At 37.9% G+C, this 144,179-nt stretch overlaps 3 protein-coding genes across 10 annotated transcripts; 2 read left to right on the top strand and 1 right to left on the bottom strand.

Annotated features, from left to right (window-relative positions):
• Positions 1-9,399: 9,399 nt before the first annotated feature.
• On the top strand, positions 9,400-11,217 carry LOC122724544 (uncharacterized mitochondrial protein AtMg00820-like). Its single transcript, XM_043959793.1, has 4 exons — positions 9,400-9,471; positions 9,612-9,959; positions 10,761-10,829; positions 11,122-11,217. Exons 1-4 carry the CDS (start codon positions 9,400-9,402, stop codon positions 11,215-11,217), a joined length of 585 nt encoding a protein of 194 aa, XP_043815728.1.
• A 37,964-nt stretch (positions 11,218-49,181) lies between these two features.
• On the top strand, positions 49,182-56,947 carry LOC110622601 (protein FAR-RED ELONGATED HYPOCOTYL 3). Of its 6 annotated transcripts, none has more exons than XM_021767165.2 (9): positions 49,183-49,392; positions 53,355-55,556; positions 55,651-55,707; positions 55,850-55,918; positions 56,007-56,072; positions 56,172-56,240; positions 56,316-56,366; positions 56,458-56,540; positions 56,618-56,947. In XM_021767165.2, exons 2-8 carry the CDS (start codon positions 53,397-53,399, stop codon positions 56,515-56,517), a joined length of 2,532 nt encoding a protein of 843 aa, XP_021622857.1. In that variant the 5' UTR covers positions 49,183-49,392; positions 53,355-53,396; the 3' UTR covers positions 56,518-56,540; positions 56,618-56,947. The 6 variants fall into 6 exon arrangements, with proteins under 6 accessions (XP_021622854.1, XP_021622855.1, XP_021622857.1 ...); XM_043959926.1 differs by having other exon boundaries at positions 56,461-56,540; XM_021767164.2 differs by having other exon boundaries at positions 56,458-56,947.
• Positions 56,948-60,838: 3,891 nt separating this feature from the next.
• Positions 60,839-115,644, bottom strand: LOC110622498 (5'-nucleotidase domain-containing protein DDB_G0275467). Of its 3 annotated transcripts, XM_021767009.2 has the most exons (13): positions 115,546-115,644; positions 115,214-115,457; positions 114,987-115,123; positions 114,745-114,894; positions 113,870-113,971; positions 106,326-106,490; positions 106,097-106,207; positions 103,719-103,816; positions 92,634-92,757; positions 80,515-80,604; positions 73,740-73,784; positions 71,129-71,449; positions 60,839-61,313 (listed from the first exon to the last, which is right to left on the bottom strand). In XM_021767009.2, exons 1-13 carry the CDS (start codon positions 115,570-115,572, stop codon positions 61,284-61,286), a joined length of 1,644 nt encoding a protein of 547 aa, XP_021622701.1. In that variant the 5' UTR covers positions 115,573-115,644; the 3' UTR covers positions 60,839-61,283. The 3 variants fall into 3 exon arrangements, with proteins under 3 accessions (XP_021622701.1, XP_021622702.1, XP_043815779.1); XM_021767010.2 differs by lacking the exon at positions 73,740-73,784; XM_043959844.1 differs by lacking the exons at positions 73,740-73,784; positions 80,515-80,604.
• Positions 115,645-144,179: the final 28,535 nt, after the last annotated feature.

A 144,179-nucleotide genomic window follows, 5' to 3' on the forward strand; every position in this document is an offset into this window, starting at 1 on the left:
GGTGGAGGTGGAGGTGCAGCATTCCCCGAGGTGGGGTTTGCCGGGTTTGGGTAGAAGGGTGAGGGTGGATAAGCTGGGTACTGTGTATAAGGTGGATAGAAAGGTGGATAAGGCATGTAGGTAGGGTAGGGGTTAAAGCTGGAGTAATCCGATGTACCTCCCATCGGATACCCTGAACCCTGTGGGAAGGGTGGATAATGGGGTGGAAAACCATACCCCGAGGCCTGAACGCCTCCCTGAGACTCCCCTGTCCCTTCTTCCTCCATGCTCACATCCAGGTTCCCATCCCTCCTCTGATCCTCTTCCATAACCTCCCTCACATCTGAAGAACTTCCTCCTCTATCAGTCCCCCTTCTGCTAGCATCAAGAGACCTTCTAGGGTCCCTTGACACTCTTTCTCTGTTGGCTCTACAAGACATTGCCCTAGGCAATGTGGGAGGACGGGCGCTCGTGCCCTCATCCTCAGGTGGCACTCCAGTCAATCGTGTAGATCGACGAGTTCCCCTCATCCTGTTTTCTGAAAAACAGTACACATCAAGCAAGCATTAGCATCATATGGTTCATGTGGGCACACATGAACCCTCATCACATACATCACATAGCATAGCATATCATAACATCAATGCACATGTATAGAATCATGGCATTACACATCATCATACAAGACAGGACTCCGCATCCTATCCTAGTGGACATGATCTTCCTATTGTGCTTGACCTTCTAGAACATCTATGAGCCCGACACTCTAGGTCCGATCCTATGAACCTAGGGCTCTGATACCATTCTGTAACGACCCGAAAATCGGACCGCTACCGGCGCTAGGATCCGGGTCGACTTAAGGCCGCCGGGACCCGTAGCAAGCCAAACATACATTCTGGAAACCTGTATAATCCCATACATGATCAACAAACATACATAAAATTTAACTTTTCCTCAAAAACATCCAACTCAACCTGAACATACATGAACATAGTCCTGATCATAATCGTGATCCCTCTGTGGGATCTCATCAATGCCTCAACGGGCGATACAACATGAGATGAGTTGGCTTAAACATAAACATCAATTAACTAAGATCATGCATCAACAAGGGATTACAATACTCATAGGGTCAAGCACATCTATAACCTCAAAATACCTCATTACATAACATACTGTAATCTCTTACATTACATCATAGTACAATGGTCATGTCCACAATCTAACTATTACATACACATACTTCAAAACTCTGGCTAACCTCCTGGTCTACCCTGTACCTGCACATCTGGGGTTAGGGGAGAGGGGTGAGCTACAAAGCCTAGTGAGTAGAATAGTGAAAACATATATTTAAAATTTCATGCCATTATGTAATGCAACACATCACAACTAATCACATCTCGGATGGTATTGTCACCAATAGTCCTCTACATAGTCCAACTGTGCCGGGACGTAGAATGGGTACAACCGGTCTTTCTCTTAACATAACATATCATACAGTCCAACTGTGCCAGGGACGTAGAATGGGTACAACCTGGACTTCCTCTTACATCGTGCCAGGGACGTAGAATGGGTACAACCTGGACTTCCATACCATATCATGCCGTAACATCATCATGCCATATGAGGACTAAAGGATCATCCAATAACCAATCCACATCAACATTATAAATGCAATGCAACATATTCGTGAATACTAATGCAAACAACCTAATATATCCCATGGCATTCATGATGCATGGATCATGCTCAAAATTCATATTTCATTTATTTTAAAACTTAAGGTTTATTCCACTCACCTCTGGCTAGCTCTAACAAACTCTGTAGCAGCTGGCTCACTGCTGAGGTCCTCGGTTCCTCGGGTCCGAACCTACACAGGTGGACTCCAATGAGGGACCAAATATACATAAACATAACTCTAACATACTCCCCAAAAACCCCCTAAAACATCCTGAAAACATCACATAAAAACATGCAAGAAATGGCTGGACAGGGCACTTTCGGCGGCAGGTTCGGCGGCCGAAAGTCCCTCCAGAGCCGAAAGTCAGGCAGGTTCGGCGGCACCTTCGGCGGCCGAAACTCCCAGACAGATGCGAAACTCATGCATGTTCGGCGGCACCTTCGGCGGCCGAAAGTCCCAGACAGAGACGAAAGTCTCTTTTCGGGGGCAACTTCGGCAGCCGAAAGGCCTGCCTCCCCAGCCATGTTCGGCGGCCGAAAGCTCCTTCGGCTGCCGAACCTAGTTTCTGCCAAAGGGCAGAAACTTGGCTCCCTTTTGCATTTTTGCCTCCAAACGCACCAATCATGCATAAACTTGTTCTAAAACATGCATACAAGTTCCTAGGGGCCTCAAACAACATATACCCCAACTACAACACTTCAAACATACTCAAACATGCCACATTGTTCACAAATCACATAAAACCTAACATTTGCTTAAAAACTCATACAACCCTATACATGCCATTCTACCCCATAAAACAACTTAAAACTTACTTAAAACATATATTGAGCTTAAAATCGGCTCTTACCTCTTGGAGATCGAGAGAGAGACGACCTAAACTCGGAGATCCAAGCAAAAGAGCTCCTGAGTTCCCAAAGCTCCAAAACTTGTCTCAAAAGTTCAAAACCTTCAATGCAAGCTTAAAACTCAAGAAAAATGGTGGGGATTTGAAGGAAGAACACTAGATTTGGAAGAGGGCGGTCGGAAGCTAGCTGTGGCCGAAAATGGGAGAAAGCTCGCCCATTTCGGCTAAGTGCCCCTTTTTATAGTGGCTGGCCAGGCCACGTTCGGGGGCCGAAAGTGCCTCCGCATGCATGCCATGTTCGGCGGCCGAACATGAGGTTCGACGGCCGAACCTGGACTTCCCTCACTCATGCTTTCGGGGGCCTAACGTGCCTCCAAAACGCATGCATGTTCGGCGGCCGAACTTGACTTTCGGCGGCCGAACCTGGGTTTTCCTCCAAAGACTTTTCATGCAAAAACTCATTAAATCTTCATACTTAAAACCATGAAATACCTTAAAACATTTTATGAAAACATGTTTCTACCCCACTAGAGGCTTCCGACATCCGAGATTCCACCGGACGGTAGGAATTCCGATACCGGAGTCTAGCCGGGTATTACGGTGAGTTTACATGACACCATCGTGTTCGATGTGTTAGGCTCCTGCTGTGTCATAGTGAAGATCCGCGCAGAAGCTGAAGGACCTTCCCCTTGGGAACCTGCTGAAGAAGAGGCTGTCCCTCTCCATCGATCTCGCCCTCTACCCTGAGATGTGGTTGAAGCTGCTAGCTGAGCCACATTGCCAGAAGCTGTCTGCTGGGACTGTGCCATTATAGCTGCATTGGGACACTCACGTGCCATGTGCCCCTCCTGTCCACATCTAAAACAAGTTGTAGTCCCAAACTAACAAAGCCCTTTGTGCAGCTTACCGTACCTCATACATCTAGAGCTGTCCGAACCAGAGCTTGAGCCAACACCCATTCCCAGACCAGACTTCAATCTATTCCAGAACTTGTTCTTCTTCGGCTTTTTAGTGGGTCTACTCCACTTTTTACTTCCTGAGGTGGCTGCATTCAGAGAGAAGAGATCAAAATTCCCTATACTTAGGGTTTTGGAACCCGAGGGCTGTGCCACCTGCTGCTTGACTATTCCCTGTATGATGGCACTAGCCTCCATCTTCCGTGCCGCATCCACAATAGTGTGGAAACTCTCCCTCTCTGCTGCTAAAATCAGGGAGAAATACCTAGAGTGGAGTCTCATGGTATACCTCCTAGCCTTCTTCTGGTCAGTGTCATATGCCTGACCCACAAACTGAAGCAACTCTAGGAACTTGTCTGTATACTCATCCACGCTCATATTTTCAGTTTGCCTCAACTGTTCAAATTCTATCACCTTCAACTCCCTCGAACTATCTAGAAAAGCCCATCCTGTAAATTCATTAGCAAACTGCTCCCAAGATAGGCTATCTAGTCTCGGGTCCATATAATTTTTGAACCACTCCTTTGCCTTCTTGCATTTAAGAGTGAACCCCGCCATCTCAATGGCTCTATTGTCACTGGCTCCCAACTCATTAGTTATCATTTTCACCGTCTTGAGGTACTCAAACAGATCATCACTTACTCGCAGTTGTCGAAACCGGTCAAAAATAACCTTTTCGATTATCAACAATATTACTACTGCAGATAGTGGTAAAGGATCGAATCCATAGAGAATTGAAAACTTACATATTCTTCTTATCAAGACCAAGGAAATTAACTGAAATAAAAATAAACTGAAAGAGAAATAAACTGAAACGAGATAAATCTGAAACCAACTAAACTGAAAGTAAAATGGGGGGGGGGGTTTGAGATTGATTCAATTTAACAACTACTGAAAGCAATTAAATAAGCGAATAATAAAATAAAAGGGAAATCAAATATGAGAAAGATCTAGTTGAAGAGTTGGATCCACTTCAGTTGTTGGGATTGATCATTGAAACTTATGTTCTTTTGATTGATTCAATAGATTAGTTATGAAGATGGAAAACGCTTCTCACCACCATGTCTCTCCTTAAGATTAAACCAATTAGGGAACGTCCTCTAATTAATTACTAATCAACAAGTTGCCAAGGAACGTCCTTGGACCTTAGGCATCAAAACAACTGTTAATTGCATGAAGAGATAGAGAGATCCAATCCTAGCTACCCAAACGCATGGTGATATTGCTAGATTATGCAACTTCCTTAGTTTTTACACCAAGTGTTCTTGTGTTTGAACAATCCAAGCAATTACGGACTCAAAATTATTCAAACTAACAATATATTACCTTGTAATCAAGAATCAACTGGCCACATTGATCAAAACAACAAAGCAATAATGGAATCAAGCATGAAATTGCATAAATATTGAATAAACAAAAGGTAAACAATATATGTTCAGATCTCACAATCCATAAAACAACCAAAGTTTCAACCAATCTTCAACTAGAATAAAAGGTTTCAGCCACTCATGGCTGAACCAAAATCAAAAATAAAAGAAAAGAAGAAAGGAAGAAGAAGAGATTGGCCAATTCCAATCCCGCAGGTGTGTCCAAGGGAGAGTGGAAAAAGGTGTGGGGAGGCTCCTTATGTGTCTTTTTATAGTTAAAAGTATTGCCCTAGGTCCTTACATGCTGCCCTTGCTGCCCAAGAGGTGCTTGCTGCCCAAGTTGTGTCTGAAAAGGAAAGAATCGCGTTGCAAGCTCTTCAGAAGGCAAGAGGTGCGCGCGGATGCTCTGTAGAGGGAAGTTGGCGCGCGCGGATGGATGTGCAGAAGGGAAAGTGAATCTGTCCAGTCTTTCCTTTTTAGGTGGAGCCTTCATTTGAATTTTGAATGCTGAATGCAGAAGAGGCAAGTGCGTCTTCATGAAATCTTGCTGCCTAAATAGGAATATATGACTGCTGCAGTGTGTGCACATCTTTGAACAAGGAAAGAAAGATCTGCGATTTGAATTTCAAATAATCTTCTGACTGAGCTTTCATTATTTGCTTTTGCTTCTGCACTTTCCTTATTTGAAAACTTTCCTTTTCTGAAAACTTTCCTTTTCTGAAAACTTTCCTTATTTGAAAACTTTCCTTTTTTGGCACTTTCCATATTTGGCACTTTTTGGCAGTTTTAAGAGCATTTTCACCAGATTGTCTCTTTACATCTATTATCTGTAAAATATGATTAAAACCACAAAATTAGGTAGAAAAGATGCAAATAAACATCAAGAACATAATGATAAAGTGGACTAAAATATGCTCTATCAATCACCTATTTTATACTTGGGAGCATCCAACTTCAAATAGTCTGTCATTTTCACCTTGCTCCTTGCTGATGGGTTAGGTTTGGATGATTGGGCTTCAAGAACCACTGGTTCTACTGGGGGAGGAGGAGGTGCAGCATTCCCTAGGTTAGGATTTGCTGGATTCTGATAAAAAGGTGGGGGTGAAAACATCGGGTAGGGTGGATATGGAGGGTAGTAGGGAGGATAGGGCATGAATGAGGGATATGGGTTGTAGCTAGAGAAATCCAATGTGCCTCCCATCGGATACCTTGGTCCCTGTGAGTAGGGTTGGTACTGAGGTGGGTAAGTAAAACCCGAGGTCTAAGCACCTCCTTCAGATTCTCCCATACCCTCTCCTGAAAAACTCACACCCAAACTTCCGTCTATTCTTTGATCATCCTCTACTATTTCACTCACATCCGCAGACATCCTACTCGGATCTGTTCTCCTCCTGTTTACATCAAAAGACCTTCTAGGGTCCCTTGATGTTTCTCCTCTGCTAGTTCTACTTGACCGTGCTCTTGGCAAAGTAAGGGGTAGGGCATTCATGCCCTCATTTTCAGGTGGAACTCCGGTAAATCGTGTAGATCGATGTGAGCCTCGCATCCTGTCTTCTAAAAAACAATATATATCACATAACATTAGCATCATATGGTTCATATGGATACACATGAACCCTCATCACATACATAACATATCATTAATGCACATGCATACTATCATGGCATTATACCTCATTATTCTTTCATCAAGACAGGACTCTATATCCTATCCTAGTGGACATGATTTTTCCTATTGTGCTTGCCCTTCTATAACATCTATGAGCCCGACACTTTCTAGGTCCGACCATGTGAACCTAAGGCTTTGATACCACTCTGTAACGATCCAAAAATCGGACCGCTACCAGCACTAGGATTCAGATTGACTTAAGGTCGCCGGAACCCGTAGCAAGCCTACTATACATCCTGTGTACCTGATAAAATCCCATACATGATCATACATGACAGCATAAACATAAACATTCCATGGAACCAAGCTCAACCTGTACATGCATCATACAGAAAACATAAAACCCATACTAGAGCCCTCATCAAATGCTCTAGTATGGTAAACATTACATGCCTCAAGCTTGGTTCAACCATAACTCATAATTAAAAACTTTTACATAGGGATCATGTTAACAGGGATTACAAGGTAAAGAAAACTAGGGCCAAGCACAATTCTAATCCATTATACATTACATGTCCACAACTATTCTATTACATCAGCTATACCAGCCACTAAGCTGACTCCCCGTGCTATCTCTGATCCTGCAAACCTGGGGTTAGGGGAAAGGGATAAGCTACAAGAGCCTAATGAACAGAACATAAAAACAGTTTAATAAACACATGCTCATATGGAATGTGGCACAGTACAAACAATTCACAATAAGATGGACTTGTCACCAGTAACCCTCTACATAATCCAATGTGCCCGGCCCTCGACGGAGCTCCTTAGGACTTTCGCTTAAACATAACATATCCATAAATGCCAGGGGCGTAGAATGGGCAGCCCTGGTCTTTCTCTTACATAGTGCTAGGGCGCGTAGAATGGGCAGCCCTGGTCTTCCATATCCGTCATAACATAACCTGCTCGAGGGCTAGTGGGTCATCCAATATCCATTCACAACAACAACAAATTATGCAATGCATCATATTCGTGAATTCTAATGCAAAATAACCTAATACATGTACATGGCATTCGTGATGTATGAACATGCTTAAAAGTTTAGTTACTTTGAAAAGATAGTTCGGTTCTACTCACCTCTGGCTGACGCTTGCCTAAACTGTAGCAGCTGACTCACTTTTGGCCTCTACGGTCTCCCAGGTCCGATCCTACACAGATGGACTCAAATGAGGGACCAGACATAACTATTACATGACTCTAAACAACTCCTCAAAAACCCCCTAAAACATAACAAAACATGCACATAAAACAAGCAAAGGAAGGCTGGGCAGGGGACTTTCGGCGGCAGGTTCGGCGGCCGAAGGTCCTCCACAGATTCGAAAGTCAGGCACTTTCGGGGGCAGGTTCAGCGGCCAAAACTCCATCACAGATCCGAAAGTCACGCTTTCGGGGGCAGGTTAGGCGGCTAAAAGGCTGTCTCCACAAGCAGGTTCGGCGGCCGAATCTTCCTTCGGCGGCCGAACCTGGGTTCTCCAGCAAGGCAGAACTCGATTCTGCCTTATGCAATCAGCCACCAAAACTCTCCAAATCCTCACATCCAACCCCTCAAAACATGCATACACACTCAAATATGCATAAGGGACATAAAAACTAACCTAAACCTCAATAAACAACTATAAAACATCACAAGAGCAAGCATTCATCATCAAAACTAACCCAAACCCTAAAACCTTAGATCTAACCATTTCATGCATTTTTAACCCTTTACCCCTTCTTAAAACTTGATAAGGCAAGGATCTACACTTACCTCTTGAAGATCTAAGGTAGGTGCGACCCAAGCTTGGAGTTGAGGAGAAACGGTCTCCGAAGGTCTCCAAACTTTAAAAACAAGAGAAAACTCATAAGTTTTCTAGGAGATTTGAAGGAAAAATCACAGAAACATCAAAGGAAGGGCAAGAACTCACCTTTGCCCAAAAATGGGGAGAGAAACTCTCCCATTTTCGGACTGGAGGCCTCTTATATATGGCGGGCCAAACCACCTTCGGAGGCTGAAAGGAGAGCTCCCGCGGCAGCACCATGTTCAGCGGCCGAACTTCAAGGTTCGGCGGCCGAACCTAGATTTTCCCTCAAACTCCTTTTCTTCCATTTTTTAAACCAAAACTTCAAATTCATTTTAAGAAAACCTTATTTTTCACCCTTCTATGGAATCTCGACCTCGAGATTCCGAATTCCAACGGAGATTCCGTCGGAAGGTTGGAATTCCGACGCTGGAGCTTAGCAGGGTATTACAAGTTTCATTGCTATGGTAGAAAATCAATTTCAAACTAAGGTACAAAAGGTCAGGACTGAAAATGGAGATGAATTTCTTAATTCAAGCTTGGATAAATACTTTCATGACAAAGGCATCTTGCATCAGAAAACATGTGCATACACTCCTCAGTAAAATGGAGTGGTTGAGAGGAAGCATAAGCATCTTTTGGAGGTTACCAGGGCTCTATTATTCCAAGCACATCTGCCCAAAGTCTTTTGGGCATATTGTGTGTTAACAACCACATATCTGATCAATAAAATGCCCACCCTAGTGCTTAATTGGAAGTCTCTTTATGAAGTCTTACATAATAAGCTACCTGATTACAGTCATTTGAGGACCTTTGAGTACCTATGCTTTGCAGCCAATGTAGGCCCTTATAAAGACAAATTTGATGCCAGAGGTGCAAAATGTATGTTTCTGGTTATGCAGTGGGTCACAAAGGTTACAAGGTTATGGATTTGGCAACCTACAAAGTGTTTGTATCTAGGGATGTGTGATTTCAGGAGAGTATTTTTCCTTACTCTAACTATATTCCTTCAACTACCACCATACCCTTACCAATTGTCACTGAACCTGATAATCACAATATTAACTCTTCTCTTATTGAGCTTAATATTTCTCCTCTTCCAATGTCATATCACCTTCCTTAAATATGTCTCCTTCACATTCCTCATCACCATCATTTAATACTTCTCCTTCTGTACCACCTCCTCCTTTAGTTCTTGTAAGGAGGAGTATTAGAATCCATACTCAACCTTCTTGGCTTCAAGATTTTATTTCTTTAGTTCAAAGATCTCCTTCTCGGCCACTTAAATTTAGCACCTCCCACCTAGCTTTTATTGCTAATGTTTCCACTGCTCAAAGCCAAAATCTTTTAAAGCTGCTCAATCATACCCTAGATGGGTAACAATAACGAAAGCTGAGCTTGAAGCTCTAGAATTGAACAATACATGGATCATCACTGACTTGCCACTTGGAAAGAAGGCTATTGCTACCAAGTGGGTATACAAAATCAAGTATAAGGCTGATGGGACTGTAGATAGATTCAAAGCAAGACTTTTGGCAATAGGATACAATCAAGTGGCTGGAATTGATTACATTGAGAGCTTTTCTCCAGTTGCAAAACTTGTGACTATTAGAGTGTTCTTATCTGTGGCAACTGCCTTCACTTGGCCAATCCACCAATTGATATCAATAATGTATTTCTTCATGGTTTCATGGAGGAGGACCTGTATATGATACCTCTAGAAGGTTATTATAAAGCTTCAAAAGGTAAAGTTTGCAAACTGATCAAGTCTATCTATAGCTTGAAGCAAGCTAGTAGGTAATGGAATAAGGAATTTACAATAAAATTGATAGCTTATGTATATATGCAATTTTCTGTTGATCATTACTTGTTTACTAAAGGATTAGGAGCTTCCTTCATTGCCCTTATAGTATATGTTGATGATGTATTGTTCATTGGTCCTCTTGAATAAGAAATCATGGCTGTTAAGCAATTTCTTAATAACAATTTCACCATTTAGGACTTGGGACATGCCAAGCATTTTCTTGGTTTGGAATTGGCAAGATCTTCCCAAGTCATGTTCATCAATCAAAGAAATTACATCCTAGATTTGATTACTGATGTTGGTTTACAGAATGCAAAATATATTTCTACTCCAATGATAAAAAACTCCAAACTCACTTCTGAAGGTGGTGATCTTTTTTCTGACCCTAGGCCTTATAGGAGGTTAATTGGTCGCCTACTTTACCTTGGCCTCATTAGGCCAGATATCACCGATTCAATGATAATTAAGCCAATACATGCAACATCCTCGTGAGCCTTATTGGATAGCAACTATACATATCCTTAAGTACTTAAAGGGTTGTCCTTCCACAAGTTTGCTGATTCCAGCCACGAATAACTTTCATTTAGTAGCCTACTCTAACTCGAATTGGGCATCTTGTCCAGTAATAAGAAATTTTGCATCTGAATACTGTTTTTTCCTTGGTTCCTCCTTGATTTCTTAGAAATCAAAGAAGCAAACCACAGTTAGTCGTTCATTTGTTGAAGTAGAACACCGAAACATGGCCACTATGGTATGCAAACTTCAATAGATTACCTATCTTCTCAAAGATTTCCAGCTTCCTGTCCACCTCCCCATTTCCTTACACTGTGATAGTAAGACTGCCATTCATATTGCTACCAATCTAGTCTTCCTTCACAACATAAATTGGCATATTTGTTTACAAAGCCTCTTTTGCATCTCAATTCTTTTCTTTAGTATCCAAGATGGGCTTGCTTTTAGTTTAGCCAGCTCTAGGGGGGAGGATGATAACTTATCAATATGGTGCATTAAAGGTTTAATGAAGTTGCAATGCATTTTGATAGCGAAGAAAGAAGAGAACCAGCTATGCGCACCGTTTCATTAAGATAGTTTTGATAGCGAAGAAAGAAGAGAACCAGTTATGCACACCGTTTCATTAAGATAGTTTGTTTCTTTGTCTTCTGTATGTGTGGGAAAAGTTGTTTTTCTGTTTTTTTCTTCTTGTGAGTAATATGGTTCACTTCTGTGTATAAATACCAGCTCATTAGATGAATAAAATCAATCCATTTTTGTAATATCCGACTAGACTCCGGCATCGGAATTCCTGCTTTCCGGCGAAATCTCGGATGTCAGAACTCTCTAAAAGGGTAAAATATGTTTTTCTAAAATGTTTTTATGTGTTTTAAGGTTTTAAGTAAGAAAGAAATTGAGTTTTTGAAAGAAAAGCACCAAGGAAGAAAAGCCAGGTTCGGCCGCCGAACATGGTGCAGTTTAGGGAGCACCTTTGGCCCCCGAAGGTGGTCTGGCCAGCCACCTATATAAGGCCCCATGTCCGAAAATGGGCGAGTTTTCTTCTTCATTTTTGGGCAAAGGTGAGTCCATACCCTTCCATGGTTAGTTTTGATGTTTTCCTTCAAATCTCTTCAAGTTTTGACAAGTTTTCATCTTGTTTCGAAGTTTTTAAGCTCAAAATCAAAGTTTTGAAGCTTGGAGACCCCGGAGCTCGATTTCTCCCATCTCCGAGTTTGGATCGCCTCTCCTCTCGATTTTCAAGAGGTAAGTGGAGATCCTACCCTTCTTTTATGCTTTATGTAAGTTTTGAGGGGTTTTAGAGAGCTTTGATACATGTTTAGAGTAGTTGTAAATGTTAGGGTTTATGTGAGTTAAATGAGGAAATGTATGCTAAATGTTAATGCTGTTGGGGTATAGGTTAGTTTTAAGCCCCTAAATGCTTGAGGATGTGTTTATGCATGTTTTTGCATGAGTTGGTTTGAGTTGAGAGGTTTGGGGTGGCTGGATGCATGTTTGTGGCTTGGGTTCTGCCTTCTGGAGTACCCAGGTTCGACTGCCGAAGCCATGTTCGGTCGCCGAACCTACCTACGGAGGCAGTTTGGCCGCCTAAACTTGCCCCCGAAAGCTTGGACTTTCGACTCTGGAGGGAAGTTTCGGCCGCCGAACCTGCCCCCGAAGGTTGGTGAGTTTCGGCTCTAAAAGCACTTTCGGCCGCCGAACCTGCCGCCGAAAGTGGCTGAGTTTCGGCTCTGGAAGGACTTTCGGCTGCCGAACCTGCCGTCGAAAGTGCCCTGTTCAGCCTTCCTTTGCATGTTTTCTATGAATATTTTATGGTGTTTTAGGGGATTTTTGGGGAGATGTTTATAGTCATGTTATTATATGTTTGGTCCCTCATTTGAGTCCACCTGTGTAGGTTCGGACCCGAGGAACCGAGGACCCCAGTAGTGAGATAGCTGCTTCAGAGTCCGTCCAGTATCTGCCAGAGGTGAGTAGAACATAACTTCTTTATTTTCAAAGCAATGAAATCCTTTTTAGCATGATCCATGCACCATGAATGTTATGATATGTATTAGGTTGTTTTGCATTAGAATTCATGAATATGATGCATTGCATTAATTGTTGTTGATGTGGATGGATTTTGGATGACCCATTAGCCCTCAGCATGATAAGAAAGTCCAGGGCTGCCCATGCCACGCGTCCTGGCAATTTGTTATGATAAAGAGTAAAGAGGGGGTCATTGGTGACAAATCCATCCGTGATGTGAATTGTTTGTGATGCGACGCATTTCATGATGGCATATCTATATAAACTATTTTATATGTTCTGCTCACTGGGCTCTAGGAGCTTGATAGAGCATATTTTAGTCCATTTTATCATGATGTTCTTGATGTTTATTTGCAACTTTTTTGTCTAATTTTGTGATTTTAATCATGTTTTGCAGATATTAGGTGTAAAGAGACATTCAGGAGAAAATGCTCTTAAAACTACCAAAAAGTGCCAAATATGGAAAGTGCCAAAAAAGGAAAGTTTTCAAATATAGAAAGTGCTAAATAAGGAAAGTTTTCTGATAAGGAAAGTGCCAGAAAAGGAAAGCGCAATCAACAGATTCTTTGAAATTCAAATTGCAGATTCTTCTTTCCTTATTCAGAAGGTGAAGCCAATTATGGAAAGTGTCAAATAAGGAAAGTTTTCAGAAAAGAAAAGTCCTCAAATAAGGGAAGTGCAGAAGCAAAAGCAAATAAGGAAAGCTCAGTCAGAAGATTATTTGAAATTCAAATCGCAGATCTTTCTTTCCTCATTCAAAGATATGCACATACTGCAGCAGTCAAATCTTCCTATTTAGGCAGCAAGATTTCAAGGAGATGCACTTGCCTCTTCTTCATTCAGCATTCAAAATTCAAACGAAGGCTCCACCTAAAAAGGAAAGACTGGACAGATTTCTTTCCACTTCTACACATTAATGACTGCACGCTCTCCTTCCTCTTCTGCAGTCCATGCGCACGCCACTTGCCTTTTGAAGGCCAAGGCGCGCATCCTTTCTCTTCTGAAACACCAAACGCGATTCTTTCCTTTTCAGATGCAACTTGGGCAGCAAGCACCTCTTGGGCAGCAAGGAGACCTAGGGCAACACTTTCAACTATAAAAAGACACATAAGGAGCCTCCACACAACTTTTACACACCACCTTGGAGACAACTGTGAAATTCACATCTCTTCTTCTACCTTTCTTCTTTATTTTTATTTTTTATTTTTGTTTCAGCCATGAGAGGCTAAAATCTTTTATTCTAGTTGAAGATTAGGTGATACTTTAGTTGTTTTATGGATTGGGAGACTTGATTAAACATTGTTAAACTTTTGGTTGTTCAATATTCATGCAATTTCATGCTTGATTTCAATATTGCTTTTTTCTTTAGATCTACGTTGATTCTTGATTGCAAAGTAATAATATGTTAGTTTGGATGATTTAAGTCCGTAATTGCTTGAGTTATTCAAACATAAGAACACTTGGTGTAAAAACCAAGGAAATTGTATGATCTAGCAACATCTCATGCGTTTGAGTAGTTAGGATTGGATCTCTCTCTTTCTTCATGCAATTAACAATTGTTTGATGCCTAAGGCCCAAGGACGTTCCTTGGCAATTTGTTAATTAGTAATTAATTAGAGGACGTTCCCTAATTGGTTTAATCATAAGGAGAGACATGGTGGTGCGAAGCGTCTTCCATCTCCATAACTAATCTATTGGATCAATCAAAAGAAACTAAGTGTCAATGATCAATCCCAACAACTGAAGTGGATTCAATTCTTCAACTAGAGCTTTCTTATTATTTATTTTTCTTTTATTTCATTATTCGCTTATTTTAATTGTTTTCAGTAGTTTGTTAATCAAATCAATCTCAAACCCCCCATTTTACTTTTACTGCAATTTATTTTTATTTCGCTTTCAGTTTATCTCGTTTTTAGTTTTATCTCGTTTCAGTTTATTTTGCTTTCCGTTTATTTCTCTTTCAGTTTTATCTCGTTTCAGTTTTATCTCATTTTAGTTTATCTCATTTTCAGTTTTCTTCTTTTTTCAGTTTATTTTTATTTCAGTTTATTTTATTGGTCTTGATAAGGAAAATAGGTAAGTTCTCAATTCCCTGTGGATTCGATCATTTCACCACTATCTACAGTTATAAATTGTTGATAACCAGAAAGGTTATTTTTGACCGGCTTCGACAACCGCAAGTCAGAGCTCACCCCTTTTCCTTAACCCCCAGGTTTGCAGGTTCGGGATAGACCAGGAAGTCAACAAGAGTAAAAGTTTTAAGTATGTAATAGTTTAGTTTTGGACATGAAAGATAATGTAATCTAAGATATTGTACAGATTTGTATTGAGAATTAGTATTGTGCTTGACCCTAGAGTTATGGTTAATCCCTTTTGATACATGATCTTTATGAAATGTTCTTATTAATGTTAAACCAAGCTTGATTAATGTAATTTTGATCCAACTAGAGCATTTGATGAGGGCTCTAGTATGGGAGTTTTATGTATTCAGTATGATGCATGCACAGGTCAAGCTTGGTATATACAAAGTTTAAAGTTTTTATGAAAATGTATGATTATGTATGGGATTTATCAGGTATGACAGGTTGTATGTTAGGCTTTGTAATACCCGGCTAGACTCCGGTATCGGAATTCCTACCGTCCGGTGGAATCTCGGATGTCGGAAACCTCTAGAAGGGTAAAACCATGTTTTATGAAATGTTTTTAATGTATTTTATGTTTTAAACAAAAAGGAAATTGAGTTTTTGAATGAAAAAGACCAAAGGAGGCTTTGCCAGGTTCGGCCGCCGAAAGTGAGGTTCGGCCGCCGAACATGGTGGGGTTTTGGGAGCGCTTTAGGCCTCCGAAAGCCTTGTTTGAAAGACTCAAGGTTCGGCCGCCGAACCTCATGTTCGGCCGCCGAACATGCATGAGATGTGGGGGCACGTTAGGCCGCCTAAAGGTGACAGAACCTGCCCTATAAGAGACCCCGTGACCGAAACAGGCGAGGTTTTCTCTCCCATTTCGGCCGATGGTAAGCTTTAGCCCTCCTATGATCATTTTAAGTGTTTTCCCTCAAATCCTTTAGATCTTAACAAGTTACATCTTGTTTTTGAAGAGTTTTAAAGTTTAAGCAAGTTTTGGAGCTTTGAGGTTCAAGAACTCGAATCTCCCCATCTTCGAGCTAGGATCGTTTCTCTCTCGATCTTCAAGAGGTAAGAGCCGATCTCTAGTTCTATATGTGTTTTAAGTAAGTTTTATGCAAGTTTTTGGGGTAGAAATGCATGAGTAGGCTTGATGAGTTTTTATGAAAAATCCATGGTTTAATGTGTGTTTATGTGCAATGTGGCTTGCTTGTGTGTTGTAGTTGGGGTTTAAGCTTGTTGGAGGCCCCTAGGAGTTTGTATGCTTGAGTATGATTGTTGTAGAATAGGTTTATGCATGATTGGTTGTGTAGGGGGTTGTTTTGGGCAAGAGGAACCAAGTTTCTGCCCTTTGGCAGAAACCAGGTTCGGCAGCCGAAGGTACTTTCGGCCGCCGAACCAGCTTGGGAGGCAGCTTTAGGCTGCCGAAGTCTGCCCCCGAAAGTTTGAGTTTCGGCTCTGTCCGAGACTTTCGGCCGCCGAAGGTGCCGCCGAACATGCATGAGTTTCGTCTCTGTCTGGGAGTTTCGGCCGCCGAAGGTGCCGCCGAACCTGCCTGACTTTCGGCTCTGGAAGGACTTTCGGCCGCCGAAGGTGCCGCCGAAAGTGCCCTTCCCAGCCTTTTCTTGCATGTTTTCTAGGGATGTTTTGAGGTGTTTCTAGGAGGCTTTTGGGGGTATGATTAGAGTTATGTTCTTGTTGTTTGGTGCCTCATTTGAGTCCACCTGTGTAGGTTCGGACCCGAGGACCCGAGACCCCCGGTTGTGAGATAGTCTTTCAGAGTCCGTCGTTAAAGCTTCGGTCACCAGGTGAGTGGGATTATTCCCTAAGTTTTTAAGTAATGAATGAATGAACAAATGAATGAATCTGATAGCATACTCATGCATCATTAATGCCATGTGATGTTCAGGATGTTTGCATTAGAAATTCACGAATATGTTGCATTGCATAATTTGATGTTGATGTGGATGGTTATTGGGTGATCCATAGTCCTCTAATGTTATGTTATGATGATATGTTATGGAAGACCAGTGAGGCCCATTCTACGCCCCTGGCACTATGTAAGAGAAAGACCAGCGAGGCCCATTCTACGCCCCTGGCACTTTGGAATGTTATGATATGTATGTTATGTAAGAGAAAGACCAGCGAGGCCCATTCTACGCCCCTGGCACTTGGAGATGTGAGGACTAATGGTGACAATACCATCCTTTATGTGATTAAATGTGATGTGTTGCATTTCATGAAAGCATGTGAAGTAAAAGTTAAGTTATTCAATGTTAATAATAAAATGAATAATAATATACCTAAAAAGTGTGGAACTAAATCAAATGATAATAATAATAAAATTAAGAATAAAATACCTAAAAAGGGAGGAATTAATATCATGTTTTTTACTTTTTACTCACTGGGCTTTTTAGCTCACCCCTCTCCCCTAACCCCAGTCTTGCAGGTACTGTGTAGATAGAGAAGTCAGCAAGAGTAAGAGAAGTCTCTGTAATAGCATAGAAGTGGACATGGTTTATTCATAATGTAAAAGTATGTTATGTAATGTAATGTAAGTTATATAGTGTGCTTGACTAGAGTCTGTTGTAATCCCTTGAATACATGAGATAAATGTTTTATGATGTTTATGTAACCCAAGCCTGATATATGTTATGTACCCCATTGGAGTATTTGTTGAGAACTCCAATGAGGGGTTTATGTTATGGTTATGCTTGCACAGGCTAGGCTGGGTAAAGAAATGTTTAAATGAAAGAAAAGTTTTAATTTTTATGTATGTTTTGGTTCATGTATGGGATTGAACAGGTTCACAGGATGTATGTTTGGCTTGCTACGGGTTCCGGCGGCCTTAAGCCGACCTGAATCCTAGCGCCGGTAGCGGTCCGGTTTCCGGGTCGTTACAAAATGGTATCAGAGCCCTAGGTTCATATGGTCGGACCTAGAGTGTCGGGCTCATAGATGTTATAGAAAGGTCAAGCACAATAGGAAATCATGTCCACTAGGATAGGATGTAGAGTCCTGTCTAGAATGCAAGTATGTATGCCATGAGATATGCTATGATTATGATGTGTATATGATGTGGGTTCATGTGTTTCCACATGAACCATCTGATGCTAATGTTTTGTTATCTGTGCTGTTTTTCAGTAAACAGAATGCGAGGAACTCGTCGATCAGCTAGATTGACTAGAGTACCACCGGAGGATGAGGGCACGAGCGCCCGTCCTCCAGCATTGCCAAGGGCAATGTCAAGCAGGTCCAACAGAGACAGAACAGTGAGGGACCCTAGAAGGTCCTTGGATCTGGGTAGAAGCAGATCAGTAAGGGGTACAGTTCAGGAAAGAATGTCAGTTGATGGAGAAGAAGAGATGGATGTGGAGCAGAGGAGGGACGGTAACCTTGGTGTAAACATGCCAGAAGAGGGCATGGGTGAGTCTCAGGGAGGCACTCAGGCCTCGGGGTTTGTTCTACCACCCCAGTACCCACCTTTTTCACCATACCCCGGGTATTCGATGGGAAGTACATCGAATTACCCCAGTTTTAATCATTACCCTTCTCACATGCCATACCCACCTTTCTACCCACAGTATCCACAGTACCCTATGTACCCACCTCCATCCTTCCATCCAGGCACGGCAAACCCTATCCCAGGGGATGTCGCACCACCACCACCAGCAGAACCCACAGTTCCAGAAACCCAAAGACCTCAACCTACCTCATCTAGAGGGAGCAAGGCCAAGATGACCGACTACATGAAGTTGGGTGCTCCCCAGTTTGATACAGGTGATGATCCGTTTGTGTACCTGGAGAAGGTCAAAACAATTACAGATGAGATAGGTGCTGATGACAGCAGAGCCATTCAGATGGCTGGTTTCACCCTGAAATGCAAAAAGGCCCGTGAGTGGTTCAAGGGCTATGTGAAACCGAGGGTGGACAGTCTTTCGTGGGAGGAGTTTGCGAATGAGTTCGCAGGATGGGCTTTCCCTGACAGTTCCAGGGAACTGAAGATGATTGAGTTTGAACAGCTGAAGCAGACAGATGAAATGGGTGTCGATGAGTACACCGATAGATTCTTAGAGTTGTTGCCGTTTGCTGGGCAACATCTGGACACAGATCCGAAGAAGTCAAGGAGGTATATCATGAGGCTCCATTCTAGGTATTCCTCCTTGGTTCAGTCAGCTGATAGAGAAAGTTTCCATACCATTGTAGACATGGCCAGGAGAATGGAGGCTAGTGCCGTAATAGAGGGAAAAGTTAAACAGTCAGTGGCACAACCTTCTGGTTCTAAGACCCCAGGTGGGGGAAGGATAGATCCTTCATCCTTGAGTTCAGCTAGTAAGAAGTGGAGCAGTACCACTAAGAAACCAAAGAAGAATAAGTTCTGGAGCAAGATCAAATCAGGTCTGGGACTAGGAAGTGGCTCAAGCTCTGGTGCTGATAATGCAGTGTGTGCACGGTGTGGTAAGCTACACAGAGGGGTATGCCGTTTTGGGACAACAGCCTGCTACAGGTGTGGGCAGGAGGGACACATGTCCATGGAGTGTCCTAGAGCAGTTCCTATGGCACGGCCCCAGCAGACTACTTCGGGTAGTGTGGCACAGCCAGCAGCTTCAGCCGCGACACAGGCCAGTGGCAGAGGCCGAGGGAGAGGGTCAGCCTCTTCTTCATCAGCTTACAGAGGGGAAGGTCCGTCAGCTCCAGCACGGATCTTCACTATGACACAGCAGGAGGCAAACGCATCCAACACCGTGGTGTCAGGTAATATCATCATTGGTTGTTCAGATGCTTATGCCTTAATGGACCCGGGTGCATCCCATTCTTTTGTTTCTCCGAGAGCGGTCGAGAGGTTGGGTTTGATGGTCTCTGGGTTAGAGTGTCCCCTATGGGTTAGTGGACCCAAGTGTGACCCGTCAGTGGCGGAGTCAGTCTGCCAGTACAGTCCAGTTTTCATAGAGGGAAGATGCCTATCCGCCGACCTTGTGGTTCTAGACTTGACAGATTTTGACGTCATTCTAGGGATGGATTGGCTATCTACCCATGGTGCTACCTTGGATTGCAGAGACAAGGTAGTTAAGTTCAGATGTCAGGATGGGTCAGAGGTTGTCTTTAGAGGAGACAGGGGGAGTACACCTAGAGGTTTGATATCAGCCCTACAGGCTCGTAGGCTGCTCAGGAGGGGTTGTCAGGGTTATCTAGCTCATGTGAGAGAGCTAGACAGAGATGTCAGAGAGCCCGCCTCAGTGCCTGTGGTTAGAGAGTTCTTAGATGTCTTCCCAGACGAACTGCCAGGTTTACCGCCTCCTAGGGAGATAGAGTTCGAGATAGAATTGATGCCAGGAACCAGACCGATCTCTATCCCTCCCTACAGGATGGCGCCAGCAGAGCTGAAAGAGCTTAAAGAACAGTTGCAGGAGCTGGTAGATAAGGGTTTCATCCGACCGAGTACCTCACCCTGGGGTGCTCCAGTGTTGTTCGTGAAAAAGAAGGATGGATCCCTTAGACTTTGTATCGACTACAGACAGTTGAACAAGGTCACTACCAAGAACAAGTACCCGTTGCCTAGGATCGATGATCTATTCGACCAGCTAGCAGGAGCAGGTTGTTTCTCCAAAATAGATCTGAGATCTGGGTATCATCAGCTGAGGATCAGAGATGAGGACGCGCCGAAGACAGCTTTCAGAACCAGATATGGGCACTATGAGTTCCTAGTGATGCCGTTCGGGTTAACAAACGCCCCTGCAGCATTCATGGATCTCATGAACAGAGTATTTAGCCAATACCTGGATCACTTCGTTATTGTCTTCATAGATGATATCTTAGTGTATTCCAGGAATGCAGAAGAGCATGCCCATCATCTGCGGTTGGTCTTGCAGACTTTGAGGGAACATGGCTTGTATGCCAAGTTCTCTAAATGTGAGTTCTGGCTGAGGAGCATTTCGTTCTTGGGGCATGTAGTGTCAGAGAATGGTTTTGAGGTGGACCCCAAGAAGACAGAAACTGTGGCTAACTGGCCTAGACCCACTTCAGTGACAGAGATTAGAAGTTTCTTGGGTTTGGCTGGTTACTACAGGAGGTTCGTTCAGGACTTCTCAAAGATAGCAGCTCCTCTGACCAGGTTAACCAGGAAGAATCAGAAATTTCTGTGGACCGACCAGTGCGAAGAGAGTTTTGAAGAACTTAAGAAGAGGTTGACTTCAGCACCAGTTTTAGCTCTGCCATCTGGTGATGAGGACTTTACAGTCTTTTGTGATGCGTCCCGTGTGGGACTGGGTTGTGTACTGATGCAGAATGAGAGGGTGATTGCTTATGCTTCTAGGCAGCTGAAGAAGCATGAGTTGAATTACCCCACACATGACCTTGAGATGGCAGCGGTAATCTTTGCACTCAAGATGTGGAGGCACTACCTCTATGGGGTAAAATGTGAGATCTTTACAGATCATAAGAGCCTGCAGCACATCCTGAGTCAAAGAGATTTGAATTTGAGACAGAGAAGATGGGTAGAACTGCTCAGTGACTACGATTGCAAAATCCAGTATCATCCGGGTAAGGCTAATGTAGTAGCTGATGCCTTAAGCCGGAAATCACTCGGCAGTCTATCCCACATCACGGCAGAACGAAGACCAGTAGTAAAGGAGTTCTACAAGCTCATCGAAGAAGGGCTGCAGTTAGAGTTGTCGGGTACAGGTGCCTTGTTGGCTCAGATGAAAGTGACACCCGTGTTCCTTGAGCAAGTTGCTCAGAAACAGCATGAGGACCCCGAGTTAGTGAAGATTGCCAGGACTGTTCAGTCAGGCAATGATAGTGAGTTCAGATTCGACAGTAAAGGGATCCTCCGCTATGGGAGTCGATTATGTGTACCAGACGACATAGGGCTAAAAGGAGACATTATGAGAGAGGCTCATAATGCAAGATACAGCATTCACCCCGGAGCCACCAAGATGTATCAAGATTTGAAAAAGGTTTATTGGTGGCCAGCAATGAAGAAAGAAGTGGCACAGTTCGTGTCAGCCTGCGAAGTGTGTCAGAGGGTGAAGCTGGAACATCAGAAGCCAGCTGGAATGCTTAACCCGCTACCTATTCCAGAATGGAAATGGGAAAATATAGCTATGGACTTCGTAGTAGGGTTACCAGCGGCGTCCAACAGAGTGGACTCCATATGGGTGATTGTGGACAGACTCACCAAATCTGCTCACTTCATTCCTGTCAGGAGTGGCTATTCTGTGGACAAGTTGGCGCAGGTGTATGTGGACGAGATCGTCAGGCTGCATGGGGTTCCCGTTTCGATAGTGTCAGATAGAGGGCCCCAGTTCACCTCCAGGTTTTGGCGGAGTCTGCAGAATGCCATGGGTACTAGGTTGGATTTCAGTACTGCCTTCCACCCCCAGACTGATGGACAGTCAGAAAGGACCATCCAGACTATCGAGGATATGCTCAGAATGTGTGTGCTGGACTTTGGCGGTTCTTGGAGGCAGCATCTACCTTTGGTGGAGTTTGCCTACAATAACAGCCATCATGCTAGCATCGGGATGGCTCCATATGAAGCTTTGTACGGAAGGAAGTGCAGATCACCTGTTTGCTGGGAGGAAGTTGGAGAGAAGGCCTTGGCAGGGCCTGAGCTAGTAGAGATTACCAGCAGGGTGGTACCCATAATCAGAGAAAGAATCAAGACTGCTGCAAGCAGGCAGAAGAGTTATACAGACTACCGCAGAAGGCAGTTAGAGTTTCAGGAGGGGGATCTGGTATTGCTCAAGGTGTCTCCAATGAAGGGAGTGGTTCGCTTCGGGAAGAAAGGTAAACTAGCCCCACGATACATCGGACCCTTTGAAATCTTGCAAAAGATTGGGAATGTGTCGTACAAGCTAGATTTACCTGCTTCAATGGCAAGAATCCATCCGGTCTTCCATGTTTCGATGTTGAGGAAGTTTGTGTCAGATCCGAGCAAGGTTCTTAGTGAGCCTGATGTGGAGGTCCAAGAGGATCTCACCTATGTTGAACAGCCAGTACGGATCATAGACACGCAGATCAGAAAGTTAAGAAACAAGGAAATCCCGATGGTGAAAGTCCTGTGGAACCACCACAACTTGGAAGAGTGCACTTGGGAGACACGGGAGTCTATGCTCCAGCAGTACCCTCAGCTCTTTTAAGGTTAGATCCCTATGTGTTGATGTGCTTAGTATGTATGTTATATGTTTGCCATGTTATGTGTTGTTTGGTGAACATTCGGGGACGAATGTTCTTAAGGGGGGAAGAATGTAATACCCGGCTAGACTCCGGTATCGGAATTCCTACCGTCCGGTGGAATCTCGGATGTCGGAAACCTCTAGAAGGGTAAAACCATGTTTTATGAAATGTTTTTAATGTATTTTATGTTTTAAACAAAAAGGAAATTGAGTTTTTGAATGAAAAAGACCAAAGGAGGCTTTGCCAGGTTCGGCCGCCGAAAGTGAGGTTCGGCCGCCGAACATGGTGGGGTTTTGGGAGCGCTTTAGGCCTCCGAAAGCCTTGTTTGAAAGACTCAAGGTTCGGCCGCCGAACCTCATGTTCGGCCGCCGAACATGCATGAGATGTGGGGGCACGTTAGGCCGCCTAAAGGTGACAGAACCTGCCCTATAAGAGACCCCGTGACCGAAACAGGCGAGGTTTTCTCTCCCATTTCGGCCGATGGTAAGCTTTAGCCCTCCTATGATCATTTTAAGTGTTTTCCCTCAAATCCTTTAGATCTTAACAAGTTACATCTTGTTTTTGAAGAGTTTTAAAGTTTAAGCAAGTTTTGGAGCTTTGAGGTTCAAGAACTCGAATCTCCCCATCTTCGAGCTAGGATCGTTTCTCTCTCGATCTTCAAGAGGTAAGAGCCGATCTCTAGTTCTATATGTGTTTTAAGTAAGTTTTATGCAAGTTTTTGGGGTAGAAATGCATGAGTAGGCTTGATGAGTTTTTATGAAAAATCCATGGTTTAATGTGTGTTTATGTGCAATGTGGCTTGCTTGTGTGTTGTAGTTGGGGTTTAAGCTTGTTGGAGGCCCCTAGGAGTTTGTATGCTTGAGTATGATTGTTGTAGAATAGGTTTATGCATGATTGGTTGTGTAGGGGGTTGTTTTGGGCAAGAGGAACCAAGTTTCTGCCCTTTGGCAGAAACCAGGTTCGGCAGCCGAAGGTACTTTCGGCCGCCGAACCAGCTTGGGAGGCAGCTTTAGGCTGCCGAAGTCTGCCCCCGAAAGTTTGAGTTTCGGCTCTGTCCGAGACTTTCGGCCGCCGAAGGTGCCGCCGAACATGCATGAGTTTCGTCTCTGTCTGGGAGTTTCGGCCGCCGAAGGTGCCGCCGAACCTGCCTGACTTTCGGCTCTGGAAGGACTTTCGGCCGCCGAAGGTGCCGCCGAAAGTGCCCTTCCCAGCCTTTTCTTGCATGTTTTCTAGGGATGTTTTGAGGTGTTTCTAGGAGGCTTTTGGGGGTATGATTAGAGTTATGTTCTTGTTGTTTGGTGCCTCATTTGAGTCCACCTGTGTAGGTTCGGACCCGAGGACCCGAGACCCCCGGTTGTGAGATAGTCTTTCAGAGTCCGTCGTTAAAGCTTCGGTCACCAGGTGAGTGGGATTATTCCCTAAGTTTTTAAGTAATGAATGAATGAACAAATGAATGAATCTGATAGCATACTCATGCATCATTAATGCCATGTGATGTTCAGGATGTTTGCATTAGAAATTCACGAATATGTTGCATTGCATAATTTGATGTTGATGTGGATGGTTATTGGGTGATCCATAGTCCTCTAATGTTATGTTATGATGATATGTTATGGAAGACCAGTGAGGCCCATTCTACGCCCCTGGCACTATGTAAGAGAAAGACCAGCGAGGCCCATTCTACGCCCCTGGCACTTTGGAATGTTATGATATGTATGTTATGTAAGAGAAAGACCAGCGAGGCCCATTCTACGCCCCTGGCACTTGGAGATGTGAGGACTAATGGTGACAATACCATCCTTTATGTGATTAAATGTGATGTGTTGCATTTCATGAAAGCATGTGAAGTAAAAGTTAAGTTATTCAATGTTAATAATAAAATGAATAATAATATACCTAAAAAGTGTGGAACTAAATCAAATGATAATAATAATAAAATTAAGAATAAAATACCTAAAAAGGGAGGAATTAATATCATGTTTTTTACTTTTTACTCACTGGGCTTTTTAGCTCACCCCTCTCCCCTAACCCCAGTCTTGCAGGTACTGTGTAGATAGAGAAGTCAGCAAGAGTAAGAGAAGTCTCTGTAATAGCATAGAAGTGGACATGGTTTATTCATAATGTAAAAGTATGTTATGTAATGTAATGTAAGTTATATAGTGTGCTTGACTAGAGTCTGTTGTAATCCCTTGAATACATGAGATAAATGTTTTATGATGTTTATGTAACCCAAGCCTGATATATGTTATGTACCCCATTGGAGTATTTGTTGAGAACTCCAATGAGGGGTTTATGTTATGGTTATGCTTGCACAGGCTAGGCTGGGTAAAGAAATGTTTAAATGAAAGAAAAGTTTTAATTTTTATGTATGTTTTGGTTCATGTATGGGATTGAACAGGTTCACAGGATGTATGTTTGGCTTGCTACGGGTTCCGGCGGCCTTAAGCCGACCTGAATCCTAGCGCCGGTAGCGGTCCGGTTTCCGGGTCGTTACAGGCTTGCTACGGGTCCCGGTGACCTTAAGTCGATCTGGATCCTAGCGCCGATAGCGGTCCGATTTTCAGGTCGTTACAGATTGGTATCAGAGCCCTAGGTTCATATGGTCGGACCTAAAGAGTGTCGGGCTCATAGATGTCATAGAAGGGCAAGCACAATAGGAAAAATCATGTCCACTAGGATAGGATGTTGAGTCCTGTCTTGAATGATGATGTGAAATGCCATGATTTTATTCATGTGCATTAATGTTATGCCATATATGTGATGTGGGTTCATGTGTTTCCACATGAACTATATGATGCTAATATTTAGGTGATGTGTGTTGTTTTTCAGAAGTCAGGATGCGAGGATCGACTGGAGTTCCACCTGTGAGGGAAGGTATGGATACCTTTCCCCCCGCTCTGCCAAGAGCACAGTCGTGTAGAGTCAGCAGATGGGAAACATCAAGGGACCCTATAAGGTCTTTTGATGTAATCAGAGGAGGAATGGATCCAAGAAGGATGTCAGCTGATATGAGGGAAGTAGAGATGGATGTTCAGAGAAGAGATGAAAGTTTGGTAGTAGGTGTGCCAGGAGAAAGTGTAGGGAAATCGCAAGAAGGCTCTCAGGCCTCGGGTTCCACAACCCCGGGTACCTCTGAGTGCAGCCCCCACAAGAAGTAAAAAGTGGGGCAAAGGCCTCAGAAGATTGAAGAATAGCAAGTTCTGGAAAAGGTTGAAGTCTAGTCTGGGTTTTGGTGGTGGCTCAAGCTCTGGCTCAGGCAGTTTAAGATGCTTGAGATGTGGAAGGCCGCATAAGGGAGTCTGTCTTGTGGGAACAACGGCATGTTTCAGGTGCGGAGAGGAGGGGCACATGGCACGCGAGTGTCCCACTGCGCCCTGGTTGACACAGTCCCAGCGGGCAACTTCAGGTAATGTGGCTTAGCCAGTAGCTCTAGCCATGACGCAGGTTAGTGGTCGAGGCAAAGGGAGAGGGTCAGCCTCTTCTTCTACAGATTCCCACGAAGAAGTTCCGTCAGCCCCAACTCGGATCTTCACCCTGGCTCAGCAGGAGGCTAACACATCGAACACGGTGGTGTCAGGTACGCTCACTTTTGAATGTTCTGATGTGTATGCTCTTATGAACCCTGATGCTTTTCTCTTCCTTTTGTTGCTCCGAGAGCCGTGGATAGAGTGGGTTTGATAGTCTATAGGTTAGAGTGTCCCCTTTGGGTCAGTGGACCCAAGTGTGATCCATCAGTGGCAGAGTCAGTTTGCCGATATAGTCCAGTGTTTGTTGAGAGTAGATGCCTTCCAGCCGACCTTGTGGTTCTAGACTTAACTGATTTTGATGTCATTCTAGGGATGGATTGGTTATCTGCTCATAGTGCTACCTTGGACTGTAGAGACAAGGTAGTTAGATTCAGAGATCGGGATGGGTCAGAGGTTGTCTTCAGAGGAGACAGGGGGGTACACCTAGAGGTTTGATATCAGCCCTACAGGCTCGTAGGTTGCTCAGAAGAGTTTGTCAGGGGTTTCTAGCTCATATGAGCGAGCTTGATAGTCAGGTTAGGGAGGCCGCCTGACTCGCGGTTGTCGAAACCGGTCAAAAATAACCTTTCTGGTTATCAACAATTTTACAACTGCAGATAGTGGTGAAAGGATCGAATCCACAGAGAATTGATTACCTATTTATTTTTCTTAACAAGACCAATAAAATGAACTGAAACAATAATAAATTAAAGATGAGATAAACTGGAAGCAGAATAAAAATAAATTGCAATAAACGTAAAATGGGGGGGTTTGAGATTGATTGTAGTAACTAATAATGAGAGTAATAATAGAAAGCAAATAATTAAAATATAAGAGTAAATCAATATGAGAAAAGCCTAGTTGAAGATATGGATCCACTTTGATTGTTTGGGTTGATCATTGAAATTTAAATTATCTTGATTGGTTCAATAGATTAGTTATGGGGGTGGAAGACGCTTCTCACCACCATGTCTCTCCTTATGATTAAATTAATTAGGGAACGTCCTCTAATTAATTACTAATTAACAAATTGCCAAGAAACGTCCTTGGCCATAGGCATCAAAACAATTGTCAATTGCATAAAGAAATAGAGAGATCCAATCCTAGCTACCCAAACGTATGGAGATAACGCTAGATCATGCAATTTTCTTGGGTTTTATCCCAAGTGTTCTAAGGTCAGAATATTTCCAGCAATTACGGACTAAAAATAATCCCAACTAACAATCAATTAACTTTGCAATTAAAATCAAGTGGCCAATTTGATCAAAACAACAAAGTAATCATGTAATTAAAGTATCAATTGCATAAATATTGAACAAAACCAAAGACAATAATTTATATTCAGATCTCACAACCCATTAAACAACCTTAGTTTCAATCAATCCTCAACTAGAATTAAAGAAATCAGCCACTCATTGGCTGAATTAAAAACAGAAAATTAAAAGGAAAAGAAAAGAACCGAAGTTGAAATCTTGAATTCTGCTCCCTGCGGAAATTGCCGATTTGCCGAATTGAAGTCTCCTGGAAGAGATTGGAATTGTCCTTTAAATAGTGAGAGATGTGCGCCCTAATCTGGAGTTGCTGTCCACATGTGCATGATTAGGTGAAGCGCGGTCCATGAGTACAAGGTGGACGTGCGGGCTTGATCCACTGGAGGGAATGGCGAAGTGGGCGTCGAAGCGGGAATGGGCGTGAATGGATGGGGTCCACTGTCCACGTGAAGAAGCGCGGTCCACGAGCTTGGTTTGAGTGGGCGGTCCCATGTGAGAAGCTCGGTCCACGTGAAGTGTGCGTTGATGGAGTGCTTTGGTCCCGTGCAGGGTGCTTGATTCACCTGTGCGTGATTGTGCGGGAATGGGCCGTTTGCATGTGTCCAGTGCGCTGAACGAGCTTGGCCCGTGTGTGAAGTACTGAGGATGGGTGTGAATTGAGTGGCTCCATGGGCTGTCCATAAGCGGGCCCAAGTGTCCTTTGCTGCCCAATTATTTCTAAGCTCCAAATAAGGCAGTTTTAGGGGGTTTTTCTCCAAATTGTCCTTTTACACTATTTTCTGCAAAATAATATTAAAAACAATAAATTAAGCAAAAATCATGTAAATATTTATCAATAATATTAATATAAAATGGACTAAATTATGCTCTATCAAATATCCCCACACTTAGCCTTTTGCTTGTCCTCAAGCAAATAAACATAGTCAAACAAGCTTTCTCACTCTGGATCCTTATTTCCACTTAAACTCTTACTCTAGACACCTATTCTGAAGCACTGCAGTGAAGAATATATGCATGAAGATTACTTACCTTCTTTCCTTGTTTCCCTTTGCTTACCATGGCTAGGATTTATTTTCCTCAATAGAGACATGCACATTAATTTGTTTAAGACTTTTTCTAACTTTTGGATTGACTTGCCCTTACCTTGAAATACTTTATTCAGGCTTTTGCACTTTAGATCTCGCTTGGAAAGGTCACCAACCTATTTTTAATTTGAAGGTTTATATTTTTCAGTTGGTCACCTATCCAAGTGGCTACTTGCCTTGTTCATAGTCTTTTGACTATTGGAACAATTTTCAATTTGTGCTTTTGAGGTCTTTGCCTTTGCTGAATTTTCTTTCTCTCAATGATTTGGGCAAATCAACACCAATCGCTAAATCAAGTCACATTAAGTTCATTCACACAATTTTAATTTATTCTCAATCAATTGAGGGTCATCAATATATTTTTCACCATGGCAAACTCAAAGATTCAATTCAAAAGACAATTCTCAAGCATGAATATAACCCACTGCAAGTGATTCAACATAAGTTTAAAGAGTTTTCACATCAATGGGGTCATGGAAAGAAAGACTCATTCAACATAGTTCATCAGTTTTGAGTAGAGCAAAACAAAAAGAAGAAGATGGTTGTGGTTGTGTGTGTATTATTGAAAGCAAAAATATACTAAAAGAAAACTGAAAGCATAAATCGCATAACTGAAATTTTTTTTTTTTTTTCTGAAAAATCTGAAAGGAGAAATTGCAAAAAGAGAGAAGAAGAAGATAGAAAGAAAGAGAGGAGGAAGAAGAGATATGCACCCCCACACTTAAATCATGCATTGTCCTCAATGTAAAAGAAGAGAGAAAAAGAGAACAAAGGAAACTGAGTACTCCCCTGGGGTGTGGTGTGCATGGCATGATCACTATTCAGACCGAGAGAGTGGAATTTCTTCCATTACTTGAACTGCGAATCCTTCATAATATGGTTTCAATCGATGCCCATTTACTTTGAAGATTTTTTCAGTTTCTATGCTTTTGATGTCTACAGCTCCATGGGGGTAGACATGTTCCACAATGAATGGTCCAATCCACCTAGATCGTAGCTTTCCTGGAAACAATTTCAAACGAGAGTCAAAGAGTAAAACTTTATCACCAACCTCAAATTGTTTTCTTGAAAGATGACTGTCATGGGAGGCTTTGGTTTTTGTTTTGTAGTTCCAAGAGTTCTCATATGCATCTCGTCTTATTTCTTCTAGCTCTTGTAGTTGCAACTTGCGATGGTGTCCAACTTCTTTGAGGTCCATGTTGCAATTCTTTACAGCCCAATATGCCTTGTGTTCAAGTTCAACTGGAAGGTGACAGGCTTTTCCATAGACTAATCTGTAAGGTGACATACCTATAGGGGTCTTGTATGCTGTCCTGTAGGCCCATAAAGCATCTTCCAAACGTGAACTCCAATCCTTTCGGTTGGGGGACACTGTTTTTTCTAGGATGGCCTTGATTTCTCTGTTGGATACTTCAGCTTGCCCATTTGTCTGAGGGTGGTAGGCTGTGGATGTTTTATGGATCACATTGTGCTTTCTGAGGAGACTTTCTACTACCTTGTTGCAAAAGTGGGTCCCTCTATCACTGATGATTGCCTTTAGCACTCCATGTCTGGCAAAGATGTTGGTTTTCACAAAGTCTACCACTGCCTTGGCATCATCTGTCTTTGTTGCTCTAGCTTCCACCCACTTGGATACATAATCCACTGCAAGGATGATGTAAGTGTATCCAAAGGATGGTGGGAAAGGGCCCATGAAATCTATACCCCATACATCAAACACCTCACAGACCATGATGGGGTTCTGTGGCATTTGATTCCTTTTGCTCAGATTTCCAGTTTGTTGACACCTAGCACAAGATCTGCAAAACAGAAAAGCATCTCGAAAAATAGTGGGCCAAAACAGGCCACTTTCAAGTATTTTATGAGCAGTCTTTCTCGGACCAAAATGTCCACCACAACTATATGAATGGCAAAAAGTAAGAACAGAAGCTATTTCTTGGTCTGGGATGCATCTCCTTATCATTTGGTCAGCACAATGTTTCCACAAATATGGTTCATCCCAAACATAGTATTTAGCATCTTTCTTTATTTTGTCTTTGGTGTGCTTTGGCATGTCAGAAGGCAAGTTACCTGTAGCCAAGTAGTTCACCATGTCTGCGTACCATGGTTCATCAGATTGGGCAAGGAAGATTTGTTCAAGGAGATCATCCTTACATTCTTCAGATTTAGGAGGGTGTTGCAAAGGAGGACTAGAGGAGCTTGCTTGTATTGGAATCTTGTCAGAAAGGGTTTCAGATTGTTTACCTTGCGCAGGACTGGCCTTAGGGGACTCCTTGTGCGCAAAACTGGACTGCAGACGAGGATTTGCGGGTGAGCTTTGCGTTGGGAGCTGAAGAGTTGCGCATGAAGGTGTTTCAGATAGCGCAAGGCTCTTCTGCGCATCCTTCTGGAGGGAGTTTTCCTCGTTCTGTGCTCGACTGTAAACTATCTGCTGGATGCTACAGACAGTTTCTTTCAGTTTTGGCTCTGTCTGGCTCTCAATCTGTACCTGATCAGTATCTCTACAGAAATCACTGTTAAGAATATCATCTTGATTTTTGTCAAAAATTTCCTGGCTCAAGCAGTCAACAATATCAAGACCATAAACAGGGGACATATCATGTGGATATTTCATAGAATCATAGACATTATATTTAATGACTTCCCCTTCAAATTCCATAGTGAGAGTACCATTATGCACATCAATCTTAGTTCTAGCAGTACTCAAGAAAGGACGTCCAAGAAGTATATCAGAACTAATATTGCAATTATCTTCCTTAGTATCAATCACATAAAAATCAGCAGGAAAGACAAGCTCATTTACTTGGACTAACACATCTTCTAGAACACCTATGGGATATACCACAGATCTATCAGCTAGTTGAATCACAACTCTTGTTTCTTTGAGTGCACATGCATTGAGAGATTTATAGATGGAGAGAGGCATGACATTTATGGATGCACCAAGATCACACATGGCTTTTCTTATACCAACATTCCCTATCTTGCAAGAGATAGCAAACATACCTTTGTCTTTGCATTTAGTAGGGAGTTCTCTTTTAATAACACCAGTCACAACCTCACCTACACTTACTTTTTCTCTCTCTGCAAGCTTTCTCCTATTAGTGCAAAGTTCTTTCAAAAATTTAGCGTACCTGGGAATCTGCTTAACAGCATCTAGCAGAGGTATATTGATTTGTACTTTTCTGAAAGTGTCAAGGATCTCCTTTTCTTCTTTTTCTTTTTGCTTTCTTTCAAATCTCTTGGGAAAAGGAGGTGGGATGTGAAAGCTTACCTTTGGGTCAGTCTTTTGCGCAGGAGGAGCTGCGGATTGCGATGAAGAGGCTTCAGATCGCCTTGGATGTTGTGCAGAGGGTGTTTCAGATGATGTACGCTTTGGTTCAACTTGCTTTTCCTCCTCAAATTTTGCATCTTGAAGTTCTTTCCCACTTCTCAAAGTAATGGCACTTACATTTTGTTTGGGATTTGCCTCAGTTTGGGATGGCAACTTTCCTTGAGTTTCCAATCTGTTTATGGAGGTGGCCATTTGTCCTATCTGTTGTTGTATCATTTGCAAGGTCTTCACTACTTCATTCATAGTGTTATTGTCCACTGGAGGTGCTGGTTGGACTTGGCTTCTTTGGTAACCTTGGTGATTCTGATCAGTGTTGCCCTTTCCATAGCTGAAATTGGGATGGTCTCTCCAACCTGGATTATAGGTGTTGGAGTATGGATCATATCTAGGCTGGTTGTTGTACCTCCCAATGGTGTTGGCTTGCTGATGGTCTTCTTGGAGTGTGGGACATTGATCAGTTGGGTGTCCCACACATAAACAAATCCCACATGACCTAGGTGGCTGGGGTGCTTGAATCTGTTGTACCACATCCACCACAGCATTTTTTATAACAGATGTTAGTTCAGACATAGAAGGAAAATTTACCTCATTGGCCCTTTGTAGTTGCCTCTCTTCTCCATATTGCCTAGATGAGGCTGCAAGAGTGGAGATTAATTCTCTCATTTGTCTAGGTGTTTTGTCTTCAATGGAGCCTCCACAGGTTACATAAATGAATTTTCTTTCTGAGGGAGATAATCCTCCATAGAAGAATTGTATAAGGGCCTTGTCTGACATGTCATGTTGAGGGCATTCTGTGCAAAGTCTTTCAAACCTTTCCCAATAATCATAAAGGTCCTCAGATGGTTTTTGCTTTATGCTTGTGATTTCCCTTATTATGCCAATTGATTTATGGGTTGGGAAGTATTTATTCAAAAAGGCTTTGACCATATCATCCCAAGAAGTAATAGATCCAGGTGACAAGTAAAATAACCAATCTTTAGCAAAGTCTTCTAATGAAAAGGGGAAGGCTCTTAACTTAATTTGGTCTTCAGAGATACCTTGAGGTTTCATAGATGAACAGATCATATTGAATGCTTTTAAGTGTTTGTGTGGATTTTCATTTTCTCTACCTCTAAACTTAGGGAGAATGTGTATCAAACCTGTCTTCAGTTCAAAGGGAACTGTCAGAGGTGGGTAGGTGATGCAAAGTGGTGCATAGTCACCTACAGGGGTTGTCAATTCTCCCATAGTTCTTTCTCTTTGTTCTTGAGGCCTATTTGCTGGATTTTCTTGAACTATTTGGTTCTTGACAGCAAGTCCATTTGGGGCAGCATCTTGTGGAATAGGTTCAGCCATTGGTGCAGCTTGTTGGTAAAATCCGGTTGCTTCAGATGAAGCTTCTGCGACTTGCTTTCTAAATCTTCTGAGAGTGCGTTCAATTTCTGGATCAAAGGGCAGTGTGTCCCTGTGTTCAGATCTGGTCATGAAAAAAAAAAACAAACAAACAAGTGAAATAAACTCCCCGGCAACGGCGCCAATTTTTGACTCGCGGTTGTCGAAGCCGGTCAAAAATAACCTTTCTGGTTATCAACAATTTTACAACTGCAGATAGTGGTGAAAGGATCGAATCCACAGAGAATTGATTACCTATTTATTTTTCTTAACAAGACCAATAAAATGAACTGAAACAATAATAAATTAAAGATGAGATAAACTGGAAGCAGAATAAAAATAAATTGCAATAAAAGTAAAATGGGGGGGGTTTGAGATTGATTGTAGTAACTAATAATGAGAGTAATAATAGAAAGCAAATAATTAAAATATAAGAGTAAATCAATATGAGAAAAGTCTAGTTGAAGATATGGATCCACTTTGGTTGTTTGGGTTGATCATTGAAACTTAAATTATCTTGATTGGTTCAATAGATTAGTTATGGGGGTGGAAGACGCTTCTCACCACCATGTCTCTCCTTATGATTAAATTAATTAGGGAACGTCCTCTAATTAATTACTAATTAACAAATTGCCAAGGAACGTCCTTGAGCCATAGGCATCAAAACAATTGTTAATTGCATAAAAAAATAGAGAGATCCAATCCTAACTACCCAAACGTATGGAGATAACGCTAGATCATGCAATTTTCTTGGGTTTTATCCCAAGTGTTCTAAGGTCAGAATATTTTCAGCAATTACGGACTAAAAATAATCCCAACTAACAATCAATTAACTTTGCAATTAAAATCAAGTGGCCAATTTGATCAAAACAACAAAGTAATCATGTAATTAAAGCATCAATTGCATAAATATTGAACAAAACCAAAGATAATAATTTATGTTCAGATCTCACAACCCATTAAACAACCTTAATTTCAACCAATCCTCAACTAGAATTAAAGAAATCAGCCACTCATTGGCTGAATTAAAAATAAAAAATTAAAAGGAAAAGAAAAGAACCGAAGTTGAAATCTTGAATTCTGCTCCCTGCGGAAATTGCCGATTTGCCGAATTGAAGTCTCCTGGAAGAGATTGGAATTGTCCTTTAAATAGTGAGAGATGTGCGCCCTAATCTGGAGTTGCTGTCCACATTCGCATGATTAGGTGAAGCGCGGTCCATGAGTACAAGGTGGACGTGCGGGCTTGATCCACTGGAGGGAATGGCGAAGTGGGCGTCGAAGCGGGAATGGGCGTGAATGGATGGGGTCCACTGTCCACGTGAAGAAGCGCGGTCCACGAGCTTGGTTTGAGTGGGCGGTCCCATGTGAGAAGCTCGGTCCACGTGAAGTGTGCGTTGATGGGTGCTTGATTCACCTGTGCGTGATTGTGCGGGAATGGGCCGTTTGCATGTGTCCAGTGCGCTGAACGAGCTTGGCCCATGTGTGAAGTACTGAGGATGGGTGTGAATTGAGTGGCTCCATGGGCTGTCCATAAGCGGGCCCAAGTGTCCTTTGCTGCCCAATTATTTCTAAGCTCCAAAAAAGGCAGTTTTAGGGGGTTTTTCTCCAAATTGTCCTTTTACACTATTTTCTGCAAAATAATATTAAAAACAATAAATTAAGCAAAAATCATGTAAATATTTATCAATAATATTAATATAAAATGGACTAAATTATGCTCTATCACCGCCTCAGTGCCCGTGGTCAGAGAGTTTCCAGATGTCTTTTCAGACGAGCTCCCAAGACTACCACCTGCTAGGGAGATAGAGTTTGAAATAGAATTGATGCCTGGAACTAGACCAATCTCTATCCCTCCCTACAGGATGGCACCAGCAGAGTTAAAGGAGCTAAAGGAACAGTTGCAAGAGTTGGTAGACAAGGGGTTTCATCCGACTGAGTACCTCACCTTGGGGTGCCCTAGAGTTGTTTATGTGAATAAAGGATGGATCCCTGAGACTTTGTATCGACTTCAGGCAGTTGAACAAAGTCACTACCAAGAATAAGTATCCGTTACCTAGGATCGACGATCTATTCGACCAGCTAGCAGGAGCAGGTTGTTTCTCTAAAATAGATATGAGATTCGGGTACCATCAGCTGAGAATCAGAGTGGAAGATGTGCCGAAGACGGCATTCAGGACCAGATATGGGCACTATGTGTTCCTAGTAATGCCGTTGGGCTGACTAATGCCCCTGTAGCATTCATGGATCTCATGAACAGGGTTTTCAGTCAGTATCTGGATCACTTTGTTATTGTCTTCATTGATGATATCTTAGTGTATTCTAGAAACGTAGAGGAGCATACCCATCATCTGAGGATAGTTTTGCAGACCCTGAGGGAGCACGGCTTGTATGCCAAGTTCTCCAAGTGTGAGTTTTGGTTGAAGAGCATCTCATTCTTGAGGCATGTTGTATCAAAAAACGGAATTGAAGTGGACCCCAAGAAGGTAGAAGCTGTAGCTAACTGGCCTAGACCCACTATAGTAACAGAGATCAAGAGCTTTTTGGGTTTGGTAGGTTACTACAGGAGGTTCGTTCAGGACTTCTCTAAAATTGCCGCTCCTATGACCAGATTAACTAAGAAGAATCAGAGGTTTGTGTGGTCTGATAAGTGCGGGGAAAGCTTTGAAGAGCTGAATAAAAGGTTGACGTCAGCACCGGTGTTAGCTCTGCCTACCAGCAATGAAGACTTCACAGTGTTTTGTGATGCGTCCCGTGTGGGACTGGGTTGTGTGTTGATGCAAAATGAGAGGGTAATTGCTTATACTTCTAGGCAGCTGAAGAAGCATGAGTTGAATTACCCTACACATGACCTAGAAATGGCAGTTGTGATCTTTGCACTCAAGATATGGAGGCATTACCTTTATGGGGTTAAATGTGAGATCTTTAGAGATCATAAGAGCTTGCAGTATATCTTGAGTCAAAGAGAGTTTGAACCTAAGGCAGAGAAGACGGGTGGAACTGCTCAGTGACTATGATTGTAAGATTCAGTACCATTCGGGTAAGGTAAATGTTGTGGCAGACGCCCTAAGCCAGAAATCACTTGGCAGTCTATCCCATATTACAGCAGAGAGGAGACCAGTGGTGAGGGAATTTTATAAGCTCATTAATGAAGGGTTACAGTTGGAGTTGTCTGGTACAAGTGCTTTGATAGCCCAGATGAGAGTAACACCCGTGTTTCTGAAGCAGGTGGCTCAGAAATAGCATGAGGACCCAGAGTTAGTGAAAATTGCCAGGACTATTCAGTCAGGCAAGAACGAAGAGTTCAGATTTGACAGTAAAGGGATCCTCCGCTATGGGAGTAGATTATGTGTACCAGATGATGTGAGTCTGAAAGGTGACATTATGAGGAAAGCTCATAATGCCAAGTACAGTGTTCACCCTGGAGCCACCAAAATGTATCAAGATCTGAAGAGAGTTTATTGGTGGCCAGCTATGAAGAGAGAAGTAGCACAGTTCGTGTCTGCCTGCGAAGTATGTCAGAGGGTGAAGCTGAAACATCAGAAGCCGGCTGGAATGCTTAACTCACTACCGATTCCAGAGTGGAAATGAGAGAATATAGCTATGGACTTCGTGGTGGGGTTACCGGCAGCGTCCAACAGATTAGACTCCATATGGGTGATTGTGGACAGACTGACCAAATCTGCTCACTTCATCCCTGTCAAGAGTGGCTACTCTGTGGATAAATTGGCGTAGGTGTTTGTTGATGAAGTGGTCAGGTTGCATGGGGCTCCTATTTCAATAGTGTCTGATAGAGGGCCCCAGTTCACCTCCAGGTTTTGGCGGAGTCTGCAGAACGCTATGGGTACCAGGTTGAACTTTAGCACTACTTTCCATCCTCAGACTGACGGACAATCAGAGAAGACCATCCAGACAATTGAAGATATGCTCAGATTGTGTGTGCTGGATTGTGGCGGCTCTTGGAGGCAGCATCTACTCTTGGTGGAGTTTGCCTACAATAACAACTATCATGCTAGCATAGGGATGGCCCCATATGAAGCTTTGTATGGAAGGAAGTGCAGGTCACGTGTCTGTTGGGAAAAAGTTGGAGAAAGGGCCTTAGCAGGGCCTAAACTAGTAGAGATCACCAGCAGAGTAGTGCCCATTATCAGAGAAAGGATCAAGACTGCTATGAGTCAGCAGAAGAGTTATGCAGATGTCCGTAGAAAGCATGTAGAGTTTCAGAAGGGAGATATAGTGTTGCTCAAGGTGTCTCCTATGAAAGGGGTGATTCGTTTTGGGAAGAAAGGTAACCTAGCTCCACGGTACATCGAACCCTTTGAAATCTTGCAAAAGATCGGGAATGTATCGTACAAGTTGAACTTACCTGCATCAATGGAAAGAATCCATCCGGTTTTCTATATTTCCATGCTACGGAAGTTCGTGTCAGATTCGGGCAAGGTTCTTAGTGAGCCTGATGTAGAGATCCTAGGAGATCTCACTTATGTTGAGCAGCCAGTGCGGATCCTAGACACGCAGATTAGAAAGTTGAGGAACAAGGAAATCCCGATGGTGAAAGTCCTTTGGAATCACCATAATGTAGAAGAATGTACCTGGGAGACATAGGAGTCTATGCTCATGCAATACCCTTATCTCTTTTAAGGTTGGTGTTTTATGTGTTTATGTGTGTTATGCCATGCTATGCTTGTTTGTTGAACATTCGGGGACGAATGTTCTTAAGGGGGGAAGAATGTAATACCTGGCTAGACTCCGGCATCGGAATTCCTGCTTTCCGGCGGAATCTCGGATGTCGAAACTCTCTAGAAGGGTAAAATATGTTTTTCTAAAATATTTTTATGTGTTTTAGGGTTTTAAGTAAGAAAGAAATTGAGTTTTTGAAAGAAAAGCACCAAGGAAGGAAAGCCAGGTTCGGCCGCCAAACCTCATATTCAGCCGCCGAACATGGTGCAGTTTAGGGAGCACATTTGGCCCCCGAAGGTGGTCTAGCCAGCCACCTATAAAAGGCCCCATGTCCAAAAATGGACGAGTTTTCTTCTCCATTTTCGGGCAAAGGTGAGTCCATACCCTTCCATGGTTAGTTTTGATGTTTTCCTTCAAATCTCTTCAAGTTTTGACAAGTTTTCATCTTGTTTCGAAGTTTTGAAGCTCAAAATTGAAGTTTTGAAGCTTGGAGACTCCGGAGCTCGATTTCTCCCATCTCCGAGTTTGGATCGCCTCTCCTCTTGATTTTCAAGAGGTAAGTGGAGATCCTACCCTTTTTTTATGCTTTATGTAAGTTTTGAGGGGTTTTAGAGAGCTTTGATACATGTTTAGAGTAGTTGTAAATGTTAGGGTTTATGTGAATTAAATGAGGAAATGTATGCTAAATGTTAATGTTGTTGGGGTATGGGTTAGTTTTAAGCCCCTAAATACTTGAGGATGTGTTTATGCATGTTTTTGCATGAGTTGGTTTGAGTTGAGAGGTTTGGGGTGGCTGGATGCATGTTTGTGGCTTGGGTTCTGCCTTCTGGAGAACCCAGGTTCGGCTGCCGAAGCCATGTTCGGCCGCCGAACCTGCCTGCGGAGGCAGTTTGGCCGCCTAAACTTGCCTCCAAAAGCTTGGACTTTCGGCTCTGAAGGGAAGTTTCGACCACCGAACCTGCCCCCAAAGGTTGGTGAGTTTCGGCTCTAGAAGCACTTTCGGCCGCCGATCCTGCCGCCGAAAGTGCCCTGTTCAGCCTTCCTTTGCATGTTTTCTATGAATGTTTTATGGTGTTTTAGGGGGTTTTTGGGGAGATGTTTAGAGTCATGTTAGTGTATGTTTGGTCCCTCATTTGAGTCTACCTGTGTAGGTTCGGACCCGAGGAACCGAGGACTCCAGCAGTGAGATAGCTGCTTCAGAGTCCGTCCAGTATCTACCAGAGGTGAGTAGAACATAACTTCTTTATTTTCAAAGCAATGAAATCCTTTTTAGCATGATCCATGCACCATGAATGCCATGATATGTATTAGGTTGTTTTGCATTAGAATTCACGAATATGATGCATTGCATTAATTGTTGTTGATGTGGATGGATTTTGGATGACCCATTAGCCCTCAGCATGATAAGAAAGTCCAGGGCTGCCCATGCCATGCGTCCTGGCACCATGTAAAAAAGTCCAGGGTTACCCATGCCACGCGTCCTGGCAATTTGTTATGATAAAGAGTAAAGAGGGGGTCATTGGTAACAAATCCATCCGTGATGTGAATTGTTTGTGAGTAATACCCGACTAGATCCCGGCATCGGAATCCCTACCTTCCAGCGGAATCTCTATTGGAATCGGGAATTCTGAAGATGCCAGAGGCTTCTAGAGGGGTAAGATGTGTTTTCCAACAATGTTTTTACTGATTTCATGGTTTTAAATGGAAAGGAAATGAGTTTTGAAAAGAAAAGACCAAGGAGGCATTTGCCAGGTTCGGCCGCCGAAAGTGAAGTTTGGCTGCCGAACATGGGAAGGTTTCGGGAGCGCTTTTGGCCTCCGAAAGCTTTGTTTGAACGAACCAGGGTTCGGCCGCCGAACCTCAAGTTCGATCGCCGAACATGCATGAGTTTAGGGGGCACGTTAGGCTGCCAAAGGTCGTTGATCAGGCCACCTATAAAGAGCCCTCAGATCGGAAATGGGTGAGTTTTCTCCCCATTCTCGAGCTCAGGTGAGTTTTTGTACTCCTTTGGTCGTTTTCATGCTTTCTCTACCCATCCCTCGAGTTTTCATGAGTTCTACCCTTGTTTGGAAGTTTTGAAGCTTAAATAGGAGTTTTGGGAGCTTGGAGACTTTTGGAGCTTGGATCCTCCACACCTCCGAGTTAGGGATCGCACCACCCCTCGATCTTCAAGAGGTAAGTGTAGATCCTTGCTTTCCTTGCGTTTTAATGAAGTTTTAAGTAAGTTTAATGAAGTTTTGATGGTTGAGTATGGGTAGATATGCATGTTTAGTTTTATGTGGATTTTATGCCCAATGTGTGTTATGTGATGTTTGTGTTGAGGAGTTTATGTTAGTTTATGTTCCTTTATGCATGTGGGAGAGTGTATGCATGATTGGGAGAGAGCAAGTGAGGCTTTGAGTAGTTTTGATGGTTTTGGCTTATGTGGGTCATAAGCTATTTATGTGTGCTTTATGATGTTCTCAGTGGGAGTTTAAGCTTGTTTAAGCTCCTTTGTGCTTGGTTAAGGGTTTATGCGTGTTTTTAAAAGGTTGGGTGCTTGTTTGGGGTGTTTGGTAAGGTTTTGGAGGCTGGTATGCACGAGAGGCTGAGTTCTGGATGAACTCAGGTTCGGCCGCCGAAGGTAGTTTCGACCGCCGAAGGTAGTTTCGGCCGCCGAACCTACCTGTGGATGCATGGATTTGGCCGCCTAACCTTGCCCCTGAAAGTTGTGTTTCGGATCTGGAGCAGACTTTCGGCTCCCGAAGGTGATGTTCGGCTGCCGAAGCTGATGTTCGGCCGCCGAAAGTGCCTGACTTTCGGGTCTGGAGAGAGGTTTCGGCCGCCGAAAGTGCCCTCGAACCTGCATGACTTTCGGCTCTGGAAGGGACCTTCGGCCGCCGAAAGTGCCCTGTCCAGCCCTTTCATAGTTGTATTCTATGCATGCTTTGGTGATGTTTTAAGGGGTTTTTGGGGAGTTGTTTTCGAGTTGTTTAGAGTGTGTTTGGCACCTCATTCGAGTCCACCTGTGTAGGATCGGGCCCGAGGGATCGAGGAGGCCAGCAGTGTTAGCTGTTGCAGAGTCAGTCCAGCGTCTGCCAGAGGTGAGTAGAACTAACTCAAATGTTTTAAGCATGTTACACGCATCATGAATACCATGTATATGTAGTAGGTTGCTTGCATTAGAAATCACGAATATGCTGCATTGCATAATTTGCTGTTGATGTGGATGGACCAAGGCGACCCCAATAGCCCTAGCTATGTTATGTTACAGAAGTCCTGAGGAGCCCCTTTGAGGGCCAGGCATAATGAAGTCCTGAGGAGCCCGAAGGGCCAAGCACCATGATATGTTACAGACAGAGGGAGTTTTGGTGGTCATGTCCATCCGTTATGTGAAATGTTTGTGCTGTGACGCATTCCATGAAAGCATATGATTTATTATTGTTTTTCCATGTTCTGCTCACTGGGCTTTTTAGCTCACCCCTCTCCCCTAACCCCAGTGTTGCAGGTATGAGGTCGATCGGGAAGTCTCAAGAGTTAAGGTTATGCTTATGTAATAGATTAGTGTTAGTGTGGACATGTATTGTAAACTAAGATAATGAATTGTAAGATAATGTAATGTAATGCAAGTAAAGTAGAGTTATGTTTATGGATTAGTGTTGTGCTTGGCCCTAAGGCTTGGTTAGTCCCTTTTTAGTACATGATGTATGTAATGGTTTAATGTTGAGTTGAGTTTGAACCAAACTGGTGGCATGTGTTGTTTACCACGCTAGAGTATTTGATGAGGACTCTAGTGGAGGTCTTATGTTTATGGTTTTGATGCATGCACAAGTTAGGTTCTAGTTCTTTGGATGTGATCCTAGCTTGATGTATGTTATGGTGACCCAGCTAGCGTTTTTGTTGAGGGCTCTAGTATGGGGGTTTTTATGTTTCCAGTTATGTTGCGTACAGGTCAAGCTCGATATTTACATCAGATGTTTAAGGTTTTATGTTTATGTTTTGATCATGTATGGGATTTGACCAGGTGATAGGATGTATGTCAGGCTTGCTACGGGTCCCGACGGCCTTAAGCCGATCTGGATCCTAGCGCCGGTAGCGGTTCAAGCCGTTACAGAGGGGTATCGGTTTTCGAGTCGTTACAGAGTGGTATCAGAGCCCTAGGTTCAATGATCGGATCGATAGAGTGTAGAGAGCCCTAGGTTCATATGGTCGGACCTAGAGTGTGTCGGGCTCATAGATGTCATAGAAGGGCAAGCACAATAGGAGAAATCGTCTCCACTAGGATAGGATGTAGAGTCCTGTCTTGTTTGATAATGATGTGGAATGCCATGATTTTATGCATGTGCATTAATGTTATGTATGATATGCTATGTATGTTGCAGGTTCATGTGTTTCCACATGAACCGTATGATGCTAATGTTTGTATGATTGTGTGTTGTTCTTCAGAGGAGCCAGAATGCGAGGCGTTTGTCGATCTGTGGAATCGACTGGAGTTCCATCTGAGAGGGAAGGTATGGACACCTTTCCCCCTGCTCTGCCAAGGGCGCAGTCGTGGGGAGTCAGCAGATGGGGAACATCAAGGGACCCTGGAAGGTCTTTTGATGTGAGCAGAGAAGGAATGGCTCCAAGAAGGATGTCAGCTAGTGTGAGGGAAGTAGAGTTGGACGTTTAGAGAAGAGATGTTAGTTTGGGAGTCAGAGTGCCCGAAAAAGGTATGGGAGATTCTCAGGGGGATGCTCAGACTCAGGATTTCAGGATCTTGGGTTCAGGAGGGATTGATCCTTCCACTCTGAGTACAGCTGCCACGAGAAGTAAGAAGTGGGGCAGAACCCTGAGGGGGAAGAAGAGTAAGTTTTGGAAGAATTTGAAGTCTAGTCTGGGATTAGGTGGTGGTTCGAGTTCTGGCTCCGATACTTCTGGGTGCATGAGGTGTGGGAGGCCGCACAAAGGGGTTTGTCGGTATGGGACCAATCTATGTTTTAGATGTGGTCAGGAAGGGCACATGGTTCGTGAGTGTCCCATTGCGCCCTAGTTGGCACAGTCCCAGCGAACAACTTCAGGTAGAGCGGCTCAGCCAGTAGCTCCAGCCATGGCTCAGGTTAGTGGTCGAGGCAGAGGAAGAGGGTCAGCCTTTTCTTCTGAGGGTTCCCGTGGAGAAGGTCCGTCAGCCCCAGCTCAGATCTTCACCCAAGCTCAACAAGAGGCAAACACATCGAACATGGTGATGTCAGGTACGCTCACTTTTGAATGTTCTGATGTGTATGTTTTTGTGAACCCTGGTGTTTCTCTTTCTTTAGTTGCTCTAGGAGCCGTCGAGAGGTTGAGTTGATAGCTTCTGGACTAAAGTGTTCTCTTTGGGTCAGTGGACCTGAGTGTGATCCATCTGTGGCAGAGTCAGTCTGCCGGTTCAGTTCAGTGTCAGTTGAGGGTAGATGCCTTCCACCCGACTTTGAGGTCCTAGACTTGACTGTCTGAACGTCAATCGAGGGATGGATTGGTTTCTGCTCATGGTGCTATCTTGGTCTGCAGAGACAAGGTAGTCAAGTTCAGAGGACAGGATGGGTCAGAGGTAGTCTTCTGAAGGAACACAGTAGGGATGCCTAGGGGTTTGATGTCAGCCTGTCAGGTTCGTAGGGTGCGTAGGAGGGGTTGTCAGAGGGTTCGAGCTCTTGTTTGAGAGTTTAGCAGTCAAGTCGGGGAACCAACCTCAGTGTCTTTGGTTAGAGAGTTTTAGATGTCTTTCTAGACGAGCTGTCAGGTTTACCATCAGTTAGGGCGATAGAGTTTGGAATGGAAGTGGTACTTGGTAACAGAACCATTTCTATCTTTCCCTACAAGATGGCACCTACAGAGTTGTAGGAGTTGTTAGAGCAGTTGTGAGACTTGGTAGACAAAGGTTTTATCCGACCTAGTACCTCACCCTGGATTGCTCCAGTGTGATTGTGGGAAAAAAAGGATGGATCCTTGAGACTTTGTAACGACTGTAAGCAGTTGAACAAGGATACTACCAAGAACAGGTATTCCTTACCTGTTGAGGGTTAGAGAAGAAGTCAGTTTAGTAGAGAAGAAGAGAGAAGAAAAAGGGTCAGTGTAGCACAGTGGAAGCGTGTTGAGTTCAGGAGCAGGTTGGGTATTGCTAAGGTGTCTCTTTGGGAAGGGTGATTCTTTATGGAGAAAATCCATTCGGATTTCCATGTTCCTATGTTATGGAAGTTCGTGTCAGGTCCTAGTAGGGTTCTTAAAGAACCAGAGGTGGAGATCTTGGAGGTCTCACCTATGTTGAGCAGTTAGTGCGGATCATAGACACATAAGTCAAGAAGCTGAGGAACCAGGAAATCCCGATGGTGAAAGGCTTTTGGAAATCACCACTGGATGGTAGTGAGTGTTTGGAAGACCCGGGAGTTCTTACTCCAGCAATACCTGTGTCTCTCTTTGGAGAGAGGTTTTTAGGTTTTGCTTGCTTGTTGCTTGCTTGTTTATGTATGCTTGATGCTATGTTTTTAAGAATGCCTGTTTGTTTATGGAACATTCGGGGACGAATGTTCTTAAAGGGGGGAAGAATGTAATACCCGGCTAGATCCCGGCATCGGAATCCCTACCTTCCGGCGGAATCTCCGTTGGAATCGGAAATTCTGAAGATGCCAGAGGCTTCTAGAGGGGTAAGATGTATTTTCAAACAATGTTTTTAATGATTTCATGGTTTTAAATGGAAAGGAAATGAGTTTTGAAAAGAAAAGACCAAGGAGGCATTTGCCAGGTTCGGCCGCCGAAAGTGAAGTTCGGCCGCCGAACATGGGAAGGTTTCGGGAGCGCTTTTGGCCTCCGAAAGCTTTGTTTGAACGAACCAAGGTTCGGGCGTCGAACATGCATGAGTTTAGGGGGCACGTTAGGCTGCCGAAGGTCGTTGACCAGGCCACCTATAAAGAGCCCTCAGATCGGAAATGGGCGAGTTTTCTCCCCATTCTCGAGCTCAGATGAGTTTTTGTACTCCTTTGGTCGTTTTCATGCTTTCTCTACCCATCCCTCGAGTTTTCATGAGTTCTACCCTTGTTTTGAAGTTTTGAAGCTTAAATAGGAGTTTTGGGAGCTTGGATCCTCCACACCTCCGAGTTAGGGATCGCACCACCCCTCGATCTTCAAGAGGCAAGTGTAGATCGTTGCTTTCCTTGCGTTTTAATGAAGTTTTAAGTAAGTTTAATGATGTTTTGATGGTTGAGTATGGGTAAATATGCATGTTTAGGTTTATGTGGATTTTATGCCCAATGTATGTTATGTGATGTTTGTGTTGAGGAGTTTATGTTAGTTTATGTTCCTTTATTCATGTGGGAGAGTGTACGCATGATTGGGAGAGAGCAAGTGAGGCTTTGAGTAGTTTTGATGGTTTTGGCTTATGTGGGTCATAAGCTATTTATGTGTGCTTTATGATGTTCTTGGTGGGAGTTTAAGCTTGTTTAAGCTCCTTTGTGCTTGGTTAAGGGTTTATGCGTGTTTTTAAAAGGCTGGGTGCTTGTTTGGGGTGTTTGGTAAGGTTTTGGAGGCTGGTATGCACGAGAGGCTGAGTTCTGGATGAACTCAGGTTCGGCCGGCGAAGGTAGTTTCGGTCGCCGAACCTGCCTGTGGATGCATGGATTTGGCTGCCTAACCTTGCCCCCGAAAGTTGTGTTTCGGATCTGAAGCAGACTTTCGGTCACCGAAGGTGATGTTCGGCCGCCGAAAGTGCCTGACTTTCGGATCTGGAGAGAGGGTTCGGCCGCCGAAAGTGCCCTCGAACCTGCATGACTTTCGGCTCTGGAAGGGACCTTCGGCCGCCGAAAGTGCCCTGTCCAGCCCTTTCATGGTTGTATTCTATGCATGCTTTGGTGATGTTTTAAGGGGTTTCTGGGGAGTTGTTTTCGAGTTGTTTAGAGTGTGTTTGGCACCTCATTCGAGTCCACCTGTGTAGGATCGGGTCCGAGGGATCGAGGAGGCCAGCAGTGTTAGCTGTTGCAGAGTCAGTCCAGCGTCTGCCAGAGGTGAGTAGAACTAACTCAAATGTTTTAAGCATGTTACACGCATCATGAATACCATGTATATGTAGTAGGTTGCTTGCATTAGAAATCACGAATATACTGCATTGCATAATTTGTTGTTGATGTGGATGGACCAAGGCGACCCCAATAGCCCTAGCTATATTATGTTACAGAAGTCCTGAGGAGCCCCTATGAGGGCCGGGCATAATGAAGTCCTGAGGAGCCCGAAGGGCCGGGCACCATGATATGTTACAGATAGAGGGAGTTTTGGTGGTCATGTCCATCCGTTATGTGAAATGTTTGTGCTGTGACGCATTCCATGAAAGCATATGATTTATTATTGTTTTTCCATGTTCTGCTCACTGGGCTTTTTAGCTCACCCCTCTCCCCTAACCCTAGTGTTGCAGGTATGAGGTTGATCGGGAAGTCTCAAAAGTTAAGGTTATACTTATGTAATAGATTAGTGTTAGTGTGGACATGTATTGTAAACTAAGATAATGAATTGTAAGATAATGTAATGTAATGCAAGTAAAGTAGAGTTATGTTTATGGATTAGTGTTGTGCTTGGCCCTAAGGTTTGGTTAGTCCCTTTTTAGTTCATGATGTATGTAATGGTTTAATGTTGAGTTGAGTTTGAACCAAACTGGTGGCATGTGTTGTTTACCACGCTAGAGTATTTGATGAGGACTCTAGTGGAGGTCTTATGTTTATGGTTTTGATGCATGCACAGGTTAGGTTCTAGTTCTTTGGATGTGATCCCAGCTTGATGTATGTTATGGTGACCCAGCTAGAGTTTTTGTTGAGGGCTCTAGTATGGGGGTTTTTATGTTTCCAGTTATGTTGCATACAGGTCAAGCTCGGTATTTATATCAGATGTTTAAGGTTTTATGTTTATGTTTTGATCATGTATGGGATTTGACCAGGTGATAGGATGTATGTCAGGCTTGCTACGGGTCCCGGCGGCTTTAAGTCGATCTGGATCCTAGCGCCGGTAGTGGCCCGGGCCGTTATAGAGGGGTATCGATTTTCGGGTCGTTACAGGCTGCCGAAGCCATGTTCGGCCGCCGAACCTGCCTGCGGAGGCAATTTGGCCGCCTAAAGTTGCCTCCGAAAGCTTGGACTTTCGGCTCTGAAGGAAAGTTTCGGCCGCCGAACCTGCCCCCGAAGGTTGGTGAGTTTCGGCTCTGGAAGCACTTTCGGCCACCGAAAGTGCCCTGTTCAGCCTTCCTTTGCATGTTTTCTATGAATGTTTTCTATGAATGTTTTATGGTGTTTTAGGGGGTTTTTGGGGAGATGTTTAGAGTCATGTTAGTATATGTTTGGTCCCTCATTTGAGTCTACCTGTGTAGGTTCGGACCCGAGGAACCGAGGACTCCAGTAGTGAGATAGCTGCTTCAGAGTCCGTCCAGTATCTGCCAGAGGTGAGTAGAACATAACTTCTTTATTTTCAAAGCAATGAAATCTTTTTTAGCATGATCCATGCACCATGAATGCCATGATATGTATTAAGTTGTTTTGCATTAGAATTCACGAATATGATGCATTGCATTAATTGTTGTTGATGTAGATGGATTTTGGATGACCCATTAGTCCTCAGCATGATAAGAAAGTCCAGGGCTGCCCATGCCATGCGTCCTGGCACCATGTAAGAAAGTCCAGGGTTACCCATGCCACGCGTCCTGACAATTTGTTATGATAAAGAGTAAAGAGGGGGTCATTGGTGACAAATCCATCCGTGATGTGAATTGTTTGTGATGTGACGCATTTCATGATGGCATATCTATATAAACTGTTTTATATGTTCTGCTCATTGGGCTCTAGGAGCTCACTCCTTTCCCTTAACCCCCAGGTTTGCAGGTTCGGAATAGACCAGGAAGTCAGCAAGAGTAAAAGTTTTAAGTATATAATAGTTTAGTTGTGGACATGAAAGATAATGTAATGTAAAATATTGTACAGATTTGTATTGAGGATTAGTATTGTGCTTGACCCTAAAGTTATGGTTAATCCCTTTTGATACACGATCTTTATGAAATGTTCTTATTAATATTAAACCAAGCTTGATTAATGTAATGTTGATCCAATTAGAGCATTTGATAAGAGCTCTAGTATGAGAATTTTATGTATTCAGTATGATGCATGCACAGGTCAAGTTTGGTATATGCAAATTTTAAAGTTTTTATGAAAATGTATGATTATGTATGAGATTTATCAGGTATGACAGGTTGTATGTTAGGCTTGCTACGGGTCCCGACAACCTTAAGTCGATCTGGATCATAGCGCCGGTAGCAGTCCGGTTTTCGGATCGTTACAATTTTTCCACTATCTTTTCAATATTTCATCTCAAATTGTTATTTGCACAATATGGAGCTTATGGTTAAATTACAACAATGTTGGATGAAAATAATCTATCTTCACTTAGTTAAATTGCTTTACTACTCTGCAACAGTGGAGAACTGCTTGGTTTCCTAATGCAAGTACTGCATCTCAAAACAAACCATTCTCCCGTTATAAAGTGGACTTCACCTCCTACTTCAACTATCAAATGTACTGCAAATATTTTGGTAAATACAAATGAAATAGGGATTGGTTTAGGATGGGTTGTTCACGATCATGCATGATTATTTGTAAAAGGAGATATGTGCTTTTATTGTACATTTGTTCCTCTTTATGTTGTTGAGGTTATGGTCATTTAAATTGCTTCTATTTTGACCAGCTGGTTAATGATGTCAAAATCTTATTGGTAGAGCTTCATAATGAATTCCTCTTATTTGTTACAAAACCTGTAAATAAATATGCTCACGCTCTAGTGAAACCTATTGTTTATGTGATAGATTCAAATGAATGGAGTTTCTTTCCTCCTACATTTCTATGTGATTTCCAATTTATGAAGTAATATTTGACGTTCGTTTTTTTTTTAATTTTTTTAAAAAGTGAATTTAGTTTTGAATTATTGAATTAATAGAAAGCAAGGCAGCGGACGGGCGGGTTATTGACTCGGCTACGGATGCTCATTAAAAATAATAATAAAAAAGAAACCAAAAATTAACTCTGACAATAAACTTCTCTGTCTCACGCGCCCTCCCCGCGACCCTCCTTTCTCAACCCTCCCCAACAGGACAAAATTTTCTCATCTCCAGCAACAATTTTTCTCTTCTCCGGCGAGCTGCAACAATTTTTCTCATTCCAAAACGAAACCTCCTTCTTCCAATTTCCGGGGACAATTTCAGTGGCTAATTTGTTTCTGAGGTGCGTTTTGACCTGTTTCCTTTCTGGGTTTTATCTTCAACCTAGTCTCTACTTGAGAACAACCTTCCTGAGAGCGAGTTCTGTCTGTAGTGTTTTGGGTTTTTGAGTTTAAATAATTTTGTTTTTGCCAATAATTTTATGAATTTTAGCAATTTAATTTTGAAAATGCTAGTTCATTACTCTAAGTTGGGGATTTTTATTGAGGAGGCTACAATAGATTGATGCCAGAAATTGCTGAACTAAAAGTGGGTGTTTCGATGTTGAAATTAGTTGAATTATCATTTCATGCTTTCTTACTGTGTTCATTAATATGCTACACTAGCTGTGGTTATCGCAAGTGGTGCTTATTGCTGGGGATGGAGTGTACTTGGGTATTTTTTATTGAACACAAACACTCTGGTTGACCTGATTTATTTCTCAATAAAAGAATTCAAATGAATCCTTACAAAATCATACCAGATTTTAACTTATTTTGAAATGAAAATTAAATTGAATTCTCACATTACAAACAAGAGAATTATTAAAAAATAAATCAATTGAATCCTTGCAAAATTCTTGATTCTAAATGAGGGGAATTTTTTTTTTTTTTTTTCTCAGCGAATTGTCTTTTAAAAGACCAAATATGGGTAGGAGGAGAAAATTATTTTTATGAATGTTATAGGGGAGATTCAGATGGTGAGATATATGATTTACTTTCTATAAATCTTTTTGATATATCATTGAATTTTCATCAGAAAGCTACTCTTGTAATTGCTAAACAAAAAACTAGTTTCATTCTTTTGCTGCCTGGTTCTCATTCTTGTTGTGAAGAAACAAAAGAAACAGGAAGGTTGTGCAAAGGAAATTGTGAAGGACAAAAATGTATTGCAGTATTTAATTGGTAGGTAATCACTATGATGAGTGTAATCACAAAGCTGGAAGCAAAACAGATTTCTATTTTGAATACCCTGAATATAAACTATTACATATATATTCAATTTCAATTTTAATTACTTGTGGGTCCCTTGTTTGTTTAACCAGCATTACCAGTAGAAATCAAGTAATTCCAGCATATCAGATCTTTGAAATCTGGAGTCTTTAAACCTCATGAAACTTTTGCAGGGATAATTAAGCATTTTGAATTCCTTATGGTTGTTCATTCTGATGTTAGGCTTTTTTTCCCTTTGATCTGAACTCTGTGATGTGTATTTATTCAATAGTTCCTCACTTATTTTTAGAGTTCTTTATATTTTGAACCTCTATGCATGTTGTTCATGGTATATATCAGTGAGTAAAATAATTTTTTTTAGTTTCTTTGTGGGAGAAATCAAGTGTGGGGTGACCATTGGCCACTTATCAGGGTTAGTTAAACTACAGTTGCTAGTTACAATCTTGCTATACATTTCATTAATTCATTTTACTAACATGCTTCTACAACCAACCCCAGATTAACATTTAGAAAAACATTCATGTGAATTGCTTGTTTTGACAATACTGGGTTTTATAGTTAAATTAGTTTGATAATATGACAAGAGCTCCCTAAGCTCCCTAATATCTCCAAGCCTGTAACCCTCCTAATTTTACTTGTGAAAAGCAATTAATTTTTGTATTGTTTCCTGGTTTAGTTGTTGTGCAGTTGCACAATTTTATCATGAATTGATATGGATTTGTTAATTTTTATTTTTTTGTAGCTCTTCAATAGACAATTATAATACATTATGGTTTGATTAATATGTCTTTGAGCAAAACTTTATAGATTAGCTAGTGAGGTTCCATATCTTATTGAAGAAGGAAATTTTTTCTTCTAACTTCTGAACAAGTATATTTAAGCAATGGAACTCAATTGCATACTTTGGAAAACTGAATCAAACAGAACTTAATTTAAGAGTCTAACTGAACTGAATCAAACTGAAGTAGTTTGGTGCCCAACAGTTCTGATTTCAATAATCAAACGTCATGCAGATTCTACACCCATCCATTTCATCCTAACCATTTCCTCTCCCAAGCAATTTCAACAATCACACAAAATAAAACATAACAATTTCAAGAAACAAATACAAAACTCATCAATTTCAAAAGTCAAAGTAAATCTAGCTCCTGTAATTTCAATAATTAAACAACCTACGGGTGATTTACTCATTTTCCTGAAAAAAAAAAAACAAAAATGAATAAAAGAATGTTGATGGATCATTTGTTTCAATGTCCAGAAAATACTTCAAAATAATGCTCAGGAGAAAAAAAGGGGAAGAAAATGTGCAAAAAGAGAAAGAAAGAAAAAGTACATAACATTAAAAGCATACACAGATAAAGAATTATATCCTAAGCCTGGATTTTGATTTTGAAAGCGTTTTTGGAGTTGGTCTTTGGTACTGATGTATGACTGTCATGGCAAGGAGAGAGATTTTTTTATTTTAGTTCGTTTTTTCTTTTCTTTTTTTTTTGTTTGGAGGGGGGGGGTTGTCATATGGAGTGTGGCTTTTTTAGAATTGCAGGAAGAGAGGGAAAAAGGGAAGAATTGTTGGGTTGAGCTTGTTTGATTTTCTTAATTTTTTTTTAAGAGATTTGAAGCTTTTAGGATATTTGAATTGAGCTTGTCTTTGGGATTTTGTTTGTCTTGAACTTGGGAACTTATGAATGTGCTTAGAAGCTTAAGCAATAGAAAAATGGACAGCAGCAGTATATGAGCTTGAATAATTTTTGTCAATCAGTTTTCTTGGTTACTTTTAACTCAACTGAATTTAAGTAACTGATTTGTGCAATGAATTGATTTGTCAATCGATTTGGTTTTTCAGTTATAACTAAAAATTACTCACCTCTACTTATTTAGCTACTGGATATTGTAACAAGGAGACAAAATGTTTTTAAGAAGTGATAATAGGCATAGCGATGCATCATATGCATTATGTTTTCCCGAGAAATTTGTTTGCTTTAGGTGCAGTGGTGGCTGCAGTGGATGGTGGTGGCATATTTATTTCTCACCAATTAAACGGGTCTGGGTACCTACATAAACTTAAATTGTTAATAGATGGGGTACATCAATCATTTACAACCCCACCAAGACCCACCCATTTGCTATCCCTCGAGAAAAAAGAATTGTTTGTTAAAAACTGTAAAGAATTACTATGGATAAAGCCTAGCAAATGCAAAGTGGCTTGCTGAATAAGACCAAATCAGAATTCAGAAAGGGCAACCTTTGGGAGATGAAAGGGTTAATATATTGAGAATCTTCTCAAAAAATTCTATATGTGTACCATTAGATGGGTGCACAGAACAGATCTTGTTTGTGCAAAAAAAAAATATGCCTTATACCTTGGGAACTAAAAATCTCCAAAAATAATTTGCTATACTGTTCTGTTAGTATGTTTTTCTCTCCCTTTTCAAATAAACTTTTCTAAAAATATCCAGACAATTAGCTATACTGTTTTCTTAGTGTGTTTTTCTCTCCCTTTTTCAAATAACTGTAGTGTTTGTAATTAGAACAGATGGATGCATTTTTCGGCTTCTGTAGGTGTCGAGTTCATGCAAAAAAATTTTGCCTTATCCTTCGGGAACTGAAGTCTCCAAATAATTAGCTATACAACTGTTAATATGTTTTTCTCTTCCTTTTCAAATAAACTGTTCTAAGAATCTCCAAACAATTTGCTATACTCTTTGCTAGTATGTTTTTCTCTCCCTTTTTCAAATAACTGTTTTATAAATCTTCGAAATTAGAAAAGATGGATGCATTTTTCTGCTTCCATAGGTGTCGTGTACTCTGTGATGGAGAAAGTACTTGCATTTTTTTTTATTGATTTTACTATTTTTCTTGGTGTTGTCATTAGTACCACAAGCTTTTCAAGGAATCTTTAAGTTTTCACTTGATATATATGTATGTGGCTATATGCACGCATAGATACTATATTGACCATATAAGTCTATTGTTGAATGATGCTAGGTTGTTGTATAAATGTTCCTAGAATGAAGACTTTTTTTTATCTTACCAGGTGCCTGATAGTGGTGTCTGTCAAAGATTGAAAATTATTGTCATGGACATTGATCTTAGGTTGCCTTCTGGTGAGCATGACAAAGACAATGAAGAACCAAATGGAATTGACAATATGTTGAGTGAAGACAAGCTACATAATGGAGATGTAGGAACTGAAAATATTGTCAATGTTGCAGAAGAGGTCCATGCCATAGAAGGTGGACCCATGTGTTCACCAACAACAGAATTCAAAGAAGAAGCAAATCTTGAGCCACTTGCTGGTATGGAATTTGAATCACATGGTGCGGCATATTCTTTTTATCAAGAATATGCTCGGTCTACAGGATTTAACACAGCAATACAAAACAGCCGTCGTTCAAAAACATCGAGGGAATTCATTGATGCAAAGTTTGCTTGTTCTAGGTATGGAACCAAGCGAGAGTATGACAAGTCCTTTAACCGACCACGTGCCAGACAAAACAAGCAAGACCCTGAAAATGGAACTGGCAGGCGATCATGTTCAAAGACAGACTGTAAAGCGAGCATGCATGTAAAGAGAAGGCCAGATGGAAAATGGGTTATCCATAGTTTTGTTAAGGAGCACAACCATGAGCTTTTACCCGCCCAAGCTGTGAGTGAACAAACCAGAAAGATGTATGCTGCAATGGCTAGACAATTTGCTGAATATAAAAATGTTATTGGTTTAAAGAATGACCTCAAAAATCCATTTGATAAAGGTAGGAATTCGGCTCTAGAAGCTGCGGATGCCAAGATTTTGCTTGACTTTTTTACTCAGCTGCAGAGTTTGAATTCCAACTTCTTTTATGCCGTCGAACTGGGTGAGGATCAACTTCTGAAGAATTTGGTTTGGATTGATGCCAAAAGTAGGTATGATTATGTTAATTTCTGTGATGTTGTATCTTTTGATGCTACTTACATTAGGAGCAAATACAAGATTCCTCTTGGTCTTTTTGTTGGAGTGAACCAACACTGTCAATTCATGTTACTTGGATGTGCTCTGCTATCAGAAGAGAGTACAACATCCTATTCTTGGTTAATGCAGACTTGGCTGAGAGGAATGGGTGGCCTTGCCCCAAAAGTTATAATAACTGACCAAGATAAAGCATTGAAGTCAGTCATTACTGAGGTCTTTCCAAATGCTCATCATTATTTCTTTTTGTGGAGCATCTTGGGGAAGGTCGCTGAAAATCTGAGTCAAGTAACTAAACGGCATGAAAATTTTATGGCAAAATTTGAAAAATGCATTTTCAGGTCATGGACAAATGATGAGTTTGTAAAACGATGGTTGAAAATTCTTGATAGATTTGAACTCAGAGAGAATGATGTAATGCAGTCCTTGTATGAAGATCGAGATCTGTGGGTGCCAATCTACATGAGGGATGCTACTTTGGCTGGAATTTCAACTATTCAGCGGGCTGAGAGTCTAAACTCCTATTTTGATAAGTATTTACATAAGAAAACCACTGTGCAAGAGTTTGTGAAACAGTATGAAGCAATTCTACAAGACAGGTATGAAGAGGAAGCAAAAGCAGATTCTGATACATGGAACAAACAACCTACATTAAAATCTCCATCCCCTTTGGAAAAGAGTGTTTCAGGGATTTACACGCATGCAGTATTCAAGAAATTTCAAGTTGAGGTCTTGGGTGTGGTTGCATGCCACCCTAAAATGGAAAGCCAAGATGAGACAACTGTTAGTTTCAGAGTTCAAGATTTGGAAAAGCATCAGGATTTTACTGTTGTGTGGAATCAGATAAGGTCAGAAGTTGCATGCATTTGCCGTCTATATGAGTACAAGGGTTATCTCTGTAGACATGCTCTGGTTGTTCTTCAGATGTGCCAACAGTCTGCGATTCCATCCCAGTACATTTTGAAACGTTGGACAAAAGATGTAAAGAGCAGACATCTTTTGGGGGAAGATTGTGAACAGGTGCAATCAAGGGTGCAAAGGTACAATCTCTTGTGCCAAAGGGCACTAAAATTGAGTGAAGAGGGATCATTGTCTCAAGAGAGTTACAATATTGCATTTCGTGCTCTTGAAGAAGCTTTTGGTAACTGTATCAGTGCTAATAATTCTAACAAGACTCTTGCAGAAGCTGGTAGCTCAGCTACTCATGGTTTGCTTTGCATTGAGGAAGATAATCAAAGCAGAAGTATGAACAAGACAAATAAGAAAAAGAATCCAGCTAAGAAAAGAAAGGCAAGTGTAATGGACAACGCTTTGCATGTTTTCAGATTCTTCCATTTTTTACAATTCATGATTCATTGATAATGAATGGCTTCTTTTTCCGCAGATGAACTCTGAGCAGGAGGTTACAACTGTTGGGGCAGAAGACAGCTTGCAACAAATGGTTTGTCTAATTTATAGATTTTGTTATTCAAGCATGTTTTTTTTTTCCTTATTGATATTGGCCTACTTTGTGTGAGAGGAATTCCTTGACAAATTTAATTTGACTTGATGGCGTTTCTTTACTAGTGGGATTTATTTTGTAGGACAAATTGAGATCAAGAGCAGTGACCTTAGATGGCTATTATGGAGCACAACCAAGTGTGCCAGGGATGGTATGGTGTGCTGTGAATTTAGCTTATACTCCTATTAACAATGGAGTCTAATGATTTTGCGTTTATTTGGCGCTTTATGTATATGCAGGTGCAACTGAACTTAATGGCACCACGGGATAATTTCTATGGGAATCAACAGACTATACAAGGACTGGTATGCCGGATAGAAGTTGACATCAATTGTATTGTAGCTACTTCACTGTTGAAGTATCATATGGTCACACATTTTGAAATTCGGGTTTCATATTTGCAGGGACAGTTAAACTCGATAGCACCAAGTCATGATGGTTACTACAATGCCCAACAAAGCATGCATGGGCTGGTATTGCATTTGCTGATGCTGTTTTCAATTTTCTTGCCATACAGCATTCAAATGATAACATTTTTATTCATGCAGGCACAGATGGATTTCTTCCGCACACCAGCTGGCTTCAGTTACGGCATCCGGGTGAGTTAGCTTGATGTGTTACCGTGACATCTGGAAGAGATAAATCTAATACTTACGAAATATTCCCATTATTGGGTTTTGTTCTTTACAGCAGGATGACCCTAATATGAGAACAGCACAGTTGCATGATAACGCATCCAGACATGCATAGAGAGCACCTCTGTCACTATAAAGGTAGTTCACATTTGAAACACTTTCATTGATTCTTGTAACCTAAGGTACCCAACGACACCGTTTTGCTACCTTTGTAGGGAAGGAGGTAAAGAAATTTAATTTTGTTGTGTAGCAGAAAAAGGTTTTTTACTGAAGCTGGAAATTCTGTAAAGAGTGAAATGTATCTTGCATTATGGTTAGACTGAGAAGAATTTCTTTAGTGTCTGTAAAATAAGATAGAGTAGGACACTATCACCTTGACAGTTTACAGCTCATTATGATAATTCATAGTTGGGACAGATTCAAGTTGGGGTGAAATCAAAATTCCTCCTGTAAAGGTTGTATTATTGTAGCAGCAGTGATTGTTTAACGTATTTGAGTCCTTGGATATTAGTATTTAACTTATTTTCGATCTTCTAGTTTGACTACTTGAGTGCTTGCAGAATATGGGAAAGTTTGTGCTTGTCTTAGCAATTTTCTTTAGACCAAAAACCCCAATTAGTCATGTGGCACGTGATACAGTTGCATGTAGAACATTCCTCCTGTCCCCAATTCAACATGATAAAACAAAATAAAAATTTTCTCCCGTATTTGTATTTGTATTTGTATTTGTATTTGTATTTGTATTTGATGTATTTACTATTTAGAACTAAATGAATCTCTATTTTATGCTACAGCGATGCAATTTTGTTAGATCACTAAAATAGTTTTTAAAAAAATTACTGTTTAGTCCTTGTGTTATGAGGAGTTCATTACTTGGTCTTTTGACTAATTAATCTTTTAATTAATTTCAGCTGTTAGGTATAAAAAAAGTTAAAAAATATTTTTATATGAAATAATTAATTAGTAGATTTTTATTTAAATTTTAGAAAAATTTTAGTTTTTTTTTTTTAATGAAGTGATTAATTATTAATAAATTTTTTTATATTATATGAATTAAATATTAAATTTAGATGATAATTATTAAAAAATATTAACATTTTTGAAATTAAAAAATAATTAATATATATTTCAAAAATTTTAAAAATAATTTAATATATTTTTAAAAATTAATGAACTAACTACAACTTTCTTTCTACTTCAAAGTCTGATTTTTTTTTTAAATTAAGTTTAATTTAATTTAATATATTTAAATTTATTTTCCTTATTTATGAAATAATTTATTATTTGTCCTTAACGCCTTTGATAGTTGAACATTTGAATAATCTGTCAATAATTCTTGCCGGGGAAGAAGGTTTGTTTATTTATTTTTTTTAATTTTAGAAAAAATATTATTTTATTTATATAATATAAATAAATTCATTAATTAATTTCTTAATTTTAAAAAATATATTAAAATATTTTAAAATTTTAAAAATATATAAATTATTATCTCAATTAATTTTAGCCATTTAAATATTTAAAATATACATAAATTCAGTAATTAATTTTTTAATTTTAAAAAATATATTAATGTCTTTAAAATTTTTAAAAATTCTAATAATTTTAATTTCAATAAATATATATATTTAAATAATTATTTTAACTTTTTTCAGATAAAAAATATATTATATTTATAGTTCTAACATAAATATAGTCTTTTGCTTAAAATCACACCTAATACCATAAATTCGCTCAAAAACCTTCGCTCAATCTCAAAATACAAATAAATTACAATTCAAAACTATATTTTAAGAAATTAATGCTATGACTTAAGGTTTAGAGAGAGAAAGAGTGAAAATTTTAATTTCAATTAATATATGTTTAGATAGTTGTTGTAACTTTTTTTCAAATAAAAAACATATTATATTTATAATTCTAACATAAATATAATCATTGGAGATATATTAGATGCAAATAGAGTCATTTGTGTGTTGAAATAATTGTTATTTCATAGTAAGAAAAATTCAAATTCGATGGCCTAAGGTTAAAGTTAAGCGATCGAATCTTTGGAGGTGAAAATATAACTACTTAAAAATATACTTTCTGCGGCCTAAAGTCTCAATGTTTGACTGCTGAACATTTGAAGTGTTGCCTAATATTTGACTTTAAGAGACATAAAAATATTTCATTAAATTTTTGAAAAATCATAACTTAGACTATAAAACTCCGATTTTGAATCCGTTTAAATTCTTGTAATCTACATTTTAAGATCTTTTAGTTTGATAAAAAAAATTTCAAAAGCACTCTATTTAAAAAATTTCATTTTGATCCCTCAAAGAGTTATAGAGCAAAAATTTAAGTTACAAACCTTCGATTTTTATTATATTTGAATTGTTGTAACCTATAATTTGAAATCTCTCATTTGATAGAAAAGTATCGTCAAAGAGGCTCTATATGTCAAATTTCATTTTGGTCCCTCAAAGAATTATGGAGCAAAAACTAAGTTACAAACTTTCAACATTCATTCAATTTGAATTGTTGTAACCTATAATTTGAAATCTCTTATTTAAAAGAAAAGCTCCATATGTGAAATTTAATTTTATTCCCAAAAATAATTTCTAAAAAATTTATCATATTTATAAGTTTTAAAATTTAAAAAATGAACTTAACCCATATTTAAGTTCAAAACAAGAATTAGAATACTTAGATCTAACACAACAAAACCATCACCCTTTCCTAAGTCCTAGTCTCTATTCTTTTTCTTCAACTTCTTCGTTCAAATCAACAAGACTATCCTTTGTCCTTGCGAGAATAGAACTCTTATCCTATCGTGGTTTAGCTCTGTTACTCATAAAGAAGACAACTCATCGTCGCTCCCTCCTTGCTGCTAGTCTCGATTCTCGCAAAAACTCTTCGTAGCTAGTCTCAGTTCTCGTAAAAAAGAGTAGAAGATAACTCCTTGCGATTCAGTCTATGGTTTGCCTCATCAATAGCTTTTGTGATTGAAATTAATTGTTTCAAATATTTTCTCCTCATTTCTTTTGATTAATTTTTGTTAATTTTGATTTTTTTTGTTGCTAATTAGTCATTAGTTATCGCATGTTTTCCCATTTTGGATTGTAATATGATTATATAATCACTAATTGTTGATTGTTATTAATTAATTTTAGCATGTATATTGTGATTTCTTTCTTGAAAATAAGATGGAATGTTGCATTTGAGACTCAAATACTTTTTAAAGAGTTGATTATTCTAGCATAGGGCTTGTAAAAACGGATAAAGTTTAGGGCTATAAACGATTTTGAGAATGTGGATGAAATGCAATTTGGATAGCTGCTGTTAATTTCAGTTTTTACTAAACCAAACCGAATAGATTAACATCGGTTCCGTTTGATTCGATTGTACCTATACAATCAATTTAGTTCAGTGTAGAGTTTTAGACATATTAGGGGTAACTTAGGAGACATTTCTATTTTTCTTTCAGGGAATCTTTAGAATTATCACTGCTTAACTTTCAATTCGCCTCTGCCATCAAATGAAATGTGAAATATGAATAACCCATCCTCCTCTCTTGATTTTTTAAATTTGATTTGATTCAGAACTAAACTAACTAAATACACCCTTGTAACTGTACAATAACTTTTATAAATTAAAATTTTTATAAAAATATTTAAAATTAATAAATATAATAAATAAACAAAAATAGGTAAACAATAATGAAAATAATTATAATATTTTTTACTTTGTAATATTCATTATTATATTATTAAAATTATGTACATGTATGATAATCTATTTAGTTTTTTAACTTATATAATGAATTAATAAATTAATATTTATTTTATTAATATAATAAATCGATATACCTTTTTAATTATTTTCCATACTACCCATAGTTAGGCATAACAAACGCTCAAGATATATTAGTAAAAATCAAGTATTAATTATTTCTGAAAGTTAAACCAAATAGATCCTAAAAATATAACTTATTATTTTAAAAAGTAAGTTATTTTTTATTATTCGAGAATTTTATTAAATTTTTTATACACAAAATTAACCATGAAAATAATAATATAAATATACCATTTTAATTAGCTTTTATTATATAATATTTAATTTAAATATAAGATGGATGGTTAACTAATGATTAAATATATCATCAATATTGTAATACGCTTGCATTTAAAAAAGTTAATGATTTGATATTTTAGTATTAAAGTTATTAAGAAAAAGAAAGACGTATAAAAGTAGTTTGGACTGCATATTATAATATTAGTGCATAAATATATATATAATTATGTTCAAAGTATATAATATATTTAACAAATTATACAAAAACATGTGTATAAAAATTAATTCTGCGTTCAATTCAATTCCAATATAGTACAAAATTCAATTTCGATATAGTACAAATTTGATATGATTCTTAATAAAAAATTAAAACCAAACCAGAGCCGTAAAATAAATTTGATTTGATATGATTCTTAATATTTCGGTATAGTTTTTCAGTTGAATATGAGATCCCCCAAGAACTGTGCAAGCACAGTAGAAAGCAGATTCATTTCATATAGTATTTGTCCAAGTTGCTGCAAAATCATTACTAAAAGAATGATATCATACTTCAATCTAAGAGACTACATATTAATAGAATGAAATGAATCTTTCATCCGCTCCTGCACAAGCAAGCCTGTGCAGGAGACCAATTTATTTTAATTGTTTTTTTTTTCCTTAATTTTACAAGGGATATCTCTCTTAATAAACAGCCACTTCCGGATAATGCAAAAACTGATTGCTGATTGGTTGTCCCAACTCAAATCATGGAAAGCATAGCAAATCAGCATCAAAAACAAAATGAAGCAGCTGCTGATAATCGGCCAAAATAATTCTGCTGAAGATTAAACTCTATTGATTCTTGAACAAGGTTGATGGAACCTGAAATAGCAATTAAAAATTCATAAGCTGGGTGGCATAAGAAAATTTCAGGACAAGCTATTAGACAGGAAAAACACAAAGAATTGAAAAAACTAAAAGATCAGAAGATTGGATCATCTTTCATGGTGAATATATCACAACCCAAAATTTAGGGCATAGAACAGGTCAAATTAGGATATGAAAGAAAAAAAAGGGCTGAACCCTAAATGTATTTAATTAGTTAATTTTAAAGTATCAAAACTGAAGTTAGGTTGCAAGAAAAAATGCCGAAAGTAAATCATATGATGATCAGTTGTGACATTATAGTTAATTTTGTGATCAGCAAGATCACACCCAACTTAAGGACACATCCATGCTAAATTCACCTACTGGAGGATGTGCATATTTTTAAGAGTGAAAGATGTAATTGCCAGTACTAGCCATCCTGTGAGATCAAACAAATGATATTATAATTTGATGGCTAAATAACATGCAGAAGTTGGACTCTTTTTTTTTTTTTTTTTTGTCTAAGTTGGACTCCTTAAATATTAAGTAAATTACAATTTGTACATGCAAACAAGAAGTCTGATATTGGAAAGAAAGAGGATGAACTCGATAAGCATCAACTTGCAAAATATAGTCAAAAGAGATGAACTAAAAAATGAAAGCAAGAAGAGCATGTGGCCTTGATAGAATTCTGCTCAAATTTCCTTGTCCTGGAAGTAGTGTGAATTACAGAGTCTTAATTGTTAAAAAAAGGTAGGTATTCAAAATTCAAAAATTATAGGAACATCAAACTCATGATCATACTTGGGAACTCTGAGAAGAGAGCAGTGAACTACAGATTTTACATATTACAAAAATCCTTGAACAAAAGGAAAAATTACTAGTTGGTCTATGTGGCTTAGAAAAACTCATTAATTAGTCCATCGATTTTAAAAAAAACATTGAAACATATTTAAGGTGTTAAAAAATCTACTAATTAGTCTCTCAATTAATTTTAAAAATTAAGTATTGCAGAAAAACTTAAAATGCCCTAATATGGAAGGATTAATTAGCAGATATTTTTATGAGTTTTTTCAAATCACAAACTAAAATAATAAAACATTTAATGACTAAAACGAATAGAAGAATTTATATTTTTTGAAATTTTAAGAACGTTTTAATGTATTTTTCAAAAGCGATGGACCAACTAATAAGTTTTTCTATATCATAAGGACTAAATAGTAAATTTTCCTAAAAAAATTTGGAGAGAATTCGAGATAATAAGCTCCATATGGTGTATAACAATTTCAAGAAGTCATATAATTAAGATTCCGTTTATTTAATGAATAACTTGTATGTGGAAAACGTTTTCCGCAAGCTTTTTTTATTTTTTATTTTATTGCAATATTGAGACACAAAGTGTGCTAATAAAATTCATTTATAAAAGAGTTCAAAAGTATTAATAAGATTCTCAAAGTCTAGAAAATTAATTCTTGCTTTGAAAATATGAATGTTTGTGGTAGAGCCACAACCAAACATGCAAACAGGGAAAGAGAAGAATAGAAAAAAAGGGAGGAAGAAATTTATTTTTGATTATCAACATTTATATTTACTTTCAGTAACATAACTACCTCTATTTTCAATTACAACTAACTAATAACTTTACTAACTAATGAACCAATGACTATTGGTAGCTTACAACTTACTAACACCTAGCTTAACTAATTAATCAATCTTTAGCTCAACATAACTACCACCGTCTTCCTTGCCATAGCAATCTGGCTCAGTTACAACATTACCCATCCCTGCGAGCTCATTCTTTTCCTCAAGAATGAAAAAGGAAAATGCTGCTATCTTTTACAGGAACTCTGGCTTCAAGAACAATCGAAGGGTTTGCAGTGTCCCAACTCAAGAATCAAAGTTTCCTTCAGCTTTTCCTTGAGCAGTTGAACTTCATAGTTCATACAGCAATTGGATTCTTTTGTCAAAAGAATCATTTTTTTTATTTGTAGATATGATATATTTCAGAATGTGCAGGTGCCAGTAAATAAAAGCTGCTTCTCTTTCTTTTGTCTTCTCCATATCTCAAATTCCAATATTTTGAGAACAATGCCAAATGTTGAATGCCATTTCAATATAAAACCCCCACAATCACAAATAAAATTATTTTCTTTTTCTACCTCAAAATTATCCTCATTGATTAAAAAAAAAAATTCTTGCTTCAAGCTTTGAATATGGAAACTGATATGTTTACAAATACATTGAAGACACCCCTTCTCCATTGACTGAGAATCACCACCACCATCTATTTATTCCTTTTCTTTATCAATTTCGTTAACATAACAAGACCCTAAAACCATAGAATCACTCCAAATAATTTTGGCAGAATTGGGAATCAAGAAAAGATTCTTACCCTCTTGAGTTTTTAACAGTAAATTGTTCATTCTATCAACTTGTTCAAGGGATTCTGGAACATTTTCTTCAGAATCAAATTCTTGAATGGGCTCGAGCAATTTGTACCGTAGCAGTTTACCAAACGGTACTGAAGAAGGAAATAAGGGAGAGAAAAAAGAAGAATTATGAGTAGAGAGGAGTAAAAATAGGTGAGACAGAGAAATTAGAGAGGCAAGGAGAATAGCATTCTGTATTAATATATTTGGATACCTCTCGACAATGAGTCACACGCACATATACTGTTTCTTCTAACAGAAAACCCAGCTGTATAACAACCATCCAGCTGTCTAACTATTTTATAATTCTATACCCAAATTACTCTTATTTCTAATTACATATTTCCCTCCTTTACATTTCTCTTCCTTCTCCTATGATACGTAACAATACCTCCTTCATGAGAACCTTCTTGCCCCCAAGAAGGTGTAAAGTCAGAGAACTGAGCTGAGATAAAAGTTCGGTCCTCCCAAGTGGCCGCTTCAAGAGGAAGGTTGACCCATTTGGTAAGGCCTTGTTGAACTCTCTAACCATTCCTCAAGATAGTTCTGGTCTGAAGATACTCTCTGGAGCTACCACAAAATTATCAGTAGACATAATAGGCAAATCTGACATTGGTGACATATTAGCTCCCATTGTCTTCTTTAAAAGAGACATGAAAAACTGAATGAATATAAGTAGTAGGAGGTAGTTGTAACTTATAAGCAACCTGCCCAATCTTCGTAATAATTTGAAATGGACGATAGTATTTAGCTGAAAGTTTTGACAGTTAAGGAGGTTTGTCTATAAGGTTGCAGCTTAAGAAACACCCAGTCTCGAATCTCAATGATCTCTCTGATCTTTGTTTATCTGCTTGCTGCTTCATTCTAACTTGAGCAACCTGCAAATGATCTTTAAGCAACTGTGTCATATACTGTCTCTTATGGAAAAACTCCAAAACAGCAGCCACCGACATCTCAATAGTAGGCAAAAATGTCAATGAGACTGGTGAATAGACATAAAGGGCCTCAAAGAGAGACATGTCTATTGCACTGTGGTGGTCGGTGTTACACCACTATTATAGATTATAGGAATTAAATATATTAATATAGGAAGTAAATATTGATAGATATATTGGTTACTTAATCTTAGGGATTGTATGATCATAGGCTTGATTTTCCTTTCTGTTTAGATACAGTCTCTCATGTATAAATAGGTTGTAATCTCTATTGTAATATACAATAAATATTATCTTCCTACAGGGTATCAGAGTCTCACCCATAAAAATTAAAATTTTTTTTTTCAGAGACTTAGAGCTCTGTTCATTTAGGTTCCCATAAAGGGTAACATTTGGATCTCACTGCCCCCTAGGAAAGACATCGGAGCGCCGCTAAAGCTTCACTGAAGAGCTGACGAGCATTCGGCCGGCGAGTGGGCCTCACGCGTTGCCACAACGACCGACCGCAGTTCCACGTGCCGGCGCGTCCCTGCTCAGACGCTGCTCTGGTCACCATCGCCGGAGTCACCACACCGTCCCCTTGTCAGATCTGAGGTTCATTTGCCGTTCGGGTGTTGGGTAGAGGTGTTTTTTGGTACTGTTCATATTTGGGCACGGGTACTGTTTACTTCTGACCCTGTGTTTATTTTGATTGTTTTGGGTTGGTTATCCTTATGGCTGAAGTTAAAACCACCATAACTGATGTAATTCCTGTGATGACTAAAATCACAGAACACAAATTAAATAAATCTAATTTTTTGGATTGGAGTAAGACTATTCGTATTTATTTACGAAGTATTGAAATGGATGATCATCTTACCAAGGATCCTCCAACTGATGAAACTCGTAGAGATTGGATGAGAGATGATGCTTGTTTGTTTCTGCAGATTCGAAATTCTATTCATAGTGAGGTGATTAGTCTTATTAATCACTGTGAATTTGTTAAAGAATTAATGGAGCATTTGGAATTTCTATATTCTGGCAAATGAAATATTTCCCGTAATTATAATGTGTGTAAAGCGCTTTACCGAGCTGAGAAAAATGATTAAACTTTGACATCTTATTTTCTGGATTTTAAAAGAGTTTACGAAGAACTTAATGTATTAATGCCTTTTAGTACATATGTGAAAACTCAACAAGCTCAACAAGAGCAAATGGTTGTTATGAGCTTTCTTGCAGGTCTCCCTCAAAAGTTTAAGTCAGCTAAATCTCATATTCTTTTTTACTCTGAAATATCATCGTTACATGATGTGTTCACTAGGGTGTTGCGTACAAAATTTCCAATTCCTTCACACTCCACTAGTACCCTTGTTAGCCGCAATGATAGTGGCAGACAGAATAATAGAGGTGGGCAAAGAGGAGGTTTTAATGGTGGTAAAGGATCTCAGCGTTCTGGAAAAACAGGTTCTACTTCTGACTTAGGAGGAATCATTTGTTATTTCTGCCGCGAACCTGGACATACTAAGAAGATATGTCAAAAACTACAGAATAAGAATCAGTGCACACAAATGGCCTATATAGCAGTTGAGGCCTCTTCAGATTAGAGAATTTTGATATCTGCGATGAGTATGCACAATTCATCCAATACCAGGCATCTCTGAAATCCTCTAATTCCTCTTTTATCGCTGCAATTGCCGAGTCAGGTAACTCTACTGCATGTCTTGCGTCTTCATCCTCCAAATTGGTTATTGATTCTAATGCTACCGATCATATGTCAAATAATTCTACCATTTTGTTCAATATTGAGTCTCATGCATCGTCTTCTTATGTTACTCTTACTGATGGCACTAAATTTTCTGTCATGGGTTCTGGTCATATCAACTTAATCCCTTCTCTTTCTGTATCCTCTGTGTTATGTCTCCCTAAGTTCTCATTTAATTTGCTTTCCGTTAGTAAACTCACTCGTGCATTGAATTGTTGTGTCTCATTCTTTCCTGATTACTGTGTTTTTCAGGATCTTTCGTCGAAGCAGATTATTTGTAGAGGGCGTGAGTCAGAGGGTCTTTACGTCTTGGATTAGCAACTACCTCAATCTCTTGCATGTTCCACGCGTTTAACACTTATTGATGTTCATTGTCATTTGGGGCATCTTTCTCTCTCGGCTTTGAAGAAGTTATATCCACAGTTTCATTCTTTGTCTATTTTAGATTGTGAGTCTTGTCAATTTGCCAAACATCATCGTTTGCCTACAGTATCTCGAGTCAATAAACGGGCTTCATCCCCCTTTGAGTTAGTACATTCAGATGTTTGGGGTCCTTATCCTGTTGTGTCTAAGTCTGGCTTCAAGTACTTTGTTACTTTTGTGCGTTTTATGCTAAAATGCAAACTCAATTCAATATTTCCATTCGTATATTGCAAAGTGATAATAGTAAAGAGTATCTCTCTGGGGAATTTCAATCTTATTTGTTACAAAAAGAGATTCTTCATCTGTTCTCTTGTGTTGACACTCCTTCACAAAATAGAGTTGCCGAAAGAAAAAATCGACATCTTCTTTAAGTAGCCAGAGCCCTCTTATTCCAAATGAAAGTACCTAAATGCTTTTGGACTGATGCTGTATCCACTGCTTGCTTTTTTATCAATCGCATGCCTTCCTCCATCCTTCATGTTGACATCCCATATAGTATTTTGTTTTCCACTAAATCTTTATTCCCTATTGAGCCACGTACCTTTGATTATACTTGTTTTGTTCGTGATGCTCGTCCACAGGTTACTAAATTGGATCCTAAATCACTCAAATGTGTCTTCCTTAGCTACTCTCAATGTCAAAAAGGGTATCGTTATTTTTTTCCTGATCTTAATCGGTATCTTGTGTCTGCTGATATAACATTCTTTGAGTCCACTCCTTCACAAAATGCTTTTGGACACTCCTTGCTTTTTTAATATTATTTGTTACAAAAAGGGATTCTTCATCAGTCCTCTTATGTTGACACTCCTTCACAAATTAGAGTTGCCGAAAGAAAAATCGACATCTTCTTTAAGTAGCCAGAGCCCTCTTATTCCAAATGAAAGTACCTAAATGCTTTTGGACTGATGTTGTATCCACTGCTTGCTTTTTTTATCAATCGCATGCCTTCCTCCATCCTTCATGGTGACATCCCATATAATATTTTGTTTCCCACTAAATCTTTATTCCCTATTGAGCCACGTACCTTTGATTATACTTGTTTTGTTCGTGATGTTCGTCCACAGGTTACTAAATTGAATCCTAAATCACTCAAATGTGTCTTCCTTGGCTACTCTCGATGTCAAAAAGGGTATCGTTATTTTTCTCCTAATCTTAATCGGTATCTTGTGTCTGCTGATGTAACATTCTTTGAGTCCACTCCATTTCTTCTGCCATCATTTGTTTATAACACGCAGGGGAAGGAAGATGACCTCTGGTTATACGTTGTTCGCTCTCTGTCTCCTCAGACTACTCCTTACACCTTCCGCTTATGTGCCAGGTCGCCCTCCCATCTTTAATGTGTATTCTAGACGCTTAGAGGACTCTGACTCCGCTCAGCTACCCGCTTCTTCGTAGACAGATCCTGCTCCCACTGATCCTTCACTGTCTGATTTGGATTTTCCCATTGCTTTTCGCAAAGGTAAACGTACTTGCACTCATCCTATTTCGTCTTGTGTCTCTTATGGTCAATTATCCTCTTCTTCTCGTTGTTTTGTCACTGCTTTAGATTCTATTTCAGTCCCCAAAACTGTTATTGAGGTTTTGTCCCATCCTGATTAGCGTACTGCAATGGAAGAGGAAATGATGGCCCTCGACACTAATGATACTTGGGAGTTGATATCCTTGCCTCCAGTAAAGCGGGCTATTGGGTGTAAATAGGTGTTTGCAGTAAATAGATGTTTGCAGTGAAAGTAAACCTTGATGGATCTGTTGCTCGCCTCAAGGCCCGTTTAGTGGCCAAAGGTTATGCTCAAACTTATGGAGTTCACTATTCTGATACATTCTCTCCAATTGCCAAGCTCGCATCTGTTCGATTGTTTATTTCCTTGGCAGCTACACATGATTAGCATTTGCATCAACTGGATATTAAAAATGCTTTTCTCCATGGTGACTTTCAGGAGGAGGTTTATATTGAGCAACCACCTGGTTTTGCTGCTCAGAGGGAGTCAGGCAAGATTTGTACACTTTGAAAATCCCTCTATGGCTTGAAACAGAGTCCTCGGGCATGGTTTTGCAGGTTTAGTGAGGTGGTCCAATAGTTTGGAATAAAGATGAGTAAGTGTGATCACTCAGTGTTTTATAGAAATTCTGATATTGGAGTAATTCTGCTTGGAGTATATATGGATGATATCGTCATCACAGGAAGTAACGTTACTGGCATCACATCCCTAAAAGAATTTCTTAAAACACAGTTTCATACAAAGGATTTGGGCTCCTTGAAATATTTCTTGGGAATTGAAGTTATGCAGTACAAGAAAGGCATCTTCTTATCTCAAAGAAAATATGTTCTTGATTTGTTTGTAGAAATAGGAAAATTGGGTGCTAAATCTTGTAGTGCCCTAATAACCCCTAACCTTCAACTTACCATAGAAGATAGTGAGCCATTTGCAGATCCTGAAATGTATAAAAGATTAGTTGGCAAGCCGAATTATTTGACAATGACTCGTCCTGATATTGCATATTCAGTGAGTGTGGTAAGTCAGTTTATGTCTTCCCTATTATTGCCCAGTGGGATGCTCTAGGACAGATTCTTTATTACTTGAAAGGGGCCCAGGGCGAGACCTGTTCTATGGTAACCATGGGCACTCAAATATTGAATGTTTTTCTTATATTGATTGGGCAGGCTCAAAGGTTGATAGGAGGTCAACTACTGGATATTGTGTTTTTGTGGGAGGTAACATGGTCTCATGGAAAAGTAAGAAGCAAAATGTGATCTCCCGTTCTAGTGCCGAATCTGAATATCGAGCCATGCCACAAGCCGTTTGTGAAGTCTTGTGGGTACGTCAACTATTGGAAGAAGTTGGGTTCACAAATTTGGTGCATGCTAAGTTGTGGTGTGATAATCAAGCAGCTATCTACATTGCCTCCAATCCAGTGTTTCATGAGAGGACTAAACACATCGAGATTAATTGTCATTTTGTTCGTGAGAAGGTCCAACAAAAGATAATCTCAACAGAACATATTCGAACTGGAGAACAACTAAGAGATATCTTTACTAAAGCTCTAAGTGGGACTCGAGTTGATTATATATGTAACAAGTTGGGCATGATTAACATCTATACTCCAACTTGAGGGGGAGTGTTATAGGTCATAGGAAGTAAATATGTTAATATAGGAAGTAAATATTGATAGATGCGTCAGTTGCTTAATCTTAGGGATTGCATATCATAGGTTTAATTTTCCTTCCTATTTAGACATAGTCTCTCATGTATAAATAGGTTGTAATCTCTATTGTAATATACAATAAATATTACCATTCTACACATAGAATTATAGGATGGAACAGTGTAGAAATGGAATAGCTATTTATAGCAACTAAATAGCTAATTAGCTATTCTTTACTTTATTTTGAATTTATATCATATAATAATTTAACAACTATTATTCCTTTATAACAACTAAAGCTAATTTTAAAGTTCGACAAAGAGGTTAAAATTTTAAAATTTAAATTTGAACCAAATCAAGGAATATTTATTCCACACTTCACCTATTACATGCTATTTTGTGAATCAAACAAAGCCTAAGGACTCCATTGGCTCATGGAACCGAATAGGGTAGGAATAGCTATCATATTAATGGAATAGTTATCCTTCACTAGCATTTTGAATTTAAAAGATACTAATTATATATATATATATATATATATATATATATATATATATATATATATATATATCATACATTTTAAATTTAATAAAAAATTGAAATTATAAAATTACCATTCCATGAAGAGGTTTTCCAAATTAAATTTGAACCAAGTCCATAAAAAGTTACTGAGCATGGAATGCTCCTATTTTCTCACCCTATTCTATGCCATTTCACAAGCCAAACAAAGCCCAAGTTCTATCAAACAAAAGGAGTTTTGAGTGACAATATAGCTCAGAGGAGGAAGGTTAATTAAAATGGAGAAGTGTGCCTAATTTTAAATGTACTCATAAAATTTTCGTTATCACTGCAATTTAATTAGCAATGTATATTGAAATGTGGTAGTGGATGTTAGGCAACAAATAGACAAGTCCATATAGTAAGTTTAACAAATATGAAATACTATGTTATGTCATTTAGATTAAAATAAAAAAGGGCCTAGGAATCAAAATCAGATGGGATATTCATTTTCTTCATGTATGGTTGAATGAGAACACAAAAATGGGAATCCATCATTCCTCCTTACCACCTAGCAATCACGTTGAATTCTAACTGTAATCGAAATTATCATTTATTCAGGAAAAGAATTGATTTTTCTCAAGGAACAGAGAGACATACCTTTACGTGATGTGGCATTATCTTGATATCAAAGGGTACATGGAGCCATGCTTCAGGTGAGTAGAGCAAAAAGTTCTCAGGCTTGCTGGTATAGACATCAGCGTACTGATGGATGTGATAGGCAAAAGCAGATTCTTGACCTGTGTCAGTGAGGAAAGTGGCTCCAAATGACTTGTTAAACATTTTTTTCATCTCCTGTCGTGTCTTCTGCCTCTCCTCATTTAGCTCCTCTAAAAGCAACCGATACAATTCGCTTCTCCTATCATTAGCTACAGTTGAATACAATTTGCCAAGCAGCTCGTGTATGATATGAAGTTTCGCCTGCAACAGAAGAATAGACCAAAAATATTAAAGGATTAAAATATGTCCAAACAAATAACTTCCTTCCAGCCTAGAAATTTCAAGAAGCGAGGCAATCAAATTCAAATGACAAATTGCACACACGAGTTATCAACAATTTCAAGGGCTTTCAGAATCTTTTGTGGATTGGTCTATTAGCAGCCATCAAGACAATACACTGACTGTTAGAAGTACGTGTCCTAGACCCATTAGTTTAGTAATAATAATTTGACATAATCTTACATCACCAGCACTAATAATATATTTTTTAATTAATTAAAAATTATTTAAATAATTAAATATAATCTATTATCCATTACCTTTAGATAATCATTTCATTCTGAAGAAAACTTAATTCCACTGGATATGTGAAGATAGAGGAGCAACTATAAGATTTATTTACCAAGGTATTAAATGGGCCTAAAATAGAATATCTTTGTAACAAGCTCCGCATTATAAACATCTATGCTCCATCTTGAAAGGGAGCATTAGAGTATGAACATAATATGTAAATAATTAATAGACAACAAAATCATAGGGCAAATTGATTAGCTAACTGATCGAAGGAGGATTTATAAAAGATTGATTAATTACCACAATAAACACTCTTATTCAATAGAAAATACACACAATTTTCCTACAATTCTGATTTATTACAACAATCAAACTCAGTATGATACTGAAACAGCAAATATTTTGCCCCTGTGACTGTGGAACATAACTTCAAAAATGTGTATCATCCCAGGAAATTAACAAGTCAACCCTTTTGAGAATCTATCAAAAGGCAGGTGAAGGAAAAAAAAAAAAAAAAAAAAAAAAGAACAATGACAACAACTGAGAAATTGAATTCAGATGAAAGTCTCAACAATTAACATGATGTGGATATCTCAAACTTTGAGCCATATAAAAGAATAGCCCCCATCTCTCAACGTACATTTGTTATTTTGGTACTGTTATGAGCACTATCATGAACAGCTATTAGGATGAAATATCTTCATTTTTGTCTACAGTAAGATATTAGGCTACATATATACCCAGTAGAAACTTATATTAACTAAATTAAATGATTAAATAATTTGCTAGCTCTCTTTCATCCATTTTGTTTCTCTTCAATGTCTTTAGATTTTGGAAAAATTACTATTTAGTCCCTATGCTATGGAAAACTCACTAGTTAGTTCATCGTTTTTTGAAAAATGCATTAAAACATGCATGACATTTTAAAAAATCTATTAGTTAATCACTCCGTTAATTTTATCGTTAAGTATTTTACCACTTAATTCCTATGATTTTGAAAATCTTATTTATTGGTCCCTCAAATGTTTAAAAGTTTACTAATTAGTCACTCCGTATTAGAGGCATTTTAGACTTTTTTACAATACTTAACGGCTAAAACTAACAGAAGGACTAACTAGTAGACTTATGTTAAATTTGGGCCAGGTCTAACTCACCACGAACGCTAGCTCAAGGGGGAGGAGTGTCTATGGCCCATATAAAGGGCACATTACCCCTTTCCACAACCGATGTGGAATTCAACACACACCCTTAACGCTCAGAATTTTTACTGGTGCGTGGCACATTTATGGGGCGCCCAACATCGGATGGGGAGGCTCTGATACCATGTTAAATTTGGGCCAGACCTAACTCACCCCGAAAGCTAGCTCAAGAGGGAGGAGTGCCTATAGCCCATATAAGAGGCACATTACCCCTTTCCACAACCGATGTGGGATTCAACATTTTAATGCATTTTTCAAAACCGATGGACCAATTAGTGAGTTTCTTCATACTACAAAGACTGAAAAGTAATTTTTCCTTAGATTTTTGTCTCTTATCCCTTCCTCTTCTTTATTGTTGTTAAATTTGGGCCAGCCCTAACTCACCCCAAAAGTTAGCTCAAGGGGAGGAGTGCCTATGGTCCATATAAGGGGCACATTACCCCTTTCCACAACCGATGTGGGATTCAACACACTCCCTCACGCCCAGAATTTTACTGGTGCGTGACATATTTATAGAAGGCCCAACATCAAATGGGGAGACTCTGATACCATGTTAAATTTGGGTCAGGCCTAACTCACTCCAAAAGCTAGGTCAAGGAAGAGGAGTGTCTATAGCCCATATAAGGGGTACATTACCCCTTTTCACAACCAATGTGGGATTCAACAATATAACTATTTTATGTTGGAAAGATGAACCCTCAAGCTAAAGTCATAAGGAAACAAAGAAAACAACACATTGGCAATGACTAGTATCAAGAAAGCCGAATAAAAGGACATACCTGTTCAAAACGATAACTGTCATCATTTTGTATACGTATTTCACTCTGCATTAATATATGTCAGACTAAGACAACTTAATAAGCTTAAATTTAAATTTGCTTTAAATATGACAGTTGGCTAGTGCAAAGGAGAAATTGAGAAAGAGAAAATATGTGAGAAAAACACACAGAAATAAACAAAAGAAAAGAACAAGACATCACAACCATATGCATCACATTTATAGACTCTAATTATAGTGATTTAGCACTTGTTTTTGCTCATCACTTTCAGCCTTTAACGTATTCATTACATCTAGAATCAATACCAGAGTGAAACCAGTGTTGTTTTCTAATTCCGATCAAGTTTTTTTCCCCTATTGCTTAATGGGGTTTTGGTGCCTATTTTACACCCCAGTTGATTCTTGCATTTTCCTCTATATGGTGAATTTAAACATCTTCGGCATTATCTATTTTTTTATATTATTACTTGAATGTGGAGTTCTCTCATATATCAAGTAGGCCTAAGCATCTGGAAAATATCCACAAGCAATATCCACAAGCAATTCATAGTACAAATTTTTCTCTCAAATCTAACTAATAGTTTTATATGAATAACTCCATAATTTTGTATGTTCTATATTTCCAACAAAATTTTAGCAAGAAATGAATGATGGACATGAAGGTTCTGACCCCACTGCTTATTGCGTTGTTCTTTACGCAGCAAGAAACATTAAACATAATACACCTCAGGTGGTAGAAATTAGGGAAAAGACTTATAAACAGGATAACTGAATGAGTAGCACATTATCACCTTTAAGACTAGATATGCAAGGAATGAAAAATATCAATCCGTCATTAGTCACCCATCTCACACATGGTTGGGCTGCCATAAGATTATGCAGCCTATTTTCACATTCCTGTGTTTGGAAACTAAGAAAATAAGAGGAAAGAAGATAGAGAATGAAGGGAAGAAGAAGAACCAGAGAGAGAGAAGGGAAGAAGAAGAACCAGAGAGAGAATCAAAGAGAACGAAATGAAATGAAGGAAAATAGTTTGTGATTATTTAACTCTGATTACAAATCTCATCTGTTACAACTATATACTTCTGACCTCTTAACTGTCAAGCTACAACTAATACTACCTCTAATTGTATCAAACTGTTTCCTATCATTCCCATAATTTTCCCACATCAATAAATATGTCATAGACATCAAATTCTTTTTAGGGTTACTTTTATCTATCATCCCTAAATTTAGGTGGTTATATCAATATTGTCCCTCAACTTTGATTTATATGATAAATCAACCAAACTTTAATTTCATTATCATTAAAAATACTTATGACCTATCACTAGTATGTAAATTAACTTATGATTCAATTTCAGTCACCTTCTCTATACTTAGATGGATCTATCACTATCATCTGTCAACTTCAATTTATATCGCAGAAACTTCTAAACTTGAAGATAGTAAATTTTTTTTTTTTTTTGCCTTTGAAATTCTTCTAAAGATATTCATAATAAATAAGGATTAAATCCCTACCAAGTCAGAATGAGAGGAAAGGGGAGAGAAATAGAAGAAAGGGGAGAAATGCAGAGTAGAGAGAATTAGAGAGAGAGAGAGAGAGAGATAGAAGAAAGAAAGATTGATTGACATTGATAATTCATGGAATAGTTCCCCATTAGTTACATTAGCTGTTATTTGTACAGCTTTTAGGTCTCCAAAATAATTGTTCCCGGCACTCCATTCTCTAACTAATTCCTAGCTAATTCTACTATCTTCTGTACTACCCTTTTATTACAATTTCAACCCTCAACACCTTCTATTTATTTTCTAACACACTCTATTCTCCTTATCATAACATTCTCCACTTCTTAAAATCATTCTTGTCCCCAAAAATGAATAATGGAAACTGCCATCCTACAGTAAAATTGTTACTCCATATCCAGAAAATGACCAACAAATGCAGTAGAAAATAACAACTATCAAAATGTCGAATCTTTTTTTTTTTTTTTTTGGGGGGGGGGGGGGGGAGGGGGGTTCATTTTCTACACATACGAGATAAATTTCTTTCTTTGCCTTCTTGATATTTCCAATTCCACCTCCATGGAAATTAAGAATTCACAGGAATAGAATCCACCCACCTTCCAATTTGGCTGAAGATATGTTGCAAAGAGTTGCTCTTGCCTAAATTGCTCCTTTATCACAATACTCCAAAAAATAATCTTCGCTTCACTAGCCTCCCCAATCTTGAGAATAATAACTCCACTAGAGAGCCTTGACAACCCTTCTTGTGTTTTCTCCTTGTCGACTGATGTATATAATGTTGTGTTTAGTAGAACAGTAGCTTCTTTTCCTCCATCAGCCTTGGATGTTTTGCCCACAAGATTATTGTCTTGTAATATTTCTTCCATTAGTTTATTATCTCCACCACCATGCAAAATTGTTGTATCTTCAAGAAGGATAGTCTTCTTGGCATTGAAATCCTTTAGCTTCTCCTCTTGGATAGTTAATTCCAATTCACTGCCACTACTCCAAGAATCTTCAGATATGTGGATGCTAGATTTTAAAACTTGAATTGTCTCCAACATCTTACCCATTTGGTCTTTGAACCAACCTATCAAATCTTTCCATTTTCTGATCTAAGTACTCCAAATTTCCCAGCAATCTTTCTTGCCCTTGAATGCATCTATCAGTACATTCAAGCAATCCTTGCAGGCATTTTTGTTGCTATTAGGACAGTTAAGTAATAATAGTGCTTAAGGACTAGTTGGTTAGTTGTAGAAGTAAGAGTATAAATACTCTAAGGAGATGTACAGAATATTGATTCAAGAATTAATACAAAGATACTCCCATTCTCTCTATCAGTCTTCCTCTTTCTCCCTCTCAATCTTTCTTACTCTTCTTCTTCTTCCTTTGTTCTTCCTTCCCTTTCCCTTTTCTTGTATTTCCTTCTCCCTTTTCCTCTATTTCTTGATTGAGTTAGGCAGAGTCCTAACAATTAGCATCAGAGCAGGTCCACCATTTTCCATTTCTTCTTCCCATGGCCTCTGTCACTTCCATTTCTTCTTTCTGTAGTATTACTACTGAAATTAAAGACACTCATGGCAGAAAACCCCAAATTCCATAATCTTGAAGAGGAATTATGTTCTTTAAAGCGTAATTGTATAATTCCTTTTAGGGAAGGATTGAATGATTCAATAAAACTTAATGAAGCATGGAGAGCTTGTTGGAGAATTAAACACCTTTCTTTAAAGATTGGGAAGTGGACAACTTCTGACAAGCAAGACATGGAGGAAATCTTTGACTACTTGAGAGAAGTGGCAACAGAAATGGAAGAATTGTTAGAGCCTATTCAAGAACCTGATTTTAAGGAAAATGTTTCAGAATCTCTCAAGTATTCCAATGTTGGGAAGAAAGGCCAAGAACTTGTAATCCATAAAAGTTTTCAACCTTCATCTAGGGGCAACAATCGGAAATTGAGAATTAATGAGAATTCTCAAATTGAAGATGGTAATTCCAATTTTCTTAGCTTTGAACTCATTTCCAAGATTCATCGCAAGAGCAGTTTTGTTCAAGGGATTGCTATGCCTGAAATTGTTCAAAGGATTAATTGTTACGGTGAAGAAGATATAGGGTTTATAAAAGGTGTGGCTCTTATAGAAAGGTTCAAGTTTTATCGGTGTTTTGATTGTTTAATGGAATCTAAAGGTAATAGTATTCTCAAAGAAAATGAATTTGAGATGTGGAAAAGGCAAAGAATGAAAATGGATATATTCTTTCTTCAATAATGCCGTGGTGCACAACACATGTTTGCAGAAATGCCTTCAAGAGAACTTTATAACAGTTCATAAGGATTTTAATTCAAATGTTGGCTCCACAGTTATATGCTCTCACTACCCAACACTAATGAATCAGTTGAAGAAAATTGTGCAAGTTTGTATGGAATTAGCAATAGTGAATTCTATGTACTTATTGATCTTAATAATTGTCTCCACTTGTGATTGGTATAACAACTAGATATATAGATCCTCAACAAGTTGTGAGCATCTGCAGCTTCATCCTTGAGGACAAGGATGTTCTCAAAGAGGAGGGAAATGTTAGGACTATTAAGTAAAGGGACTAGCTAGTAGTTGTTGAATTGTATTGTAGAAATAAGAGTATAAATACTCTAAGGAGATGTTTAAAGAAAATGTTTCAGAATCTCTCGAGTATTCTGATGTTGGGAAGAAAGGCCAAGAACCCGTAATCCATAAAAGTTTTCAACCTTCATCGAGGGGCAACAATCGGAAATTGAGAATTAATGAGAATTCTCAAATTGAAGATGGTAATTCCAATTTTCTTAGCTTTGAACCCACTTCCAAGATTCATCACAAGAGCAACAGTTTTGTTCAAAGGACTGCTATGCCTGAAATTGTTCAAAGGATTAATTGTTACAGTGAAGAAGATACATGGTTTATAAAAGGTGTGGCTCTTATAGGAAGGTTTAAGTTTATGGGTGCTTTGATTATTTAATGGAATCAAAAGGTAATAGTATTCTCAAAGAAAATGGATTTGAGATGTGGAGAAGGCAAAGAATGAAAATGGATATATTCTTTTTCCAATAATGTCATGGTGCACAACACATATTTGTGGAAATGCCTTCAAGAGAACTTTATAATAATTCAGAAGGATTTTACTTCAAATGTTGGGTCCACAGTTATATGCTCTCACTAACACCAATGAATCAGTTGAAGAAAATCGTGCAAATTTGTATGGAATTAGCAATAGTAAATTCTATGTACTTCTTGATCTTAGTAATTGTCTCCACTTGTGATTGGTATAACAACTAGATATATAGATCCTCAATAAGTTATGAGCGTTGTGAACATCTGCAGGTTCATCCTTGAGGACAAGGATGTTCTCAAAGAGGAGGGAAATGTTAGGACTATTAAGTAAAAGGACTAGCTGGTAGTTGTTGAATTGTATTGCAGAAATAAGAGTATAAATACTCCAAGGAGATGTACAAAATACTCATTCAAGAATTAATACAAAGATACTCTCATTCTCTCCATCAGTCTTTCTCCTTCTCCCTCTCAATCTTTCTTACTCTTCTTCTTCTTCTTCCTCTGTTCTCCCTTCCCTCTCCCCTTTCTTCTATTTCCTTCTCCCATTTCCTCTATTTCTTGATTGAGTTAGGCTGAGTCCTAACAGTTGCCAAGGTTGTAGTCCCATGGTTTATTGTACAAGGCTGAAAGATGAGAAATTCTAACAATAGAAATTCTGCAATTGATGATATGAACTGATAAAAGGAAGAGAAATTTGTTTTTGAATCTTGATAGATGTATGAGGAAGAGTAGTGGAAGAGAAACAGAAATGAAAGAAAGAATCAGAGAAGATTGAAGAATAAAGAGAAACAGAGGGAATATGAGAAATAGAGAGAATTTGATGGGAAAATGAATAGAATCTTGATATTTCTTGGATTTCCAAGAAATTCAAGAAAAAGAGATGAGGAATTACAAGTAGAAGAGTAGAAGAAATTTGGATTTTAAGAAAAAGAAGATGAAAAACCCTGAATTTGGAGCCTTTGAATCACAGGCTCTAATACGAATTGTTAAGGATTGAATTCCTAACAAGTCAAAAATGGAAGAAAGGGGAGAAATGCAGAGCGAAGAGAATTAGAGAGAGTGAGAGAGACAGAAGAAAGAAAGATTTATTAATATTGACAATTCTTGAAATAGTTCCCCATTAGTTACAATAGTTTATACAGCTTTCAGATCTCTAAAATAACTATTCCCGCCACTCCACTCTCTAACTAACCTAGCTAATTCTATTATCTTCTATACTACCCTTTTGTTACAATTTCAACCCTCAACACCTATTTATTTTCTAACATCCTTTATTCTCCTTATCGAAACAGATAACCAAAAGACACACTTGTTTGCATTTATAGCTACAAAGGAGGCCATCTTGAATACATTATTTAAATATGCTTTCATCAATGATCACCAAAGGTGAGACAAGAGAAAAAGGATGGGTACATAAACCTTATTGAGAGAGAGAGAACTCAGCCCTAACCCTTTCACAACCATGATAACCTCTGTGACAAAGCCTACAATAGACAAGACAAAAAATCATAATGCCTCCAACACAGCAGGTAAGCCTATGAAACGCTTATCTAAACCTCGTAAAAAAAATTCACCAAGTGTCTGCAAAACATTGATGGGTAAACTTGCTATAATAAGTAGAAATCCTAAAGTAATTACTTATTATATAAATCCCAAGTAAATGGCAAAAGTTCTCAACTAGCTAGGAATTTGACTACTATAAATCCTAAAGGACAAAGAAAGAAAAGTCAACAACACAAGTCCTTGGAGGAATAAGAATTGACTTCAACAAATTTAAACCCTAAAGGAAATAGGAAAATAGAAGATCTAGACAGTCTTTCCTAAAGGACAAAGGAAAAGGAATAGCCAGTAATCTGAACTCCTAAAAGAACATATTATGCAGACTGCTAAGATTTATGGGCTAATTCACCATCTGTCGGAGAGTCTGCTCTAACAAGCCTTCAGCCACTTGTTCTACGTCAGTTTTCAGACCCCAATTGGCAATATCAAGTTATCAACCTTTAAAACATTTGTATAAAACCATAAGCAAAGCCTGATAAATATGTTCCCAGTCCAACCTTCTTCTCAAAAAGCAACTCCATGGTTATATGAAAGCTACAGAAGTACTAATTGGGCCTAAATTTCAAGGTTCCAAATGATTGCCTCAAGCAGTTTAAACTAAATTTAAAAAGAATAAGGAAGAAGACATACTTCTAGTTCATGGATGATGGCTGCAGTGCGCCACCCGGCCTTTGAAGGCCCCCTCAGATCACTAAATAGGTGATCACCAAAATATATCACCTACAAAGAAACAAACAGAACATATAATTATTCCCTACTAAACAAAATTTTATCATCAGTCATTAAAGATAATAAAATTTGATTGTTTAACCAACTATGGTAACTTGATTTTATTAGCTTAAGTTTCAGCTGTATTGCTGCCTACTTTACAGACTTCATTTCCAGTATATTTATTTTCCTATCATTTCTACCCTTTATTGTAGAAAGAAGCATAAATGTTTTGCCTTTTCACTTTTATTATTTTACAGCGAAAGAAAATCCTTCATTAGCTGTGTAAGTTCACAATCTAAAACATATAATGATGACAAAAAAACGTCCTATTATCAGCCAAATGAACAGTTTCTTATTTGCCTAAAATTGCAGTAAACATTGTCTTTTATTTTATTAAAATAATGCATTTTTTTCACCCTTATTAAGTTCCCTCACATGTGCTCTCCATAGAACAAGATCACCAAAGACAGACCAACATATGATAATTGTTGGATTTGATGAGATTCTATGCTCCAACTTAAGGGGAAGTGTCATGGAAAGTCAAAATTTACATTTCATATATTCCTATTCAGTTGTATAGTGTAATTTTAGAGATTTGCTAGAGTAATTTTAGGGATGTTTGTATGGATATGTAAAACAATAAAGATGTAACCTATGCGCCCTTTCCCTTCTTGTCCCCTCTTTCCTTCCTTTCTTTTTCTTCTTCTTATTCTTAAATCTCAACATGGTGTCAAAGCCCCAAAATTCTGGTTTCTTTGTTTTCTTCTGCCTTTCCTTCTGCCTTGGTGGATCTTTGTTTTTGGCGCTTTTTTTATCATTGATTTAATATGCTGTTTTTCATTAGTTCAGGTTAGGATGCAACCCTAACAGATTCAAGAATTAGAAAGAAGAGAGGAGTAGTCAACAGGGAAGAAAGAGATAGAAAGAGAGAGAGAAAGAAAGAAGAACAGGAAGTATAGGTTTGAGAAAGAGAGAGTAATTGTATTCATGAATCTGGAATGAGAGTAGCTGGATCTCCCCACAGGAATTTATACACTTCTTAGTGGCTAAAGTCAACAAAAACAGCTATAAGTAGTTATAACAGAAGGAACTATTCTTTCTGCCTATTCTCAGCTATTAACTGCTTGAGATCTTTCTAGAATTCTTCCTTCTCTTCCTGAAGTATGTGACAGTTTCCTTCCTTATTTTTATGCTTCCCTGTTAAGGAACACCAAAATCTTAGGTCATCACTCAAGGGTCACTATCATGTCTCACTGCTCCCTCCAGGAGAAAGTGCAGTTGCCAGCAAGCCTTCCTCCGGAATCCAACCACCAGAGGACCAACACATAAGCCTCAAGCGCCAGATCTATGTTGCAACCCATTTGGTTCCTTTCAAAGGATGTTTTTCTTTGCAGCTTTGCTATCCTGTTTCCAGAGCTACTATGATTGTTGTAAGGATTGTGGATAGTTTTGAGAGCATTTTGGGGGACTCAAAGCCAAGTCTTATAGCATCCTATTTGTGCAACCCAGTAAGTTGCTTTGCCTTAGTGAAGGTGCCTTCAGAGTGAGGTATTGTGAATGCATTTGTGCAACCAAATGATTTGCTTTGTATTTTGGTACCTTCCTGGAGGTGTTTCTGAATTTGGAAATTAGTTGCACCCTTAAAATTTTGAATCATTGAACATAGAGTGTTGTAACACTACTATCACATTTTTATTTATAATATAAAACTCCCTAAACTTTAATTTAATAAACATAAAAGCCCCTCTAACCTCTTATACACTTTTTAGGTATTTTATTGGTGTAAAATTATTTTTTAACAGAGAAAAGGTGAAGTTATTCGACCTAGACCCACCTCTCATTTTCTCTCCTCTCTTCTTTTCCTTCATCCGCATGCATGCTTACCATTTCTTCTCTCTTCTCTCTTCTTTTTCTTCATCCTCCCCCCTCTCACCCATTTAAGATTCTTACTCATAACCAATGAAGCCTCAAAGCACTCAAAAAAACTTGAGAGACTACCACATGTAAAATGGTTGAATTATAGAAAATGAAGTAGAATAAGGTTCCCAGGCACTTCCTAGACAAGCTTTACCAATTCCAGTGATTTCACAGTTTTTGAACACAAAGCCACTGTTTTCTTCTGCCTCTTTCTTCTTTTGGGCAGCAGGATGAAGAAAAAGAAGAGAGAGAAGAGAGAAAATCTGGGATGGAGTTTTTAATTTACTTAAGGGTAGAAAGGTAATTTTATTTTATTTTTATTTTAAAAATAATTTTACACCATTAAAATACCTAGAAACCGGTTATGAAAGGTTAGAAAGGTTTCTATGTTACTCAAATTAAAGTTTAGGAAGTTTTATATTACAAATTAAAGTTCAAGAATAGTAGTGGTGCAATACCTTAGTTCAGGGAAGAGGAGTGAAATTTAGTTGTCTGTCTTATAGTTCATGTTGACTTATTTAACTAATCCTAACTGATTCTAGAGATTTGATTTGATCTAATTAGGATCCTTAATTATCTCTGTAATTATTATTTGATTATTTACTTCCTGTTTAGATATGATTCTCTGTGTATAAATAGTCATGTAGACCAATTGTAAAGATCAAGAGTGAAATACAAAAATACTCAAAATTTTTCCAAAATTCTTCATGGTATCAGAGCCTTTTCCTGATTTTTTGGGTCCAAATTCAATTTTTCATTTTTAGGGTTTCAAAACCCTAGATCTACCAATTTTGGTACTAACCCATCTAGGAGCCTCTTTTTCTCTCACCGCCGGCACCAGGAGAACCGCCAGACTGCCGCCGGCCGATCGACCAGCTCCGACGCCGGAAAAGCCTGCGGGTGAGGCTCACGCGCCACCCCTTCCCAGCGCGTGACCCGTCGCTTCCCGGCGCGTGACCCATCATCTGTCACTGCTTTGCTGCTCCAATCACTCCAGCGACGATTCCGATCATCTTTCCGACCTTCCCGTGCTGCTACCCGGTCTTTTTGGTGAATCGATTGGGCTCTCTTGTGTGTACAACCTTGGATACTTCCTATTCTGTCACAGTTTATAAACCTTTACCATGACAGAAGGTAAAAGGGTGTCAATGACAGAAGGTAAAAGGGTGTCAATAGCAGAAGGTAAAAGAGTCTCGATTCCTAACTCTGATTCCTCATTCTTTAGTGCCACATCTGACTTTGTAAAGTCAGGTAATGCTTCATCTCTTCATAATATTCCATGGATTATCGATTCTGGTGCGAATAGACACATGACAGGTTCTTCTAAAGGTTTTCTCAATTATTTTCCCTCCCTAACCAAAGATAGTGTCAAAATTGCTGATGGCTCCCTTACTCCCATATCCGGAACAGGTTCTGTTATTTGCACATCCAATATTAAATTATCATCTGTCCTCCATGTTCCCCACTTTCCTGTCAACCTTTTATCTGTTAGTGCTATCACCAATGCCCTTAATTGTAAAATTGAATTCTTTCCTGATCATTGTGTTATTCAGGATCTTCACACAGGAAAGAGGATTGGCAATGGTAGACTGCATGATGGCTTATATATGTTGGAGGGTGATCCAGGTTCTTCGATATCTCAAGCCTGTTTTGGAGAAAATAAGGATGTCAATCAAGAAATAATACAGTGGCACAGACGGTTGGGGCATCCATCATTCTTTGCCTTAGAAAAACTTTATCCTAATTTGTTTGCTAGAACTCAGTTTGATTCTCTATTTTGTGATGCTTGTGAGTATGCTAAACACACTAGAACATCCTATCCTTTGAGTCATAATAAAAGTCAAATTCCTTTTGCGACTATTCATTCTGATGTTTGGGGGCCTACTCAAACTGTCTTCTTGTCTGGTAATCGATGGTTTGTCACCTTTATTGATTGTTGTACTCGAATGACTTGGGTCTATTTAATTAAAGCTAAAAGTGATGTCTTTTCTTGTTTTCAATCCTTTCATAAGATGGTTTGTACTCAATTTGATACTAAGGTGAAAATTTTGAGAACTGACAATGGAAGAGAATACATGGATAGTAGCTTTTCTGCTTATTTGGAGAGTAATGGGATAATACACCAGACTAGATGTCCTTATACTAGTGCTCAAAATGGCGTTGCTGAGAGGAAAAATAGGCATCTATTGGAGGTAGCTCGATCTCTTATGTTCACCATGAATCTACCCAAAGCATATTGGGGAGATGCAATTCTTGCATCTGCTTATCTTATCAATAGAATGCCTCTCAAGACCCTTGACTTTATGAGTCCTTTGGCGGTTCTACAAGGGAAGAATTCATATGTTGTTCCACCAAAAGTATTTGGTGTGTTTGCTTTGTCCATACTAGGACGGCAGGAAAACTGGATCCCAAGGCCCTTAAATGTGTGTTTGTTGGGTATTCTCCAACACAGAAAGGATACAAGTGTTATCATCCTCCCTCTAGGAAATACTTCGTTAGTATGGATGTTACCTTCCGAGAAACTGAACCCTACTTCAGCACCACCCACTCACCTCTTCAGGGGGAGAATAATGAGCAAGAAGAGGTAATCCCGAATTCTGTGATTCTGAATGATATGGTTCAACTAGAAAGTTTGAGTTCTAGTAGACAGGGGGAGATGTCCAATCAGGGAGAGAGAACTGGTCGTTTGGACAAGCCAGATTTGAGAAGGTATTCAAGGAGAGACAAGGCAGAAGAAGCCATTATGCAGTCTACTCAGAGTCAAGAATCTTCTCCTGGTGAGTTACCCAGTCATGAATCTTCTTCTGATGAGTTACCCACAACTCTTTCTTCTGGTGAGTTACCCACAACTCTTGAATGTTTCAATGACTTAGATAAACCTATTGCACAAAGAAAAGGGGTCAGATCTTGCACTAAACACCCTATTTCTAACTTTGTTTCTTATGAATCTTTATCTCCTTCCTATAGAGCCTTTGCCTTGTCTATTTCCTCTACGTCTATTCCACAGGATTGGAAGAAAGCTCTTGCAGATCCTAAATGGAAGAAAGCAATGATTGAAGAGATGAAAGCATTGGCTAAAAATGAGACTTGGGAGCTTGTCACTCTCCCACCTAAGAAGAAACTCGTTGGCTGTAAATGGGTGTTCATAGTGAAACACAAAGCTGATGGCACAATTGAACGGTTTAAGGCCAGATTGGTTGCTAAAGGATTCACCCAAACCTATGGAGTGGATTACCAAGAGACATTTGCCCCAGTTGCAAAAATGAACTCAATCAAAGTTTTGTTATCTTGTGCAGCCAACTTGGACTGGGACTTGCAACAGTTTGATGTGAAGAATGCTTTCCTCCATGGAGATTTAGAGGAAGAAGTGTTCATGGAAATTCCTCCTGGGTTCGCTGATGAGAAGACACAAGGAAAGGTGTGCAGGTTAAAAAAGGCTTTGTATGGGCTAAAACAATCTCCCAGAGCTTGGTTTGACAGGTTTAGCAGAGCCATGATGTCCTTTGGTTACCAACAAAGCAATGCTGATCACACTCTGTTTATCAAACATCATAAGGGTAAGATCACCCTTCTTATTGTGTATGTTGATGATATAGTGGTGACAGGTGATGACAAGGAGGAAATGGCTCAACTAAAGAGGTTGTTGGCCCAGGAATTTGAAATCAAAGATCTGGGAAAACTGCAATATTTTCTAGGTATCGAGGTGGCTAGATCAGAAAAAGGAATTTTCATCTCCCAAAGAAAGTACATTCTGGATCTTTTGGAAGAAACTGGTATGATGGGGTGTAAACCAGCAGAATCTCCCATTGAAAGTAATCACAAGCTGAAAGCAGGAACTGGTGAGTCCGTGGATATTGGAAGATATCAGAGATTGGTAGGAAGGTTGATTTATCTCTCACACACTCGACCGGATATAGCCTATGCTGTTAGCTTAGTCAGCCAATTACTTCGCATCTTGAGATACCTAAAGTCTGCGCCAGGGAAAGGGCTTCTTTACTCCAAACATGGTCATCTCCGAATTGAAACTTTTACAGATGCAGATTGGGCAGGATCTCTCGATGACAGGAGATCCACCTCTGGCTACTGCACAGTTGTGGGGGGGAACCTTGTCACCTGGAGGAGCAAAAAACAAAGTTTTGTTGCTCGGTCAAGTGCGGAAGCAGAATACAAAGCAATGGACCAAGGAGTATGTTGATGGAAATTCCTCCATGGAGATTTAGAGGAAGAAGTGTTCATGGAAATTCCTCCTGGGTTCGCTGATGAGAAGACACAAGGAAAGGTGTGCAGGTTAAAAAAGACTTTGTATGGGCTAAAACAATCTCCCAGAGCTTGGTTTGACAGGTTTAGCAGAGCCATGATGTCCTTTGGTTACCAACAAAGCAATGCTGATCACACTCTGTTTATCAAACATCATAAGGGTAAGATCACCCTTCTTATTGTGTATGTTGATGATATAGTGGTGACAGGTGATGACAAGGAGGAAATGGCTCAACTAAAGAGGTTGTTGGCCCAGGAATTTGAAATCAAAGATCTGGGAAAACTGCAATATTTTCTAGGTATCGAGGTGGCTAGATCAGAAAATGGAATTTTCATCTCCCAAAGAAAGTACATTCTGGATCTTTTGGAAGAAACTGGTATGATGGGGTGTAAACCAGCAGAATCTCCCATTGAAAGTAATCACAAGCTGAAAGCAGGAACTGGTGAGTCCGTGGATATTGGAAGATATCAGAGATTGGTAGGAAGGTTGATTTATCTCTCACACACTCGACCGGATATAGCCTATGCTGTTAGCTTAGTCAGCCAATTACTTCGCATCTTGAGATACCTAAAGTCTGCGCCAGGGAAAGGGCTTCTTTACTCCAAACATGGTCTTCTCCGAATTGAAACTTTTACAGATGCAGATTGGGCAGGATCTCTCGATGACAGGAGATCCACCTCTGGCTACTGCACAGTTGTGGGGGGGAACCTTGTCACCTGGAGGAGCAAAAAACAAAGTGTTGTTGCTCGGTCAAGTGCGGAAGCAGAATACAGAGCAATGGCCCAAGGAGTATGTTGATGGAAATTCCTCCATGGAGATTTAGAGGAAGAAGTGTTCATGGAAATTCCTCCTGGGTTCGCTGATGAGAAGACACAAGGAAAGGTGTGCAGGTTAAAAAAGGCTTTGTATGGGCTAAAACAATCTCCCAGAGCTTGGTTTGACAGGTTTAGCAGAGCCATGATGTCCTTTGGTTACCAACAAAGCAATGCTGATCACACTCTGTTTATCAAACATCATAAGGGTAAGATCACCCTTCTTATTGTGTATGTTGATGATATAGTGGTGACAGGTGATGACAAGGAGGAAATGGCTCAACTAAAGAGGTTGTTGGCCCAGGAATTTGAAATCAAAGATCTGGGAAAACTGCAATATTTTCTAGGTATCGAGGTGGCTAGATCAGAAAAAGGAATTTTCATCTCCCAAAGAAAGTACATTCTGGATCTTTTGGAAGAAACTGGTATGATGGGGTGTAAACCAGCAGAATCTCCCATTGAAAGTAATCACAAGCTGAAAGCAGGAACTGGTGAGTCCGTGGATATTGGAAGATATCAGAGATTGGTAGGAAGGTTGATTTATCTCTCACACACTCGACCGGATATAGCCTATGCTGTTAGCTTAGTCAGCCAATTACTTCGCATCTTGAGATACCTAAAGTCTGCGCCAGGGAAAGGGCTTCTTTACTCCAAACATGGTCATCTCCGAATTGAAACTTTTACAGATGCAGATTGGGCAGGATCTCTCGATGACAGGAGATCCACCTCTGGCTACTGCACAGTTGTGGGGGGGAACCTTGTCACCTGAAGGAGCAAAAAACAAAGTGTTGTTGCTCGGTCAAGTGCGGAAGCAGAATACAGAGCAATGGCCCAAGGAGTATGTTGATGGAAATTCCTCCATGGAGATTTAGAGGAAGAAGTGTTCATGGAAATTCCTCCTGGGTTCGCTGATGAGAAGACACAAGGAAAGGTGTGCAGGTTAAAAAAGGCTTTGTATGGGCTAAAACAATCTCCCAGAGCTTGGTTTGACAGGTTTAGCAGAGCCATGATGTCCTTTGGTTACCAACAAAGCAATGCTGATCACACTCTGTTTATCAAACATCATAAGGGTAAGATCACCCTTCTTATTGTGTATGTTGATGATATAGTGGTGACAGGTGATGACAAGGAGGAAATGGCTCAACTAAAGAGGTTGTTGGCCCAGGAATTTGAAATCAAAGATCTGGGAAAACTGCAATATTTTCTAGGTATCGAGGTGGCTAGATCAGAAAAAGGAATTTTCATCTCCCAAAGAAAGTACATTCTGGATCTTTTGGAAGAAACTGGTATGATGGGGTGTAAACCAGCAGAATCTCCCATTGAAAGTAATCACAAGCTGAAAGCAGGAACTGGTGAGTCCGTGGATATTGGAAGATATCAGAGATTGGTAGGAAGGTTGATTTATCTCTCACACACTCGACCGGATATAGCCTATGCTGTTAGCTTAGTCAGCCAATTACTTCGCATCTTGAGATACCTAAAGTCTGCGCCAGGGAAAGGGCTTCTTTACTCCAAACATGGTCATCTCCGAATTGAAACTTTTACAGATGCAGATTGGGCAGGATCTCTCGATGACAGGAGATCCACCTCTGGCTACTGCACAGTTGTGGGGGGGAACCTTGTCACCTGGAGGAGCAAAAAACAAAGTTTTGTTGCTCGGTCAAGTGCGGAAGCAGAATACAGAGCAATGGCCCAAGGAGTATGTTGATGGAAATTCCTCCATGGAGATTTAGAGGAAGAAGTGTTCATGGAAATTCCTCCTGGGTTCGCTGATGAGAAGACACAAGGAAAGGTGTGCAGGTTAAAAAAGGCTTTGTATGGGCTAAAACAATCTCCCAGAGCTTGGTTTGACAGGTTTAGCAGAGCCATGATGTCCTTTGGTTACCAACAAAGCAATGCTGATCACACTCTGTTTATCAAACATCATAAGGGTAAGATCACCCTTCTTATTGTGTATGTTGATGATATAGTGGTGACAGGTGATGACAAGGAGGAAATGGCTCCACTAAAGAGGTTGTTGGCCCAGGAATTTGAAATCAAAGATCTGGGAAAACTGCAATATTTTCTAGGTATCGAGGTGGCTAGATCAGAAAAAGGAATTTTCATCTCCCAAAGAAAGTACATTCTGGATCTTTTGGAAGAAACTGGTATGATGGGGTGTAAACCAGCAGAATCTCCCATTGAAAGTAATCACAAGCTGAAAGCAGGAACTGGTGAGTCCGTGGATATTGGAAGATATCAGAGATTGGTAGGAAGGTTGATTTATCTCTCACACACTCGACCGGATATAGCCTATGCTGTTAGCTTAGTCAGCCAATTACTTCGCATCTTGAGATACCTAAAGTCTGCACCAGGGAAAGGGCTTCTTTACTCCAAACATGGTCATCTCCGAATTGAAACTTTTACAGATGCAGATTGGGCAGGATCTCTCGATGACAGGAGATCCACCTCTGGCTACTGCACAGTTGTGGGGGGGAACCTTGTCACCTGGAGGAGCAAAAAACAAAGTTTTGTTGCTCGGTCAAGTGCGGAAGCAGAATACAGAGCAATGGCCCAAGGAGTATGTTGATGGAAATTCCTCCATGGAGATTTAGAGGAAGAAGTGTTCATGGAAATTCCTCCTGGGTTCGCTGATGAGAAGACACAAGGAAAGGTGTGCAGGTTAAAAAAGGCTTTGTATGGGCTAAAACAATCTCCCAGAGCTTGGTTTGACAGGTTTAGCAGAGCCATGATGTCCTTTGGTTACCAACAAAGCAATGCTGATCACACTCTGTTTATCAAACATCATAAGGGTAAGATCACCCTTCTTATTGTGTATGTTGATGATATAGTGGTGACAGGTGATGACAAGGAGGAAATGGCTCAACTAAAGAGGTTGTTGGCCCAGGAATTTGAAATCAAAGATCTGGGAAAACTGCAATATTTTCTAGGTATCGAGGTGGCTAGATCAGAAAAAGGAATTTTCATCTCCCAAAGAAAGTACATTCTGGATCTTTTGGAAGAAACTGGTATGATGGGGTGTAAACCAGCAGAATCTCCCATTGAAAGTAATCACAAGCTGAAAGCAGGAACTGGTGAGTCCGTGGATATTGGAAGATATCAGAGATTGGTAGGAAGGTTGATTTATCTCTCACACACTCGACCGGATATAGCCTATGCTGTTAGCTTAGTCAGCCAATTACTTCGCATCTTGAGATACCTAAAGTCTGCGCCAGGGAAAGGGCTTCTTTACTCCAAACATGGTCTTCTCCGAATTGAAACTTTTACAGATGCAGATTGGGCAGGATCTCTCGATGACAGGAGATCCACCTCTGGCTACTGCACAGTTGTGGGGGGGAACCTTGTCACCTGGAGGAGCAAAAAATAAAGTTTTGTTGCTCGGTCAAGTGCGGAAGCAGAATACAGAGCAATGGCCCAAGGAGTATGTGAACTCTTATGGTTACAGAAGTTATTGGAAGAGTTGAGATTGTCTGAGAGAGACAAGATAACTTTGTATTGTGACAATAAAGCTGCTATAAGTATAGCACAAAATCCAGTCCAACATGACCGAACCAAGCACATTGAAATTGATCAGCACTTCATTAAAAAAAAATTAACAGACGGTGTCTTGAGCCTAGTTCATGTGACTTCTACGGGGCAACTTGCGGATGTGTTTACTAAAGGGCTTAACAACAAGATCTACCATAATCTGATTTGCAAGTTGGGCATGTGTGACATCTTTGCACCAACTTGAGGGGGAGTGTTGACTTATTTAACTAATCCTAACTGATTCTAGAGATTTGATTTGATCTAATTAGGATCCTTAATTATCTCTGTAATTATTATTTGATTATTTACTTCCTGTTTAGATATGATTCTCTGTGTATAAATAGTCATGTAGACCAATTGTAAAGATCAAGAGTGAAATACAAAAATACTCAAAATTTTCCCAAAATTCTTCAGTTCACAATTTCTCAAATAGTGTTACGCAAGAGTTATTGGCTCCAATAATAATATCATCAAGGGGAAATGTCGGAATTGATGAGATTCTATACTCCAAGTTAAGAGGGAGAGTTCTGGAATGTCTATGTTTATATTTCATGTATTCCTATTTAGTTATTAAGCATAATTTTGGAAATTTGCTAGAGTAATTTTAGGGATGTTTACAAATAAATATGTAATCTTCTATTTTACAGATGTGAGATGTGTAGAGAAATAAATATGAAACTTGCATGTTCTTTCCCTTCTATTCCTCTCTTTCCTTATCTTTCCTGTTTTTCTTATTCTTAAATCTTAACAATAATCAATCAAAAAAGATAAAGCTGTAGAAACAATAATTCTAGACCCTCAAACTAAAACTTATATAGTTTTAGCATAGGTCAACTATATTATGAAACTAATTAAAAATAATAAAAAATAAATAATATGTTAAGCTGTCATCGAAATATTAGATGGTTCAAGATTTTCCAACAAAATAGATAGAGAAAGGCAATAGGAACAGAAGAAACTTAGACAAAGCTGAATATAAGTCATTCAAAAGCATAGACGATAAACAAACAAAAAGTAAGATACAAACCGCAATGGAAGACATTATTCTCTTACCTAAATCAAGAAGGCAATCGAAAATATGTGATCTGACGTTATTGAGATAACATATGAAACACAAGAGGGTTTTAACTTTTACAAAGGAAAATTTTGTAAAATGACATTTGTTCTTACAAAAAAAATGTTTGTAGAAATAGAACTAGTTGGCTTGAATATAAGGAGCATCAGCTACAAAAGCAAATAAATAAAAGTTGAGTGACAAAGATGGTATTGACACGTGCATTGTAGACTAGAAAATGCACCAATAAGAAGGATACGCAAATTTAAGTTGTAGCCGGTGATGAGAAAGGACTTTGCGGCCATAGTGCAATGCTAAATTGGTGGAATGAAAGAAATAGATATATATATATAATCAAATTAAATACTTTGGGATTAAGACTTACTTGTTGAGTATTTATCATGTTTGCACTTATCCTAAAATGGAAATATAAAATAAAATAAAATAGACTAAATAAAATACAATGCACCTCAGGGCCATTCCACTTGGTAATTTGTAGGAAGGATTTGAGACATCCATGATAGTAAATTCGTCCAGGTAGAAACTTATCCACCTTTGTAAAGGCTAAGGTGTCTCTCTCTGTATCATAACAACTACAATGAAATTCCAATGTTAATTAACAAACTACTTGTTAGTATAGCATATAATGCCTCATAAGGCAAAGGTGAAACTATGTACAAAAAGGACATTCAGTAAGAAGAATGAAGAGGCAAAATGAAGGATTAAATTTCATTTTAGCTTGATAAGTCTTTACACTAAGCAAAATCAGAAACTTGATAAGGACCATTAGAAACAATCCAATTTCTTTCACATTTCAATTTTAGCAAAATGTGGCAATAAATACCTCTTCTTTTGAATGGAGGGCAATAATTTAGCTACATAAATTATTGCTTCAATAAAGATAATTCACCCATCTCTCTTCATTCTTGTAGTTAGTTTTTTGCGCTATTTTTTTATACATATCAAGGCTTGATGGAAGAAAAAAGTCACCAACATTAGCACTTCTTCAATTCTATCATCACTTTTGAATTTCATCAAATTGATACATGCATGAATGAACTAAAGGCAATGAAATGATTTGCAGCAACTAATTGGATAGAGAATATTGTGATTCGCAAATTGGTTTGACATGGCAATTTACTTAAAAGTTCAAAATGCATCGTTTCACTTTAATAGCACTTTTGTTCACAGGTGAACTTGACCAACCTCTCTGTTTCCACTTTACACCTCTAGCTTGTTTCTCACTCTTATCAACTTCCTTATTCTTCCTTGAAAATTCTCAACAAAAACAATCAGTGGTCAATAAGCATTTTCAAAACCCTCATTTATTGAATATTAATAAAAAAATTAAAAAAAAAAAGTTGTTGCCACTCTCTCTCTCCCCCCCGAATCAAAAAAATAAACTAAAAAGTGAGCCTCCACTTCAAAACTAACACTTCCACAACATTTAAGTAAAGATATCAGGAACATGTCCAACCACAACACGTACAACTCTAGAATGCTTTTTATTGAGATTTGAGATGTGTGCTACTTCCAAGAGGCCAATAGCTTGGCTCTTACTGGTGGTGCTCCCCCTCCCTTCACCTGTTTGTTGATTATTATATTATCAACTCTTCTAACTTTATTATGGTTGCCTACAGTCTTATAAGTATTATGTAATTGTCAATCTTTATTGGCATGCCCATTAGGGCAGCGCTAGCATGACATCTTCAACTTTCAAGTGATGAATTTTTTGAAAGGAGATAAAAAGGAGACGAATAAAGTAAGGAATTAGAGTTCTAAGGGGTTGATAGATCTAGGATCTAGGAAACAAAGATTTAGTAATAATAGCCAATTACAAATGTCTAAAATGGTGAGTTTTGAGTATTTTCATTACCACCACCAAGTCGGCCAATATCCGGTCATAACTAACTCTAATAAGTTAATTTACTAAAATTATTACAATATCATTAGTTTATGTATCAACTTTGGTGATATAATTGACCAAAAAAAAAAACCTCCACTGAGCCTTAGGTTAATCATCACTTCTCGACCAAATTCTTTGAGGTCATATAATATTTGGCAATTCTGAGTACTCCATATAATTTTCTAATTATTGAAACCTAAAACATTTGATTAAAAGGAAACTATAATTTATAACCACTTCTGCATTCATAAACCAAGCATTTTAAATCAAACCCACATGACTACAATAGCAATGATACAAAATGGTTTTCATATGACCTTGGGAATCTGTTACGTAGTGGACTCACATCACGGGATAATAGATGGAGAAGGAGTTCATTAGAAGGAGCTCTTAACACCTCAGACTCATTAATGAGAGTTTTAAATCCCAATTGTGTTTGTAATTTTTCTGCTTATTTTATTGAATAATGATAACCCCTTATATAGTGGAGATTCTGTTATGGATGCTTTTGTGGGAAGAGCTTATAGACGTCCTAACAACAATAGGTGTTGAAGTTGAACATGTTGCTGCCGAAATAGAATACGATTGATGAATTCAAATTTCAAGCAATTGGCATCTTATCAGCAAGATTTAGTTTGTTTAAAATTTGTTTGTTGTTATCAACAAGATTTAGTTTGTTTGCTTAATCTGTTGAGATTGGTTGTTATTTTTTCAGTTTTCAAATTTTTAGATAAGTGCTTTGAATTCAAATGCCTAATGTAAATATGAATGTAACCATTCTAATGGAGATATTGATAGCAGAATTTTTAGAATTATTTCAAGAGCCCATAGGCCTTTCTCCCATACGTTCGTGTAACCATCATATTTGTCTCTTACCTGGTTCGAGTCTGGTGATGGTTCGTCCCTATCGTTATCGTCATCTACAAAAAGATGAGTTTGAGAAACAATGTGAGGCTATGTTGCCTCAAGGTATAATTCGACCCAATCGTTCACCCCTTTCTTCACCTGTTTTGTTAGTCCGAAAACATGATAATACATGGAGGTTTTGTGTGGACTATCATGAGTTGAATGCCAAAATAGCAAGGGATAAATTTCCAATTTCGATGATCAATGAGTTGCTGGATGAGTTACATGGTGCCCAATATTTAACGAAATTGGATCTCTGGTCAAGTTATCGTCAGATTCGAATGGATCCTGCTAATGTTGAGAAAACTGCATTTCGGACGCACCATGGACATTTTGAATTTCTCGTAATGCCTTTTGGCCTTACTAATGCTCCGTCGACTTTTCAAGCCTTGATGAATGAAGTATTCCGGCCATATCTACGTAAGTTTGCATTAGTTTTCTTTGATGACATCCTTATTTACAGTAAGACATGGGTAGAGCAATTGCAGCATTTGCGAATTGTTTTTTATTTATTGAGGTCTCACCATTTGTTTCTCAAGTGAACTAAGTGCTCTTTTGGAGAAAACCAAGTAGCATACTTGGTCATATTATTAATGGTGCAAGTGTATCAGTTGATGCAAATAAATTCAAGACAGTACTAGAGTGGCCTGAACCTATCACATTAAAGGCTCTATGTGGCTTTCTCAAATTAGCCGGGCACTACCGCAAGTTTATACAGAATTATGGTCAAATTGCGGCGCCTTTAACCTGCCTATTAAAAGAACATTCTTGCACCTGGAATGAAGATGCGAACAATGCATTTGCTAAATTGAAAAGTCTTGTCTGCTGCTCCAGTCTTACAGTTACCCAATTTTGATGAGGAATTCATAGTTGAACTCGATGCTTCAATTGTCGGGATTGGCACAGTGCTTCAGCAACACGACTATCCAATTGCATTCGTCAATCGTAAACTAGCATATTGGCAATCTAAGCTGCCGGCATATGAGCAGGAGTTGATTGGTCTAGCCAAAGCGGTGCAACATTGGTGCCCCTATTTATGGGGACATGAATTTGTCATCCACACTGATCATTTCAGCTTTAAATATCTTTTCAAACAAAGACTCATCACTTCCCCACAGCAATGACGGCTTAGCAAATTAATGGGTTTTATCCTTTGGGTGGAATACAGGTCTGGACGTTCTAACCAAGTGGCTGATGCCTTATCCAGACATGATGAGATAGATGATGCTATTTGTGCTATTTCACAGCCCAAGTCCTTCTACTAGATAATATTCGCAATGAAATCATTGCTTCTGAATATTTACAGCAATAAGCAGCATCTCGTTCTCTTGGTGCAAGTTGGACCTGTTATAGGTTATAGGAAGTAAATATGTTAATATAGGAAGTAAATATTGATAGATGGGTTAGTTACTTAATTTTAGGGATTGCACAATCATAGGCTTGATTTTTCTTCCTGTTTAGACTTTAGATACAGTCTCTCATGTATAAATAGGTTGTAATCTCTATTGTGATATACAACAAATATTATCTTTCTACATGGTATCAGAGCATTTCTCGTAGAGATTTTTTTCTCTTTTCTCACTCGTAAAGTTTTAAAATTTTTTTTGGAGACTTAAGGCTCCGTTCATTTGAGTTATCCATAAAGGGTAACATTTGGATCTCTTCATCGGCACTGTTCACGGGTACTGTTCTTCTGATCCTTTGCTATTTTGATTGTTTTGGGTTGGTTGTTTTGATGGCTGAAGTTAAAACCACCGTAACTGATGTGATTCCTGTGATGACTAAAATCACGGAACACAAATTAAATGGCTCTAATTTTTTAGATTGGAGTAAGACTATCCGTATTTATTTACGAAGTATTGAAATGGATGATCATCTTACCAAGGATCCTCTAACTGATGAAACTCGTAGAGATTGGATGATACATGATGCTTGTTTGTTTCTGCAGATTCGAAATTCTATTCATAGTGAGGTGATTAGTCTTATTAATCACTGTGAATTTGTTAAAGAATTAATGGAGCATTTGGAATTTCTATATTCTGGCAAATGAAATATTTCCCGTAATTATAATGTGTGTAAGGCGCTTTACCGAGCCCAGAAAAATGATAGAACTTTGATATCCTATTTTATGGATTTTAAAAGAGTTTATGAAGAACTTAATGTATTGATGCCCTTTAATACAGATGTGAAAACTCAACAAACTCAACGAGAGCAAATGGCTGTTATGAGCTTTCTTGCAGGTCTCCCTCCAAAGTTTGAGACAGCTAAATCTCAAATTCTTAATCTCAAATTCTTTCTGACTCTGAAATATCATCGTTACATGATGCGTTCACTAGGGTATTGCATACAGAATCGCCAATTCCTTCACACCCCACTAGTGCCCTTGTTAGCCGCAATGACAGTGGCAGACAGAATAATAGAGGTGGTCAAAGGGGAGGTTTTAATGCTGGTAAAAGATCTCAGCATTCTGGGGAAACAGGTCCTACTTCTGACTCAGGAGGAATCATTTGTTATTACTGCCGCGAACCAGAATATACTAAGAAGACATGTCAAAAACTACAGAATAAGAATCAGCGCACACAAATGGCGCATATGGCAGTTGATGCCCCTTCAGATCAGGGGATTTTGATATCTGAAGATGAGTATGCACAATTCACCCAATACCAGGCATCTCTGAAATCCTCTAATTCCTCCTCTATCACTGCAATTGCTGAGTCAGGTAACTCTACTGCATGTCTTGTGTCTTCATCCTCCAAATGGGTTATTGATTCTGGTGCTACCGATCATATGTCAGGTAATTCTACCCTTTTGTCCAATCTTGAGTCTCATGCATCGACTTCTTATGTTACTCTTGCTGATGGTACTAAATCTTTTGTCATGGGTTCTGGTCATGTCAACTTAACCCCTTCTCTTTCTGTATCCTCCGTGTTATGTCTCCCTAAATTCGCATTTAATTTGCTTTCTGTTAGTAAACTCACTCGTGCATTGAATTGTTGTGTCTCATTCTTTCCTGATCACTGTATTTTTCAGGATCTTTCGACGAAGCAGATTATTGGTAGAGGGCGTGAGTCAGAAGGTCTCTACGTCTTGGATCAGCAACTACCTAGATCACTTGCATGTTCCACGCGTTTAACACCTTTTGATGTTCATTGTCGTTTGGGGCATCCTTCTCTCTCAGCTTTGAAGAAGTTATATCCTCAGTTTCATTCTTTGTCTGTTTTAGATTGTGAGTCTTGTCAATTTGCCAAACATCATCGTTTGCCTTCAGTATCTCGAGTCAATAAATGGGCTTCGTCCCCCTTTGAGTTAGTACATTCAGATGTTTGGGGTCCTTGTCCTACTGTGTCTAAGTCTGGCTTTAAGTACTTTGTTACTTTTGTTGATGACTTCTCTCGTACTACTTGGTTATTTTTAATGAAGAGTCGGTCAGAATTATTTTCTATCTTTTGTGCATTTTATGCTGAAATCCAAACCCAATTCAATATTCCCATTCGTATATTGCAAAGTGATAATGCTAAAGAGTATCTCTCTGGGGAATTTCAATCTTATTTGTTACAAAAAGGGATTATTCATCAGTCCTCTTGTGTTGACACTCCTTCACAAAATGGAGTTGCCGAAAGAAAAAATCGGCATCTTCTTGAAGTAGCCAGAGCCCTCTTATTCCAAATGAAAGTACCTAAATGCTTTTGGGCTGATGTTGTATCCACTACTTGTTTTTTTATTAATCGCATGCCTTCCTCCATCCTTCATGGTGATATCCCTTATAATATTTTGTTTCCCACTAAATCTTTGTTTCCTATTGAGCCACGTATCTTTGGGTGTACTTGTTTTGTTCGTGATGTTCGTCCACAGGTTACTAAATTGGATCCCAAATCACTCAAATGTGTCTTCCTTGGCTACTCTCGACGTCAAAAAGGGTATCGTTGTTTTTCTCCTGATCTGAATCGATATCTTGTGTCTGCAGATGTAACATTCTTTGAGTCCACTCCGTTTTTTCCACCATCCTCTATTTATAACACCCAAGGTGAGGAAGATGACCTTTTGTTATACACTGTTCGCTCTCTGTCTCCTCAGACTACTCCTACACCTTTCGCTCATGTGCCAGGTCGCCCTCCCATCTTTCATGTGTATTCCAGACGCTTAGAGGACTTTGACTCCGCTCCGCTACCCGCTTCTTCGTCGACAGATCCTGCTCCCACTGATCCTTCACTGTCTGATTTGGATTTGCCCATTGCTCTTCGTAAAGGTAAACGTACTTGCACTTATCCTATTTCAGCTTGTGTCTCTTATGATCAATTATCCTCTTCTTCTCGTTGTTTTGCCACTGCTTTAGATTCTATTTCAATTCCCAAAACTGTTATTGAGGCTTTGTCCCATCCTGGTTGGCGTGCTGCAATGGAAGAGGAAATGATGGCCCTTGACACTAATGGTACTTGGGAGTTGATGTCCTTGCCCCCAGGAAAGCGGGCTATTGGGTGCAAATGGGTGTTTGCAGTAAAAGTAAATCCTGATGGATCTGTTGCTCACCTCAAGGCCCGTTTAGTGGCCAAAGGTTATGCACAAACTTATGGAGTGGACTATTCTGATACTTTTTCTCCGGTTGCCAAGCTCGCATCTGTTCGATTGTTTATTTCCTTGGCAGCTACACATGATTAGCCTTTGCATCAACTGGATATTAAAAATGCTTTTCTTCATGGTGATCTTCAGGAGGAGGTTTATATTGAGCAACCACCTGGTTTTGTTGCTCAGGGGGAGTCAGGCAAGGTTTGTAGACTTCGAAAATCCCTTTATGGCTTGAAACAGAGTCCTCGGGCATGGTTTGGCAGGTTTAGTGATGTGGTCCAACAGTTTGGAATGAAAATGAGTAAGTGTGATCACTCGGTGTTTTATAGAAATTCTGATAGTGGATTAATTCTGCTCGTAGTATATGTGGATGATATCGTTATCACAGGAAGTGATACATCCCTAAAAGAATTTCTTAAAACACAGTTTCATACAAAGGATTTGGGTTCATTGAAATATTTCTTGGGAATCGAAGTTATGCGGTGTAAGAAAGGCATCTTCTTGTCTCAAAGAAAATATGTTCTTGATTTGTTAGCAGAAACAGGAAAATTGGGTGCTAAGCCTTGTAGTGCCCCAATGACCCCTAACCTTCAACTTACCACAGAAGACAGTGAGTCATTTGCAGATCCTGAAAGGTATAGAAGATTAGTTGGCAAGTTGAATTATTTGACGGTGACTCGTCCTGATATTGCATATTCAGTGAGTGTGGTAAGTCAGTTTATGTCATCTCCTACTGTTGCCCAATGGGATGCTTTGGGACAGATTCTTTGTTACCTTAAAGAGGCCCCAGGGCGAGGGCTATTTTATGGCAACCATGGGCACTCAAATATTGAATGCTTTTCTGATGCTGATTGGGCAGGCTCAAAGGTTGATAGGAGGTCAACTACTGGGTATTGTGTTTTTGTGGGAGGTAACTTGGTCTCATGGAAAAGTAAGAAGTAAAATGTGGTCTCCCGTTCTAGTGCTGAATCTGAATATCGAGCCATGGCACAAGGCGTTAGTGAAATCTTGTGGGTACGTCAACTGTTGGAAGAAGTTGGGTTCACAAATTCGGTGCCTGCTAAGTTGTGGTGTGATAATCAAGCAGCTATCCACATTGCCTCCAACCCAGTATTTCACGAGAGGACTAAACACATCGAGATTGATTGTCATTTTGTTCGTGAAAAGGTCCAACAAAAGATAATATCAACAGGACATATCCGAACTGGAGAACAATTAGGAGATATCTTTACTAAAGCTCTAAATGGAACTCGAGTTGATTATATATGTAACAAGTTGGGCATGATTAACATTTATGCTCCAACTTGAGGGGAAGTGTTATAGGTTATAGGAAATAAATATGTTAATATAGGAAGTAAATATTGATAGATGGGTTAGTTACTTAATTTTAGGGATTGCACAATCATAGGCTTGATTTTTCTTCCTGTTTAGATATCGTCTCTCATGTATAAATAGGTTGTAATCTCTATTGTGATATACAACAAATATTATCTTTCTACAGGACCGTTGGTGAGGATACTATTTTTTATAAGGGATGTATTTATCTATTACCAACTTCTCCATTAATTTTTTTCATTCTTTCAGGCTGTCATAATAGTACACATGAAGGCATTCACAAAACATTGCATGGTCTTCGAGCAAATTTTTGCTGGAAAGAAATGAAATCTTCTGTTCAAGAATTTATTGCCTTTTGTCCAGTTTGTCAGCGCAATAAAGCTGATCACTTGCAACTGGCTGGCTTCCTTCAGCCGTTAGACATTCCCCACCACATATGGACGGACATCTCCATGGACTTCATTGATGGGCTGCCTAAATCATCGCATAAATTGGTTTTATTTATTGTGGTGGATAGTTTCTCCAAAATGGCTCACTTCACACCTATGGTACATTCTTATACAACTACTACTGTGGCACATGTTTTTTGATAGAATGTTTCGTTTACATGGCATGCCTGTATCTATTGTTTGCGACCGTGATCCTTTTTTTACTAGTCATTTTTTGAAAGAACTATTCCGTTTATGTGATGCCAGCTTGCTTTTCTTCTGCTTATCATCCGCAAACGGATGGGCAAACTAAATGTATCTCAAATGTTTTGTTGGAGCTCGCCCAAAGAAACGGGTGGATTGGATGCCTTGGGCGGAATATTATTATAACACTTCTTTTCATTCTTCTTTGCATACCACCCCATTTCAAGTGGTATATGGACGAGAACCTTCCCGGCTATTATCTTATGCACCAGGCTCTTCTCAAGTGGATGTTGTGGATAAAGCTTTGATTGATAGGGATGAGGTCTTATGTGATATTCGTCTTCGGCTCCAACAAGCTCAGCATCATATGAAACAATTTTATGATCAAGGTCATCGCAATGCGTCCTTTGTGCCGGGAGACTTTGTGTGGCTTCGATTGCATCCTCATCAGCAGCTTTCTATTTCAAGCGAGCGTTCCAATAAATTGGGGCCTCTTTTTTATGGTCCTTTCAAGATTATCAAGCCTGTTGGTAATGTTGCTTATGAATTAGAGTTATCATTGGATAGTAAAATCCATAATGTGTTTCATGTCTCCTTGCTTCGTAACTTTAATGGTGCTCTCCCTTCTGAAACTCCCTTGATGGTCAGGTTCTTCTGATTCCTCAATCAGCCCTTTGCCCTAGATTAAATCGTGGCACTTGGGAAATTCTCATCAACTTGGAACCAGTCCCCCTTTTCCAGGATGCTTATCCAGATTATCAGCTTGAGGACAAGCTTTTTGTCCAAGGCGAGGGTAGTCCTATGGATGCTTTTGTGGGAAGAGCTTATAGATGTCGCAATAAGCAGGCTGCAAGTCTTGAAGTCATGTTGCTGCCGAAACAGAATATGATAGATGAATTCAAATTTCAAGAGATTGGCATCTTACCAGCAAGATTTAGTTCGTTTAAAATTTGTTTGTTATTATCAGCAAAATTTAGTTTGTTTACTTAATTTGTTGAGCTTGGTTGTTATTTTTCTTTTCAAATTTTCTGACAAGTGCTTTGAATGCAAATCCTTGATGTAAATCTGAATGTAACCTTCACTATATAAGGCACTGATTCATGGAATAAAGCATTCAGAAAAATATTACCAGTAACTCATGAGATTCGAGAACTCATTCTAATGAGTTCTCATTTATTTTTACAATAGGTTCCTCAAGAAAGAACAGGAACGTTAACAAGCGAAAATCAATTTGACGAGAGGAGGATTTTCCAGTTCATAGACCCGTGACGAGATCCTATTCCCGAGCACTTAGCAGATTCATACAATTAAGACTTCTAACTAAAATATAAGTCCAACACAAGTAATTATTAGATAATAAACTATTAAGATAAGATAATAAAAATCTAATAACAAACGAATAAGATAAGATAATAGAGATAAGATAATAGATAAATATAATCTGTTTGTTATGGATTTAGTCTATCCGTTATCCATAACATCACCCCATCCTAGAAAAAAAGATTGTCCTCAAGCTCAAAGATAGAATATGCAGCTTGAAAATAATTGATAGACTCCCATGTAGCTTCAAATATCAAGACAGCCTTGCCAACTGACTAATACTTTCCAAACTCGGGTGCCTAGACACCTCCTTCCACACATCGTTTTCCTTTTGTATTTTAAATAAATGTTGACGTGAAGTTGTTTCTCTTAATCAACATGCCAACTCAACACAGTTGGCTTAAAATTTCACCAAACCTAACTGGCGATAGCCTTGCCAAGGATTATTTCATTCACTTAATATTCAAAATTGGTAGTAAATGACAAAGTTACAAGGACCACATAACCTCAGGCATTTTTTTGCATTTAGGCCTACATTTTCTGTACTAATTCCAAGAATATGAACTGCAGCCAACATAAGGAAGAAGGGTAACAGATTCCCTTTTGAGAAGCCCAAACAATCCATAATTTTTGAGGAAAAATCTTGAGTTTTTGCTCCCTCTTACTGCTTTCTCACAAATTGACTATAAGAGACCAACCACTGTTGTAATCTGTGAAGTGAAGCCCATGATAATTCACGAGAGTTTTGAACCTTCTCATAAGCATTCAGAATATTTAATAGAAAAACTAAGAAGTGCTGATGGATAAGCACAAAGCAGCAGCATCTGATTTTGATCTTAACTACAGTAACGCAGGAAGCAAACGTGGAACTGCATAAGTTGAAGTTACTAACCGGAATGGATGCTCAGATGTGTAGAATTCTGGCTTATTGGCTTTAGCAATCACAACATCAAAAAGTTCCCTCCACGAGTCTCTGCAACCCAAAGAATCCTAACAAACAAGTCAAAGTAAGCCACGGAAACCTACTATTAATTTACAGTACATGACATCAGGGAAAAGTAATGATATCATTCATAGTGTGAAAATGTTTATTGGAAGTAAATCAATATATTAACTAGTAGGCAAATGAATTTGCAAAACCAAAACAGTTAGCCAAATGAGTTTCACACCATTTCAAACTTGTTATATTTCTACCACAAGCACTAACATCAATGTAGAAATGAAGTATGGAGCATTTCCCTACGAAATGAATTTTAACTTAGTTTTAGTTTTTCTTTCCTTTTATTCTCAACTTAGGAGCAAGACTATTTTCCTCAAAGAACACATTTAGCTTTAGTTTTTTCTCTTTTATTCTCAACTTAGGAGCAGATAATTATCCTTAAAGAACACATGAAATCATCTGTGAATTAAATCCTTCTAGATGAGTAAAGCAAAGAAACTGTCCAGCGTGCACAAATATTCTCACAGAAAATACATCCCAAATGACTCTAGATGCAAAAGAAATTGAAATGTTAAACTTACAAACACCAGTGGTGAAAACAACTAGAATGACGAACTTGCTAGTGGATTCACTCAAATATAAGACAAGGGATATATGCTCATATAGTCTGATGAACATGCAGACAAACAAACACAGGAAGGGAGAGAGAGATAGTTCAGATTTTTTTTCCCCTTCCTACTCAATATTTTCCATCTTCTGCATATTATATATAAATTGGCTATTGGGAAAATTACTATAGGGTCCCTGAGTTTTAATGAAATTAATTAGTTAGTCCTTATAATTCTTAACTCCTATTAAAATGTCCCTCATCTTTTCAAAAATATAACTATTACGTCCTTCTGTTAATAACCATTAAAATATTCAGTTAAATATGCATGAAAAGTCTTAAATGCCCTTAGAGACTCTCAAAGCTAAGAGCTGCTCAAATCATTCAATCAATTTTAAAGCCTCCTCTTCTCTGTTTCTCTTTCACACACTGCTTCAATACAAAATCCCTCATTCACATGACTGCCGTGAATGGATTTTTGCTCCACCAGCGTTAAGGATGATTCAAGGATGTCGAGCTGACTCATTGCAGATGTGAAATTTGGTGTCAGGGTCGAAGGGGCATTGCGCATGCAATGAATAAGGTGTTGAAACACAGGAGTGACGTGGGGATCGCTGTTCGTCGAAGTCGATTCAAGCTGCTGGGACTTGGAAAGATGAATTACTGGAACCAGACTCATTCTAAAGTGGGTCAGGTGCTGGTTTTTGAAAGCATCAAGGGCGCAAGGTTGGATTTAAGCCATTGTGTGCTTCGTTTTATGGGCAACAGATTAAGGATGAGAGGGGAAGAAAGGGGATCCGTTGAGGATGCAAGAGCACTGGTTAGACATGGTTAAGCGCAGCAAGGTTGTCTTGTGTGGTGGGTTCATCGCTATCGCAACCCACTGTTTCTCTCATTGCGCTAGAGCTTCGATTCCATAAAGATTGCTTTTTTCATCCCCATCACGGTCTACACCCACCATTCAATCGTTTTTCATCGCTTTAGAATTTGAGTTCCACTGAGATGTTAGCTTCTCAAGATCTTCAACAAACAATTTTCTATTTGGGTTTTGATGAAGTTGGGTGTAATGGATTTGGGTTTGATAGATGAATTATACTAATTTTCTTGAATGAATTTAGTTTGAATGAATCTGGTTTGATGGATGTTGGATATTAAGATTAATTTCATAAGGGTATTAAGGTTAATTTTATAATTTTTAAATACTCTCATTTGACTGAAAAATTTACCCCTTGACTATCAAAATTATTAACAGAAGGATGTAATAATTATATTTTGCAAAAAGCTAAGAATTATAAGAACTAACTAGTTAATTTCATTAAAACCCATGGACCCCATAGTAATTTTCCCTTGGCTATTATATGATTTATACAGCTGAACACTTCAATCATATATAACCATAGATGCAAATTTACAAGACCTCTCAAATATTCCAAAAGAACAGACTCCCAAAATGAGAAGCTGTGAGAATCTATACAACATGAAACATCAAGCATATTCATTTCTCAACATCTAGAATTATTACGCATCAATGGGAAAAAAAAAAAAAGAAAAGATATCAAGTACTAAAGAAACACCTGAATTGAGTTATTTTCTTAAAAAAATTACTTTAAAGCAATCAGATGCTAGCATTACTTCAGACTCTAGAGTGAAGTTGCTAACAACGGTTATCTTTTTATTTCTGGGTCTGAAGACAAAGATGACAGCACTCCTTTTAGAAGATTACCTCCAACATAAAATCCATGCCTCCATCAACAAAATAATAAGGAGAGTTAGTCAACAGAAACAGCTTCTTCCCCTTCTCTCTCAGCATCCTAAGAAAGTGTAGTAACTGGCCCTGAAATATACACGCACTTGCGGATAGATCAAAAGGCTAAAGGAGAAAGACCACTCACATAATGATACAGAGTAAGAGACACTATACAGCCACAATAAGTAAAAACGTTGGAACATACATTTTTCACAAGATATTTACAAGGATCAGAAAGAATTCCTCTGTGAGCCAACCCACTACGATGAACATGCTGAATTGCACAGTTTACATCTTGATAGATGTATGACGCATCAAATTCCAGCTTAGCATCAACAAAATGCTGCACTATATCTGCAATAAGGCATGCCTGCAAAATATCAATGAGTACACAATATCCATGGATTTGAAGAGGGGGAGAAAGAGATGCAACTCATACAACCTGAAAATTTTCTCGAAAGAGCCAAATTTAAATAAGACACTACACTTGTATTAGCATCAAGAAAGGACCTATTTTTCAAAATGCAACTGTAGCATCCACATCTGTAAGTAGCTAGCTGCTACAGAACCTTAACAGATAGAAGGGATACTAGTACAGATGAATTAGAGGTGTAATTTGAGAGTGTAATTTGAGAGAAAGATGATTGAATTTCATTAACAGTCAAGGAAATATATATACATCCTAGAGAGTATCTTCCTAATTAGTACAAATATACAGATTCCTAAAAAAATTCCTAAATTAATGTGATTCCTAAGATATGGCTATCCTATAAAGGAATATACATAATACACATTTGACTTTCTATATTATAACACTCCCCCTCAAGCTGGAGCATAGATACTTATCATGCCCATCTTATTACAAATGTAGTCAACCCTAGCACCATTCAGGGCTTTTGTAAAGATTTCCCCTAATTGCTCTCTAGCTTTAACACAACTTATGGAGATGAACTTTTCTTGAATCTTGTCACAAACGAAGTGGCAATCAATCTCAATATGTTTGGTTCGCTCGTAAAATATCAGGTTAGATGCTATATGGATAGCATCCTGATTATCGCACCATAACTTTACTGGCAAGGAGATTTGAAGACCCACCTCATTCAATAACTGATATATCCAAACTACCTCACATATCGAGTGTGCTATAGCTCAATATTCTGATTCTGTACTAAACTGAGAGACCACATTCTATACCTCACTTACCGAGTGTGCTATAGCTCAATATTCTGATTCTGTACTAAACTGAGAGACCACATTCTATTTCTTATTTCGCCATGAGACCAGATTTCCCCGCAACAAAAACACAATACCTATAGTAGATTTTCCATCAACTTTTGACCCAGCTCAATCTGCATATAAGAAACACTCAAGGTTATTGTGTCCGTGATTTGAGAAAACGTTGTCTTGGAGCTCTATTCAACTAGCATAAAATTTGTTCCAGCGATACCCATTGATTAACTAGACATGAAGTGACTCACAATACTAACAACATATGCAATGTCAAGCATGGTTTTAAATAACGGCCGGCCGTTATTTACAAGTTTGGAAGTTGGCCATGGCCGTTAAGGCTGATAAATAATGGCAAGAAAATTTTATTGCTATAACAGCCGTTATGGCCTATACCGACCATGATGTAACGTCCATAACGGTTGATACTTTTCTTTATTTCAAATCAGCTGCTCATCTTTAGGAATCTTGCAGAGAAGTACATGTTTTATTCACCTAGTAGCCCAGCACCAGCCTTTGTCACGTGAAAATGCATTATTGAAGGGAAAAAAACTGATTTCTCTACTTTTTCTCTTTGGTCTTTTGTCTTTAGTCTTTAGTTACTCCTTCCATCCAGCAACCAGCACTCTCTCCAGCACTTCTCCAGCTCCAGGCTCCAGCACACAGAGAGTTCTTTCATACTTCTTTTCTTCCATACTTATTTTCAGCCTCCATTTCAACTTTTCAAGCCACAAACTGCCATATTTCTCTTGAATTTTTTGATAGTAGCCTATATACTTAAATTTCTACTCAGAAACCTGCCCTATACGTTCATTCTGGTGGTATTAATTGAGGTAAGTTACTATATATAATGTCTAAAATTTATGAATTTTATATTTATTTGATATATTTATACTTATTATTAAGTTGTATAACTTAATTTTGATTATATCTTTAAATATCATTTAATTTCATGAACTTTACAAGTTATAACTTACAAATTACAAGTTTATTTTATTATAAAATTAAGTTTTATGCTTTAAGCACATTAAAAATTATTCTCTTAAATTAAAATAATCGTTTCTTTAAATAATTTAAATGATTTTGCATAAAGTAAATTTAAATTTAAGTTACTTTGCACATTAATTTGATAATGTTAAATTTGCACTAGGCTTAACTCACCCCAAAAGCTAGCTCAAGGGGGAGGATTGCCTATGGCTCATATAAGGGGCACATTACCCCTTTCCACAACCGACGTGGGATTCAACAGATAATATATTTTTTTTTCAGTATATCATTTGATAATTTAAAAATGCCGAGAGATCCGATAAACTAAGTCAAGATGTTGAATGGAATTTTGTCACTCCTCCATGAAAAAAAAAAGGAAAAATGACCTGTGATTTTTGTGGTTGAAAAATAACCAGAGAATAACTCACTTGAAGCAGCATTTGGCAAATATACCAGGGCAAGTTGCTGGTTGTCAAAAAATTTCTGCACAAGTTAAAAAAGACATGGGGAATATGTCGAAGGGTTTTGAAACTGCAAAAAAGGATAAAGCAAAGAGGGCAAGGGAGTTGAAAGATGAAATCATGAAGATGATAGAAGTTGAGGGTTCAAAATCATATGAAAAAGATATTGCATTACAAATTGCGCGATGTTTAAGTATGCGACAGTATGATGAAGATACTTATAGAATGAGAGCTTCTCGTTATGAAAGTAGTGGGAGTACCCATCAACCACCTCCTCGCTCGAAAATTAGTCGTTCAGTGATCGTTCGTAAAAGAGGTAGAGAAGCATCAAGATTTGTCGGGCAAACATCAACACCTGCTTCTAGATTAGGAGCAGCTGAAATTAAATTAGAAAAGATCAAAAGTATGAAGCAACCAAAGATTAAAACCAAAGTGCTTAAGTCGCAAAAAGAAAAGTTGCTTAAAGCTTTTGATAATTTTGTTATCCACAAAAAAATTACCTTTTAGTGTGATTGAGTTACCATGTACAAAGCCATTACTCAAAATGGCTGTTAAAGTGGAATTTAATGTATCACCACTCTCTGAAGTGTATTTGAAAAATGAATACAAAGAAATGAAGAAATATATTACTTCATTTGAGGACATGTGGAACGAGAGAGGAGTTATTATGTGTGATAGATGGAGCGGACCAACAAGAATGAATATAATTAATTTTTTGGTCTATTCTCCTCATGGAACAGTGTTCCATAATTCCGTAAATGCAAACAATGTTAAACGAAAAAATGGAGAATATTATTTCAAAATCATGAAGGAGGCGGTTGAAGAAATTGGCTCAAGCAAAATTGTCCAAGTGGTGAATAATAATGAAGATGCTATTAAATCTGGTAGCAAGAAGTTGATGGAGAAGTTTCCAAATTTGTATTGGACAGCATACAGTGCACATTGCATTGATTTAATATTTGAAGATTTTAGGAAGAGAAAAAGTATAAAGGTCGTCATTCAACAAAGAAAAGTTATCACTTAATTATTTACGATCATAATTGGGTGTAAATTACATGAAATTCATTGATGATCGAGATATAATTCGCTCCGGAATTACCGGCTTTGCAACTAATTTTATTGTATTGGAGAGTTTCTCGATGTAGAATGGGGTTAAGAAATATGTTTAAATCTAAGCAATGGGTAGCAAGTAAATATGGCCAAGCTACCAGCGGACCAGCTTACGAAGCTAAGAAAATTGTTCTTAGCTTGGATAGAGAAGAAAGAAACTTTTGGGAGAAAGCCGAATAAATTATGAAAATTCAAGAGTCATTGCTTAAAGTCTTGAGATTAGTGAATGGTGATGAAAAATCAACGATGGGATTTATATATGAAGCAACGAAACGAGCAAAATTCGTCGTTAAGCAAAATTCCAAAAGTTACATAGACTACTGAAAAATTATTGATGTTCATTGGAATTTTCAGTTACATCATGATTTGCATGCAGCTGGTAAGAAGCACATAAACTTAATACTTTAATAATTTCTACACCTTATAAATTTTAATAATAATTTTATAATTTGCATGATATTTTTTGAATCCTCAATATTATGGTCCACATGATATTGGGAATGATAGTGAAATCATAGCGGGCCTTAAAAACATTATTTAAAGGTTAGAGAATGATTTAGTAAATCAAGGCCATGCATTGAACCAAGTATATAATATATACCTAACTTGGGTAATTTTAATAAACAATTTTAGCATTTGCTACATAATATTTTACACTATGTTATATTTTTAGTGTTCTAAAATATAAAAATCAAATATTTGAGAAAATAAATTATATTATTAAAATTATTATATGTTTTCATGCAGTTGAATGGTGAATACATTACGGTGAAAGTGAGTGTTGAGCCAAACCACTTTTGCATCTAATTGTGAAAGGAACTGAAGCACTTTTTTTACTTATACATACAAAGACGAGGAACAAATTACAGTATAAAAAATTGCATGAAATCGTCTTTGTCCACTACAATATGCGGCTGAAGTTGAGGAATTTGAGTAGAAAGAGTCAACATGAGCTAAAAAAGAGTTATAATCCAATTAATTTGGATTACATTTTCGAGGAAGATGAACCACTAGATCTCCTTAGTTGGAGGAAAGGGAAAATTATGTGCTTGATGGAGAAGAAAATCCTTGGCTAAAGGAGGATGGGGCTGCTCCATAACAATCACAAGTTAATCCTCCAACTCATGGGCAGAATATTAAAGGCGGTGGTGATGCTGAACCTAAAGATTCTTTTATATTATCTAGTTCCAGTGATGATAATAATGGTGGTAGTGGTCCGGGTGAAAGAGGTGAAGATCGTGGAGCTACTAGTTCATTACAATCACATAACGGTCCCTCTTCATATCAAAGGCATAGTCCATCTCTATCTCCATTTGCAACATATATATCACAGATCCTGTAGTTTTAGTGGTAGTAGTGAACTGGTGATAAGGGAAAAGGTGTTGCACATGGAGAGATAATTATAGATATGGGACTTATGGTACAAGTGAATCTTCAATGGAAGCAACCTTCAATGGAAGCAACATCTACTAGTAATTACACAGATTTTTTGGCTTGATTACAATGATACTTTCTTTTTAGTAGCCAAAATAGTTTATGTTCGCCTCCTTATCTCACTGGCTGCAATTAATCACGGGACCCTTCATCAACTGAACATTAAAAATGCCTTTCTTCCTGGTGAGCTCGCCTAAGAAATCTATATGGAGCAACCTCCAGGGTTTGTTGCTCAGGGGGAGTCAGGCTTAGTATGCCGTCTTCGACGCTCCTTGTATAGTCTAAAACAGTCTCCAAGAGCATGGTTTGGACGATTCAGCACTGTAGTTCAACAGTTTAGAATGTCTCGAACTAATTCTGATCATTCCGTATTTTTCCGTCATAATGGCGATAGATGCATCTACTTGGTGATCTATGTTGATGATATTATCATTACAGGAAATTATCATGATGGAATCTCTCAACTTAAGCAACATTTGTTCAGTCATTTCCAAACTAAAGACCTGGGAAATTGAAGTACTTTTTGGGGATTGAAGTGGCAGTTTAAAAAAGGTATTGCAATTTCTCAACGAAAATATGCTTTTGACATATTAGAAGAAACAGGCATATTAGACTGTAGATATATGGATACTTCCATGGATCCAAATGTCAAACTGGTTCCTGAATAGGGGAAGCCACTTAAAGATCCTGCTAGATACAGAAGATTAGTTGGCAAGCTCAATTATCTCACTATCACTCGACCAGATATTTCCTTTCCTGTAAGTGCGGTTAGTCAATTTCTTTAAACCACATACAGTAGTCACTAAGATGCAGTCATTTGCATTTTTAGATATATCAAAGGAGCTCCAGCATATAGACTACTCTATGAGGACAAGAGTCACAAATTGTTGGCTATTCTGATGCAAATTGGGCGGGTTCCCCTTTAGATAAACAATCTACTTTCGGATAATGCATTATAATTGGAGAGAATCTAATATCCTGGAAAAGGAAAAAATAGGGTGTGGTTGCAAGATCAAGTGCAGAAGCAGAATATCGAGCTATGGCTTTAGCAACATGCCAACTCATTTGGTTGAAGCAACTCCTTCAGGAATTGAAATATAGCGATACTGGCCAAATGAAGTTGATATGTGATAATCAAGCTGCCGTCCATATTGCATCAAATCTAGTTTTTCATGAGAGAATGAAGCATATAGAGATGGATTGTCAATTTATTAGGCAAAAGATAGAATCGGAATGCATTTCTACTAGTTTTGTCAACTCAAATGATCAACTAGCTGATGTTTTCACAAAATCTCTTCGAGGTTCAGGAATCGAGTATATTTGTAACAAGCTTGGAGCATACGACATGTACACTCCAGCTTGAGGGGGAGTATTGAGATTCTTTCTGTGAATAGTCTAGATTTGTAGTGATAATTAGGGATATGATTATGTGATATGATTGGGATATGATTAGGCTATAATTAGAGAATTAATTTATTTTCTTACCTAGTATGTACTCTTGTAAGTAGTATATATACCCCAATTGGCTTGAAGGGAATAATTAAGTATTTTCTCTCAAAACTTCTGCTTTGTTCTTCTTCTTTTCAGCATCGGTTTCAAATTTCATAAACTTTATAAATTTTTCAAAAAAGATTTACGTCGTGATAGGCCATTACCGTTACGTTATGACCGTTATAGGCCTATTTCCGTTACACGCGACCGCAACCGCGAACAAGGTCGCGACCGCAATTTAAAACCATGATGTCAAGACAAGCTATTGTAAGATAATTCAACTTCCAAACAAGGCTTCTATACCTTTTAGCAATGGTGGGTCCAAGTACGCCTAAATATGATATCTACTATAAACGAGTGTAAAGGATATATAAAGGTAAAAGGACAACCAAGTAATTGGTTATTCCAACCTTTTAGCAATGGTGGGTCCAAGTAAGCCTAAATTTCACATTTGAAGGATTCTAGCCTATAGCCTACTTATTCAACTCCATCCTTCAACTCAAAATTCTAAATGTACTCAATTACATAAATTAATTAAAAGGTCCATCCATATAGCCACAATTATTATTAACACAAGAATTATCTCAAAGAATGGCCTAAGAACAATATGGAGCAAAGTCAGCCCTTTAACTTTTATAGATTCAGTCAACTGAGATGCTAATTTATACCCCCATCCAACTATCTCTCTCTCTCTCTCTCTCTCTCTCTCTCTCTCTCTCACACACACACACACAAAAAAAAAATAAGTTCAGTAGGTTGTGATTACAATTATGATAAAACTAGTTGTATGATGTATTGTGATCAAACATGCAGACATGTGTATTTGACAATCACAAAATAGTAGTGGCATGTGCATGGACAAATGCATACATCTCTTTTTGCTTCTTCCTGAATGCTTTCAGATTCCCTAAGCCATGACATACTAGATATGCATTTGCTTTCATGATATCATGTGTAGGTTATAGTTAAAATTGGCTTTATCAAAAGTCCACTAAATTTTTCCTCTGCAAATTATAGTGAAAACCAAAGCAAAACTAACCTCACTAAAGCAAAAGAAATCCATCAAGCCAACAAGCCCCCGTGCTTGGTCACGACCAATATGTCGCGTACCATATATATGTTTTATTTCATTCAAACTTAGCTGCAAAAGAAAAAGAAAAAGAAAAGAAAAGAAAAGAAAGATATGATAAGCAATGGAATTTGCAATGAGAAGGATAAAGATCAACAATTAGCAACTAAATAACACAACTATAGTATTTTCTATGCAAGGGTACCATATGGAATCCTCTACACATCATCCCACCAAATCCTTTTTGTATAAAGAAGCCCAATGTTTGTGGCAGTCATTGGTATGGGGACGCAAGGAGGGCAACTTACTATACAAGTGAAAGAGATGGATTAGAGATAAAGGTTAAGGCAAGATGGAGAGTAAGGCAATCCTAAGGAGAATACAGTCTAAGTAACACTAAAAGATAGGATATTAAGTGGAGGATATAAATGATTTAAAGCTATTTCAAAAAACTTTTACAAATGATTAACCATCAAGAGAATTTCATTATAGGAATTTAAGGTTTTGCAATTATGAGAATTCTTTAGGACACACAAAACAATCTTTTCCTTAAAAGTCAAGTATGGAATAAAAATTATTCATGTGCCCTTCTATAGGTTCTAAGAATGAAGAATAAGGCAAAATATGTTTAATGCTCTTAGTGGAATGATTATGAATGGAGTTCAAGATGGTCTTGCATATGGTGTCAAATTGATCCCAAGTAGGTCACTGTTAGCTATAAACTTTGCTACAAAATCATCATTGTTATAATTGAAGTCAGCATGTAACACTGGTGCTCACTATTAACCAACTGCAAACATTTACAACAAGCAAGCATCAAATTAGACAATAAGTAGTGGGGATACCTTGCGACGCCCATAGTAGCATCCATCAGGCTCAATTGACCCAAAGAAATCCAACTTCAAGAGACAACCATTTTTCTTGTCATAGTATAGGCCTCTAATAGGAAAATCCTTGTCATATCTGAAATTCATGCATATCTCTGGATACCTAAACTGCAAGGAAGCCCGAAAAAAGAAAACTATTTCTAACAGCACTTAACGATTATAGCAGCAACTAAATGCAATGGATGAATACATAAACTCACCTCATTAACCATATACTCCTTGGCAAGATCATATATCAAACTCTGTAAATTAGAAGAATAATGTGCCAACGTATAGTCGTAATCAAATCCATAAACTTGGATGTTATCCAGATTCAAGTTCTTGTTAACATATATGCCTAATGAATCACATACGGACAATGAACACATAGATTTCAGAATAAAAACATAAAAACAAACAAATTTTCTAAGTTCAGATATTATAGAACCTTGAGGATTCATTTTCGGCATTCCCTTAAGGGCCTCGGGAATCTTGAGAAAGCTTTGTTTAGCTGCATCGAATTCTTGGCGAATTTTCGCTATTTCATCAGTATCAAGAGATGAATTTCCGCCCATTTCAGCTCGCGTATCTTCCTCCAATTTCAATGGTGCTGAATTAACGGCATTATAGCTACGACAGGTACCTCCAAACCCTAAGTTGCAGTAAACTCGAGAAAGAGAAATGCTTGTCCTCTGCCAGGAAAGGAAGATGAAATCTTAGAATATAGATATGTGAGAAAGAGGAGAGAGAGGAGCTACATGGGTGGAAGAACCAGCTTACAGAAACAAGCCTTCGAAGGGAAGCCATGCGGAACAATGAGACTGAGCACTAGATTTTATGTTATATAAAGGACAAAATTATTCAATGCTTCGGAGGAACGTGCGAGGTAAATCAGGGCCACTCATCATAACTATAGAATTAAAAAAAAATTATTATTTAATTCTTATAATATGGTAAAATAAATTAATCAGTTTTTATATTTTTAAGTTAATATAAAAAAAAAATTTTTACTTTTATAACTATACTTTATTTTTTTATATTATATTTTATATTTATTTCAATTATATTTTATTATTAAATTTTTTATAAAAATTAATGAAATTATCATATCAGCTAATTATCACGTCATTTAACATGTTATGGTTACGTCATTTAACATGTTATGGTTACGTCATTCTGAGTGAAAAATTAGGTGAAGAAAATATATTTTTCTATAAATAGATTAAAAATTTTATTTTTTTCTTATTTTTTGTAAAAAAAAATTTTAAAGTGGAAGGTAAGCAAAAAGAGTAATTAAGGTGTACTTAAAACTTTTAAAAAAAATTGTGCAAAAAGTTTGGTGTTTGTATGATTTTTTTCCCATTGATTTTCTTATGAATTTGTAAAATTAGATATTGATTTTGATTGTTAAAAATATTGTTTTAATTATATAATTGTGTTATATGAATGTTGGAATGCTATTTGGAAGGTTTCAAGCAAATAAATTTAATATGAGAGTTAAAAGTGCAAACTTAGTAGAATAAATTCAATAGGGTAACTTATATTGGAAGATCCATACTGATTGGGGTAGTTTTTTAAATTAGGCCTACCATATATCAAATAAAAGCTGAGACAAAGAGTTAAAACTTTCATAAAATAATCAAATTCTAAATATATATCTATATTTATGTAAATCGCAAGTAAACCTAAATTGGTCATGGGATAGTGCATCTGGAACAACATGTATTTCTTATACTATAAATAATTTTGTACTCTGTGAAATAAGTTAAGACCAATGTTAAATGAACCTTGAAAATTATACCTAAAACTTTGCAGGAGGCATTTAAGCTTGAATATGTATTTAAATGCATGCATGTGTTTTTTTAGACTAAAAATAAGTATCAATACTGGACTGGTTTGTACCTGATTCGACAGCTTGCAAATAAAAATTCATAACTTAAACTAGAAAAGTTAGAATTAGATGTATCATACCTTTTTAGAAATTTAAGATATAAACACACAAATTTCATGAATAAAGTTTAATCAAATTTTGTCCCTAAGACACTTGAAAATATGATACAAAACCAGGTAAAAATAAACCTAAATATGAATATTGACCTAAAAAGAATTGACATGCTAGCTTTGCGATTAAATTATTCACGTGCTAGCTTAACATGCATGTTTTATGCATATGCTAGCTTAATAAATTAAAAATTTACATATATTTTCTTAATGAAATAGTAATATACTCATGACTGAATATGACCCATTACACATACACACGCATACTTTTAAGAACTCATTTTATCGGCATACTTGCTTATGAATTAATAATTCAATATGCTTGTTTGTTTGAATATGTTAAGCATTTAAATTGATAATTTTGGTCCAAATGAAAATTCAACGCATATTCATTTTTTGCCTTAGTAAATCTTGATAGGAGTTGTAGACAAAATAAAAGTGTGGTAAGCCATATACAGTTTAGTAATATCGTGCCTTAATAGATTATATGATATGATATTTTTTGCAAATCATGTGTCATATAATTTCTCAGCTAAACAAATACAGCATTCAGCCCCCAGACCATATAGTTTGGCACTCTGCACCATACAGACATAATTTTTCTCTTATCTAACTAGTCGATCCTACTAAGAGTTTATAAGGGTTAATATTTATTTATATGACGTGTTAATATTTTATAAGCATGCATATATGATGGTTACTAAAATATGAATGAATCTAACTGCATGACTTAATTTACTCACTTTTCACCCACAAACACATACATTTTCTATATGTTTTTATGAAATGATTTTATAGTAATTGTCGTATGTATTCTTATTTATACCTTGTATGAATATATTATTATTCACCCACTAAGCGTAATCTCAACGCATTGGACTTTCTATACGCAAGTAGTAAACAGAGGAAGTGATAAATGAGAGGCTTGATTCTGCATCAACATAGAGAAATCATCATAACTAGTTAATCTCAAGTTTCATATAGAGGTTGTTTATATTTGACATGTACATAAGTAGTCCATTAGGAGTCTGTAAATGATTTTTGAAAATAGTAAAAATGTAATCAATATGTTTACTACTTTCTTTTAATATATTCTATTTACAGATCTAATAGTGTGAATTGAATAAATATTGAAAATGTTGTCCCTTGAGGCAACCCAAGAGGGGGGGTGAATTGGGTTTATAAAGAATTTAATGGCTAAGACAAGAAATTAGAAGAGAGTAGGGAAGAGAAAAATCAACACAATGGTTTATAGAGGTTCAGCTATCCAAGCCTACGTCCTCTCCTCAAGGTCCACTTGAGAGTTCAACTCCACTATCAAATCTTCTTTGGGTGAAGATCAAAACCCTTACAATCTTAGAGCAAGCCTTTGCTCTTTACAAATCTCTTTTTCAACTCAAGAGCAATTCTTTGCTCAATGCCACACTCACAACAACAGAATCTCTCAATCAAGCTTTACTCACTCAGAAAAGCCAATCAATTACAGCTCAAAACAAGCTTTCAAGAAATCAATGCTTTGGCTCAAGGTTTTGAGAGAGAGAGAATGAAAAATGCTGTAATCTCAATAAATATTTGCTTAGATGGTTGTTGTGTCCTCACAACAACAAAAACAAGTTGTATTTATAGTTCATTCATAAATATGGCCGTTGGGGGTGCATTAAATGCAAATAGAGCCGTTTATGTTCAGAAATAACGGTTACAACGTGTTCAGAAAAACTCAGGTTCGGCGGCCTAAGCTTAGAGTTCGGCGGCCGAACCATTTGGGGCGAAGAAACTATTCCTTTAAAACTGAACTTTCGGCGGCCTAAACTCAATGTTCGGCGGCCGAACATGGTGGACTTTCGTTTCTGTTCCTCACTTTCGGAAGCCAAACTTTAGGCTTCGGAGGCAGACCCAAAACACACTTTCGGCGGCCGAAGGTTAAATGTTCGGCGGCCGAAGGTGTGGGACTTTCGTCTCTGTCCCTCACTTTCGGAAGCCGAAGGTTACACTTTGGGGGCTGGTTGAAAAACCAACTTTCGGCGGCCGAAGGTTAAATGTTCGGCGGCCGAAAGTGTGGGACTTTCGTCTCTGTCCCTCACTTTCGGAAGCCGAAGGTTATACTTAGGGGGCTGGTTGAAAACTCACTTTCGGCGGCCGAAAGTCAATGTTCGGCGGCCGAACATAGGGGACTTTCGTTTCTGTCCCTGACTTTCGGAAGCCGAAGGTTGTGTTTAGGGGACACAAAAATTCTTCTTTTAAATCTTTGAAAAATCATAACTTAGGCTATAAAAATCCATTTTTCAATCCGTTTGAATATTTGTAACCTATATTTTTAGATCTTTCATTTTGATGAAAAATATTTTCAAAATCACTTCTTTTGGAAAATTTCATTTTGGTCCCTGAAAGTCAAGTACTTCAAAAAAGTGGCCATATCTAAAAGAACTTTTAGAAATGAAAGAACCCTTGAGCCATCACAATTAATTACTTGAAATTCACAATGAATAAAATAACAAGCATGCTTAATGAAAATACTTTATGATCCCTTCCTTGTAGTATGCTTCCAAAATTGGCACTTTTCACTTTTGCGATTGAAGCAATATCATTTGTTTCAATAAGGGACCTGCAAGCTCAATACAAACACTCTTGGAAAAAATTAGTAACACACCAATTGTTTATTAATCATCAAAACAAGGATTAGGACATTTAGGTCCAACAATCTCCCCCTTTTTGATGATGACAAACAATTGGTAAACTTAGGATAATTATCATAAGTGTAGTGTGTGCATTTTAAAAAAGAATTTCTCCCCCTTAATGTGCTCCCCCTGTCAAAAATAATTTATGCCATATTTAAAATGAGAGAAGGCACATAAGGGAGGTTTTGACTCAATGCAATGAGATGCAATGGATCCTATATGAATGAATGAGTGCTAACAAGGAATGCATCTCAAATGAATACACACAATATTCACAATCCAAGAGAGAGAAAAAATATATATTCAAAAGAGTCAAACAAAAAATCAAGGTAATAACCAAATATAGCCAATAACCATAAAATCATCAAATATGTACATAAAAAATACCATCCATTCTCCCCCTTTTGACATCATCAAAAACAAAAAAAATATCACAATATCAAGAGGGAAAGAACAAAAGCAACTACATAAGCAACAAAAAAAATATATCACTGAGGAGGCTGAGGAGGTGGCACTCCAGATGACTGCTGAAGGAAGTGCAAAATCTGACTCTGCTGCTCGATCATGGTCTGCTGCTGGTCTGTAAGTCGTGCTAACTGCTGCTCCATCTGAGTCTGGCGATCAGACATCTGAGCAACCTGCAACTCCAGACGACCCATGGCATCATACAGATCAGATGCAGTCCGAGAAGATGTACCCTGCTCGGTGGACCGCCCAGTACTAGTATCGCCTCTGGGAGCTCGCTCTGTCTCAAGATCAGCAGGAGAAGCATCATCTGACTCCTCATCAGAACCATCATGTGCCTGTGCTGCTGCATGTGCTGCTCTGCGAGCTGCAAAATCTCTCCTAGAATTATAAAATTCATTGCCTCTCCTAGTCAAACCCATGTGGTGGAGGGTAGCCTCAGTATAGGGAGTGTACTCACTAGACAAAGGTAAGGCCGACTCGGTACCTGGGTCAACACCTAGGGCTCGGAGAAGAAGAGTAAGATGACGACCAAAGGGGAGACAGCCTCGACTCAGCCTAAGGGAGTCTGCTATAGAGTGAATCATAATATGTGGCAGGTTAAGGGCTCGACCCTCTAGCAGACATGACACTACAAACATGTCAGAGTAGGAGAGTGCAGTCCTATGACCCGATCTAGGGAGAATCTCATAGGTGACTATGTGGTGAACAACTTTGGGGAGAGTGTTGAGGTCACAGGCCTTAAGCCTAGAGGGCTCCTCACGATCTATGTCTCCTGAAATGACCCTAGTCTGGTGAAGGGAAGAGACCTCACCAGTAATCCACTTATGAGTGGTGGATACAACAGCCCCAGAGTTGGGGATACCTAGGTGACGAGCAATGATGTCAGGAGTGAGGTAAACCCTCTGACCATTTACAAAACTGACTAGGTGAGGGGGAGTGTGACGGGTAAAGGTGTGAAGGTTAGCATAGAACTCCCTAACAATTCTAGGATGGGTGTCTGCTGGAGTGGTAAGAAGGTGGTCCCATCCCTGAACAATGAAGGGCTGTAGGAAACCCTGAGTGTGAAAAAGCTGAACACTATTATCATGGATTGTTCTCCCAGGATGAACAAACCTGAGAGAAAAAGGCTCAAAAGCTGGATCCTGCTCTCTAACTACAGGGAACTCAAAGGGTGGTGAGGCAGGACGGTCTGGGGAGGAAGACATAGGAGCTCTACTGGATTGACCTCTAAAATATGGGTGCCTACGGGCTGTGGATTTTCTACCCATTCTAAAACACAGCAGCTAAAGAGGCAATGAAAGAAACAACCAGAAAATAAAATACCAACCCATAAGCAATTCATTATCACATAACTCAATCCATAAACCACAGTAACAGCCAACCAATAAGCATCACAGTCTTATATTTAAAACTTGATATATAAATACCCAGCTAATCAAGATAACACAGCTAATCACAACAACCCAGCTAAGCAGTTACTGCACCAAGCCCATATTCAGAGCCAAGGTCATGTTCAAAACCAGAGAAAAATTCTGATGCTCCATTGTTTGCAAAAACATAAACAAGTATCTAAGACAAAACCAACCAACTCAATCCAGCTATCAAAATGCATTATAAAGAGAGCAAAAAGAAATATTATATGTATATATATGTATATATACCCAGCTAACAGAGAGCAGTACACAAAAAAAATAGGCAGAGTATATGTATATAACCAGCTAATTGTTGCTCAGCTAACAAAACAGAGAAAGAATAGGCAGTTTTTACAAATACCCAGCTATCAATCACATAACCCAGCTAACCAGTTATTGCATCATGCACACATTCAAAAAAACAGAGCAAAAAAAAAAAAAAAAAAATCAGCGGATTTTGCATATGCCCATATCAACAAAAGCTCATCAATCAAATAACCCAGCTATCAACAATGCCAACAAATACACAACCCTAGAAATATAAGAAACTAAACACAAGATAAATCATTAAAAATAAGGAAAACCCATAAAAAATAGAGAGAGAAAACAGAAAACTTACCCAAATGAAAAATCTCGAAATGGGTTATTTTTGGAGAAAAGAAGGTGTTTTTGTGAGTTTAGGAGAAGAAAATGAGAGAAAAAGGAGATTTTTGGGCAAAAATGGCTTGAATCAGGCGATTTTCGAAGAGGAAGATGAAGAGAGCTTCGGGAGAGAGAGAGAGAGCTTCGACGAGAGGGAAGAGCGCGCGAGGAAGATGATGAGCTGTCGCGGGGGTTTTTAAGGGACGCGCAGTTTCGGCGGCCGAACTAAGCTTCGGCGGCCGAAAATGGCAAGGTTTAGGGGGCCGAACTTAATCTTCGGCTGCCGAAACTTCAGAATGTTCGGCGGCCGAATAAAATGTTAGGCGGCCGAAAGAGAGAAAAGAAAAAGACAAAATAAATTCCCGCTTTTCATATTGCCCTTGAAATTGAAGGTTAGGGGGCCGAATGTGCCTCCGAACCTGGAATTTTTGGGCTTCCCTCTCTCCTTTTTTTTTTTTTTTTTTTTTTTTTTTTTTTATTATTATAAAAAAGGAATTAACACAATAACAAACAACGACAAACTTTCAAAAGATAAGAGAAAATAAAAAAAATACACTCAACAAGCATCACTATCTAGCATTCCCAATTCCCTTTTAATGAAGTTAAATCTTTCTTCATTCAAAGGTTTAGTGAAAATATCAGCTAGTTGGTTGTTTGTATCCACAAACTCAAGAACAACATCACCATTTAACACATGATCACGAATGAAATGATGTCTAATGTCAATATGCTTAGTTCTAGAATGTTGAATGGGGTTCTTGGTTAGATTGATTGCACTTGTATTATCACATTTAATAGGAATGTGATCAAGAGATACTTCAAAATCTCTTAATTGTTGTTTAATCCAAAGGATTTGACTACAACAAAGACCCGCCGCCACATATTCGGCTTCGGCGGTTGATAGTGCAACCGAATTTTGTTTCTTGCTACACCAAGAAACAAGAGATTGTCCTAGAAGTTGACAAGTACCCGAGGTACTTTTCCTATCAAGAATGCTTCCGGCAAAGTCGGCATCCGAGTAGGAACATAAGCTAAAGGATGAACTTCTAGGATACCATAACCCCAAATGCAATGTGCCATGTAAATATCTAAGAATGCGTTTAACGGCATGCAAATGAGACTCTTTAGGACATGATTGAAAACGTGCACATAGACATACGGAAAACATGATATCCGGTCTAGATGCGGTGAGATATAAAAGGCTTCCGATCATACCTCTATAGAGCTTTTCATCAATAGGCTTACCCTTTTCATCCTTGTCAAGCTTGGTGTTTGTGCTCATTGGAGTTCTACTTGGCTTGCAATTCTCCATTCCAAACCTTTTGATTAGCTCCTTTGTGTATTTGGCTTGGTTGATGAAGATGCCATCCTTAGCTTGTTTGATTTGAAGCCCAAGGAAGAATTTGAGTTCTCCCATCATGCTCATCTCAAACTCGCTTTTCATAACTTTTGAAAACTCTTCACACAAGCACACATTAGTAGCACCAAATATAATATCATCAACATATATTTGTACCACAAGGATGTCATTTTCATGATTTTTGACAAAAAGAGTTGTATCCACTTTGCCTTTTGAAAAAACCATTTTGCAAAAGAAAATTACTTAGTCTTTCATACCAAGCTCTAGGAGCTTGTTTTAAACCATATAAAGCTTTAGACAATTTAAAAACATGATTTGGAAAGGCATGATTTTCAAACCCCGGAGGTTGCTCAACATAAACCTCCTCCTCAATAAAACCATTTAAAAAGGCACTTTTCACATCCATTTGAAAGAGATTAAAATTCATGTATGATGCATATGCAAGCAAGATTCTAATGGCTTCTAATCTAGCTACGGGGGCAAAAGTTTCATCATAGTCTATGCCCTCCTCTTGGTTATAGCCTTTAGCTACCAACCTAGCTTTGTTCCTTATGATATTGCCATCTTCATCAAGCTTGTTTCTAAACACCCATTTGGTGCCTATGGTGGGGTGATGTTTTGGTCTAGACACTAAGGTCCAAACCTTGTTCCTTTCAAATTGGTTGAGTTCTTCTTGCATAGCAATAACCCAACTCTCATCACCAATAGCCTCATCTATAGATTTAGGCTCTATATGAGATATGAATGCAATATTATTACATACATGTCTAAGAGAGGATCTAGTAGTTACCCCTTGTGATGTATCACCAATTATTTGATCCTTGGGGTGATCCTTCTTGTAGGCCCAATCCTTTGGCAAGTCATGTTGGACTCCTTGACTTTGTGTAATTTGCATTTGTTGCTCTTGAAGTCCAACTTCATCTTCCTTTGCATCTATTGAATCCTCCTTGGGTTGACATTGATCTCCATGAGATTGAGGATCTTCAATGGTCAACTCATCAAGATTACCTACAAGATCATCATCACAAGATACCTCCTTTCTAGAAGCAAAGGGATTAGATTCATCAAAAACAACATGCATTGACTCTTCAACTATCAAGGTTCTTTTATTGAATACTCTATATGATTTACTAGAAATAGAGTATCCTAGGAAGATACCTTCATCGGTTTTGGAGTCAAATTTGCCTAGATTATCCTTGTTGTTTAATATGAAGCATTTGCAACCAAAAACTCTAAGATAACTAACTCTAGGTTTCCTTCCATTCCAAAGCTCATAAGGAGTTTTATTTAGGAGAGGTCTAATTAAAACTCTATTTGAAACATAACAAGCCGTATTTATGGCTTCCGCCCAAAAATAGGTAGGTAAATTATACTCTCTTAACATAGTCCTCCCCATATCTAAAAGAGTTCTATTTTTTCTTTCAACAACACCATTTTGTTGGGGAGTCCTAGGAGATGAAAAATTATGAGTGATCCCTAACTTATTGCAAAAAGTTTCAAATTTTTCATTTTCAAATTCTCTACCATGATCACTCCTTATAGAAGAAATTTGAAAACCTTTTTCATTTTGAACTTTCTTTGTAAAACTTTTAAAAGCATCAAAACAATCATCTTTATGAGCAAGGAACACAACCCAAGTATACCTAGAGTAGTCATCAACTATAACAAAACCATAATGCATGCCACCAAGACTAGCTACTCTAGTTGGACCAAATAAATCCATATGCAAGAGTTGCAAAGGTCTAGAAGAGATTACCTTGTTAATAGCTTTAAAGGAACTCTTAACTTGCTTACCCATTTGACATGCATCACATACTTTGTCCTTTTCATATTTGATCTTTGGAAGACCATCAACTAGCTCATCTTTGCTCAAATTTTTGAGGAGATCCATGCTAGCATGAGAAAGCCTTCTATGCCAAATCCAAGAGTTATCACTAATAGACACAAAGCACTTCATATCTTGGTTAGTCATAGCTTGTAAGTCAATAAGATAGATATTCTCAACTCTTTCACCAACAAACAATATTTTGTTATCCGACATTCTAGACACAAAACATGATTTTGGCTCAAAGATAACTCTACAACCTTTATCACATAATTGACTCACGCTTAACAAATTATGCTTCAAACCATCAACTAATAGAACTTTATCAAGAATAGGAGAGTTTCCCTTACCGACTTTACCTATACCAACAATTTTACCTTTTCCATTGTCTCCAAAGGTTACTTGTCCACTTCCGTCTTTCTTTTCAAGAGAGATGAAGTGATTTGAGTTTCCGGTCATGTGCCTTGAACATCCACTATCTAGATACCATTTGCTTTCAATTTTGGAGGATTTCAAGCACACCTAAAAGAAAGAATTCAAACACTTTTAGGTACCCAAATGTACTTGGGTCCTTGGGGGTTAGTCATTCCACTATCCAATTTCCATATGCTACCATATCCAAGATGCAATTTTCTAATATAGCACTTATAGTTGGTGTGACCAAACTTGCCACAATAGTGACAATGACCATTGAACCTTCTTACTCTAGGTCCATAGGTGAGTGAGTGTGTTTGAGTTCTCATGTGGCCATTTCTCATTTGCTTATTAAAAGCATGTGAGCAAGAGATATGATTAGAGTGGTGATTTTGTGAACTAGAAGTGTGTGTTCTATAATGATCATTTCTCTTATATGCAAATTGCCTAGGTGTGTGTCTTATATGAGAGTTGTAACTAGTGGATTGGTGTACATGTGCATTCCTTGTAGGTGCATTCCTCATAGACATATTGCTACTAGAAACTTTAGGCACATTTCCATTTGAGCTAGAAACCTTAGGTTCATGTGAGTTGGTAGCTTTAACAAAAACGGTTTTAGAAAAATTTGCTTGAGTTGATTTATCATAGCCAAGGCCATACTTGATGCTAGGAGACCTTTGAGAGTCTAAAATCTCATCAAGTTTGTCCTTGCCTTTTAAAAATTTTGAAAGAGAATTTTTCAACTCAAGGATTTCATTTTTCAAATTTTTATTTTCTAGTGAGAGCTCATCTAAGGATTTTTGTAAAGAGTCATTTGAGGGTAAAGGTTCCTTGGGTGAGTTCTCACTTTCCTTTTTAAAGCTAGCTAACTCACATTTCAAAATTTTATTTTTCCTATGACTCTTTTCAAGCTCATCATTCATCAATTTTAAAGCACCTACAAGTTCATCATATGAAAACTCAACATCATCATCATTTAAAGTAAAGTCATCAAGAGTAGTTACCTCATCGGAGCTTTCCTCTAGAGCCATGAAGCACATGTTGGCAATTTCATCACCAACCTCCTCTTCTTCGGAATCACTTGACTCATCCCATGTTGCTTTGAAGGCCTTCTTCTTGAACTTTTTGATAGGCTTCTTCAACTTGGGACAATCCACTTTGTAGTGACCCGGCTTATTACATTCATAGCAAATGACTACTTCCTTTTTGCTTGATTCACCCTTTTCCTTTCTAAAATTCTTCCTTGGGATGAACCTTTTATTTTGGAGAAGCAACTTCCTTATTCTCCTAGTTACCAAAGCCAATTCTTCCTCACTTATCTCTTCTTCTTCCTCACTAGTATCTTCGGAGGCTACCCTTAGAGCAATGTTCTTTTTCATCTTGCTAGGTTCCTCCACTTGATCTCTCTTTAGAGTCATCTCATAGTCAATGAGATTTCCCAAGAGTTCATCCAATTGCACTTTGGTCAAGTCTTTGGCATCCTTTAAGGAAGTTACCTTTGGTAGCCATTCTTTAGGTAGACATCTTAGGATTTTCTTCACCAACTCTTCATTTGTGAATGTCTTCCCAAGAGATTTCATCCCTCCAATGATTTCAATGAACCTATCATACATTTGGCTAATAGTTTCATCGGATTTCATCTTGAACAACTCATATTGATAGATGAGGGATTCCATCTTGTTTTCCTTGACTTGATTGGTACCTTCATGAGTGACAACCAAAGCATCCCAAATTTCCTTGGCGGTGGACTTCATGCATACTTTGTTGTACTCACTTCTACTAAGAGCACAAAACAAGATGTGAATGGCTTTGTCATTGAGGGCTACCCTTCTCTTCTCTAGCTCACTCCATTCACTCTTAGGTTTTTGCTCTTGGTTTCCATCAATGAATCTTGTGGGAAAGAAAGGCCCATTCTCTACAATGTCCCACAAATCAACTCCTTCTGATTTAAGGAAATAATACATTCTATTTTTCCAATATAGAAAGTCATTTCCATCAAAGAAAGGTGGTCTCACAACCGATTGACCTTCTTGAGAATTGAGGGCTGCCATTTGATCTTTACTCCAAGATAATTATATCTTCAAGAAAGGGAGACTTAGCTCTGATACCACTTGTTGTCCCTTGAGGCAACCCAAGAGGGGGGGTGAATTGGGTTTATAAAGAATTTAATGGCTAAGACAAGAAATTAGAAGAGAGTAGGGAAGAGAAAAATCAACACAATGGTTTATAGAGGTTCAGCTATCCAAGCCTACGTCCTCTCCTCAAGGTCCACTTGAGAGTTCAACTCCACTATCAAATCTTCTTTGGGTGAAGATCAAAACCCTTACAATCTTAGAGCAAGCCTTTGCTCTTTACAAATCTCTTTTTCAACTCAAGAGCAATTCTTTGCTCAATGCCACACTCACAACAACAGAATCTCTCAATCAAGCTTTACTCACTCAGAAAAGCCAATCAATTACAGCTCAAAACAAGCTTTCAAGAAATCAATGCTTTGGCTCAAGGTTTTGAGAGAGAGAGAATGAAAAATGCTGTAATCTCAATAAATATTTGCTTAGATGGTTGTTGTGTCCTCACAACAACAAAAACAAGTTGTATTTATAGTTCATTCATAAATATGGCCGTTGGGGGTGCATTAAATGCAAATAGAGCCGTTTATGTTCAGAAATAACGGTTACAACGTGTTCAGAAAAACTCAGGTTCGGCGGCCTAAGCTTAGAGTTCGGCGGCCGAACCATTTGGGGCGAAGAAACTATTCCTTTAAAACTGAACTTTCGGCGGCCTAAACTCAATGTTCGGCGGCCGAACATGGTGGACTTTCGTTTCTGTTCCTCACTTTCGGAAGCCAAACTTTAGGCTTCGGAGGCAGACCCAAAACACACTTTCGGCGGCCGAAGGTTAAATGTTCGGCGGCCGAAGGTGTGGGACTTTCGTCTCTGTCCCTCACTTTCGGAAGCCGAAGGTTACACTTTGGGGGCTGGTTGAAAAACCAACTTTCGGCGGCCGAAGGTTAAATGTTCGGCGGCCGAAAGTGTGGGACTTTCGTCTCTGTCCCTCACTTTCGGAAGCCGAAGGTTATACTTAGGGGGCTGGTTGAAAACTCACTTTCGGCGGCCGAAAGTCAATGTTCGGCGGCCGAACATAGGGGACTTTCGTTTCTGTCCCTGACTTTCGGAAGCCGAAGGTTGTGTTTAGGGGACACAAAAATTCTTCTTTTAAATCTTTGAAAAATCATAACTTAGGCTATAAAAATCCATTTTTCAATCCGTTTGAATATTTGTAACCTATATTTTTAGATCTTTCATTTTGATGAAAAATATTTTCAAAATCACTTCTTTTGGAAAATTTCATTTTGGTCCCTGAAAGTCAAGTACTTCAAAAAAGTGGCCATATCTAAAAGAACTTTTAGAAATGAAAGAACCCTTGAGCCATCACAATTAATTACTTGAAATTCACAATGAATAAAATAACAAGCATGCTTAATGAAAATACTTTATGATCCCTTCCTTGTAGTATGCTTCCAAAATTGGCACTTTTCACTTTTGCGATTGAAGCAATATCATTTGTTTCAATAAGGGACCTGCAAGCTCAATACAAACACTCTTGGAAAAAATTAGTAACACACCAATTGTTTATTAATCATCAAAACAAGGATTAGGACATTTAGGTCCAACAGAAAACTTATGACAATTTTCCATAAGGATAACTACTGATAAATAGGAGAGACTCTTATAGTTTATCCATTTAAAATTTTTATTGTGAATTAACATATATTTAAATAATAATTGATAATATAAAAACTAATTTAAGTCTACATATGTAGCATCATTTATTCAGCTATCTTATGAATAGGTAAAGGCTGTTACAAAAATGATCAATATTAGATGCCAATAATCCTTTATTGGCTCTCTCTTCAAGTCAATTTGCTCTCGGATCGATCGTCATAATTGCAAAAGAATCGATCGTCTTATTGTCTTAAGCAATAACTTCAAAAATAATTTGAATTTTGAAGGTATTCAAATTTTGCACAGCCTCATCATCTTTGATCTCTTCAACAGTACAATATTACAATTTGGATTTAGAGTTAATGTCAAGCTCAAGTTGAATAGGGTCGCCATTGCCATCATTATTTATCCTATTGAGACTCAATATGTTCTCAATTGATAATCTCCTCTGTAACGACCCGAAATCCGGACCGCTACCGGCGCTAGAATCCAGATCAGCTTAAGGCCGCCGGGACCCGTAATAAGCCAAACATACATCCTGTATACCTGTTTAATCCCATACATGATCAACACATACATAAAAAATTTTGAACTTTTACATTCATTCACCAAACTCAACCTGTGCATGCACAACTCATAAATATAATCATAAACATTAACCCCTCCTTGGAGTCCTCATCAATGCTCCATTGGGGTGATATATCATGTATTAGGTTTGGTTTATATAAGCATCATTAAAATCATGTACTCAAAGGGATCAACAACATACTAGGGTCAAGCACCACTCTAATCCTCAATAACATCATTACATTACATAATTATTCCATACTATTCATTACATTACTGTACTAAACATTACAATTCAACATCTATCATATCCACCACTAGCTATTACATGACCACAATTTTTACTCTAGCTGACCTCCTGGTCTATCCCGTACCTACAAACCTAGGGAAATAGGGGAGTGGGGTGAGCTACTATAATAAAACATAGTATTTAAAACATATGATAACATGGAATGCATCACAGCACAAACAAATCACATCAAGGATGAACTTGTCACCAGTTAGCCATCTATACTGTCTAAACATGCCAGGGGCGTAGAGCAGGCACGCCTGGACTTCCATAGCATAACATACATATCCAATCATGCCGGGGGCGTAGTGCAGGCCACACCCGAACTTTCTCTTACATTGTGCCAGGGGCGTAGAGCAGGCACGCCTGGACTTCCATATCATATCATCATATTATAACATATGAGGGCTAATGGATCATTCAATATTCATCCACATCAACAACATAATATGCAATGCAACATATTCGTGGATTCTAATGCAAGCACCCTAATATATCTCATGGCATTCATGATGCGTGAATCATGCTAAATCTTTCATTATTTGCTTTAAAACGTAGAGAGTTATTCCACTCACCTCTGGCTAGCTCTGACAAGATACTGAAGCAGCTGACTCACTGCTGGGGTCCTCGGTTCCTCGGGTCCGAACCTACGCAGGTGGACTCAAATGAGACACCAAACATACATAAACATGACTCTAAAATACTCCCCAAAAACCCCCTAAAATACCTTAAAACAATTATAGAAATCATGCAAAGGAGGGCTGAACAGGGCACTTTCGGCGGCAGGTTCGGCGGCCGAAAGGCCCTCCAGAGCTGAAAGTCATGCACCTTCGGCGGCACTTTCGGCGGCCGAAGGTTCCTTCCAGAGACGAAACTCATGCATGTTCGGCGGCACCTTCGGCAGCCGAAAGTCCCTTCCAGAGCCGAAAGTCCACTTTCGGGGGCAGGATTCGGCAGCCAAAAGTTGGCCTCCACAGGCAGGTTCGGCGGCCGAAAGAGCCTTCGGCTGCCGAACCTAGGTCCTCCCAAAGTGGCAGAACCCAGCCTTTCTCATGCATAAACGCCTCCCAACTCATTCACACATGCATTTTCCTATTCTACAACATGCATACTCAAGCATATAAGCTCCTAGGGGCTTCAAACTATGCTAAACCCCAACTACAACACATCAAACACACATGAACAACCCACATTGCATAATAACTCAACATCAACCCATGAACTCAAAAATAACCTAGCATGCATTTCTACCCCATGAATCAACTTAAAACTTGCTTAAACATACAATGAGCTCAAGATTGACCCTTACCTCTTGAAAATCTAGAGAGAGTGTGACCTAACTTGGAGATTTGGGGAAGACGGGTTCCTAAGGTCTCCAAGCTTCACAACTTCGATCTAAGCTCGAAATCTTCAAAAACCAAGTTCAAATCCATAAGAAATGATGAATACTCGAAGGAAGAAGCTCAAAATCAACAAGGGACGGCGGAGAACTCATCTTGGCCGAAAATGGGGAGAAAAGCTCGCCCGTTTCGGACAAGGGACCCCTTTATAAGTGGCTGGCCAGGCCACTTTCGGGGGTCTAACGTGCCTCCGCATGCATGCCATGTTCGGCGGCCGAACCTGAACTTCCCTCACTTATGCCTTCGGGGGCCTAAAGCACTCCCGAAGCGCATGCACGTTCGGCGGCCGAACTTGAGGTTCGGCGGCCGAACCTGAATCTTCCTCCAAGGCTATTTTCATTAAAAACTCAATTTCCTTTCTTGCTTAAAACCATAGAATACATTAAAACATTTTATGAAAACATGGTTTTACCCTTCTAGAGGCTTCCGACATCCGGGATCCCACCGGACGGTAGGAATTCCGATACAGGAGTCTAGCCGGGTATTACATCCTCTTTAGGACAATTCCTCTCAAATATGGTTTGTATCTCAACCTGGTCCAGTTATCATGGTAGCGAATGAGATTGTTTTATCCACTACAATGAAGTTTCTCCAAGACTTTTACTTATTCTTAGAATTCTCTAAATTGCGTCTTTATAAGATTACAATTTTCAGTTAAAAATTTGATGATGTTTAATTTGTTCTTTTGATAGAATTTATTGGATATTCTTGTATACGCTATATTATTTTTTTCTTTATTTTTTAAGAAAAATAAAATATAAGATAATCCTGCTAATAAAAATAAATCCTTCTTAAATATGGATTGAACAAATATCCAAAATAATTTAAAATCCAAAACCACCACAATAGAAAAATATGAGCCAACATAAGAAAATATGGCTTCAAGTGGTTAATTGCCATGAGTGGTTATAGTATATTTTATCCATAATCATCTTTCCATGCTTGTACCTATTCTTTTCAAATATAATTCTTATTCTGAATGTCCTGAATCTACTAGAATGATTTGATTTCTTGAAAAATATTAAAAATTTAATGCACAAATTGTTGTTGAAAATCTTGCAACGCTTCTCACATATTTTTATTATAAATCTGTCAATAGAGAGAGGAACCTAAAAATCACTAAAATAATAAAATCGAATCCTAACAATAATAATGCATTAGACCATGATACTTATTTATAAATACAATAATTTTTTAAAATAATTGTAAAAAAAAGGAATAAATAAGACCAATAAAAAATTTTTTTCTTGATAAATTAAATTACAAAATTGTAAATGAATCGAAATGTTATCATTTCAAATTAATGAAAAAATCAAACTATTTCAACCATGATCAATCTAGACGTCGAGAGAAAACAGGAAAATTGTAAAGCTAATTAAACTTCATTTTTAAGATAGTATAACTAAGAAATAGATCGAAAAGGGTAAGAAAAAATAAAAAATGTTTGTAGCTTTTTATAAAAAAAAGTAAATGATGAATTTTACTGCACTTGAACTACAGTTTCATTAGTTAATAATTACTTATTCTCATGTTATATTTTTATCTAAATGTTTTCAAATTTAAACTTTTATTAATCAATTTATCAAAATTTTAAAATAAATTATTTATTTTTTAATCTATGAAATTTATTAAAATAAAATTTTAATCTCCAAAAATTTCATTACAATTAATAATATAATTTTAATATATATATACATTTAAATTTTTTAATAAAAATATACTAGATTTTAATTTCAAATGAAGAACAATTTATTTAATTTAATTTTTACATATTAATTTATATATTTTAATATTTTGTTTAACTTATTTTTAAAATTATTTTAATAAATAAAATATTGTATATTTTTAAATTTAAATATTAATTATAAATTACATAAAAATATTAAGGGTAATTTAGGAAAAATTATTCCTTCCTGTACTGATTTTGGAATTAAAGCAAAGAGTGTCATTAATGCGGGAGGCTCCACAGCCAACTTGGGAGACCTAAAAGCGAAGCCGAGTAGCCGAAGAGATAACAATAAAGTGAATGTCTTAACAGAATATCAACAAGTGTTGGAACAAATAGAGCAAGTACAAGATTCTAATATAAAACGAAAAATGTTTAAAAAATTAACAAAATTAATTAATGAAGAAATAAAACAAGAAACTGAACCTCCAACAAAGTTTGAAGATATTGAACAAATGTTTAAAAATAAAAAATCAGTAACCTCAATTTCTTCTATGGATTTACAATCTGAGATAAGACAATTAAAACTAGAAGTAAGACAATTAAAACTAAGATGTGATTATTTAGAACAAAATCAACATATGCAACAAAACCATAGTATAGGACAGAGTTCAGGAAAAGATAAGACAAAAATAGAAGAAATAATAGAAACAGACACAGAAGAAGAACAACCATTAAAGTTTAATGATATTACTCGAATTCAATATCAAAAATGGTATGTAAAAATTAATTTAACAATTAAAGACTTCACATTAGAAACTGTAGCTATGTTAGACTCAGGAGCAGACATGAATTGTATAGACCAAGGTATAATACCAAGTAAGTATTTTCATAAGACTAAACAAACTTTGTCCGCCGCAAATTCAACAAAGGTAAAAATAGATTATAAAATACCAAGTGCACATATATGTAATAATGGAATTTGTTTTAAAACAACTTTTATGTTAATAAAAAATCTTAATACACAAATTATTTTAGGCAATCCATTTTTACAAATGTTATATCCTTTTAAGGTCACTCAATTAGGATTAGAAACAAATGTGCTAGGACAAGATATTATTTTTCAATTCATAACACCAATTAATTATCATGATGTTAATTTATTTCAACAAACAAATGTAAGTAAAATAAATAATTTAGAAAACCAGATCAAATTTTTAAAAAGAGATTTGCATTCTATAAAAATAGAAGAACAATTAGAAAAATCAAACATTCAACAACAAATAATAGAAATTCAAGAAAAATTTAAAAAGGATTTATGTTCAGACTTACCAACAGCATTTTGGAATAGAAACCAACACATAGTAACTCTACCATATGAACCAGAATTTAATGAACAAAATATCCCAACTAAAGCTCGACCCATACAAATGAACCAAGAAATGTTGGAATTTTGCAAAAAAGAAATTCAAGATTTATTAACTAAAAAACTAATCAGACCAAGTAAATCGCCATGGTCATGTGCAGCTTTTTATGTTATGAAAAATGCAGAAATTGAAAGAGGAGCACCAAGATTAGTCATAAATTATAAACCTTTAAATAAAGCTTTACAATGGATAAGATATCCTATACCAAATAAACAAGATTTATTAAATAGATTATATAAAGCACAAATATTCTCAAAATTTGACATGAAATCGGGTTTTTGGCAAATTCAAATAGCTGAACAAGATAAATATAAAACTGCTTTCACAGTACCATTTGGACAATATGAGTGGAATATTATGCCTTTTGGACTTAAAAATGCACCAAGTGAATTCCAAAAAATCATGAATGATATCTTTAATCCATATACTTTTATAATCACTTATATTGATGATGTTTTGATCTTTAGTGAAAATATAGACCAACACTTTAAACATTTGAATATCTTTTACAAAACTGTTAAACGAAACGGTTTAGTATTATCGCAACCAAAGATGAAATTATTTCAAATAAAAATAAGATTTTTAGGACATGAAATTTATCGAAACACAATAGTACCCATTCAAAGGAGTATAGAATTCGCTGATAAATTTCCGGATGAAATCAAGGATAAAAACCAATTACAAAGATTTTTAGGATCTCTAAATTATGTTGCTGACTTTTTACCAAAATTAAGAATAATATGTAAACCCTTATACAACAGGTTAAAAAAGAACCCAAAACCATGGACAGATGAACACACCACAATAATAAAAGAAATTAAAAACCATGTAAAAACTTTACCATGTTTAAATCTTTGTAATCCAAATTATCCTAAAATAGTAGAAACAGATGCATCGGACCAAGGGTATGGAGGAATCCTAAAACAAACTATAAACCATAAAGATTGTATCATAAGATATTATTCTGGTATATGGAATCCTACACAAGAAAAATATTCGACAATTAAAAAAGAAATCTTAGCAATAGTTTTATGTGTTACAAAATTCCAAGGTGACTTATTAAATCAAAAGTTTCTTATTCGAGTTGATTGTAAAGCTGCAAAAGATGTTTTAACTAAAGATGTAAAAAATCTTGCAGCCAAACATATTTTTGCTAGATGGCAAGCATTTTTGTCTATTTTTGAATTTGACATTGAACATATTAAAGGAACTGATAATTCAATTGCTGATTTTCTAACACGTGAATTTTTGCAGGGACAGCATGGCTGACAAAGGAAAAGAAAAGATCTCATTGAGATCACCAAAAATTAAACCTGCTAATATAAATCTATTACCTCCAAATACTCCCCGACCAATATATACAAGTACCTCTTCTATTCTACAAAGATCAATAAACCCAATATCCAGTGCATTAGTAATACCAACTTCTCCAAGGCCAAGATTGCCCAGTTTTGCCTCGGTAAATAGATTTAGCCCATTACAATCTACTCCAATTCCACCCTCTACATTCAAACAAGCAGTTACTGGCCCAACTGCTAGTGGACCATCATCTTCCAACCCATTACCAACATCTTCACAAGAATTCTCCCAGACAGACTATACTTATAAACCAATTGATGAGTATATCCTGACCATAGAACCAGAATATTGGGCCCAGAATCCCAATATAAGTATCTATCAGTTATGTAGTACTATTTTCCCAAAGAGTCATTTTTACATACCAGACAATTTTCAAAAATCACAACATTTTTATGAAACCATTCTCAAAAATACTTGTTCTATTATTATTCATAATAATTATGATCCACAAATACCAAATAAATTGAAATATTGTAAAGTTCGAATTTTAAAAGTTTGGACTCTTACTGATTGGGGTCTTGAACCTCACAAAATGAGAGAAATGGTCATGATAATTGGACAAATGAACCAAAATATTAAATATAATTATTATGATTATCAGACTGCTTGGGAAAGAACATTTTTTAAGCAGAATGAACAATTGTCTGTGTCTTTCTTTTTCTTTTTCGATGACAATTTCTCTTATCCTGTGCCCTATTGGTTCTACCAACACTACAAAAAAACTGTGATTTAGCGACCAAAATTTTGGTCGCTAAAAGGCAGAATTTGGTCGCTAATATGAAATAGCGACCATTTAGCGACCAAAATGAAATGGTCGGTGTTTGGCCAGTCGCTAATTTTTTTGCGACAATCTGGAAATTGGTCGCTAAAATAGCGACCAATCAGCGACCATTTTTTGGTCGCTAATTTGGTGTCATGGTTGAAAATTAGTCATTAAAATTTGGTCGCTAAATGGTCGCTGATTTGGTCGCTATAATTTGGTCGCTAAATGGTCGCTAAGTGGTCGCTATAATGTGGTCGCTAAATGGTCGCTGTTTCGGTCGCTAATTTGGTCGCTATTTTGTTGTTATTTGATCACCTCAAGGAAGAGTATTTCGTCGCTGTTCGGAAGTAAATTGGTCGTTAATTTTTGGTCGCTATTACGTTGTTATTTGATCGCCTCACGGAAGAACATTTAGTCGCTGTGTGGAAGTAAATTGGTCGTTAATTTTTTGTCGCGAAGTGGTCGCTATTTTGGTCGCTATTTCTTGAGAATTTAGTCACTAGATCATTAATTTTTAGTCGCAAAATGATCGCTGTTTTGGTCGCTATTTCGTCGCAAATTAATAGTAAAATTAAATATATATTTATTATTTAATTTGCTTTTGTGGCTAATTAATCACTAATAAATACTTTTAAATTTGATTCATATCATTTTTTCAATAAATTCATAAACTTGCTAAAATATCAATATGTACACACATTCCAATACATAAAACATCAAAGATAATATATAAACATCAACTTCATTTCATAATTGTGCAATCTAAAAATCCAAAACATTACTATAGTTCAAGACTATAAAACTTAAAATATCTCAAAATACATAATTAATCCAAATAGTATCAAATTTATATCATAAAATATATTATTAAAGTCAGTGAGAAATGATATCAAGCTAATCTATATGTGAATCACCAGGGGATCTTTGAGCTGGAGGCATATCAGATGTTGATGGCATCAATGAGGAAGACTGCTGTCCCATCCTCGTTGCCTGTAGTTCATCACGCATTCGAGCTATTATCTGATTTTGGTCTTCTACAAGTTTCTGCAAACTATTATACTTCTCTTCAAACTTTGCTTCAATTTCCTTCTTCCATTCTGGTGATTGTGATGATGGAACATTTGTTGTTTTTCCCACAGTTCCTGTTTGAGAGAAGGCAGAAGATGCAGCACTACCTAAACCATAAACTCGACTTCCTTGCCATCCTCCTGCTGCAGTAATGAACAATTGATCCTCATTAATAGTTCCTCCATCTCCTTCCCCATGATCTGATCCCACATTCTGGCTTGAATGTTGTTCTTTTAGCTTCAAATAATTTTCCTAGAAAATCACAGAATAACAGTTCAATTTGAATACTAAAGTAAGAAATAATGGTAATACCTACAAGATATGAAAATTATAATACCTGCAAGATATCACATTTACAATACTTGCAAGATATCATAATAGAAAAATCAATCACACAACTGAGAATCATAAACAATTTCCTTGTGAGAATCACCTAGATATCAGAATCATACTTGCAACTGAAAATCAATCAACTCAAAATCAATCACACAACTGAAAATCATAAACAATTTCCTTATGAGAATCACCTAGATATCATAATCATACTTGCAACCGAAATTCAATCACACAACTCAAAATCAATCAATAACTAAAAATCAATCACACAACTGAGAATCTTAAACAATTTTCTTGTGAGAATCACCTAGATATCAGAATCATACTTGCAACTGAAAATCAATCACACAACTCAAAATCAAAAATCAATCACAAAACTGAGAATCTTAAACAATTTGATATATATGACCTTTACCCTTGCAAACACATACAGGGAATAGATATTTTCTTTGGCAATCTGATATTAAACATAGCACACCGCAAGAAACACTAAGGCAATACCATCAATAGTGGATATCATGTTTGATTCTTGGCTGCATAAAAAATAAGAACACAACACAATAAATCCAAATATAATCAATTAGGTACTTCAAGTTCTAACAAATAAAAACGACCAAGTCCAAGCAAATTATCTCAGCCACAAGTAGAACAAATACTCTTCATATGTAAAGATATATATAAACACTTCTGAAAGGTTCCTATTGTTACCAAGACAGAACAGGTGCGCGCAATAATCAACTCAAATTCCTAAATATGTGCCGCTAACTCACATCCTATAAAATCGAAGAGTCAGGTACAACTTAGTCTAAATTTTGGTCATTTCAACCAGTAACATATTATTAATAACAACTACAACATCCATAGGGATTATACCCTAGGGGATAAAATGAATTTTGTGCCCAGTTTAAACAATGGCTTTGTTCAAGGAATAATCATTGGCACACAACAAGTATAAATAAATTTCATCATGACTTGCGACGTTTAGACAAAAAACAAAGCAATTAAAGATGAAAACTATTAAAGAGATGCAATGTAAATACACATGATTATCCTCAGAAGAGAAATCGACTGATCTCCAAATTCACAAAGTATGCATGCAGGAACCTTTAATTGCAATACCATCCAAGTTTTAAATAATTCCAATTGTCAATCCAAGCCCCATAAAAATGGGGCAACTGCCTTAAATAACAAATTAACCAATACATTATTTTAGAAAAAGAACTGTATGAACAGCACTCAATACATGGTCAAAACTTTGAAAAGATAAGACCTACCCAGACACAAAAAGCTAGAATTCAATTCAGTTAGAGGTAACAGATTAAAAACAAATATATGAATAAAAAAGTAAAATTATATTAATTCAACAAATATCAACAAACCCATTCACATAAATTATGTAAATTTCAACAAATTTAAAATAACGAACAAAGTTCAATAAACAAAATTCAACAAACTCATCAAATAACCTGTGGTGGAGCAATGGAAGAGCTACAGCGAGCAAACTGGAAACGGCTTGACTTGCCGAGGAGAAGCAAACTGGAAACGACCGATGAGGAGCTGCAGCGACTCTGGACTAAAGACGTGCCAAGGAGAGGCTGGACTCTGGAGAAATGGATGCGGCTACTCCCTCTCTTTTTCGCTCTTACAATTTCTCTCGAATTTAGGAAGACATGGTATGAACAGAAACAATTTTGGGCCTTTCAAACTTGCAAGTACGAAATTGCTGTATCAGACTTCAAATTGAAGGCGAAACATCCTAATTAACAAACAACAGCCTGATAAATTTCAAGAAAACAATCAGATATCCCAAAGACCCAAGCTCCAACAGTATAAGAAGCATTCTAAACGGCAGATCAAACAATCAGATGTCCTATTCAATCAATGGAGATAGATTCAGAAATTAAACCACATGCTCATTTTGATGTAAACACCCCAGGGAATCAGAAATCTCATTATATGAGAAATCTCATTATAAAACAAGTCTTATTAATAATTTTATACCGTATGTATAATCTGGAAAAGAGGACGGGTTACAGCAGCGGGAGCGAAATCAGAGCAGAGCCAGCCCGTGGGGAGCTGCGATGGTGAACAATCGTCTCCTGGTCTGGTGCGATGAAGAACGATGTTGCCGGTGGGTCTTCGTCAGCCAGGATGGCAAGCGGCTAGGTGCTGGTTCAGAGAAAATGTAGGCTTCGGTTGGAGAGGTGAGAGAGGGGCGCCGGGGCTGTGGAAGATGAAATGGAGAGCAGAGTGAAGCTGATGGCGAAATGGGGAAAAGGGTGTGAAGGTTGTTGGTTACGAACGGCGTCTGTGCTGCAAGGAGATGAAGACGGGGATGGGAACATCTGTTGCTGGTGCAGCTCGCAGCAGGAGATCGACTCCTTAGTGGCGCGCGGTGGCTGTTGAGGTCGCTGGTGATTAATAATTTGCGCAAAATTTTGGAAGCTGATTTGATTTGGGAAGGGAATCGGGGGAGAGAGGCGCGGAGAGGGAAGGGAATCGGGGGAGAGAGGCGCGGATGGAGAGAGGGAAGTTTGACTCAGAGCAAAATGGGAAAATAGAAGAGGGATTAGGGTTAATTTTGTTAGTATAGCTAATTAGTGATTAGGGATTAGTTTTCTTAGGGATTAGGGATTAAGATTAGAAATTAGGGATTAGGGATTAGAATTAGGGATTAGAGTTAGGGATTAAGAATTAGGGATTAGGGATTATGGATTAGAGATTAGGATTAATTTTGTTAGGAATTAGGGATTAATTAGGAATTAGGTTAGAGATTACAGATTAGTTATTAGGAATTAGGATTAATTTTATTAGGGATTAGGGATTAATTAGGTATTAGATATTAGGGGTGAGCAGAATTCAGTTCAAACCGAAAAAACCGATCGTACCGAATCGATTTGAAAATTTAATTCGGTTTTTTATACATTTTGATTCGGTTCGGTTTTTAATTTTAAAAATTTTAATTATTTCGGTTCGGTTTGGTTTTAATAAAAAAACAAAAAAACCGAACTGAACTGATTAATGATAATAATATGTTTTTTCAATAATATAGAGAAATTAAATCATATGAAGATTAAAATATTTTAATTAAATTTTAAAATACTAAAAATAAAGTGTAAAAAATAAAAAAAATATTAAAAATCAAAACCGATCAAACCGAATCGAATCGAACTGAATCAGACCGGTTCGGTTCGATTTGGTTTCTGATCAAAATCGGTTCGGTTCGATTTTTATAAACACTAAAATAAAATAAATTGTCAAAACGACGTCGTTTTGAAATCACTTAATTTAAAATTTTAAATAAAATAAAATGTAATTAAAAATTAAATTAAAATTTTAAAAATAAAATGGTCGCTGATTAGTCGCTGATTGGTCGCTATTTAGCGACTAATTCTTTTAGTAGCTAAATATGGTCGCAAATAACTCGCGCCATTAATTCCCGCTAAATTTAGCGACCATTTTATATTTGGTCGCTAAATAGCGACCAATTAACGACCAAAAATTGGTCGCTAAGCTTTTTGTTAAATAAATATATTATTTCATTCATTTAGTCGCAGAATGGTCGCTGATTGGTAGCTATATAGCGACCAAAAAATATGGTCGCTAATTTTGGTCGCAATTTCACAGTTTTTTTGTAGTGCAATGGTGGAACAAATTTGGTCTTTGTGAAACCAATGGTATGATTTAAATATTCTGTATATTTTGAAATTGATATACCCTATAAAGATAACTTATAAAGATATATAATATTATTATTAATAGAGATAATATATAAAAAAGATATGAATAAAAACTTGATGTCCAATAAATAAAATTATTCATTTAAAAATTATTATTGCTTAATAGTACTTCAAGATACATAATCATAGAATTAAATAATTCTAATGTTCGTTCTACTTCTCTACAATCACAATATTCATTATGGTTGGTAGTATGGTAATCGCTAATAAATCTTCCTTGTTCAATTATATTTCTTTTAAATGCTTCTACTTCTCTTTTATTTGTCAGATCTATCAAACTTAAATTTTCTAAAGCAGATTTTATAAATCTCATGGTGATATTTTAATTAAGATATTCATAAAAATAATATGCAATCATATAATCTGTTTCACTTGAAATATAATATTTTAAAATATAACCATTGTCTAATTCAATAATATCAAATAAAATAATAAACATTATTAATTCAAATGAGCAACACACTTTCTGATGTGGCAGATCGGTATAAACCGCAACCACAGAGCATACTTAGTATGAATGTAATTGATTTTAAATTGGTCAGGGTTCCTGCAATATTAATCTGGAGTCCCAGAATTAACTCAGAGTGAAGAGCGAAGAGAGAGAGAGAAATGGTTGCCGTCAACACGGTCTTACACAGTAACAGTTGTATAAAATACTTGGTATTTAAAGACTGAATAAAATACAACTTACTTTGTACAAATATTTAAAATACAACTATTGCTACTACTGGGTTGTAGTAAACTCCAGTATCCTTACAACTTGTTGCAAATAAAACTAAGCTACTGAGTGAATTCATAAAGAGAATTTTTCTTGGTAGATTTTTCAGTGTTCTCTTCATGGTTCAGAAGTCTCCTTTTATAGACACGGACTTCAAATTTTTATAGAATTTGGTTGAGCGGTCCGTCCCCTGTTAGTGCTGCATTATTGGTAAGTGGGTCCCTCCATTATCTCTTGTCTGGTGAATCATTGGTTACTGTTTTGTCTTTTCTTCTTTTTGCTTTTCACTTTGTCTGCCACTTGGTTACTGTTTTTGTCTTTTCTTCTTTTTGCTTTTCACTTTGTCTGCCACTATCTCTTGTCTGGTAGTGCCTTATGACGTCATTGCTTTTGTTTTTGTCGGCCACTTGTCTGCCACTTGTCTTTGTCTGGTGAATTATATTTCTGCCTGGGTGAAAAAATCATCATTGTCGTTATCCAGGCTGATGGGTGATGGAGATGCTGCTGAGCTTCTAACTTCATTTAATTCATTGATTAACTGGTCATATTCTTCTTCTGATGTACATGCAGCCATTTGAGACATAATTTGTTGTTTTCGGGCTAAGAAAGTTTCTTGCCTGGTGATGATAGTAATACTGGGTTTTTTGCAAAATTGTGGGTGGTCTTGAAAGAATTGTTCAATGGCTTTATTATCACAGCCATGTAAATTGGTTTTATTCCACCATTTTGTTTTGAATTTTCTGATTAGAGTGGGTACTTGAAAAATACCTAGGGTTTGGTCTTTTATCTGGTATTCTATCATGAGTATCCATGGGATATGAAAATGGTGACTATATACTAGCCAAGATGGGGCTATGGCAACAGTTTCTGGTAACTGTTGTCTTTCAAAGAATTGTTCTTTTGCTATAACGATCAAATTTGGGACATTGGTTTCACAAAGACCAAATTTGTTCCACCATTGGTAGAACCAATAGGGCACAGGATAAGAGAAATTGTCATCGAAAAAGAAAAAGAAAGACACAGACAATTGTTCATTCTGCTTAAAAAATGTTCTTTCCCAAGCAGTCTGATAATCATAATAATTATATTTAATATTTTGGTTCATTTGTCCAATTGTCATGACCATTTCTCTCATTTTGTGAGGTTCAAGACCCCAATCAGTAAGAGTCCAAACTTTTAAAATTCGAACTTTACAATATTTCAATTTATTTGGTATTTGTGGATCATAATTATTATGAATAATAATAGAACAAGTATTTTTGAGAATGATTTCATAAAAATGTTGTGATTTTTGAAAATTGTCTGGTATGTAAAAATGACTCTTTGGGAAAATAGTACTACATAACTGATAGATACTTATATTGGGATTCTGGGCCCAATATTCTGGTTCTATGGTCAGGATATACTCATCAATTGGTTTATAAGTATAGTCTGTCTGGGAGAATTCTTGTGAAGATGTTGGTAATGGGTTGGAAGATGATGGTCCACTAGCAGTTGGGCCAGTAACTGCTTGTTTGAATGTAGAGGGTGGAATTGGAGTAGATTGTAATGGGCTAAATCTA

The sequence above is a fragment of the Manihot esculenta genome, chromosome 9, assembly GCF_001659605.2.
Source record: "Manihot esculenta cultivar AM560-2 chromosome 9, M.esculenta_v8, whole genome shotgun sequence".
Taxonomy (NCBI): Eukaryota; Viridiplantae; Streptophyta; class Magnoliopsida; order Malpighiales; family Euphorbiaceae; genus Manihot; species Manihot esculenta.

What these genes read in the sequence shown, in the direction of transcription:
- LOC110622601 (XM_021767162.2), top strand. Translation starts at nt 53,397, where the DNA reads ATGGACATTGATCTTAGGTTGCCTTCTGGTGAGCATGACAAAGACAAT. An exon ending in AAGACAGCTTGCAACAAATG is followed by an intron (nt 55,708 to 55,849) that starts GTTTGTCTAATT and finishes TTTATTTTGTAG; the next exon opens with GACAAATTGAGATCAAGAGC. An exon ending in AACAGACTATACAAGGACTG is followed by an intron (nt 56,073 to 56,171) that starts GTATGCCGGATA and finishes TCATATTTGCAG; the next exon opens with GGACAGTTAAACTCGATAGC.
- LOC122724544 (XM_043959793.1), top strand. Translation starts at nt 9,400, where the DNA reads ATGTCTCCTTCACATTCCTCATCACCATCATTTAATACTTCTCCTTCT. An exon ending in CACCTCCTCCTTTAGTTCTT is followed by an intron (nt 9,472 to 9,611) that starts GTAAGGAGGAGT and finishes CACTGCTCAAAG; the next exon opens with CCAAAATCTTTTAAAGCTGC. An exon ending in CAATAATGTATTTCTTCATG is followed by an intron (nt 9,960 to 10,760) that starts GTTTCATGGAGG and finishes TTGATTTCTTAG; the next exon opens with AAATCAAAGAAGCAAACCAC.
- LOC110622498 (XM_021767009.2), bottom strand. Translation starts at nt 115,572, where the DNA reads ATGGCTTCCCTTCGAAGGCTTGTTTCT. An exon ending in CCCTTCGAAGGCTTGTTTCT is followed by an intron (nt 115,458 to 115,545) that starts GTAAGCTGGTTC and finishes CTTTCCTGGCAG; the next exon opens with AGGACAAGCATTTCTCTTTC. An exon ending in CCATCATCCATGAACTAGAA is followed by an intron (nt 73,785 to 80,514) that starts GTATGTCTTCTT and finishes ATATTAATGCAG; the next exon opens with AGTGAAATACGTATACAAAA.